Raw genomic sequence first — 144,179 nt, forward strand, 5'->3', positions numbered from 1 at the left:
GTCCTGCTATGTACAATCTATACTAGGGTTTGCACTTTTTATATGATGTAATCTTTATCTCTTACATTGTCGTTGTACTATTGTGTTCGTTTTTTATGTTTTACCTTATCGTGGGCCTCAGAGAAACGCAACTTCAATCCTCTATACAGTATGCCTTGTACATACAGCAAATGAGTTTGGCTTTGACTTTGAGATAAAATCCCTTGACGTGACATGTGCCTGTGAAGCCCTGTTGTTAAATTATAGTTCAGTTTTACCACTTCAATTTTAAGTTTCTATTTAGAGCTACAGCTACTGTACACCAGATTAACAGCGACATACGGTGCTGTGCTGAACCCAAAGGCAGGATCTCCCAGAGGAAATCTCTTTCACAAGGAGCAATCTGGAGCAGGGCCCAGCTCAGGAGCGGACCCCTTTACATGCCTCCAATACCGGCACAGGGCAAGGGAAGACAGGGGAAGGGACAGGAGAAGGAGAAGCCACCAGAATTTGACCACCATTGTCAGACCAAACCAAATGTTCTGTGGAAAAAAATATTTTTGAGCTACAGTGTATGAGTAAGAAACTCCCTGTGCATTTTTACAAGAAAATCTGTGTCACTTTTGAAGCTCTCTGAAAAAATAAAAAAACATCAAAGGACCACAGTAGGCTCCCCAAGAGCAACAATTAATAGCTTGCTGAACTGGTTTTACCTTCAGTAAGAGCTTAGAGGCAGACAGAAGACAGATTAGGGGCACACCTGCACTGTTAGGTGATGGAGTGGTGTGACTGTGTGCTTGTGTGGGTGGTGAGTCAGGAGATGTGCACACACACACACACAAACACACACACACACAATGAGTCACCCCACGCCCAGCAGCGAGGGCAGGAGGAGATACGAAGGCCCACACACTTACTCTCTCTCTCTCTCTCTCTCTCTCTCTCTCTCACACACACACACACACACACACACACATATACACTCACACACACACATATACAGTATATATATACACTCACACCCACACACTCACACACACGCACGCACACACACACATGCTCTCACACACACACACACACATATACACACTCACACACATATATATATACACTCACACACACACACATACACTCTCACACACACATACACTCACACACACACATATATATATATATATACACCCACACACACACACATATACACTCACACACACACATATATACATACACTCTCACTCACACACAATGAGTGTGAATGACCCACAGGTGGCTTGGTCTGGCTGCAGGGGAGAATCCTCTTCTCACTGCATATGAATGGATTCATAAATAGTGATTTTTTAATTGTGCATTTCATAGCCTGGGTGAACACAGACAAACCTGTTAGCAAATTTGAATTGGCGTTTTGGAACGGAACTCTTCATATATTTACATTCATATTACATAATAATGCTTAATGTTTTCAGAGACTACGTGAACATGCTTTAATACACAATCACAGCAACACATCACATCAACACATGATCGTGTGCACACAGGGATAGATTACTGCACGGGCCTACTGGGCCCAGGCCCAGGGGCCCAAGGGGTCAGGGGGCCCTGAAGCCCAAGCCTTTGCATGGAATCATTGCCTCAATATCAGCAAATCAGGATGTAGGCTATGAATCTGATTGAATTTAGTATTGGCCATCCCCAAAATGCACCAGAATACAGGAAATCACATTAAACAAATTAACAATTTTCTGGGGGAGGACCCCCAAACCCCCACATATACGACAATTAGTGGGGGGCCCTTAATACATACAGTATACATAATACATAATAAAGTTCATAATCCGCCCATGTGTGTACGCACGCACACCTACACACAGGCTCTCACACACACTCAAAATATGCACACTAACATTAACACATGATCGTGTGCACACACTCTCAAATACCCACACACTGATACATTCACTCCCATTCACGTATGTACAAAGTACAGACACTCTCTCTCTCTCTCTCTCTCTATCTCTCACACACACATGCACGCACACACACACACACACACACACACACACACACACACACACACACACACAATTTACACTGTAACACTTTTTTTGCCTGCAATGTCCTCATCCAGTGTCCAGTTAAAATGAATCTGTCAATCAAAGTCTATCATCTGTGAAGAAACTAGAATAAACAATAAAGCTGCCAGAATAAACAATAAAAAGATAGATGTTCTCACCAGTAATATGTTGCATTCAGTATTACTACACGGATGAGAATTGCTGCATATTTTTTGCATATTAAAGGGCAGCTTCCAAGGGAACCATATATTGCTGAGGAAAACAGAGAAACTGAACACAGGAAATGTCCCTCTCATATCAATCACACAGGGGGTGTAGGTGAGATGGTGCACAGGGGGTGTAGGTGAGATGGTGTAGGTGAGATGGTGCACAGGGGGTGTAGGTGAGATGGTGCACAGGGGGTGTAGGTGAGATGGTGCACAGGTGAGATGGTGCACAGGGGGTGTAGGTGAGATGGTGTAGGTGAGATGGTGCACAGGGGGTGTAGGTGAGATGGTGCACAGGGGGTGTAGGTGAGATGCATGGTACACAGATGAGATGGTGTAGGTGAGATGGTGCACAGGGGGTGTAGGTGAGATGGTGCACAGGGGGTGTTTGTGAGATGGTGCACAGGGGGTGTAGGTGAGATGGTGCACAGGTGAGATGGTGCACAGGGGGTGTAGGTGAGATGGTGCATGAGATGGTGCACAGGGGGTTTAGGTGAGATGGTACACAGGTGAGATGGTGTAGGTGAGATGGTGCACAGGGGGTGTAGGTGAGATGGTACACAGGTGAGATGGTGTAGGTGAGATGGTGCACAGGGGTGTACTGTAGGTGAGATGGTACACAGGTGAGATGGTGTAGGTGAGATGGTGCACAGGGGGTGTACTGTAGGTGAGATGGTACACAGGTGAGATGGTGTAGGTGAGATGGTGCACAGGGGGTTTAGGTGAGATGGTACACAGGAGGGTGTAGGTGAGATGGTGCACAGGGGGTTTAGGTGAGATGGTGTACATGTGAGATGGTGTAGGTGAGATCGTGCACAGGTGAGATGGTGTACAGGGGGTGTAGGTGAGATGGTGCACAGGGGGTGTAGGTGAGATGGTGCACAGGTGGTGTAGGTGAGATGGTAGCTGTCTGCAGACATGGGGGGACAGTACAGCGGGTGGCATCAACAGAAATGTGAACGTGTATTTGATCAGTGATATTATGACAGTTTCACAATGGAATATAAACAGACCATCTAAACATTAAGAAAGCTTAAATTATTTCCACATTACTTCAACTACGTACATGAAAGACTTCTAATGCTGAATATTACTGCACATTTATATAGTAGAATACTCAAAACTACCTTTTAAAAATACTTACATGCTATCACTGCAATAAACAACATAAGAAATGCAGAATAAGGTTTTTAATTCCCAGAGAGGAGGCTACACTGTGAACTTAAAACCTGCCTGCAAACCAAAAAGCAGTCATTATTTTATCAAAGAAAAACAATTAATTATTTTACAGTGCATTTGACAATGAGCACACACACAGACATATCTACAAAATTACTTGTAGGTTCTATCTATCCAATCTATTCTGTAACTTGATCCTCTGCAGGGCACATACTGTAGCTAGTGATAGTAGTCTAATGGGATATGTCCAGAGATGGGGACTTGAGTCTGACACTTGGACTCGAGTGGCACTTAATGGCATCCAAGACTTTGAACAGATTTGGAAAAAGATTTTTGAAAGACTGCAGTCTCAGAAACTCTCACATCCAAAGACAAGTCATAGAGTTTTTAAGTCACAGACCTAACGACTAGGGATCTTGCAGGGGCACTAATTACAAGACTGCAACTAGATTCCTTTAAATCAATTCTCGTTGTGCACTAGATATCAACAGGAACTTAAATGATAGCTCATATGAAAGTTATATTTTTGTGTTTCTGCAGCATTGTTTTATGTCTGACATCTCTAACCGAGTAGGGGAGACCGGGGTTGGTTGTCACAATTTTTACTCATGCATGAATTGCTCATCTTCAAAAACTCTTTCAGCAGTAATTCCTACATGAAATAAAAGCTTGGGGTCTGGCTTTAAATGTGTATAATTTTTACTTTTAGAATGTATTGTAACAGGGAGCAATTAACCATCAAATACACTCTGACACAATGTGACAATCAACCCCATCACAGGGTTGGTTGTCACAGGGTATGGGGTTGGTTGTCCCTATAGAGTTTCAATGGGATTTCAGTGATAAAATGGGATCTTAAAACATGATGTGTAACTAGTTTTTTAAGCTACCACCCCTATGGTAGTTGTCATCAATGCCCCTTATGTTTAAACAATGGGATTAAAGTAGGTGATCAGTTACTTGAATTGTCTACTGTGTTGAGAAATGCAATGAAATACATGTGACAACCAACCCCACGAGCTATGTGACAACCATCCCCAACTGACCTCTTGACAAAGATGTTAACCTAGCTGCCACATGGCTTTAACTTGGTAGCTAAAATATGACTCAAAATAAAGCTACTACCTTTGGCTTTTTAATGAGTGTTTTGTTTTTGAATGACTAATATCCTACAAGCTCTCAATACAAAAACAACACCAACATGAAAATGAAATTTAAAAATGGTCTCCTCACCTCAATGTTGTGTGTCTGCTCAGCAAAATTCCTAGTGCAAACGAGTAAGCTATCAAAGGGTTACAGTTTGATATCAAAATTTTACCACCTAGTGTGCCTGGAATAAGCAATGTGACAATCAACCCGTGAGACAACCAGCCCCGGTCTCCCCTACATTGGCGTACTGGTGCAGACGGTTTCTGTTGTCTATCAATTTTGTTACCGTTAACTGCTGTTCGCAGCAAGTGGGGTTGTATCAAAGCCTTTAGCATTATTTAAAGTTAGCTTCTAGGCTAGTTTTGCTAGCATGCAAACTTCAGCTCCACACTAAGGTAGTTTATTTAAAGTGCTTAAAAATACTGGGCCCATAGATCACTGTTCACAGTTGGTGGGGTTACTGCTGAGGTTGCTAGGTACGTTCGCGTGCTGGTGCACCCCACGTTTGGCTGGCTTTGGGTTTCATTGCCTTCACACTGTGTCCCTATATCACTGTTTGCAGTCAGTGGGGTTTGTGTGGTCTGCTAAGTGCGTGCGCGTATTGGTGCGGACCACCTTGGAATATTGCCTTGAATACCCTCAACTGCTGTTTGCAGCGAGTGGGTTGTCTTATAGCCTGCAGGACGGCGTCACATTGCTGCAGATTTTGTCCGTCAGTGATGGACCCCTGTTACGGACATTTTGAATGCCCCTCATGCTTGGGGATTGCCCATCTGAGGCAGGATGTGGATGAGCCCTGTACTGCAGCTTGTGGACTACGCAGGGAGGAGAGACTCCGCCGGGCTACCAGGCTCTTTGGCCCTGGGCCTAAGCGTAGTAGAGAGAGGGAGCATTCCCCAGATAGATCTGGTCGTAAGCGCTCCCGCAAACATTCACGTGACTGCCGGCATGATTTTCGTCGCAGGACAGACCGCGAGAAGGCATCTGAGCATGTTGCCCCTAACACTGATATGCTAAAAATCAGATTTAGGGGCAGCTGTGGCCTACTGGTTAGCGCTTCGGACTTGTAACCGGAGGGTTGCAGGTTTCGAACCCCGACCAATAGGAAGTGAGCAAGGCACCTAACCCCTCACTGCTCCCAGAGCATAGACAGGGTACAGGTGGCCTTGGGGTACTTCCAGCTTGGGAAAGTGGTGACTGCCCACAGAGTGCAAACATTGCTGGGGTTAATGGCGGCAGCTTCACCAGTGATTCCATTGGGCCTGCTGAAGAAGGCACGTCCCTTGCAGCGCTGGTTTAATTCCTTTCACCTCATCCAAAAAAGGACAGGCGAGTGAGACTGCGTGTCACACAGTCCTGCATGCGAGGACAGGGATTTCCTACGCAAGGGGGCCTCGCTGGGGAACCTTCCTCACAGACGGCTGATCTCAACAGGCTGATGACTTTATCTCATCAACTATATATCTATATCAACAGTCTTTATCTCTCCGCGTCCACTAGGCAACACGGATACCAGGTGTAAGCACCGACGGCCATTTTGCCTCCATAGCTTGGGGAGGAGTAAGAATTACACCGGAGGTCACAAATGACTGAATGTGATGTAAATGGGAAAACCTAATCCAGCTGATGCCAGAGCACACCCAGCTGAGTGCCCCATTTGCGGTCTTCCTGTGTGGATTTGTGGCTCTGCGCGTAACTGTGAATCACTTGAAAGTGGTGGTGGAGTCAGGCACATGCTTTTTCATTAAAGGGATATTCCACCATTTGGGGAATTATACTAATTTTCCACCTCCCCTTGAGTTAAACAATTGAATTTTACCTTTCTCAAGTTCATGCAGCCGTTCTCTGAGTCTGGCGATACCACTTTTAGCTCCAACCTAGATCATTGAATTGGATTAGACCATTAGCCTCTCGCCTGCTAGCATCACATTTAAAAGTGCCTAAGATTTCCGGTAATTTTCCTATTTAAAATGTGTCTCCTCTAAAGTTAGAAAGTGTAAAAAGACTAATGGAAAATGAAATGTGGCGATTTTCTAGGCTGATTTGACATGGAACTATACTCTCATCTTGGGTAATGCACCAGCAGCCATTATGTGCCAGAACAATCACCACACACCAGTTTGAGATGGAGAGTCCACAAAAGTTTGCATGTGAAACAGCTATCTTCTAACCTACTAACCTTGTTTAGACTGTAGCCTACTGTTGTAATCCCACTTTGTGCATCCCTAACCCTGCTGTTGGCTGCCACCGAGGTGAGAGCACACACACACACACACACACACACACACACACACACTTATGCTTTCATTTTCTCACACTCAGTAAAGGAAAAACCAGCAAGGTCGGCGTCTGCGCCTACACTTTTGACCCGTGTATTGCTTGGTGCGTCCGCTCCCAAAAAGTAGTGATCGCTTAAGGTAATGAAACAAGGATGCGCACACAAGGCTTGTGTGGAAAAATGTGTATTGTAGCCGAAAAGTTACAAAAGAAGTCAGAGGCTAAAAATGGAGCAACAGACGTTTCGGACCTGGTCCATTTTCAATGTCTCGAGAGTAAAACTGAGTAACAGACACTGGTTCTCCAGTGTGCAATGTATACTCATTTTTGAGGTTTCAATAGTAATCATCAGCACCTGGAAAAAGATAAAGGTGCTAACCAGTAGGCCACGGCTGCCCCAGATTTCTGTGATTGCCTGCATTGAGGGTAGATCATTTACGCTTTGTAGTACAGCTAGAGAATAATTTCTGACCCACATTCTTTTTTTTTTTTTTTTTTTTTTTTTTTTTTTTTTTATTTGCAAACATCATTGACATTACAGAAAATGCAACACTACGACATGCACATGAATACTACATCGACAAACAGGCGTACATTACATAAACACATACTGTAACTTAACAAGACATCACATTGACTTGGCTTCCACAAACATAACACAACATAACATTAATAACAGAAAGGCTAAGGATGATTTGCGTCCAGGATGATTACAGATATGATTATCAGGGATGAAATTGATGACCGGAATGAAAAGAAGGGGGGATGGGGGGGGGGGGTGCGGATGGTAGCTCTAAGAGTGTGAATGAGGTGGTGTTGGGATGGGGGTGGGGATGGGGGGTGAGGGGTAGTGAGTATGTGAGGATGTATGTGTGTGTGTGTGTGTGTGTGTGTGTGTGTGTGTGCATATGTATAAGGCTGGTTTGCTGTTGGGCCAGGAGGAGAGAAGCTGGAACATAGAGAGGGAGGATTTCAGGAGAGGAGTTGTAATTATTTTATTAATGATAAGTATAATAATAGGAATAACTGATTGCCTGGTTGATTGCCTGACTGATTGCCAACCTGGGCACCCATTAATGGCCACAGTTCCACCCAGCCCCTGCAGTTATACTGCGACGAGCTGACAGAGGGGAGGACCTGCGTGCCACCCATCGCCTCAGGCCCCCAGCATATGCACACATCCCCCACTACCACGACCAACCACACCTCGCCCCCAGACCTTCACCCAACACGCCACTCTTGACCTAAATATGTACAGTATGTGAATGGCTAGGTTGAGGGGTCTATCTAGAATGTAGCATTAAAAGAAGTGGGCATGCATGGTGAATATCTGTCAGGATTTCCCCATGCACACCACACTTACCCTGTGTAAGATGTATGCCTCAACAATGTGTGCATTAAAATAAGTGAGGCATGCAGATAGACACCTGATGAGGCATCTACCTGCACTCCACTCTTACCCTAGCCTGTTTTGTAGTTTTTTGTTTATGTATGTCACCTAACATGTAGTGCGATTAAAAGAGAGTAAAGCGTGCTGTGTGCTTCCAGGACAAGGCGTGTGCATGAGCCGCATGAGGAGGGTGCACACCGGGGCCCAGGGCCAATAGATAACCCACAGGACCCAACCAATGCCAAAACCACACAGCGACCCGCCAGGACCGAAGTCTCCCAAGCCATCCAATGGGGCCCCGGCAGAATAACGATGGGGAGGCAGAGAGAAAGAGTGAAATTAGTAAAGTTATCAGAGAATGTAAATAAAAGGGGAGGGAAAGAAGGGGGGATGCTATTTTATTATACTACTACTACTACTAATAATAATAATAATAATAATAACAATAATAGTTCCAGCTACCCTCCCCTGCCTAGTGTTCGATGATATGTGTATCTGTTGATGAAGTGTGTTATGATCGTGTGGAGATGGAACTCAGGCAAGAGGGTCAGGACTGTAAGTAGGTGATAAAGGGGTACCAAGGAGAGGTTGTATCCTGAGTATTGATTAAGTTTGTAGTTGATAGGTTTTCTAATGATATATAGTCTGTTAACAAGTTTTTCCAATGAGTGATGTGAGCTTTTTTTCCTAGATTTCCAGTTCATGAGGATTGTTTTCTTGGCGATAGTCAGCGCTACCAGTAGTGTTTTATTGCGGAGTTGCTTAAATTGACTGTGGATGTATCACCAAGTATGCATAAGGAAGGGATGCTGGGATGTGACAGCCAAAGATGGAAGAAGAGATTTTGTGACACTCACCCAGAAGTGGTTGATTGGAGTGCAATGCCAAACCGCATGAATGTATGTATCTGGGTTATTTTGTGTGCAGTGAGTGCAAAGATCCGAGCCAAACCCCATTTTTGCCAATTTATGTGCAGTGTAGTGGAATCTGTGAAGAACCTTGTATTGTATTAGTTGTAGATTACTATTCTTTGTCATGAGGTAGATGTTTTGCACATTTTGGTCCAGAAGTCGGCACGGGGAGTAATTGATAAGTCTGATTCCCATTTGTGATATGGCAGGCCAATTGTTTTTCTGAACAAGATATAATTTTGTAAATTTGGGAGAGTATTTTTTTGGGAGAGGGAATATTAAGCAGCTCTGAGATTGGTGGAGGAATGTCAAGGTTAGCTGTCTGGATGTTAATTTTTCCTAGGATAGATGATTTAATTTGCAGGTATTGTAAGAAGTGTTTACTCTCGATGCCGTGCTTCTGGACCAAACAGGAAAATGAGGCCAGATTATTGTCTTGAAGAATGTGTTGAAGGTGAGTGATGCCCTTTCCCATCCATGTGTGAAAGTTAAGTGTTTTTTATTGACGGTGAAATCTGGGTTATTCCAAATCGGGTGCGAATTGATGGTGCTATAGGTGAATCAGTGATGTGGTAGAATCTCCACCAGGCTGTCAGAGTAGCTGAAATTGTTGGGGCTTTGAAGGATGGATGTTTTTGACCGACTGACTGCAGAAAGGGAGATCTGAGATTTTAATTTCTTTACAGATTGTTTGTTCTAGGTCTAACCAGGTGTTGTCTGAGGGGTGGGGTGTAGCCATTTGTGGATGAAGTGGAGCTGGTTGGCCAGGGCATAGTGCTGGAAGTGTGGGGCCTCTAGTCCTCCCATTGCTTTTTGGTTTTGGAGAGTGGCGAGTTTGATCCTTGGGGTCTTATCTTTCCAGTAGAATTTAGTGATTAATGAATCGAGAGACTTAAACCAGAGGGTGGTGGGCTGGGTTGGAATCATAGAGAATAGATAGTTTATTTTTGGGCAGTATTGTCATTTTGATTACTGAGATTCTGCCCATGATGGATAATGGGAGGTTCTTCCAGCGTTGAAGGTCATCATCTATTGAAGTGAGTAGAGGGGAATAATTTAGGCTAAATAAGTCTGACAGCCTGGGGGAGACTTTTATCCCTAAGTAAGTGATATAGTTAGTGCAGAGTGGGATAGGTGAAGAGTTGGCTGTCACATCCCAGCTGTTGGGATGTAATGGGAGAACTGCAGATTTATTCCAATTGATTGAGTATTCAGAAATTTTAGAGAATGTGTCAATGAGTTTGATGGTTTCTTCTACTGATGTTGTGGGGTCTTGAAGAAAGAGAAGAATGTCGTCAGCATAAAGGCTGACCCACATTCTGACATGTGCTGAAAATTCTGATCTATTTTAAATATTTCAATAGTGACTAGCCATAAATTATCACAGCCTTTTTGAGACAGAAGTTTTAGTGGGCATACTCTCTTTCTATCAATCATTCAGTGCTATTGCGTCCTCTCCTTCCACCTGGAGAATTACGCTCAGACCAGAGGTACATTAAAAATCGATTTCTGTGACACTGAATTCAAGCCATTGCTTAGAGGAGAACGACAGAGAGAGAGAGAAAAATAAAAAAATAACAATTACAGGCAAGTTTAATCATTTCCTCAAACTAGGGCAAAACCTTTTCTCTGTGTGTGTGTGTGTGTATGTGTGTGTGTGTGAGAGAGAAAGAGAGACAGGCAGGAAAATAGAACAAATAAAGTGATAGAGGTCAGTGGAGGAAGAAGGATAGAACATAAGAGCATTTGTGGAAGAGTGTCTCGGTGCAAGAGTGCCTTCACTAATGTCTTAGTGAGGCCCCACAAATACGTCTGTGGATGACGAACAGAAGAGGCTAGGCTATATCGGTATGCTGGAAACATAGATATCAGCACTTTTCTGGATTATGGTAATGACTTGGGAATGGAAGAGGGGAAATGGTTAGTGAGAGAGACAAGAGAAAGAGAGAGGGAGAGATAGGGTGATGCTATTTGAACGAATGGTTAACACGGTGTGCCAAATGACACTGGGAACTCAGAAGCACATGGACTAGTGGAATGTGTTATATAAGGTATTGATTTAAAATTGTGAAACACTATCACTCTACTAGCAGCGCTATGTCCAAACTGTGTGTAATTATTGTTATTGGGGCCCACTTAGATTCCAGTGCTGTCAGTTTAGTGCTCCAACCACCACCCCGGGCAAGGAAACCGTCTAACATCAGAACTAATTACTCTAGGCAGAGGGTTGACAAAAGCCTTCTGGGAGCTGCTGTCATTTGTCTGCTTTTTTTTTTTCTTCGGGCAATTCCACGCAAAACTGTCACGTCCATAACGGCAACTAAATACCATGGCAGTGTGTTGGCGTTATGGGCGTGACAGTTTTGCGCGGAATTGCCCCATTAGAATGCAGAACGGCAGCACTGTGATTACCCACTAGCCTACCTACAAGGGCGAGAGCTCCGCATCCGCGCGCCGCGCTCCACAGCTCTGAGGCACTAAGCGAGATTGGGTGCCATAAATACGTGCCCTTCCTCTCTTCGCCTTGAGCCGTAAATTCTGCTCTCCACTGCTCTCCTCTCTCACCCCCCGTCTTTTCGCCTCGTCTCTCCTCTGCCATTCTTCCTCCTCCTCCTCCTCCTCCTCGGGCCCATGGGCGATCTGGAGTCTATCATTCATTAGCAGGCTGCGTACTTGCCCAACATCCACCCGTGACCACTGCCCCAAGAAATGGAAATGATGACGCTGTTTAAATATGGCTACAGCGATCTGAAGGCTCAACGCGTCTGTCCTTACAAGAAAAGCTTGTGCTGTCAGCAGTCAATCATTAGAGAAAAAGCCGCCAACGCCCGTTCCCCCGCGACAGGATAATAATTGAGCCATCAAGAACTATCATTCAGGAAACAGTGGCTCACACACCAAAGAAAATGAACTTAAATTGATTTTGGCTGTTAAAATTTCCCGAATTGAATTTCATGTTTAACTGATGGTGAGGGTGTAACATCCTGCTTGTGAAACAATGCTCCCATTTACAGTATTTTCCTCTCCATATCAGAGATTAATCCCCCCTTGCTTATTCAGGAAGGGTTTAATGACCAGCCCATTAGAAACTGCAGTAGATGTTGTAAATATCTGTGAACTGTGCTGTGCGTATGGCAGAGTAGGAGACCTGCAAACATAGTAAAGTAGAACTAGTACATGGGTCCCTGAAAAGAGTGAGTTGTGTGGCATACCTGACGCAGGGCAACCTGTCAAATCTTTATAACCTAAGTGTGACTTTCCAGTCAAGTAAAGCCGTTTAATTTCATTTAATTTATATAGCACAGTTTAAAACAGCCTGTAGATAACATTATAACCTGTCCCAGTTTGTGGTTGACAACCTGAGATATAAATGGACAAAAAGGGGCGGGGTCAGAAAAAGGGAAACAACATAAAGTACACAAGAAATACACAAACACATTGACTCAGGAATCGGTGCTCTGTGACTCAGGAATCGGTGCTCTGTGACTCAGGAATCGGTGCTCTGTGACTCAGGAATCGGTGCACTGTGGCTCAGGAATCGGTGCTCTGTGGCTCGACTTGTCAGATTTGTTTGGCGGGCGTGTGGCTTCCCTCTGCACCAGCTGATGACGCGACAGAGAGCGCTGGCTGACTCCACAGTGCATTACAATAGTCAAGTATGGTGAAATGAAAGCATAAATTAAAATAACAGAGTCCTTAAAAGAAGGAAATATCTTACACAATACTAATGTTTTAACTTGAGTTCATAAATTAATATTTGGTGGAATAACCCTGATTGTTAATTACAGCTTTCACATTGCTGTTGGGTGAAACAATTCAAGCAGCTCAGCTTTGTTTGATGGCTTGTGACCATCCATCTTCCTCTTGATCACATTACAGAGATTTTCAATGGGGTCTTGTTACAGTTCACTCTGCTGAGGTCAGCCTTAACTGAATTTGAATACTGAAAATTTCAAAAACTAACAAACTGAAAACTTCAGGGTGACCTTCAGAGCAGGCTTGTGCAAAATTCAGGATTGAATTGTGAATGACTCCTAAATTCCAATTCAGTATTTGAATTTAATTGAGGTCAAAAACAGGACCTTGAATTACAATTCAAATTTGAAATATAGCTGCAAGCAGCAATGAGGGGGCCAAGCAGTTGAGCAGGAGTTGTCCTGGCAATGCAATGTTGTTAAATTATACACACACCCAATTAAATCCCCTCCCACACAAACACACACATATATAAACCGATAAACCTCCTCCCCTACACACCCCAATAGCCCCCTACATATATGCACATCTCAAACATCACCAAATGTATTGTGCGTCCTCAGGCTGTAGTCACGAGTCCACATACCAAGTTTGGTGTCAATACGAGAAAGTGTTGATAATTATAGCGCCCCTAGTTTTCAAAGGTCACTAAATATATTGAGCATCTTCAGGATGTGGTCCCGAGTCCATGTCCCAAATTTGGTGTCGATACGAGAAAGTGCAAATTATAGCACCCCTAGTGGTGAAAGGTTGCTAACATTATTGTGTGTCCTCAGAATGTGGTCTTAACCCTCTACGCGCCACGGTCGAGTTTACTCGACAAGATGCGGTACTGAATAAAACGGCCGATTTAGTCAAATAGGGTGTCATATTTCGTTCCACTAGATGGCAGACATGTCATACATCATCCCCGAGTCGAAAAAAAAGGCATGCTTTAAACAAAACTTTCTAGCTACAGCGCATTGAATCAGTGCGTGAAATACCGGAGCTAGTGTGCGTGTGAGCCACTTTGTCAGAGCGATATTGTCAACGTCAGCGAGTATTTGCATTAGATTATCGTCTAATGGCATCAAAACAGTTTACCTGAAATGAAGTGTTGGGTCTTCTATTCGCGGACCCTGATTCTGAAGGGGAATATCTGCCTTCAGAAAATGACGGTGATTCGTTTAGTGAGGCTTCAGGTGCGTCCCTGCCTTGCAATGATGCAGCTGGACAAAGTGAGAGTTTACTCCATAGTTTAGCTTACACCAAGCACAAATGTTGAATCGTTTGCCCAATGTCACTGGTGGGAATAATGTTTCACGGGTTCGGAGTGTTCATCGGGAAGTTAGCAGGGTGTTAGTGGTGTGGCGAACGAGGCTGGAGGTAGCCTAATGTCCATAGCGCTAGCTTCTGTCTTCTGAATGTGTGCCTCTCCGCTTGTGTGGCTGACAGTAACGTGGTGGAGCCTTTGTCTAATGCCACTGGGTATGTTAGGCGTGGTCAAAGTGCTCATAGGACAGTTAGGGGGAAACGTAGAGGCAGTGTGGGGAGTCGCAATAAGAATGACAGTAGGCCTTGTCGAGCTGCATAAATTCTCTCCCACTCGGCCTTGGCAGGCAGATCTGGCCATGCTGCTGCAACAGGAGCAGAGGTGGTGACCCCGGGGCAGGAGAGCCATTAGGCCATGCATAGTCTATCACAAGATGATGGGAATGCCGGCCCTGTATGGATAGGATATGGATATGGATAGTCATTATCTCTACAGCAAAAGGCCTGCTACATAAAAAAGGCCAGCCATTTATTAGTAATGATTTACACTGTTGATTATCTATTTCCCTGAGCATTTAGGACATGTGTTCTTTTTTGTGTGTTCATGTCCTTGTGATGTGTGTGTCTTTGTCAGCTAAGAAAAAAAAACAACAAAAAAAACATCAACAAAAACAACAAAAAGAAAACAAATACTAACACTCTCTTGTCTTGTCTCGTCATCTCACTCTTGATCTGTGCCTTGCCGTGGCAAGTGAGCTTTTGAACTAAACAGGTCTTGTCTACTTGTGTTTGTGTGTCATCTGAATAATATATATGTGCCCCATACATGGAATCAGAGTGCCTACATGTATGTAGTAAATGGAAAATCTCTACAGCAAAAGGCCAGCCTACCGCTACATGCATTTGGTTTGTTTCTGCCATTTATTAGTAATGATTTATACAGTTTGTTTACTACTTACTATTTACCTGAGCATTCAGTATTGTGCAATATAGCATACAGAAGGTGAGGGACATTTTGGGGGAAAAGAAGTGGTGCATTTTATCATTCAAACATGCAACTTTTCATGAAAATTCTATAATCCAAGATGGCCGCCACCATATGACATCATAATATGCAAATTAGATATAAACATTTAATCACTACATAAACTTTGGGTCATCCTTAATATTTCTCTAATTTACAGAAAGTCTCTATCTCTTATCACTTTTAAGATATAGCCTTTTGAAATGAAGATGTCAAAATCGAACGTTTCGAAAAAAACCTCTGGCGCCTAAAGGGTTAAGTCCATGAACCAAGTTTGGTTTTGATATATGAAAGCATTGCTGAGATATGACCTAAACTTCTGTTACTCTAGCGCCGCCCTAGTGGTTGAAAGTCACCACATTTATTTTGTGTTCTCAGGATAAGGTCCCAAGTCCATATACTAAGTTTGGTTTCGATACGTGAAAGCATTGCTGAAATATGAGCCCACTTCCTGTGATTATAGCGCCCCCCCTAGTGGTCAAAGGTCATTAAATTTATTGAGCCTCCTCCTTATTAGGTCCTGACCCCATGTACCGACTTTGGTTTTTTTATGTCAAAGCGTTGCTGAAATATGACTATCCTTCCTGTGATTATAGCACCACACAGTGGTCAAAATGTACCAAATTTCTTGGACGTCCTCCTAATTGGCTCTTGAGTCCATATACCAAGTTTGGTTTTGATACGTGAAAGCCTTGCTGAGATATCACTTCACTTCCTGTTTGGCGGCTTTGCCACTCAGATGACACAGTCTCCCGCCTGACGAAGAGCCACACCAAAGTAACCGAATCTATCCCTATTTGTCTAAACAGTAATGACTTCATGAACTTTTTCAATGAAAAAATTGAAACAATTAGAGATAAGATTAATAACCAATCAGTCTCACCAAATATTCATACTCCATTGCTGAACGGTAGCTAAAATATAATTGAATCACAGATGAGACGAACAACGTTGAATTCATTTACACCTATCGACATATTAGACCTCACTTCCACAATCTCTTCATCAAAATCTATAACTAGTTTATTAGATCCTATTCCTACCCATCTTCTGAAGACTGCTCTCCCTTTCTTGGATAATGCTTTGCTCCAGATTATAAATAACTCACTGCTATCAGGCCATGTACCACAGTCGTTTAAGTTATCTGTTATTAAGCCATCCCTCAAAAAGCCTACCCTTGACCCTAACAACCTGGCCAACTATAGGCCTATATCTAATCTCCCTTTTTGTCAAAATACTAGAAAAAATAATTGTCGAAACAAATTGGTACCTTCTTGCATATGAATAAAATCCAAGAATTATATCAGTCTGGTTTCAGAGCTCACCACAGTACTGAATCAGCCTTAGTTAAAGTTTTTAATGACCTTTGCCGCCAAACTTGATTGGTTGTGACGGCCGACAGGTTTTGAATATGGCTCCAAAAAGCAATGCCTTTATGAGTCATGGTCTGATGATGATCTGCGTCAAGTTTCGTGAAAATCGGACACATTTTGTGACCTGTGAAAACTTTTAAGTGTTTTTGATGAAATCCAATATGGCCTAAGGCCCAATATGGTGGAAATTGACATCATGGGGTGCGTTGAGTTCGGCTTCATCCAAGGATTCCAAATATACTTCAGTGTGTACGGTTGAAACGTTAACCGCATAGATGTAATGCAAAATTTGACACAATGGTGGCGCTAGAGCACTTGACATGAAACTTAGTGAAATTAATCATATTACTGTACCGAATCAATGTGCCAAATTTCCCAACTTTTTACTGTATGGTTCAATGGCAAATGAGCGTTTCGTTATAATAATAAGAAAACGTAGAATCACTGTGGGTTGCCTCGCAGCTTCGCTGCTTGGCCCCCAATTAAAGCAGTGGTTCTCAAACATTTTCTGTCAAATTCAAGTGTAGTGTGTAACAATGAAGCTTTACAGTAATGTCAGATATGATTGCATTACAATATTAAAGTTTTAACTACTTGTACACCAATTACATTTCCAAAGTAACCTTCCCAACACTGAATGTATGTGAGATTCAACACATTCTTTCTGTTGTTTGGTCTGTTTCTGATTCAACACATTCTGACTGTGTGGAATTTCTTTGAATTGCCATTAATTGGATTCCACTTCCTGACATATGCAGTCTGCAGAGACATGCTATAAGTAACTCAGAGTGCAATGATCAGTAACTCTATGTGATCTGTGGATGAGAGGCTCCAAAGACTGCAGACTCATTTGGAGCTTCCAGTGAAGCATGACTTCCACTGTGTGCAGCCCTCCCTGTGATGATGCAGCCATCCCAACTTATTCTGATAGCAAAAAGCCATTAAACTAGCCCAATCTGTCCTTGATTGCTCATAAAATGAAAACTGCAAGCCATCTGTTTCTGTAAAACCTACTTCCTATATAATGACACACAGTACAAAGTCCACACAAGTACAAGCGTCGACAATCAAGTCTCAGACCTCTTAAAAGGCATTGGACCAGACCAGGTCTGTTTGCATGTTCAAAAGCATGTTTATGTGATTGCTTTTTAGAATGAGTGTCTGTGTGCAGTGACACATGGTGATAGAGTTGGACAGCTTCTATTCTTGGGGAGCAGAGTGAGAGTTTGTAAATTCAAAAGAAAGAGTAAATAAGCTAAATTATGTAATCACAAAACCATCAAACATCGGCAAAAGAATCCCCCACAACAAATAGATTACAAAGGATATGAGCCACAACACTACATGAAAATATTTCATGGCCAGAATTGCGCTCTTGTTGGCTTTCTGACCATCTTTGCACTGTAAAGGGAGATCTTTTTACCCAGACCAGGAGCAAGGGTGTGAACAACTTCAGAATGTTGCACATTAAAGGTGGTAGACACACACGCACACACACACGCACACACACACACACATGCACGCATGCACACACACACACACACACACACGCGCACACACACAAAATACTACACTCTGCCTCACACACCAACCCACACATTCACAAATACAGCGTTACACAACCCATACACTCACACTCACCCTCGCACAAAGTAGCAGTATTATTCAGAGTCTGAGTTCCACTGCTTAGGAGTGAGGACGTAAACAATTTAAAAGGCCTCAGCGTGACCCTGCCTTCTCAGAGCCGGCGAATTATGGCGTCTCGAGCTTTACATAGAAACACATTTCACAACATCACCGGAGCCGCTCCACCGGGGCAGGGGTCGAGGCGAGGGCTGCGGTCAGGCAGAGGTAAGGGACAGGTGTTTGGCGCAGTCTGGACCCAGCCAGCCATCAGCTGGTATCCTCTCTGTCGGATCCCTTTTGACACTTTCCAGTCCCGGCGCCAAGGAAACCAAACGTGAAGCCAGGACAAAACTGTGTGTCGGATTCCCACAACTCAAAGAGAGAGGGAGAGAGACCGAGAGAGAGTGAAAGAGAAGAGAGAGAGAGAGATGACTTACTTTGTTTTGACAATGTGTGTTTTTGATCATTTTGAAGCATGTGTTTGAAATTCAGTAAGCCCAAAGGATTGGTGGTGAGAAGCAGAAAGAGAAACAGTTGATATAAATGCTTGTGTGTAAGGTTCACAGCTACCACAAGGACAGATGGTAAGCTGTGATATAATGACACAAGCACACGCAAAACACATCGCAAAAAACACATCCTCACCTTTCCACTGTAACACACACACACACACACACACACACACACGGCACACACACATACAATGGTACAATGAAAGCAAATCAAAGAAAGAACATCAAAAGGATACAGTAACACTGCTTTTAACCCTTAAAGGAGTACCGTCACACCGGTGTGACGGGAATGTTGGGAAATTAACATTCTAAAGAATATCTGGGTTCATTGAATTCAACATAGAATTTTAGAACCTTCAATTGTTGCGGAACTTAGAACGTTCAAAAACCTACACCTTTAAGACCATAAGTGGCAGATAGGAAGTGGAAGTAGAAAGAGTCTTTCAAATGATACATCCAGGCACATCAGAAACTGCAAAAAAGCCATTTTAGTTGCGAAATGTCGCTTGTCGAAATTATAGACAGTATACAGTCTATGGTCGAAATACTGTATGCAAAGAAAAGGTTCAGCTGTAGACCTTGATAGGATAGTTCCTGTCTACTACGTAGTAAAGCATCACAGCTTTGTAGTTGATGTGGGCAGCTACAGGAAGTCAGTGGACAGAGATAGATGGCAGTGTGGTGTTTGATGTGTGTGTGTCCTCCAGTGGACAGAGATAGATGGCGGTGTGGTGTGTGATGTGTGTGTGGTGTGTGTGTGATGTGTGTGTGGTGTGTGGTGGTGTGTGATGTGTGTGTGTCCTCCTTCATGCATGGCTCACTCGTCTTCTACTGAAACAGAGCGTTAGTGCTTGTTGAGTTGAGTTTCAAGACGCCATGGTAGCAGAATGAAATCAGCCGCTGTTCTTGTTCTTTCAGTTGCTCTCTCTCTCTCTCTCTCTCTCTGTGTACTGTGGAGTTAGGTTTTGTGTTGTGTTTTCCACCTCAAGGACATCTCCCTCACGAAAAAGAATATGCGTAGTCTCTGTTGTTTGGTTTGCTCTCAGGATTATAGTGTCATTTCAGAGTTTTCAGAGAGTTTCTGTTGGAGCTGACCTCTAAAACATTTGATGGGCCGGAAGAAGGCTGGCAACCAACACACACACATACGCCACACCACACACACTAAGCGGAACAATGGAGGCAGAGGACTTGTGAGCATCAGAGCCACTATTTAGGATGAAGCAACACAAATCCATGATGGATATGTCAGGAAGATGGCCCCATGTGATGAGATACTTACAGTAGTAATACCTCAGGCAGCAGAAACCTGAAAAGAAGGGGGATGATAGATAGATAGATAGATAGATAGATAGATAGATAGATAGATAGATAGATGAAGGGTTCAGATGCAAAAGCCTCTAAATGCCACCTATATCAAAAATGAGATAAAGATGGTGAGGGGATGCTCTCCACACATAGTATACGCTAATCAAATAATTTAACTTTTAAACCCACTAAAACCACTCTCTTCCTGGTCTGAAATATCGATTTATAGGCAAAAACCTATAGGAGCCTGAATTTAAATGCTCATTTAAAAGAAAAGTGGTCAGACGGATTTAGAGGGTTTTGCATCTCTTTGCAACTCTTCAGATACTTTATTGATCCCCAGGGGAAATTCAAGGATGAGGAGGAAGAGAAGGAACCCTCATGGACACACAACCCCCTGCCCTGTACCACCGGCAGATAGAGGAAGTGAAGGACATTGAAACATCTACCAGTGGCTCAACAAAGCTGGACTGAAAGACTGTACAAAAGCACTGATCATGGCAGCAAAAGAATAGGCCCTAAATACAATATCAATAGAGGTCGGCATCCACTACACCTGGAAAGACCCAAGATGCAGACTGTGTTAGGGTGCCCCCAAGACCCAAGGTGCAGGCTGTGTTAGGGTGCCCCCAAGACCCAAGGTGCAGGCTGTGTAAGGGTGCCCCCAAGACCCAAGGTGCAGGCTGTGTTAGGGTGCCCGCAAGACCCAAGGTGCTGCCTGTGTTAGGGTGCCCCCAAGACCCAAGGTCACTGGCGCCTTAATGCAGGGGCCTACCTGGGCTTCAGCCCAGGGGCCTCGACCAATGAGGGGCCTCCTAATAATAATAATGATAATCAATAATATTAAACGGCCGTGTCCGTATTCGCGGCGTCAGTCATTAGCCTACTCTGGAGCTAGCCTAATTGAGCACATCGCACTGCTCTACAATGACATCCATGCAGAGGCCCCCTTTGTCTTCTCTTCTAAAGTGTAACAAAATGTAACAAAACTTCATAAATTTCAACGGGTGTGTAGAGGAGCTAGAAACTGAGAGGCTGAAACTGAATGACAAACTTACAAACTCTGGAGATAACGTGGGTATGTCCATATGTGTAGCCTAACGTACACAACTTAGCCAGCCAGTGTTGTAGTTGTAGAGTGAGTTCAACGCTTGTTTTCGTGCAGTAGGCTAGCCTTTTTGATAAGCGATGTCAGGGGTAGGCTGACGTGATGAAGGAGGGCTTTCTGTTCCTATTTATGTAAAGGTTTTACATAGGCTCAATAATGATAGGCTACACTGCATGTTATAGGCTATATTAACCAAAAGCGCACGTTATGTAAATAGGCGGGTCAGATCGCGGGCCGGGTATCATTTAATCATAATTAATTTTTGCTGTGTGGGTGGGGGGGCCCAGGTGGTATTAAGGCACCCCTGCCCAAGGTGCAGGCTGTGTTAGGGTGCCCCTGAGACAGTCCAGCACACATAACAGCGAGGTGCAATATGCTAGCAGGCAGGACATACATGGAACGCCATAGCCAAGTGACTGGAATAGTGTACAGGAACATCTGTGTTGAGTATGGGCTAGAAGTCCCAAGGTCAAAATGCCAATGACCAAGTCAAGATCATGTTAGACTTCAAGATACAGACTGATAAATTAGTAATGATGAACCAGCAGGACATAGTACTGTTAGAAAAGAAGGCTGTGGGGATAGATGTCACAATATCAAATGACAGCACCATCAGACACAAGGAACTCGAGAAGCTTGAGAAATACCAAGGGCTGAAAGAAGAGCTAGAAAGAGATATGGAAAGTCAAGTCAACAGTGGTCACGGTGGTGATTGGAACATTTGGGCCTGTGAGCCCCCAACGTGATTGGCTCCAGCAGATTCCAGGAACAACATCTGAGATCTTGATCCAGAAGAGTGCAGTCCTAGGAACAGCTAAGATGCTGTGCAGAGCCCTCATGCTCCCAGGCCTCTGTTACGGGACCCGTGCTTTGAGGAAGAATGACAGCTCACAGTGGGGCGAGTGGGGAATTTTTTTTAATTTATATATAAATATATACACAGCCAAAGCAAATAAGTGCTTCAGATTTCAAATCAAGGGTCTCTTACAGTATTGGTGCCCAAAAAGAAGCCTCATCCTAGCTAAAGAGGAGGAAGCAATGCAGAAGGGCCCCTGAAACTACTCTAAAAGTACATCTGAAACTAATAATGACGGCATTAGCAGGCACCTTTCATGTAAAACCACTGGAACGTCACGACTTCATTGCTTGTCAAAGCAAGCGATTTCTTTTAAGACAGACTGAGTACCGCTGGAACCTCACGACTTCATTGTTTGTCAAAGCAAGCGATTTCTTTTAAGACAGACTGAGTACCGCTGGAAGAAAGGCTCATTTATTAAAATATGAATGTATGGCACATATGCAAGAGGCATTCGTCACCCTTATCTCTACTGCTGCAGAATTAAGGGAATAATATATACATATGTATATATATAAGGGAGAGAGAGAGAGAGAGAGAGAGAGAGAGAGAGAGAGAGAGAGAGAGAGAGCGAGGGCAGGGGCGGAGCCAGAGGGGTGGCTTTGGGTGGCACAGGCCATCCTTGAAATTCGATTGGCCACCCCAGGTGCCACCCCGAAATCCTACTCTACGATTGGCCATTATGACGGGTCTAAAGGCGGGACCTTTCTTGACGATTTGCAGCTTAGTTTGAAGTGTCAGACAGACTTCAGAAAGTGGCAAACACGCTTGCCATTATACATGACTTATTGTTTTTAGCATGTGAGTTTAGGCCTACAGGCTACTATTTGTGCTAACACGCAAAGATATCTATTTACCTATCGCATCCGCCAGTGCCTATTTATCTAATCACACACACAAGTTGCGTTTGTTGAATCACGTCATCCTAGACTAATTTTCCTACCTGCTTATTGTACCTAGCCTGCCCAGCCAACATTTGCTAGGTCACTAAGTGTTAACTGTGGGCCTACTTTTGTAAAAGCGTTTAATGATAATAATACTGTCCTAATCAAGGTTTGAAAATCGGAGGTTCACAGGCCACTGTGGCCTTGGTGCTCCCTTCTTTCAATATTCTGCTTTGCGTCCGACTATTAGCGATTTTCATTTAACCAATGGCCTGTCAAAATAATCTTAGCATTCACAGTGCAAATTAATTTAGTCTTTTATGCAGTGGAGAAAGTGACAGCGCACGGCAAGAAAGAGCATCCAAATTCCATTCTTCTCTGTTGAACTACTCGCGAAGTAGCCTACTCATGACACAGACATTACATGTATCACATCACATGAAAGAGCTTTTTCTTAGCTTTTAAACGATGTTAGCCACTAGTTGCTGTGATAAACGGTTCGCGAGAAAAGTAACTTTAATTTAATCAAATTATTATACAGTTCTGCGCTCATCTCCCTACCCATTCATCTCGGTCCAGTTGTCCCCTATAGGTTAGTGCATGGTGTCCTATATCCAGGGGGAATATTCTCACCCCTATGTATTGCCACTCTGTTTCGAGGGACAAGGGGTAGGCTAGGGGAAGGAGAAGAATAACAAATGGGATTGAGCCTTAGGGTCTGTAGCATTATAAATGTAACATTATGATTAGATTAAGGTTAGTCTTTAATTGGTGTTTCATTCCTGTTTCATACAAAAGTATTTTAAGCATTTAGTTGAGAGGAGCTCTTTGCCAGCTCAGACAAAAAAAGCAGGTCAAATTATTTTAACAGCTACACAAATAGATGGCCATAGATAGCCATATAATATAATAAAATATATTTGAATGTCCCCATGATGGAATTTATTTTAGCTCAGCATTGATGCAATGCAATGCAACCCATTGATAGACAACTTAGATTTAATATGTTTGTTTATTTGTATTTGCATTTTATTCAAATACAAAGACATTTTACAGTATGTGAGAGTATGGTCTTTGTCCTTCAATTGATGAGTATGGTGTTTGGTGCATGGTTTTCCTAATGTATTTGTGCTAATTTAACATCTTGAGCCTGTTTCTATTTATCTGGATGTTTTGCCTCATGCCACCCTTGAATTAATCAGTGCCTCACTAGGACCACCCTTGTTAAAAATGTCTAGAATCGCCACTGAGCGAGGGAGAAGGAGAGAAGGAGAATGTTTTTGTTATTTTGTTGTATATAATCTTCTTGCCGTTGCTTGTCATTGCGAGGACAGCAACAGGAAAAATATACCCTGGATAAGCACAGATTCTCCTCTGTCTGATGAATGAGCAAATCAAGATGGAAATCATGTGTCAAACATATGCCAATGAATTATCATAACAGCGAAATGTCACAAACAAAATGGGTGATGGATTTATTGTGTTACTCACTGTAGGACACATCACAATAGAATCATCCGTTCACAGTTCTGTATCATATCCATTTTTAATTCTATTAAATCTTTTGCATTTATTTATTTAATTATTACATCACCCACCTGCAGAACATCAAAAGGAATGCCAAATCAATCACAAAATCAAGGTCTTCCAATGCAAGCAAGGAACTTCAGTCTGTTCTTTAATCATATTTCTTTTTAGGCTTTCCTCTTGAAGATGACTGATGTGTTGACTGATGGGTGCAGTCTAGTTTGTACAGGGCTAATTTACTTGGCTGCTGCATATTGCACGTGGTCTTGCTTTCAAATAACATTTAAACCACATGAGAAGATGGATGACCTTTCCTTTCCTTATTTCAACACAGTGGATCCATTTCCACCCAGGGCTGTATTAATACATGTCCTGTTTAAAGTGCTAGCTGTCTGGATACATATAGATCAAAATGTCATGTGAGATACATATTTTCATTATTAACCTCCATTGGACTTGCCTGCAGTTTTTCAAAATGATGTATTTTGCAGATGGCAAGAAAAAGGAAAAACCTGATTGAAATGAGTTCATGATCCTTCTCAACACTTTCTAGGAAAGAAAGTACTCAGAAGATTCGGCAGACACACACACACACACACACACACACACACAGGTAGGGGTGCTGTTTTTTTGCACTCCTGATGCAACAAGACATGCCAGACTAATGAGGGTAAATCCCCAAAAAGATGCTAATAATATGACAGTGCTCTTTCTCTGTAATATGGTGACTGGGAGAGGTTTCTCAGGAGCACTGAGAGAAATAATCAACACGGTAAAATCCCAGTCTGCCATTCTGCTTTCTTTCATCATTTTTCAGAGAACTGAGTATTAATCGCCAACTTCAGAGTTGTGAAACCGATGAAAGTGCTAGTGTTGCTAATCTGTGTAGTTTCCTTTCGGTTAACATCTCTCTCTCTCTCTCTCTCTCTCTCTCTCTCCACAGAGTTGAAGGCTAAAGACACCATGTGCTACAGTTACCACAAATAGAATCTGGAGGTTTAAACTCCACAATCAATGTTCCTTCCATGATGGAAAACACCCACCTCTTGGATCTTGTGGTGCTGAAGTTAATCTCCTCAAATCTATCTCAAATAGGAAACGCAAAACGCAGGGGCGACTCAGATTTCAAATGCCACAGCAACCACGAAACAAAAGAAGGCCTGAAGGCCTATATCTGCAAATATAATATAAACATTCAGAAATTCAGACAAAAAAAAAGACATAAAATGATCACACACACACACACGCACACTCCCAAAGAAGACGTGTTGCCATCAAGAAGTGCACACAATTGACTTAGACTGAAATAATTACCCCACCAGTTGGGGCAACAGCTCTGAGAACAGGCAACTAAGGGGCGAGAGAATCCTTAATTTTCCCGAGGGAGAAATGTCTAATGCCTCTTAGAGCTAAGGTCGGGGGTCAAGCGGTGGGAAGTATTTGTTTGCCATAATTAGACTTTCATCCTCTTACTGGTGGATTGTTTTCAGGAACACTGGCAAGGCTTTGCATAATCAGGGGCCCGAGGAAATATGCTAACAGACATTTTACACTGTGCCACATAATCACAACTGCATTACACTAGAGCATAGTTTTGAATTGTACACAGGAAAAATGACAGTGACAACAGTGACAGCTGGGAATCAAACCCAAAACTTTTCAGGCTGCTGGAGGCAAACCGGGCTCCATTGTCAGTACACTACCACCACCTCCCCCATAAATGCCCAGCTTCTCTTCCACTCTACATGTCCTGCGAGAGATGGACTGTGTAGGCTTAGAGGGCCATTTACCAGCATGCCACATAATGGTCCAGTAGCACTGTGCTAATCGGGAGAATTCCCGGTCGGCCAGTAAAGTTTTGAGGTTTGGCTGATTACTGTGAGCTTAAACAGGCCATGATATTGCAGTTTGTACAGTATAAGTTCTTTGCTGCAACCTCCAGGCAGCCTGGACTTTGCGATCACAGTCGAAAGCCTGGCTTTGATTTGGTTTGTATTGAGGGCATCAATCACATGTAAAGTTTAATAGAATCAAATGTTTCATGAGGTAATATGCAGTCTTTGACATTCATGGGTACAAACATTACTTCCTCTCTCTCTCTCTCTCACACACATACACACAGTCAGCCACCCTCCTATGTACACACTCACACCCACATGCACATATACACACACACAGACACACACACACACGTGAGCCGTATTAGCTGACCCAGTCTGATTACTCCAGTCTAGAATGACTTCATCATGTGGCAGTGTGATAATTGACTACGCCTTCCCATGACCATGCTGACTCAGACACCAGGAGCACTTGCTTTCTCTCAGGCACAGACGGTGTCAGTGTAGGGTCACACAGAGTGTTCCGATAGGAGTGATAATTCATGTCTACCTGCCTGGAACTGGCTGTAGCAGCACAGACTGTAAAATCAGCAGTGGGGCAGAGGAAACTCATATGGACCCTTTCAACAAGGTAAACAAAAACAATGCTTGAACGTTCTATTTGGTTCCCAATCTACCTCCTCTGCATTAAGATAACATATGGAATGTTAAAACGGAAGCCTTGTGGGGCCAACTATGATGCTGATAATGGAACTCTCTTGAAGGGGTCTATTCATAGGAGCCACCTACGTCACTATCAAATAGAACGCCGCCATATTTACGACCGATCTCGCCCAGTACACTATTTTATTTCAAGTCTCGACCCCAATTAGCCAAAGTTTAGAAGCACACATAAACATGCCCTCTGTGTCCCTCTCTAAGGGGCCCTGGTCAGGACAAACAGCGCTCAGAAAGGGAGTTGCTGTTGGCAGCCCAACACTGCGGTCATTCAAAGCAACGGAGCGGATGTGGATGAGGCTGCGGGGCCGGCCACTTCCCCTCTGTATTGCTCAGGTCAATCCACTGGACTCTTTTTCTGTGCATGGGTGTTGATTGATCAGCCAGCTTTCTACACTATCCCTTATCATCATGTCATCAGCCATAGTGCCTTAGTTTATACAGTGTGTGTGTGTGTGTGTGTGTGTGTGTGTGTATGTGTGTGTGTGTGTGTACACACAATACTCCAATTCTCCACAAAAACAGTTGTTTGGAGTGTTTTATAAATGTATAAAAAAAAAGACCCTTTGTCATGACACTTACAATTGAGCTCTGGTGCATCCTACTTCTATCAATGGTCCTTGAGATGCTTCTGCAACTTGATTGGAGTCCACCTGTGCCTAAATGATTTCATTGGACATTATTAGGAGAGGCACACATCTGTCAGATAAGGTCTCACAGTTGATGGTGTATGTCAGAGTGAAAACCAAGCCACGAGGTTGAGAGAATTGTTTGTAGACCTGCGAGACAAGATTGACAATTGACAAAAAACATTTCTGCAGCATTAAAAGTGCCCAGTAGTCTCCATCATTCTGAAATGGGAACAACCAACAGTCTTCCTAGATCTGGCCGCTCAACCAAACTGAGTAATCCGGGACGAAGGGCATCTCAAAGACCACCCAGCCTGGCGTACAGTCTACTCAGAGGATTATCCTCGCCACGCTGACTCTCTGGCAGCGGTCGAGCTCCTCGGCCGAGCTGAGCCCTGTCAGAGAGACCCCTGTGAGCTCAGGGTCAGCCAGCTCGCACGGACGAGAATCCAGGCACTGGAGCCGCCAGCGGAGACCAGAGCAGCAGGGAGAGGTCAGGCAGTCGGTTGGGTGACGGGTCACGGGTCCGTCAGATGATGCAGGCTGGCCCCCAGAGGCGTCGCCAGCCAATTTTGCCGGGCTTCAGCCCCGAATGTTTTGAGTGTAGGCCCGAATGTATTTGCAAAGTTGACCAACAAATCAACTTTCAGTCCGATCGTGCATTGAAACTTGAAACTGAGATGAGATTTATCAAACATACAAGCAGGACACGTGTTTCCTCTCACTCTCCTTCATGCAGCAGATCTAACTTGAACCTTACCTTACCATAAAACATAATTTGAAACATGGCTGCTAAGAGCAGAGAGAGAGAGAGAGAGAGAGAGGGAGAGACAGTTCCAGTTTTGGATGTCCAGCATGTAATTATTTGCATTTCCTATTTATAATATGTGTAGTATGTGGCGAAAATGAGGCTAGAGTCGGTGGTTTAATTTATGAAAAGTGAGCAGCAAGGGCAGGCAAAAATGCTGATCCCTGGTGATGAGTAGTGCTCACTCAGAGTCAAGGGGGTAAGCGAACATCCAGAAAGCGTATCCCCTATGGGAGAATCCATAGGCTAACAAGCATTCCATTGAACCCCATTCATTTTTGCGTCACTTTGACAGCGAATAACTTTACAACTGAAGTGTTTAAAGACTCTATTTGTCCATTGTTTATTTGTAACGGAACACAACAATGTATGAAAGGCTCCATTATCTTGTACCTCACGTTATGGGCCTGTAGCAGCTATTTTTTTTTTTTATAAAAATAGGCTAACGATGATGTCATGACCACATGATTTTCTGTCGCACAGTAGAGATTGGTAGAGACAGGTTGCCCACGTCACATCTACGTGGGCACACAGCACACTCGTCCATCAACCGGAAAAGTGCTTCTAATTGACTTCACTTGTCTCCTCGAAGTCTATGGGATCTGTTGGCCCATTTCTTTTACTGTCTGTGCTCAGAGTCTGAGGGGAGAAGCGGCTGATGACGTGTGGATCAGGATGTCGGCGCTGGATGTCTCTGGGGGATACTGGGAGGTGAGTACACTGCCCTACAAAGGCAAAGTGCAGTAACTTTGCAAACGATGAAACTGAAAAAAAAAATGCCGTAGATTACTGGTAATACATTCATGTAATGTCTATTTTGGAGGACATTTTTATAGAAAGGAGACTTTGACACAAGACGGAACAGATGCCACAAAGGCCATTTCGAGTCAGAACTCAATTTTGACCACATTTGTTACTGCGGTTTGCCTTCATATGGCAGCATAGATTAATCACTCTCTGTTAGACCATGTTCCCCTTATCTGAAGATCTGAATGTGAAGATGAAACACACACACACACACACACACACACACTGGTGGAAACACAGCTGTTCTGCTTACAATGAAATGGGCCGAGACACACAAGAGAACGCCAGCGCATCAGCAGAGCCTGCGCACGCGGAAAGCTTTGGGATTGTAACTCTGCAGACGTAGACTTTTTTCCATTTTTTATGGCTGTGCTATGTAAAAATCCTTTTAATCATTTACACATCATATTTAAAGAAAGCGTAAGTAAAACTCCAAAGGTACACTTGTAGGAGAATATTCTGACTAAAATTATAGCAAATGAAAGCTCTTTTCATGGCCTGTGTCATGTTGTGGATATGTGAAATTGGCCTGATGATTTTTGATGTTTTTACCATTTAATTATTATCATCACTCCTTGACTTCCCCCTTGCGTTATCTTACTCTGCTATAGTATATCTTCATTATATGCTATCTTTCACAAACGAGAGCCATTACCTTGTCCTCTCTAGTTTATTTACAGCATGTAGATTGTACTTTGTTATTGCCGCTGTGTCCACCAGACAAAGCAAGAAAGGTCACTGGATGATGAATACATGGCACGTCATGTTGTCCTTCTTTATATGCTGTGTGGATGAGGTCAGTGAAGTGGCATTTAAAAGATATTTCTTGGAATTTCATTCCTGAAAACATGGATGAAAACAACTGTTCCCCATGTGGAGTGATGAGTGTCTTGAATGAGCCCATATACAGTACAGTACAGCTTGAAGACTGGCCTCCTAATCCTTGACATCAAACTGAAATGACAGCATAGCGTCAAACTTCAGTCCTCAGCGACTGGCTCAGTCCCCAGAGAATGACTTTGAGGCTCATTTCCGCTCAGATGAAAAGTAGGGATTTCTGTGCAATCCTGTCTCCTTTGCCAAGATGGGGGAATTTTTACATTCCTTTCTGATTAGATACAGAAGAGGGCCCATTTGAAGACCACATCTGATTGCACAACGTTTCTTACGTGTCTTACAAATTAGACTCATTGTGCAGATTAATTAAACAGTTTACATTTAATTGTCTAATTACTTATTGAGTAAGTATGTTTTTCCTATTTATAGTTAAATGATGGGGATAATTAGAATAACTGTGAGAAGAACTGTTCGGAATCTAAAGGGAGCTCATGTTGATATGCCATAAGCATTTCCTCCAGCTCAGGCTGATACAACATACTGTTTCCCTAAATGTAAATTAATTAAGTAATTAATTACAATTTGGCAGCATCATTATGTTCTTCAGAAATAGCCTATCTCTTCTCAACTGCACCTTACCTCTTTAAGACCTGGTATTATTTTTTCTGTCTGTACAACAGTATCAATGCATTAGCACTGCATCTTCTAGTAATACTCCTCAGATGATGGTGTAAGCATTGCCCATGCAGTGGCACAGCAGCAAATAAACCCCAAATGCAGAGAAGACATTAGATGATTAAATTGTATAAGCCATTAACTGCATCATAAACTTTTGTGAGGCAGCAAGAATAGAAGGTGACATTATTTGCTTGAGGAGTTGATGTTGCTTTGCTGCTCCCGAGTGCTTGGCTGATCTCGAATGTTGTGATTTGATTTCTCCGGCCCAGGTGGCCTTCATCTGTTCAACACAATCAATCTCTATGTGACTTTCTTGAGTTAAACTGACGGTGTTTATTCAACACACTCTATTCATGCCTCATCATCTACCCTGTGGGCCTCTTTTTACAGCATTCTTTTACAGCATTTCTATTCTCTCAAGTGACACAGACACACACACACAACATCACAGACTACAAAACCACTAATTACACCCCCCCTACCACCGACACCTCCTTGCCTGATGAGTTGAACCACTTCTATGGAAAAAAAATCTGAAATTACCTGTGAAGTACGTTTGACCTAGCCTGACGTAGTCATACTCAATTCTAGTCAGAATATGAGTCTGATACTGCTCCATTGGGACGTAATTATGGGGCGTGTTTCAACCGATACAGGGGGGAATGCCTCTGCACTCAATTGGATAGACCTAACCAATCAGAGCAACAAAATAGCTTACCGTGAGGTGTAGGAAGAAAACACACAAACCATCCTTCTTCTCCTATTTCCCTAACCTGACTCTCGCCAGATGAATTTCGTTCCGCTTAGCTCCACCTAGCTTCACTCACATCCATCTGGGACCTCTTCCATTGAGAGTGATTTCTGCACCCGATTTTATGGTACAGCCAATCAGGGACGAGGGGGGAGTTTCATAGATGTGACATAAGCGTGAAGCGACTGTGAGACTGTTATCAGCGTCACAGGTTGGCCCGATGTGAGTGGTTGAAGTAGCACGTCAATAGATGACGGACAAGTGGCTTATTCAATCATATGCAAGCATTTTTTGATTAGGCCCAGCCTTCTGAAACACCTTTCCAATGGATCGGTTCCAGATGGATGAGTGGAGCTAGGCAGAACGAAATTCATCTGGCAAGAGTCAGGTTACTATTTCCCCTCTGTTTTTAAAAATAATTCTGTTGAACAGTGATATGCTACAAACATGTTAAACAGCTGAGAAAGGCTGTCGCAAATCCCACAAACAGGTGGTCAATCAGAGATTTCAAACAAACGAGGGAACATGTTGCAATGCAACAGCGCTGTTTTCCCTTGATGAAAGTAAAACCATAAGTTTTCCCACATCTCAACTTTGGCCAAAGTTTTCAGAAATAATCGTTTTCAGTGATACAACCTAATCAAATAATATGAATTTTCAATATGGGGTCTTAAAAGCCATGTATCCTTCTAGCCACAGCGTTTTTTGTTTCAAACATAAGCCTAATCTAAGCGTGCTCAGATGACGTGATAGACCAGGTGCTGTTGCTCACCTGTCCATCATCGTAAAGCCTGATTTGATTGGTCCGCCTGATATAGGGCGAGCATACTTCCACCACAATGAAGCAATGCCAGACCGAACTTCCCGACCTCAGTTGTGGGCGGGACTAAGTTCGGAATGGCACCCAGGCTACGTTTGACCATTTCACTGTTAGCATATTGGAAAAGGTCATTAACAGCTCAGCTCAGTGAGAGAAATTCACTCTACCTTGATCAGTGGAGGTATCCTTAGGAAGAGCCTGAGGGCTGAGAAATTTAAGCAAAGCACCTTGAGGGAGAAAGAAAAGATATGTTAGCATTTCCATATTTTGATATTTAGAAGGGATGCAGCTGCATTCACAACTACCAATGCTTACTGTAAAAACATCCCAAGCTAATGTTATACATTGACCTAGGCCTACTTGTAGCTTAACATAGCATTTAAGCATTCTGCTGTTTGAGAATTAGACAGACGCACCTGGTGCTTTAAACAGCTGGCGTGCATGAATACTGCTAGACATGAATGTTCCAATCTGCTTTGATGCCCGGAATTTATCGTGTGGTTTTCCTAACTCCCATTTGGTATATAGATTATCACGGTCGAATAGTTAGTATAGCAGAGAAGCTATGCCACTTTCATCAAAACCTATTACAAAGCTATAGCAATGTTATGTCATTAAATACGATAAACAGTGATTCTGGAACAGATCTGCGTCTTCCTTATCCCGTTAATAAACATATTACAGTATGTAACCATATTCCGTCCGTTGGAAAAAAAAAGTTGCGCTAACTGTTCTAGTTTGTTACAAGCAGCATGGGCCATCAGGCAGGTAGTTAACATAATTTTTTTTTGCTAGGCTAGCCTTCCTGCTGCGACATTACACCATTTGTACAAGACAAGTAGAGCTATTTTATCCAGTGTAATTTATCACTTACCACTATCTTGTTTTTTCTTGTCATCCTCTTCCTTTCTCTTCTTTCTTTTCTGGCTTCCGGACGCATAACTCCGCAGAGATCATGAACCTGGCTGGCTAACTGCGACAACTGAGAGGGGCCCCCTTGAGGGGGATCCCGGTACTGCCGGTAACAGTGTCGTTGCACTTTACTGCATTGACTATCAAAGGGGCGCTCACAGTTTGTCGTTGCATTTTATTCTTAACCAGTCGTTGTCTTGGGGCCCCTGGCCAGCTCGGGGCCCCAAGCAATTGCTTGGTTTGCTTGCCTTCTAGCGACGGGCCTGCTTTGACAGGGACAACAAAGAGGTGGCCATCAAGGCTGTGGTGTGTGCAGAACCCCTTACACTCCCCCCCACTGATGTGTGTACGGCACTGAGCTGGACTAATGCAGCTGGCTGCAGACTAAGGCTGCTGGTCCTGATGGCATCTTGATGACATATTTAACCTGTCCCTAGCCGATGCAGCTGTCCCTGTCCCCTCTGTCATGTCGGTTCCAAAATACTCCACTGCAATGAGCCTTGATGACTTTCGTCCAGTTGCACTCACCCCCATCATCATGAAGGGCTTCGAAAGGCTGGTCCTGGCCCACCTCCCTCTGTAACTGGATTCTGGACTTTCTAACCAACAGACCGCAGTCTGTTAGGTTAGATAACCTCACCTCCTCAACCCTCACCCTGAACACCGGCGTACCACAGGGCTGTGTGCTGAGCCCTCTCCTTTACTCCCTCTTCACTTATGACTGCACACCTGTACTTGTCTCTAACACCATTGTCAAGTTTGCAGACGACACTACGGTGATTGGTCTTATCAGCAACAACGATGAGACGGCCTACAGGGAGGAGGTCTAGCACCCTAACATTGTGGTGCAGCGGCAACTATCTGGCTCTCAACACCAAGAAGACCAAAAAGCTCATTGTCACCAGGAAGACAAAAGCTACCACACACACCCCCATCCTCATCAACCGGACTGAGGTGGAGCGTGTCACCAGCTTCAAGTTTCTGGGTGTCCACATCTTCCTCAGATCCTGGTGAACTTCTACCGCTGCACCATCGAGTGCATCCTCACCAACTGTGTCACAGTTTGGTATGGCAACTTGTCACAGGGTGGGAACTAAAATGGCATCTGGAATTCCATGGGGACTGGTTTTGGGGTGGAACACTATTAGGCCAAGATGGCAGCCCCCTTAAGCACTCAGTGTTTACAAATCAGACACAGGTGTGTAGCGGGAATGGTTTTGGGTGATTGGCACTTGAGGTGTAGATTAATTAGACACAGGTGTGTAGCGGGAACGGTGGGTTCGGTGATTGGTACTTTGGGGGGGGACTGGGCTTTTTCTAGGGTGGCCACTCTCAGTCGTGGTGAAGTAGCCTTTGGAGAAGGACGTGACAAGCAGCGGAGCTGGAGTCCCAAAAGAGAGGCGAGCTACAGGCGACCGCGACAGCAGCGTGTGAGCGCTGAGTGTGAGCAGCGACCAAAGACTTCACTTCGCCTCCAGTTATCAAGCCTTTCGGGCAAGTCTGCCGGTCTGTCCAGGCGCTGTCCAGGCCGATGTCCGAGGGGTGGAGACGCCCACCCCTCACAGAGCTAAGTACCCGTTTTCTGCCTACCCTCTGCTTGTTGCTGTGCGGTGATTACTGCTATTGTTCCTGAGCCTACCCTCTCTTCTCCTGCATTAGAGGTGGCTTACTCGCCGGTTCCCAAGTGAGCTACGGACTACACTCGCCTCCAGTTAACAAGTGAGCTACGGACTACACGCCTCCAGTTATCAAGTGAGCTACGGTCTACACGCCTCCAGTTATCAAGTGAGCTACGGACTACACGCGACTACACGCCTCCAGTTATCAAGTGAGCTACGGGCTACACGCCTCCAGTTATCAAGTGAGCTACGGACTACACGCCTCCAGTTATCAAGTGAAGCTACGGCTTACAACTCGCCTCCAGTTATCAAGTAAGCTACAGACTTCGCTCGTCCCCTGTTCAACGGGGCCGATTGTGTTCAAGCGTCATTGGATGTCAGAGGGTGGAACGTCCGCCCCTCAGAGAGCTAAAGTATTTGTTAATTGCCTCTTGAATGCCCATTGCTGGGCCATAGGCCTTTCTATAACTCTGGTGCTACTGCACTGCATTATTGACTGTCCCTACCTAGCAGCTCCTATCCCCTGGCCCCCTCGACTGCATTTTTGGGTGCTGTTTAGAACTGTGTTGGACTGGTTGCACTCCCTGCCTAGCGCCACCCGGCTACGGCCTTTGTGTCCTTACCTCTCTGCTCCTGCTGTCTGCCCGTTGCAGCTGACTACCTCATGAACTGTAGCTAAACTCCACCCTCCCCTCCCACCTTTGCCTACAGCCCGAGTCCAAGTCGTGTAATAGCCAAGTGGTGTGGTGTGGATTGCAGTGGTTGGATTTCTGTGCTTATGATCGGCCTTATGTAACGTGTGATGAACTGTGTGTATTTTGGTGCAGTGAATTGTGTTTTGTTACTCGGATGGGCTGGGGTCTATAGGAGGGATTTAGCTGCGTTCACTAAGTAGCCTCTGTTCTGCCACCAAACAGCTGCCACTGGGACGCAGGTCTGCTGACGGCGGGACCTGTTCCGATCGGAGGAGCCGACCACTGGGCAAAGTTGCTTCCGCTGACTTGGCCGCCGGCTCGTTGGGGGTGCTGGACATTTGAACACTGGGAGGGGAGCTCATTTGGTCGATGGGACTTTTAGCATTTAGCTCTTTTTATATGTAACTTAATAAAATACTGGTTTTTAATATATTTCTCGGGCTCTTGGCATTATTGAGGAGTAGAGTGTTCTCCCCACTGCTAGAGATTGGGTTAAGGAGGCAATAGCGCCCTCCGCCTATGACAAACTACTCTGCCTCTGACCGGAAAGCACTGCAGGGGGTGGTGAAAACGCACTGGTTCCTCACTCCCCTCCATCAAGGCCATCCAGGGTAAGCGATGCTTGCGTAAGGCACAGACTGTTCACCCCACTCCCCTCCGGGAGGCGTTACAGTCTAACCAGTTGGTTCAAAGAAAGCTTCTTCTCTGCGGCTGTCACCCTACTGAACCCCAGTGACAACCAACCAACTAAAACAGTGTTTCCCAAACTTTTTTTCTGGGGACCCACTTTTTAAAAATGACAGACCATCGCGACCCATTTCCCTTCAAATCTACCCTGCAACCACCAATATTGTTTTAGGCCACCGGTTCTCCAACTTTTCTATGCCTCCCCCAACCATACATTGCTATAGGATCTAGATAGATACAGATCCTGCTTTGAACACGGTTGTGTTGCATTTTGAGCACCATCAGCGTGAAAAGTTGGAAATGACTACTACATCATTCGTCAGCATAGTAACCTGTATTTCTAAAAAAAAAAAAAATGTAGGCTACGTTGCGTTGCTGACAAATGGGTCCATAACACTGTGGACATCAATTCCGATGTAAACAGCAGATAACTCAAGTCGTTATATTGTATTGTTGTATTATATTATATTGTAAAGTCATTATATCAGAACAAGACGTTTTTGCGCAATAGCCGGAAGAATGCGCCTTTACTTTGGAGTTAGCGAGGTAGAAAACGAGAGGAATATTGTTTAAAATGTCCATTTAAATTGTAGCCTAATATAATGCACTGTTGTGCATTTAAGAAATAAGAATGTGAGGAGGTTGCTATTAACTTTAAAGATTGCATCTACAATCGAAACTATCTACATGCAAATTGAATGGCCTTATTTCCGGTCTGGATGTCTGCTTTAGTTGACAGCATGGTCACTAGATTTTAATCGGCAAAGTTGAGGAGCTGGTATCTGTTAATGTTCGTGCAAATAGGTGGATTCATGTCGCTTGCAGTTTGCAACTGCGAGGTAGCCTACATTGCAGGTGCCCCACAGAACGGTTTCATTTTGAGAGGTAGATATCCATGCTCTGGCACCCCCTCTGCGATGCGTTCATCCCCCAGTTTCATGCTCCAGTTTCATGAGCTTTTATGACAAAACCGTGACTGTGGTAGTTAACAAACTACACCCTAATAGAAGACTGTTAGCTTTCCTGGGATAAAATGACAAATGGTTGATTTGGCCTATAACACAACATAAATTGTGCTGGGGACCCAAATAAAATCTCCTGCGACCCACCTGTGGGTCGCGACCCAGAAACACTGAACTAAAATACCTATTCTGCTCTTATACGGCTACTTCTGATACATTGCACATATTTATATTATATATTTAATTTATATCACTGTAAACCATACCACTTTCTTAACTGTATACTACTGTCTACACTGCACTATATGTCTTATACTGTTTATACTGCACCAACTGTCTTTTACACTTAGACACAAACTGCATTTTGTTATCTCTGTACAATGACAATAAAGTTTAATCTAATCTAATCTAAATACACACACACACACACACACATTCCTAATGCAGGGTTAGCTAGACAAAAATGTGCCATTTTTCCATAGCCGGAACACAACAGTAGAAGTCACACAGGCGGCGTGAAGCGATTGAAATGACAAGAGAGTGTCAGACGTCCCCAGTGATTAAATTAGCACTAGTGAGCTAGTGCGAGACTGCTAGCCCCAGGCAGGTTTGTGTGTGCCCACTGGGATCCTCTCCATCCAGCGGCTGCATCCCCTTTATCTCTCACAGACGGGAGGTACAGTATGGTTGATGGAGGAGTGGTTGCACTGATTCTGTTTGTAGTGTTGTGAAGGATGACACATTCCCAGAAGCAATTGGCTAAAGCTTGTGTGTCCTCTACTCCTCAGCTGCCACTGGGTCCTGCTTTTCATTTTTGAATTCAGAAGTCCTTTGGAAGCTAAACACTCTCATTACCCATGTATTTTGAATTGTACTGAATTAATTCACTTGTCCTTTCGAGGCTAAACACTGCTAATGACTAATGGTGTGTGGGTCCTCTGTGCCTCAAGTGACTGGAATGCAGGTCATTTCCACTTGTACTTGTAAAGCCTTGACATGCAGGGCAGCACCGAAACTGTTGGTGTTCTGTGCTGTCACAAGAAAATTCGCTTATCTAGTTTTGATAACATAAAACCCTCTTTTATAACTGGACTGTGCTGCTCTTGAGAAATTGTTTGAGCATCCTTGAAACCTCTAGTGGTCTAGTGGCTAGTAAAAGTGGACTCCTTGTACCACCTTGACAGACCTTTGATACGCTTTTCATAAAACAGTTAGTGTTCAAGCCTGGACATGAAAAGTTATAGACTGCAAATTTAGTTGTAGACAATACAAAGCTCTCATATAAAATCAAAGTGAACTGCATCAAAGTAAAACTTTCACCCAACCTCGACCCCATGTGCTTCTGAGATCTTTGATTAGCCTTTGATGTTTCCTCTATACAAGCTGAACTGGGGAAATCTGCTTTTCACTCTTTTGCACCACACGCCTGGAATGAACTGCAGGACATTATACATTTGGACTCATTTCCCTCTGCTGACATCTTCAAAAATCTTTTTAAATTAGCTTTCACAGAACAATGTCACTCCCTGTAAAATGTTTATTTAACAAAAAAACAATTGATAGATCTCTTTAGACATTGTTTCATGTTGCATTTTAGCCTGTGCTTTATGTTATCTGTCTCTGTTTGTCTGTATGTACTGTATGAAACTTTTTTTTAATCTCATTTGCTGCTCATCTTGACCGTGAGACCCTGGTAGAGGAGATGTTGTATCTCAGTGGGACATTCCTGGTTAAATAAAGGATAAAATAAATAAATAAAATACATAAATAAATAAATCCAAATAAATCCTCCTCACAGACGTAGCGCCAAAGCTGTGAGTACCGAGTGCTCTGCCAAAACAATCAGCTTGTCTAGTCAGGAAAACATAATAACACTCATCAGGGAGTGAAATAAAAACTTCACACATGGTGAGCCTCAGATGATGCAACATTTGGTTTGCCTCTCGTATTCGTAGCACCTTGACAAGTCTTTGAAAACTCTTTTCTGCATTTGCAAGCACATTGCGTTACAGCACGGGGTCCTCTAATCCTGGCCAAAAACAACAATGTATACATCTACAACCCAAATTCTGAAAAAGTTGGGGTGCTTTGTAAAATGTGAATAAAAAAAGACTGCTATGATTGACAAATCACATCAACCCTATATTTAATTGAGAATAAGTGAAGGTCAAAGGTTCAAAGTAAAGTTCACACAACATAAACCCTTCATCTGACACTGCACTGCTCCAAATGTTGGAAAGTGGAATCTACTGGATTCCTATGCAATGCTATTCTGGTGCTTTGATAATTCTTTGCAAAATGTAAATGGTAAATGGACTGCGTTTTGAGAGCACCTTTCCACTCCTCTGTGCACTTAAAGCAAGGTTTGGTCTCAAGGTTTGCTCTCAGCTTTGGTGGGGACACATGCCGCAAAAAACACCTAAATGAACTTTCTCCTCACAACATGGTGGCAGCTGAAAGAATGTAGGCCTACTGACTGCACATAGGCCTACTGACTGCACATAGGCCTACTGACTGCACATAAGCCTACTGACTGCACATAGGCCTACTGACTGCACATAGGCCTACTGACTGCACAAAAGCCTACTGACTGCACATAGGCCTACTGACTGCACATAAGCCTACTGACTGCACATAGGCCTACTGACTGCACATAAGCCTACTGACTGCACATAGGCCTACTGACTGCACATAGGCCTACTGACTGCTACTGACTGCACATAAGCCTACTGACTGCTACTGACTGCACATAAGCCTACTGACTGCACATAAGCCTACTGACTGCACATAGGCCTACTGACTGCACATAGGCCTACTGACTGCTACTGACTGCACATAGGCCTACTGACTGCACATAAGCCTACTGACTGCATATAGGCCTACTGACTGCACATAGGCCTACTGACTGCACATAAGCCTACTGACTGCACATAGGCCTACTGACTGCACATACGCCTACTGACTGCACATAAGCCTACTGACTGCACATAGGCCTACTGACTGCACTGTCCTTTTCATCCTCTTTTCTTTACACCTGCAAAGGGGAAAGTACGTACCTGTAGGTCTGCTGCAGAGACGCTCTCCATCAAAGCATAGACATGTAATGATATTTTGAGCCTAGTGAGTGGCGCATTGTCTAAAAATCGCTATTGTACACCTGGTCAGAGGTCTACAGTATGGCGAGTTGTTCATATGTTATTTTAAGAGCGCATTGTCAACAGTCATATTGGCAGGTGCACGCACCATCCTTCTATCATTCATGAACGCACACCAGCGCACGTCCATGCAAAGCATTACAAATTGCACGATTACAATGGGAAACATAATTAGATGTTTTATACTTTATAACTTTATACAGCCCTATAAAGGCTAAAGTTACCTTCAGGGCTGTATTTGGGCACCAGCGCATGGCGTAAAGTTCGTTTTCCACCCGTGCAAAGTTTAATTCGGTATTTCGCACGTTTATTTTTTAAACATTGCGCCCAGGGGCGTGGCAATTAACAACCTAGGGAGGGGCCTGGCGCGTTGTCTAAAAATTGCTATCGTACACCACCTAAACCTTTTCAGAAGTCAATGGCGAGTTGTTCATATGTTATTTTAAGAGCGCATGTCATGTCAACAGTCATATTGGCAGGTGCACGCACCATCCTTCTATCATTCATGAACGCACACCAGTGCACATCCATGCAAAGCATTACAAATTGCACGATTACAATGGGAAACATAATTAGAATAAAGATATTACGAAATACTGTACATCTCATGATGAGTAGTTATTCACCATCATTTGCAAATTGGTAATGACGGTTAAACGTGATTAGGGGAGAGGCGAGAGACACGTATGGAGCACAGCTGAAGACGCATTGTCACGAGATATAAGCAACTCCTCAGCAGGATAAATGTTGTTTTATTCAGTCATTTGAGCAATATTAGGGTAAGTGTTGCTTTTTCTCGCCTATGTTTTCGATGGTAACCCATTGTCAGTCAATAGTGAAAGTAACAGCATATAACTGTCTTGTCGTTGACTGACTCCTTGGTGAAGTTAGTTTCACTTTGCCAATGAGTTCAAATAATAGACAGTTGCAAATGCGTGAAAGCTATGCTAGGTTTTAGTAAAGCATGGTTTAAGAATGACTATTCCATACGGTCTCGCAAGCAGCCTCCTTCAAATGTGCCGTTGAATGCCAAAATACCGATGCATTTATTTGACATATCGCGCTTTGCGCCATTAAAGGGAATGATTGAGTTGCCTGTTGGTAAGGTACATCCGTAGCTTACACCTGCAGGAGCGCTTGCTTGGGCACCTGTGTTGCGCAATGCACTTTGCTCCTCTCATCCATGCGACGCAGTTCCCATTTCTCCAAACCACAATTACAAGGACAAATATTGCTACACGAGGGAAATCAGTGTGGTGTCCGATGTGAAAAAACAGGTATAAATCTAGTGAAGACATTTCCACGAATCGCGGATGTGTTGATGACATAAATTAGGAAATATTAGTGGACTTAATGAGACGTGATGTTGAACTGCATGCCGATGCCATTTAACCCAAATGCCCCAGCAGCAGCACGGGAGAGGAGAGCTTATCTGACAGATCTGCATTGTCTATAGTGAGGTAATGTTAGATTACATTGCAAAAATATCACCATGCATTTATAACCTCGTGATTCAGTGAGAGTGATCCCAAAACATCGGAAAATGACATTTCTGTATTACATTTTGTCAAGAGGAAAAATCAATAGCAAAGTGTTCCCAACTGACTATAGCGATGTGAAATGTTCCTGGCTGCGCCTGGCAAATCCACCATCATAATAGCAATCCCCTATGCAACAAGCATGCCTGTTGTTAAAGGGAATATGAGATGACGTATTGCACGTTACGCCCAAACCACACCCATGAATAATGTAGCTACTACAGACCACCCCATTTTAGTTTTGCGTCGGGCGCAACAGTCATCATCCAATTCATCAGTCAATTGCGCTAAAGTGCAAGATAGAGCCCTATGTCTTACTCAAAACAGCACTGATTGACGTTTTGGCCCTAAATGAAAATTTTGACTCGTTTGACTTCATCCTTGAAAAAGGGTTGAAAATACCAAAATGGCTGGCTGAGTAAAATTGTCCATATTTGGCTTCATCTTAGTTCACTTTGAGAATTATGGTCACTGATTCTGTAGCCAATGCTTTGCTAACCTTCTGTGCATGGGAACAGGTTACTGCTGGGCATTTTATGCACACACAAAAAAATCACCTGATTTAGTGTGAAGGTGCTTTGTTTATTAGAAGGAAGTGATTAGCGACTGTTTAAAAACGTTTGTCCTGAATACCTGCACACTCGTCTGTTCTGCAGCCGTGGAATGCAAGGCTGTTTTAAAAGCTGCCGGGTGAGGCAAGCTTAGGGAAAGAGACGGCTCTACAGAATCCCAGCTCTCCTTAAGACCAGACCTATGGAGCAGGACGATGGAGAGGATGTGCTGGGATTTGATGGTCGATCCTGATAGCATCAACACTCTTTCAAGGCAAAGTCATGTGGCTATACTAGACATGTACATTACATTTATCAACTTCCTGATCTCTGTCTGAATGTGAAGAACAAATGCATCTTGAAAGGTAAGTATGTGTATGGGTTTTAATCTGTTTGGAAAGGTCAAATATCACAATTTTATTATGGCAAATAGACATAGTTTCATATATTAAGACACAAAGTAGACACAAAGTAAAACAAACAATACCAGTTTCTCATTGGGATGAACAACTTCTATTATGTAACAATGGGTGTGTTCCAAACGGGAGACAGCTGCCTACTGCCTCCCTCCCTACATAGAGAGCTGTCTCACTAGACATGACTTTGGATTAAATGCATCTTTTTTAAAATGAGCGTAGCACTCTAGAATCTTTGGTTAACACACGGGCATGGCGTTAGCAAAGGCCTGACGTTAAACTAAATTAGCTTACGTAAGCTAGCAGGCTAACGGTATAAATTAGTTTTACGGCCGGCAGATATATCAGACCAGGCGCTATTAATGGTTACAACAATGGCATAATCAGATAGTAAATTGTTTATTTCTAATCTGTAATCTGCAAATCTAAGCAAAATAAGATCACACAAATGACATTTTAAACAGATTCAGAAGCCATTACCGAGGTCATCCGCCATGTTTGTTTACCTTTCACAGCTGTTTCAGACGTTGCCGCAAGGGATTATGGGTAGGAGGCAGCATGAAGTGTGCATCGATGCTGCCTTCAAAAATGACCGTTATTTGGGAATTCTAAGATATCTTAAAAGGCAGCAGAATTTGTTTTTTCGGTTTCGAACCGCACTTGCTGCCTTGCTACCCAGTTAGATATCTTAAAAGGCAGCAACTTTACCCGTTTCGAACACACCCAATATCTATTTTTCACCATATTTTGACGAACAAAGAAGAGGACAGTTGGGCTATGTTCTGTGCTTTGTCATAAATGCCATGGCACCACACTACACACTAATTGCATCGCTGCCTCACCAAAACGACACAGGCAGAACAAAGGCGCCTGTTGGTGGGAGCGGTTGTGCTCCTCCGTCACTGACATGTGCATTAGGCAAAGGTGACACACTACATCCGGCGTTCACCCACATTATGTCACACAGGTGAGGTGATGCGGGAGGACCAAGCAGCAGGATGGAGGACACAAGGGGGCGATTTGTCACAATCCACTTCCTGCGTCCTCTCCTCGTCTCCACTGCATAACGGGGGTTTATCCACGCTGACTGTGTGTGACATAGGAAGGGAACATACCACTGTGAAGTCTCGTCCGTAATCCTTCTAACTTGGTACAGTCCATATATATACAACGGTGCTAAACAATACAGATGTTTTGCTTTCTCTAGTTCTTATACTGCAATGCTTTAGAAAAAAATCTGAAAGGAATTCACATTTGTTAATGCATAATGCATCACTGCATAATGCTACATAATCACAACAAGATCCTCCAGAAACCAATTATTTCTCTCATTTAATTTCCTTTAAACTAATAGGTTAGAGCATAAGCGGTTCACCATAAAAGCTGTTTCATGGTTAGTTTATGTGTGTTACAGTATGCTTTGCAAATGATCTATTGACATTGTTCTAAAACCATGAATATCAGCTTTAATGATATTTAAGTAAGATAAAGGGCCCTATCTTACACCTGGCAAAACGCAAAGCAAGGCTTATTCTTATCTAACACTCAATAAAATGATTATTTTCACCATGCGCTCCACTTTTTATTAAACCTTGCACTCAGGGTTGTGGCAATTAAAGGATGTTACGCCCAAAACACACCCATCTCTCAGAAAATTTCAAGAAGTCATAAAAGCCAGTAGAGGTACAACAAAATGCTAATTATGATGTTTTAGGTTTGTGATTCCATATTTTTTTCCTTAGTGATTGCAGTAGGCTACATCATTTTTTCCTCCATGATCGAGAAAATAAAAAATAAATTCTCTTAAATTACTACAATTGTTGTTGATTTTTTTGAGCTGTTTCACAGAAGGTACCAGAATGTTAATCTGTTACAGAAAAAAAAATGAGGCAAGTCTGTGATTTGTCTTTTTTCTAAAAAATAAAACAGCTGAATGAACATCCTCTAAAAGTGGTGATTCCATATTTTTTTTTTTGCCAGAGCCCATCCAGCTTCCTTCTCTTGCCTCTCCTCCTTTGCAGCAGTTAAAGACGTGTGAGGTGGTGATGCTACTCAATGTGTAAACATTTCAGATGCTGTGAATCTTTGAAAACAATCACTTGGTTTCCCACAGCCCACGCTCACACTATTTTACATCTAATAGAAATGCTGTACAACAGATGGCTTTGAGCGTAAACAAAAATACTACTCAAGCATTATGGCATACAGTGACAGGATTGGACAAGAGTCAAAGACCCTTTCAGATTCTGTGGCTTTTTTGAGTGTAAATTGTGAAGGCCTGGAGATGTTGAAGTGTTTGCTTTTCCCTATTCTCCGAGAGCAGAGGGGGCAGCCCGAGGCGGCTGTGAGGGGCTTTTCATTCTGCAGAGCAGACGGCGAGAGAGCTGCCGAGGTGCTGAAACAGGGGAAAAGGAGTCCCTCTTTGTCTGCACACGCCAACATACCAGTAAATTGAAGCAAGCTGCTGACAGACTTAACCCTCTCAACCTCACGACACACACACATACACACAGGCACGCACACACAGGCGCACACACAGGCGCACGCACGCTCACACACACACACACGCACACAGACGCGCGCACACATACACACACACACCCCCGGCAGGACCTGAACATCACCTCGAGTCCATTTCCTGAGCTGCAGTAAGTAAGTAAGTAAGTAAGTAAGTAGACTCAGTTGGGTAGAAAAGTGGCCATATAAACTCCCCTCTGGAAACTAATGACTGCTGTCGCCAGGCTGCACAAACAACAGCGATGTGAGCGAGAGAGAGAGAGAGAGAGAGTGCCATGAAAATCCCAAGCTAAACTCGTTTGATTTATGGCTTGGCATCCAACTTTGTTTATGTTCAAACAGTGGCAAACATAAACCTACCTCCTAAGCCCTGCGGGACTCAACAGAACGTGACTGCACCGGATCCGCGCCAGGCGTAGCCCGCGTCCGCCATCACATCGTCTCCTTCTTATTGGCACTATCTCCTCAGGCACTTGCCAGCTGTTCTGGGATTTGAACCAGCCCCTCTCGCTTCCTCTGCATGCCTGACCAGATCACATTAGCTTGTCCTCTAATGCAGCGTGCAAACAAACAGCTGGGAGAGCAAATAAACCAAACTAATTGCACTGCCCTGGGTGGTATTGGGGCTCTTTTTAAACAGGAAAACCGGGGGAGAAAGATGTGTATGTGTGTGGGTCATTTTAGAGGATGACTCCTTTGCAATGGAATACTTCCGTTTTCTGTGCAAACAAACAAACCATGTCCATTCAGAATCCTGTTTGTCATGGAGTTCACTCTGTTTTGTTCTGACTGCACATGCGGGGGTCTCGCAGATTAGCATTTCACAGGAGCTGGGAGCGAGACACTAGCGCAGTAAAGATGTCATCACACATCCCTGTTGAGGTCAGTGATGATGTCTTGTATGTGTGACACGCCTAAGGGATGAGAGAAATACTGGTGGTGGTGGTGATTTGTGGTGTGTGTGTGGGGGATACAGAATCATGTCAACAGGCAAAATAGACAAATCATTTGTCCTTCAAAAGTAAACAAATATTCCTAAATGGACGTCACGGAAACACACACAGTGTGAATACACACAGGTTGTATAAGTGAAAAATGCCATCAATCATCACACTGTGAGCAGTCTGCAAACCCTTGCTGTTTACGCACACTCACACACCATGTACACAAGGGGATGTGTAGTGCATGTCTTTGTGTGTGTGTGTGTCTGTGTATACTGTCTGTTAGTGTGTGAGAGTGTGTAGCCTATGTGTGTTGGGTTATTAACTACAAATGCAATATTACATAAGGACATGCTGTATTTACAAGCACGATCACTCTTTACACATCTATATCACTAGCTAATATACAGTATGGGCAAGAAAAGAATAAAAGCATTCTAGTTAGTAGGCTAAACGGAACTGGCCTTAGCTTCAATAAGCTCATTAGCTTGGTCTCTTCTCTGTGTTCTTTGTTACTATGACACAGGAGAGAAACAAGACATTATGTGACTTTAATGGAAGATTGATCAGAACAAAACAAGCATAATTCAGTCACTTAGTTTTCATTATGGCATTGTTACGTTGCTGTTTGACTCTGTCCATTTATCTTGTGCTAGTCGTCACCTTTTAGTAGGTTTTACCTGACCCAGTCAGGAACAGGCCTGATAAATCAAAACAGAGACAGATCTGAGTATAACCTTGGGGTTAAAACTATATATTATCGGGGGGCCCAGAATTATTGTCTGTCATAGGGCCCAAATTATCTAGCAGCGCCCCTGGAACCTTAGTCAGAGCAAACGATCAAGGGCAATGTTCATGACAGTTTTTCATTTGCTTTCACCGCAAAACGTTTCTGAACACACGCAAACAGTCTGAGGAGAAGGGTCTTCTTACACCCTCACATTTCTTGTGTGATCCCAGTTTTTGCTAAATTTAAACTGTAACCAGAGAGGGTTTAAGCGGAGCAAAGAATACCTGCACGCCTGGAACAAGCTCCTCAGGTTGGCAAATCTCTACCCACCTCTTCTCCGCTCTCTGCTGATTCCTGGGGTGCCAATTACAGCTCTCTTTTTTATGTGACACTGTGCCCATTTAAGCGGCACGGTAGGCTATGGGGAACACAAGGTAACCACAGATCTGCCGTACAACAAAAACATCTTGCTATGTGACATTTTCTCTGTCTTTTATTATTATAGGACAGCAGCCTCTGATCAGACAACTCCTAACACCAACTAAAGATTAGGTTTAGGAAGTGCACGGTGCACACATACACCTTTTGATTTGTTGCCGTTTGTTAAGAAACAGCAAGCTTTCAGATACAGAATAGACAGTGATCATACACACAGGCATGATACAGAGAGATATGTACGTACACAGACAGAACACACAAGGAAATCCACACCAGGAGCATAAATAAAACGACACAGACTCAGAAAATACAAGTCAACATTAACCCGAAGGGGAATTCACATTTGAGATTGGAACACAGCGCTCACACACCATAAATCATTCATGTTCCTTTCACACGTCACATGCACACACACACACACACACACATACAAACACTGCTGCATAAAACAAGATGTTTTATAAATATTTATTTATGTTTCGATTACATTTTTTCACTGACAAGCTGTTGCCTTATGCAAAACATTTGTCCCATGTGTTAATCGGCTCCTTTTTTCCCCAGCATGTAGACTAGAGCATCCTGAGATGTCCAGCCTTAACGGTGCATCACTGGCAAACTCAGTCCTACGGATGCACCTCTAGTGGATTAGACCCAGGGGCAGACATCAATGCAGAGGTCTATGGTGCTGAACCAGGGGACGGCCCAGTAAGGTCCATCACTCCGGAGGATCCAGCTTGAGAATAAAGATATTTATTATATTAAACAGCCAGCAGTCTCATATGTCTCATACAGTGGTATTAGATGATATAAGAGGGCAGTTCACGTTGAAAAGATCCACTTCAAGTTTCATGTCCTTATCCGACTTTGTTTCTCAATTGAAAGTTTTAGAGTTAGACGTGAGGGATTTTAAAAAAATGTCAGCTCTCACTCCAGAAAAAGTCACCATTGGGGATTAAATGTGAAGCTCAGATATAAAGCTTCCTGAATTAAAAAGCTGATTGAACGTCCAGGACATGCGCTTAATGAATTAGCTGGGGTGGGATGCTCCTGGCACTTGAATCTCTTATTTCCAAATGATGTAAAACTGTCAGACAGCCACAGACAGCATCCTAATGGAAATTGCATCTCAGAACAGAAACTATACAACCTCTCAAACATCATCTGCAAAAATGGCAGACATGATCACCTCTGTAGACAAGGAATTACCAGTGAAAATGATGGCAGACATGATCACTTCTGTAGACATGGAATTACCAGTGAAAATGATGGCAGACATGATCACTTCTGTAGACATGGAATTACCAGTGAAAATGATGGCAACAGAAAGAAAAATCTGAAATTGATTCTGAGGCAATGGCTCTTATATTGATCTGAGGCAATGGCTCTTATATTGATCTGAGGCAATGGCTCTTATATTGATCTGAGGCAATGGCTCTTATATTTCTGTCTCTTAATGCAGTTTTAGAAGATGAGACCACCAAAAGAAAAGGCTTAGTCAAAGTCTTGTTTTCTCTTCTTTCTATCCTCTCTCTCTCTCTCTCTCTCTTTCTGCTTGTGTCAATGCTTGTTCCTCATTTCCGTGAGCAAAAGCAATGCTAAGGACATTTCCTTCACTGTGTCAGTTCCGCTTGTTGTTTGAAAGACTTGAGTGCACCTCTGGGAAAACTACAGAGCATGACGCTGAGTCCTTAACAGCCTTTAATTGTAAAGATGTGGCGCACACACACACACACACACACACACACACACACACACACACACACACACACACACACACACACACACACACACACACACACACACACACACACACACAAACACGCAGGCAAATACAAATACAAGACAGTTTTCAAAACATAGCACCATGTATTTGTGTGTGTGTGTGTGTGTGCACGCGCATCTTTGCAATTAAAGGCTGTTAAGGACTCAGCTTCACACACACACACACACACACACACACACGCAGGCACATACAAATGCAAATACAAGACAGTTTTCAAAACATAGCACCATGTATTTGTGTGTGTGTGGGTGTGTGTGTGCGTGTGTGTGTGTGTGTGATGTTTGTACTGACACCAAATTGCCTGCTGAGCCACAAACAGCCTCTACTCATGCGAGAAAGCCATTCATCTTTAATCGGATTAATGCTATACATACCCCTTAATACACCAACAACAAAAGCAGCGTCCATGATTCTGTAAACACACCTTGGTCAGCACATGCTGAAATGGAAGTGCATATATGCATTTTATTGAAATGAATTCCTTTATCAATTGTATGAAAGCTTTCTGCCATTTGTGATCTGGTTATGTAATGTGCATGTTGAAAGGGAACTCATTTGCTGTCCATGTCCTTCATGTCTTAGGTCTGAATGTTAAGATGAATAAATGTGACAGAAGTTCACAGTAGACAGAAGGGAACTATGGGGGCCGTGTGTTCACAGAGACAGAAGGGAACTATGGGGGCCGTGTGTTCACAGAGACAGAAGGGAACTATGGAGGAACTATGGGGGGCGTGTGTTCACAGAGACAGAAGGGAACTATGAAGGAACTATGGGGGCCGTGTGTTCACAGAAACAGAAGGGAACTATGGGGGCCGTGTGTTCACAGAGTCAGAAGGGAACTCTGGGGGAACTATGGGGGCCGTGTGTTTGGAAGGAGCAGAGCTGGATCTGACGGAATGGGGTCCCAGAGAAAAAAGAGAGAGAGAGAGATGGAAGGAGGTCTGAGGTGAAGAGAGACAAAGAGAGCTAGAGAGAGAGAAAGAAGAAAAAAGACAGAGGGGGTCTAAAGATGAAGATAGTGAAATAGAGAGAGAGCTAGAGAGAAAGGAGAAAGAAAGACAGAGGGGGTCTAAGATGAAGATTGTGAAAGAGAAAGAGGCTCCTTCAGCTTCAACCTGAATATGAAATGCTCATACAAAGCCAGGCTAATGATGAGTCTGTACGCTTCAAACTAAAAATGACTCTCTCTCCTGCTTCAGCTCAATTTTAGACCCGGGCCAGATCCAGGCCAGATCACTTCCACACCGTCCCCACTAAATCATTTGGCTCTGCTTCACATGGTGATATATCTCTTTTATGTCTGTCTTTATCTTTGCCATTTAAGGAGTGGATTGAACTCGCTCCAAAGAACAATGCAGCCTCTCTGGCACTCTGTCTGTTATAATCTACAGGCCCCCGTCTTCAGTGGCCAGGGTTGGACAGGGGTCGCTCGCTCTTTGAATTAAGAGATTAGAATCAAAACAAGGCTGCTGTTATGGAAAAGACCAATTCTGAAACAGAATGGGAACCTCAGCAGAACACAAAGCAGATGCTGTTTCATAAGCTTCTATTAGATTTCCATGCAGACAAAATTATTTGGCCACCATTTTAATACAATGTTACTTTCCAGTTAAAGTTCAGTTTCATTTCAACATTCTTCAACAACTGACTGTTTATATGCATGTAAAGACATTGAATACATTTACCCTGTCACATTCCTTGACAAAAAAGTTCATCAAGTCTTTTTTTTCCTATATGGGTGTTGCTGTGGAACTGCTCTGCCCTTCGTACAAAATTCATTTGTACAAAATTATAAAAAGCAGCGACAATGTCAGGAAGATTTTCATTGCCATATCACAAGCTCTCCTGCCTACAGTTCTAGCCTAAAAAAAGCATACTGAAATGTATACTGAAGTGTTTCCATAGCAACGTGAAACAGTTTTTCTAGACGAGTGCATTAATATTTAGTCCGAGGTTTTCATCCGTGTAACTGGTATTGGCAGGTTTCTTTTACCGTAACGTTATTTTTATTTATGCTTTTGATCCAGCCCAGCTTGAGGAATCTCCACTGTATTCTCTGAGCTTGTCTTCCTTTTTGGCTAATGGAAGTAACGCAAGCTTACATTTATGAGAATATAGCATGCCAATGAGCCATCGGCACTGGGAAAATACATCAGACCATACACACACACACACACTTACTTACCTACACACACACACAGACAGACACACAAACCCCTACACCTACCTACACCTACACACACACACACACCTACACTTACACAAACACACAGTGTTTTATGCCTTACATCCTCCAGAGAAATGCACAAGGTTCTTCGCTCTTTCCAGCTTCAGCGCTCAGTCTGCACAGTGTCAGTATGTGCTGTATCAGTAATGACACCTGGGACCAGCATAGGGCAACATGGCTGACCACCCACCCTCTCAAATGCACCTTCTTCTCATTTCTCTAAAGCGGGAGGATCTCTCAGGCTGATGTACTCTGATGTGCAAGAGGTAAACCTTTAAGGAGTTGCACAGAGTTGTCAAGTGCTGGAGCGAGTCTGAAATGAGACTGTAAACAATTCTCTTAGGAAAATGATTGCATAATGGGGAGTCCTTTTCTCAGATGTGCAGGCAAGGAAACTCCTCGTTTCCCAGAGGCTTCTACTAACCTTTACTGCCCCACCAGTCAGCCTCCTGCCCAGAGGCTCCAGAGGCTTACATTTACCCCCCCTCAGCCGGCTTTGTGTCTGGGGCTCTTATGAAGCACGACGGATCCCCTGGCCCAGGCAATGACCCGTCCACCATCCGAGCGCCAGGCAATGACCCGAGCGCTGGTCTGCGGCGCGCTCTCTGGCCGTGATCATGTTAAGACTAATGCAGATCACAAGGCCACACGGAGGGCAGTATCTGGGGGGGGGGGGGATCTGATGAATACACCATTGCATCGGACTTCATCATGTGTGTGTGTGAGTGGGGGCACGATGGAGATCTGATGAATACACCATTGCATCGGACTTCATCATGTGTGTGTGTGAGTGGGGGCACGATGGAGATCTGATGAATACACCATGGCATCGGACTTCCTCATCGCTCTCTGAGCTCTGTGTCCAGCAGAGAAGGGCAATTAGTCTGTCTGATAGGGAGCCTCTGGGGAGGAGACTGAGTCATTATGAGAGTCTCTTATCCCTCTATAGTGGTGAAAATGGACAGAGTAAGTTTTGGACAGGCTCGTCTTATCTCCGAGTTCACCCATGTGACAAAGCACCAGGGGCTTTCAGACAACACAGACCAAAAAACACTCACATTGTCACTCGCCATCGCCTTTATAAACACTCTCTGCCAAGAGGCCGAGCTTCAACCTTACCTATAATTCTCACAGACACACACACACACACACACACACACACTTTTCTAACATCCCCACTGTTCTGTTTAGAGAAATGAATGTTCTGATTTCTCTGTTGCCTTGGGTGTTCTCTTGGGGCTATAGGCCCAGTGGAACTGAATTAAGCTGAACTGATTTCTTTTTATCGATGGGTTCAGAGTGAGTTTTGGACACTCGTGACGGCTTTAGTTGAAGATACTCTCCTCTTAGTCATCTGACTGTTTGGCCAGAGGGGGCAAGATGGCAGCTTATGGCCTTCATCTCAAACTACACACACACACACACACATACAGACACACACACAGAGACACACACACACACAGATACAGAGACATACACGCGCACACACACACCCACACACACACAGGTACAGAAATACACACACACAGAGACACACACACACACACACACGCACATACAGACAGACACACACACACACACACACACACACACACACAGATACAGAGACATACACTCGCACACACACACAGGTACAGAAATACACACACACACACACACACACAGACACACACACGCACATACAGACAGACACACACACACACACACACACGCACACACAGACACAGACACACACAGATACAGACACACACACACACACACACACACACACACACACAGACACACACACACACAGATACAGAGACATGCACGCGCACACACACCCCCCACACACAGATACACACACACAGATACAGAGACATACACGCGCACACAAGCACACACACACACACACACACACACACACACACACACACACACACACACACACACAGATACAGAAATACACACACACACACAAGCACACACACACACACACACACACTCTGGTGGAGAACCCCAGAGCCCACACTGAGGACCATGCAGCCCATCACTCATATATTCATGCCATCCCACAGACTTCTGCTTTCCAATTGCATAATTGAGGCAGAGAGGTCTTTTGAAAGTCACTAAGCTGCTTACAGTCTTTATGAAAGTGAATGGAGAGTGAGGATAGAGCACAGGCACAGTGAAGTAGAAGGGGTGAAGAGAACAAGATTAGTAAGGGCTGTCGTATCAAAATGCGTTTTCTGATGAGGAATAGAGGCCCTTTTCTATAATTAGTCTCACGGTTGTGCAGTTGCTGTGCATTTCTGGAGGCAGCAAGAGGCTTTACAGTGCAGAAACAGTCTCTTTGTCACGCCGTTAGGACAGCCGCAGTCAGAGCAGACTGTTTCAGTAAGGACGGGACACTCAACGCAGACTGTTTCAGTAAGGACAGGACACTCAACGCAGACTGTTTCAGTAAGGACAGGACACTCAACGCAGACTGTTTCAGTAAGGAGAGGACACTCAAAGCTGAGTTACTGCCATGCTTGCACCATACATTGGAAGAACGATAACGGAGCGGTAATGACATCTTTGTTGTGTTCCGATTCCGTAAGGAAAAAGCACAGGGGGCACCCGGATTTGAACCGGGGACCTCTTGATCTGCAGTCAAATGCTCTACCACTGAGCTATACCCCCATGTGTATTCAGTGTCATTGTTTGCATCTAAGTCAGTGTTAAGTCATCATTGTATTTGTTTTACAGGGAGGGGGAGGGATCAGGTTTAACACGTGTGCTATTCACACAGCTGTATTATCTAACCAAGGCAGAGAGAGAGAGAAAGAGAGAAAGAGAGAGAGAGAGAGAGAGAGAGAGAGAGACACTATGAGTTATGAGTGAAAGTTACAGACCAAGGTTAGACAAAGGGACAAATATTTGGATAGATAAATGCACAAAGGCAGGGAGACACAGAGATAGAGAGAGAGAAAGAGAGAGGAAGAGAGAGAGAACAAAAGAAAGAAAGAAAGAAAAAAGAGAGGGCTTATTTGGCTACAGCTATAGATAACATAGGAATGTTACATAAATTAGGAATTTAATACGTTCCAAACTATAACACACACACACACACACCTCTGGACACATTTTGTGTACTGGAATGTCCACATAGAGTAACAGTGTCCATTCTGGAACTCCCACATAGAGTACATAGAGTAACAGTGTCCATGCTGGCGTGTCCACAAGGTCCAGCAGCACAACCTGGCCTGGGTGCTGTTACGTTTGTATTGACTTATTTAGCAGAGGCTTTCATCCAAAGTGATCTACTACATCAATCAACACTATGGGCTACGTGCACGAAAGGCTCTCAGTGAACAGAGCTCTGTTCTAGAATCTTTGGTGCAGAAGTTGTACTAGTCAAAGTGTAGTTGAGGGAGAAAGAGGTAGAAGAAGGAGGTAGAGAGAATAAAGGGAAGTGAGGGGTGTGTTAGAGGTGTGAGAGGAGGTATCCTTGAAAGAGTTGGGTCTTCAAAAGCTTCTTGAAGATAGAGAGGGATAGAGAGGGATAGAGAGGGATAGAGAGGGATAGAGAGGGATGCTCCGGCTACTCTGGTAGCATTTGGCAGGTCACTCCACCCTCGGGGGAATACAAATAACACTTCTGCTCAGCTTTGTCACACTGGAGCCCATGGAGCCCATGGAGAGAGAGAGAGAGAGAGAGAGAGAGAGAGAGAGAGAGAGACTATGAGTGACAATTACAAAGCAAGGTTAGACAAAGGGACAAATATTTGGATAGATAAATGCATAAAGGCAGGGAGACACAGAGATGGAGAGAGAGAGAAAAGAGATAAAGAGAGAGAGAGAGAAAACAAAAGAAAGAAAGAAAGAAAGAAAGAAAGAAAGAAAGAAAGAAAGAGAGGGCTTACCCTTGCCTGGCGGGTGCTTTGTCACACTGAACAGGTGCAGGATGGGAAGGGACTGTTGGGCGACTAGAGTGTTGTTCTAATTATGCAGCCACTTTAGCACAGGGGCCCCACTGGTCATAAACGGCTCTCACTGCTTTCTGGCTAAGCTAGCATCAAAAAGACCACAGTGCCCGTATCCCCAATCAAGCCCGACACACAGGGAGGGGGACGACTGGTGCCAACTCCTAATTGGTCTAATTCCGTCTCCGTCCTCAGGAGGGTCAATCTGTGCCGTGCTGTGCTGTGCTTCTCTGCATGTTCAGTACGCACTTTGATGATGGCTGTCCGGCTTACTGGGTCAGTGTTGATGAGACACCGGTTCAGCGCCTGCTGGAAACAAACAAACAAACAAACAAACAATATGGCGCCTGTGGAGAGACCAGTGTAGCGCTCGATGTGAATGCGCTTGTGGAGGGACCAGTAAGCTGGAAGGACCGGTAAACACTCGATGTGAACGCGCTTGTGGAGGGACCGGTAAACGCTCGATGTGAACACGGGCAATGCAATCACGCATCATGGTGTGAAGGGGGCAAATCTGTTTGAAACTCAATGGCATCACGCATGAGGAAACTCAATGGCTCACATCAAAGCAGAGAGGTCTGGTGAGATTCTCGGACAAACTGTCCGAGACAAACCCTCCACCAAACTGTCACTGACTGTTCATAGTTCCCTCTAGGAGACATTACATGCCCCAAAACCACAGAGGCTTTACAAATACAGACAAGCTGACAGGTAACTGAGCTCTGAGCTCCGTTCTGCTCCTCTGCTCAGTAATGTGTACACATGGCTGAGCGTGTTGCAGAGTGATCATGCAAATGGAAAAGAAACAACCTTATAGGCAGATAAATAGTTCTGCTGTTGCTCTCGTAAAAGAGCAAGTTGCTAACAACATCACAGTCATGGAAGCAATCTACAAACCAATCACGTATTTGTAAAACTGTACTCTACTGAAACTGACAACACAAGCTGAACAGACATAATTACGTCCCCTTTCATATACAGCATTATGGAAAAAAATTTACAACAATGTACAGTGTGCTGTAAGTATGTTGGGGATGTGTGTTGGAGAAGCTTCCTGATGAAATAATGTGCTGTGTATGTAGGGGAGGGGGGGGGCAATGTACTGCAAGTATGGTGAAGGGACTTACTATTGCAAGCAGAGTACTGTATGTATGATGTATGTGAGTGATGAAGATGTGTGTGTGGGCGGGAGGGGAGTGTGGCAGTGACTGTGTGTGTGTGTGTGTGTGTGTGTAGTGTGCGTGTGGGTAGGTGGGGGCAGTGTGCTGTAAGTATGTAGAGGATGTGTGTTGGAGAAGATCCTGAAGACAATGTGCTGTGTATGTAGGGAGGGGGCAGTGATGCAAATGAGCCAGTTAGCTTACCTTAGCTTGTGCCCCAGGAAGGGTAACTTCTCCTTACTCACAACCATTCGCTTGCCCGTTCTGCTGCTAAAGACATGTTACTAACCACCTGCCTTAGACTTCGACCACAAATGCCCAATTCAGACAGCAAGCCAATAGCAGATCTGGCCACAAACCCACGTGCACCGATTTCAATAGGCCTTAATCGTGCACTCCAACCTCGCTTAACTGCCTCCTCTGCTATTTCAGTGTATTTAGCTCTCTTCAGCTCATTGGCCACTTCCACTCTGTCTTCCTAAGGAACAGTGAGTTCAATGAAATAAACTATCTTCTCTGAATCCGACCATAGAATTACGTTGGGTCGTAGCTTAGTACTCACTATATGTGGAGGTACCGCCATCTGCTGGCCAAGATCAACCTTCATTTCCCAGCCCGCCACATTTTCAACTGGCGGTTTTACACCTGGCCTTTATGAACAAGGTTTATCCCCTGACGTTACAAAGTTAATTTGCCTTACCCCTTTACTAGCTGCTAATGAATTGACTTCTCTCCTTTTATCCTCTATTGCCGCTGCCACACATTTCAATACCTGGTTATGACGCCACGTATGCCGCCCCTGGGTGAGACTTACCTTGCACCCTGATAGGATATGGTGGAGACTGCCCACACACGAGCAAAGTATGCATTTATCATCCTCACCAAACCATTGACTTAAATTCTTGGGAGATGGGAGCACATCATATGTAGCACCTAACATAAATCTGATCTTACCAGCTTCCATGCCCCACAGATCTTTCCATTTAATCCGTCTTTTTTCCACCCCTTCCCAGTTCACCCACTGCCCTTGTTTTGCCTGCGACACTGCCTTAGTACATCTTACAGCCTCCTCCTGTCTATGCATTTCCTCCACTACCATTTTCCTCTTTTCTCCTGCAGAAGCCTTACTCCACAAGGGTTCACTTACACCCACCCCTAGACCCCCCCGCCCGTGCTGCACATGGCCCATTATATCCCTATGCTTCAATGCTGATTGAGCTTGTTTAACTGCCTGCTCTGGGTTCCACTTCCTCCCTGCATTAACTGTGGGTGCAACTTTCCTCACCACTGGGTCCTTGGACTGAGTAAGAGTCATTTCCAATCTAGCCATAGCACACTTAAATTCCTCTGTCAGACTAGATATTGGGAACTCTACAATACCCTTCCCATACAAGGCTACACTGCTTAAGCAGCGTGGGACTCCGAGCCATTTTCTGACAAAGGAGTTGATCATTTTTTCCAACCTCTCTACCTTTGACAGAGGAACTTCATAAACTGTCAATGGCCACATTAGCCGAGGCAATAAACCAAACTGGAAACACCACAGCTTGAGCTTACCTGGCAGCCCTGACTTGTCAATTTTTGCAATACCTTGCCTAGTGACCTGTCTCAAGTCTTCAACCTGTGATTTATCACTAAGGCTTGCATCATACCATCTTCCCAGACTGGTTTCTCCAGAACTGTGGGAATCACTTCTTATCTATTACCTTCACTTTTTGAGAGACAGTTGAGAGACTCCTAGACTTACTTGGCTTCACCTTCATTCTGGCCCATTTCAGATTACTATTTAACTTATCCAGCAACCTGTTGGTGCATGGTTGACGTCAAGGTTGTCATGTCGTCCATGAAAGCCCTAATCGGGGGGAGGCGTGGCCCTCCCTGCAACTTCTCCCCACCCACTACCCATTTTGAGGATGATGGGCCTCATAAAAGCAAGTGGGGAGATGGTACATCCGGCCATGATTCCTATCTCAAGTTGTTGCCACCCTGTGGTTTAATCAGCTGTAGTAAAACATAATTGAAAATCCAGAAAGTATGCTAGGCTTTTAATGCTACCTGGGATTCTGAAATAATCAAAGGCTTCCCACAACAGACTATGCGGCACAGACCTAAAAGCATTAGCCAAATCCAAGAACACAACGTGCAGGTCTCTCTTCTCACGCTTTGCTAATTGAATTTGTTGCCAAATCATGCTGGTAAGCACCCGGAGAAGCCAGGAATTCCAGCTTTTTGCACCGTGGTATCAATTAGTTTATTCCTTTCAAGGTAATTTGTCAGTCTCCGTGCCACCACACTAAAGAAACATGAACATCAACAAAAAATGCCAAAGAGGATTTGTTTTAACAAGTGGAATCTATTTTTTTTTCTCTCTCTCTCTCTCTCTTTCTCTCTCTCTCTCTCTCTCTCTCTCTACACACTTGGTTGGTTGTGAGTTAAGCTTTTAAATCAACCAGAGACATTGGTCTACTTGATGAGCTGTCCCTCTGGTATTAAATTCAGCGCAGTGCTTTTTGTGTAAAGCGTAAACACCGTAAATACCGTTCTATGGTCAGTGGGCAGAATAATTACAGAGTGGAAGATCACCAGTAAAGCCCTTGCTCATAGGCTTGGCTAAACACAATCATCTAAGCCATTGCCTAGCCCCAAAAACATCAAACTCATAATTATTCCATTGTGTCCTGCTGCTACTGAAATGCACGTTGCGTTAACTTGTTTGACATGACACCAAAGGAGAATGCGGTACCGAGAGACATGGTGGGCCTTTGGTTTGATTAAACTAATAAATGTGTTTGATATGCAGCGCAGAGAGAGTTGTCTTTCACCATGTATGTAGCCTACAGGACTTTTGGCTATTGATTCATAGAATACACACTGTGCTACAAATCCAGTGTAAATTGAGTAGTCTAGCATACAACACTTTTACGTATCACGAATAACACAAAAGGTTTAATTTTAGTCGAATTCCACTCAGTTAGTCCGTCAACAAAAGCAGCTTAGAAAAGACTCTGAGGGGACAGATCAGCAAATCAACATTTCTCCACTCCACTTTATATTTGAATTGTGTAAAGGAGAATAGAAGAAAAATGCTTTGGATTCACTAAATAACTGAAACCGTGATGGCCTTGCTGCTTGCTGTTGTGTAAATTAGAGAGAGGAAGAGGTAGAGGAAGTGTTTCACTCTCCCCGAACAAGCATAGATTCCCCAACACAAAGACTAATTAGAATGCAGCTCGGCAACACGATAATGAGAGTCCAACCTGGCCAATCAGGCCTTCTTCTGGAGTTGTGCTGGTCTGCTCTGCTGACGTAACTTCCCACTAACAGAATCCAAACTTTTTAATAAGCACAGTACTGTAAATCTGGATTGTGAGGTTTACAAAGGGAAAGTCAAGTGGCACTCTCCAGCTATAACAGAAGGCTAAAAGAAGCTTTAACTGAGAGAAAAAAAGAAAGAAAGCGATGCCAGCAAGAGACAGAAGAGAGAGGATCTAATAAATGAAGTAGAAGGGAGGGAAACTTAGCACTACTTCGTAAGAAAGCAAGGAAACGGAGAAAGAAAGAGAATAGGCTAGTGAAAGACAGACAGTCACAGAACACAAAGGGACCAGGGAAAAGAGGATGTAAGGGACAAGTGTGTGACTCATTAAGTAGGTGTATACAATCAGAATAATAATGTGGAGGGGTTCAGGTTCAGTGTGTGTGTGTGTGTGGGGTTGGGGGTGCACACAGGTGGGGGCATTGCAGTAAACATGATGACACGTGATTGCATTGCCATGAAACAAATGTGTTTCACAGACCAAATTAGCCAGTCTCACGCATAACTGCTTGTAAGTATGTATACTATAGCCATGTTTCTTTTTCAGGCTGAAATGTGTGAGGCTTATCCATGATGGCATTGTCAGTTTGAGCACTGAACAATGTGCCCATGTGCAAGCTAAATGTCAAGTGTGTGTGTGTGTGTGTGTGTGTGTGGTTGTCTGACGAATGCATTGCCTGGACATGCCTTTACAGTGGCAAGAGTTGAAGTAAAAGGAAGAAGGGCTGATCAATTACTGTAGAAAATAATTTGTAAAATAAACAAAACATACAGGTAGTTCCTTTCCCTTGGCCCAAAATAATGTATTCACTTGATTTACAATGCAAATATGAGTGTGGTTTGCATGTATGCATGTATGCAAATATGAGTGTAGTTTTGCTACCACAAAATGTAATGAAACTTTCAATAGTTCACTGCTCCCCAACATTGATTGAGTGTTTCTGCATGCTTGTGTGTGTGTGTGTGTGTGTGTGTGTGTGTGTGTGTGTGTGTGTCCATATTTCTGTATGTGCCATGCGTAGCTGTGTGTGCATGTGATGGCAAACCTGTGCTTGTCCACTTATTTCTCCCACGCGAGCGTCTGCACGGTGGGGGGCCTGCGTGCCGTGCTCAGCCTGTGAGTCTACCTGTCAAAGCAAATGGGACTCAAACAGACTCGAAGCACACCATGTGCACAAATCACCACATGCCTCTCACACATCATTAGCAACATGGGGATAATGGCATGGTTTTCAGATTAAGGTTGAACACAGTAGGCATGTGGCTGCTGAATCCTCAACGTGACCAATAGGCCATATGAAACAGATGTCATTACCCAGAACCAAGGAGTTTCTCAATGGACATCTAAGAGCGTGTTCTGTACCCTAACAGCCTTTCTGGATGAACACAACCAAACATAACATAACAATGTGGCAGGGCACATAACAGTAGACATATGTTGATGTTGTGAAGTACTACCACACAGTTTACAATGGATCCATTTCAATTAAAATATCTTCTGGCACACAAATGAAGTTACAAGGTTTTGCAAACTCCACTTCGCCTTCTGATGCTTCCTAGAGCATTTAAGAAACTGTGTTGAATTGTGCTAAGTTATCTTTTGGAACAGAGATAGCGTAGCAGCAGTGTTTAAGAGCTAGCTAGAACCGTTAATGGTGCCAACTGGAACATTGGATATTTCTATGGGGCTCTTCTCAGAACATTAAAGGAGAATGCTGGCCATTTTACACATAGATCTCTGTTTCCCAAGGTCACCGAGTACTACCAACAGCCAGAGCAGCAAGGGAGCTACAATACTACACTCTGGGGGCATAATCATAATCATCCAAAATTCTCCTTTAAAGGCCTGGAAAGGGAGGTGAGGTGACTACTGGTGTGATTTGAGCTATCACACAGGAAACTCTTTTTTTTAATCACCTCTGACTTTAGGATTACGTGATCAGGGGTGAAGTGGTAAAATAAGAGGTGGGTATCAATTCTGGGATCATGGTAAGGTGGACTGCGATATGCGGTAGCAGGTTTTTTAAAAAGGCATTCAGAACATGTTTGATGAAGGTGGAGGTTATTGTCCAATATTTATAACAATACTAGTGGTATCAAAGGGTTCCTAGAGTGATGATGAGTGTACATATTGTGAAGGTGGATAATACAGTGTGATTTTTCAATGTTAAAAGCAATTGGTAAATAAACTCATTTGAGAGGTGGATAAACAAGGGAACAGATTCCTTTTCCTGACCTGATATGAACATGATTAGGCTGACCTACTCCCTTCCGGGCTGGAAAACTCACTGCTTGGGCATGATCTTTTTGCTCTGTCCAAGCTGCTCCTCTTGCCTAATAAGCTCGACACACTCTACACTGTTGTATTGGATCAAGGTATTATTTGTAGCAAGTATGACTAATAGCTTTACTTTACTCTATGCATTGATGATTGTCAGTTTGCTGACAGGAAAGCTGTTATTCTGTTATACATTAAATGGAAAAGTACTGTATTAATAGATGGATAGGCTGTACAACTAGAAAACAGTATGAACACTACGATGGCAAACAAATTACACATGTTCATACCCTGAAATCATTAACAAAATACACGCCTTTCCTCTCAAATTCATTTTCCTGAGAACTTATTTTTGCCATGCCTGAATACATTTGCTCAAATAGCATTCGTAAAACAGCCCAAATATGCACATGGTAGGCTACAGTGATGAGCCCACCCTTCCAAAAAGGCTTGAGGCATACAGCATAATACAACACACAATGATGGATGTGCTTCTATGCCATGCCTGGATGATCTCCACTAACCCATCTTTATCCTCTAGGGTTGAAGGGAGACTGATATGCGATATTGGGAGTATGATTAAACATACTTGTTACCCTTGTACCTAGGGGCTTCCAACGTGATAATATGTACAGATATAATAGTTTCCTTAATTGTGTTTCATGGAGAAGTGACACATACCCCACATACTGAATAGATTTACAGCATTCCCACTTACATGTAGTTCCCATTAAAGATTCTGGTAGGCAACATGTTAAGATTGATTGACGGTTAAGGCCCCGGCCGTGGCGCAACTGGCTGGGGCACCTGCACCGTACGCCGGCGACCTGGGTTCGATTCCCGGCCCGTGGTCCTTTCCGGATCCCACCCTGACTCTCTCTCCCATTCACTTCCTGTCATTCTCTACTGTCCTGTCTGCAATAAAGGCATAAAAAAGGCCTATATATATATATATGAAAGATTGATTGATGGTTAAGACAATATATTGGTCTGTCGCCTCACTGTGGTGCTGCTTAATACATTTTACAGGCTCTGTGTGGGTGCCAGATGCAGATCTGAGTTGGCCTTTGTACAGCCAGTTCTGCTGTGTGGTCTGTGATAATTCCATTTGTTGGGCAATTAGACAAAGACATAGGCTACCAACTGACTTGTACACTGCAAAAACTACTTATCTAATAAAAAGTGTTTATTAGATCTTATATCAAGATCAAAAAATCTAGTTAATATTGTTTTCAGTAGAGACTTAGCTAGCACTTTCTCGTAAATTAATTTGACTTAATTTGACTCCTTTTAAGACGTCTCATCTTGAAAACAAGCAAAATTGTCTGCCAGTGCGTTAAGCAAATTTGTCCTATAAAAACAAGAAAATGTGTCTGCCAGTGCGTTAAGTAAATTTGTCTCGACCCTTAAAGACTCCTTAAAATAAGTCAAAGTCTTAAATTAAGTCAAAATGATCTTTCGAGAGAGTGCTAGGTAAGTCTCTTCATACTAGAAACAATCCAAATAGATAGATTAATAACACTTATTTTTTGCAGTGTAATATGGATGTGTTAGAAATTTGAGGAGGCTGCCGATGCTGCTCCTGTTTACTATGCTGTACACTGGGCAATAGACTGAGCAGACAAATTAGCACAAGAGCAGACAGACAGTGACACCAAGTGGCAAAAGTGAGAGAAATAACATTATCCTTTGTGTGACCGCTCAGAGATGACATTTAGGGAAAACAAACAACTACTTAAAACCAGCAGTATAGGGAGGAAACAGAAAACACTACTTGAGAATACTTAATCACAGGACATTATGCAGTTGGAATTGGATGTAAGACATGAGATCAGACCTGGTCAAATTCACCCCCGCCATCATAAAATCTTGCAATATATCTTCAAAGGAGGCTGTGTCTGTTATTAGCCACTCTGTAAAACCAGGATTTACTTGACTTTTCCCATGTCTGATGATGATTCTTTTGCTGTGCTAAGCAGAGGCTGTGCATATAGTTCAGGCATCTTAAAATAGCAAAGCCAATTATTTGTGTCATCATCAAGAAAAATCTACAAACTTCAAACTTCAACATACTTCCAAAAATAAGCATTAAAGCCATATTTAGCATAACTATTCAACAAATGTAAAACAAAACCAGATAATTATCAAGTTATTCAGGGAGGTATTTTGAAATAATTATATAATAACAAGTCATCTGAGATTATCTTAAAAGAGATTTAAAAGCGCTTAATTGTGTCTAATGAGCAACTGACAATAGCCCAGAACAGATTTAGAACATCCTCATCTTTTATTAGCCTTTAAAGATTCTGGCAGGCAACAGTTGTAATGATACATCTTCTGATGCTAAGCTAGGGCACATCATCAGTGATGTTCCTGATCTCATTGGGTGTTTCGGGTCTTTCGAAACATCAGACACCCTTCTTCAGGTGACCCAGCTGAGGTTGATCAAGCCTCAGCTTGTGCCCTAGCAGCATTTGTCCACGGATCCGCTCTTTTGATCCAGAGCCACCTTGAAGCCTTCTCTGCAGCCTCTGTGCTGTTGCAGATAGCCCTTGTTCTTCTCTCACCTGTGATGCCGAGTGCAGTGTAGGCCCTGTAGAGGGACTGCCCTGCAAAGCCTCTGATGCCGAGTGCAGTGTAGGCCCTATAGAGGGACTGCCCTGCAAAGCCTCTGATGCCGAGTGCAGTGTAGGCCCTATAGAGGTACTGCCCTGCAAAGCCTCTGCACCCCACCTCCACAGGTAAGCACCTTGCCTTCCAGCCTTGATTGTGGCAGTCGCTGACGAGGCCTTCATATTTTGCCCTCTTCCTCTCGAAAGCTTCTTCCATTAGGTCTTCCCATGGCACAGTGAGCTCCAACATGACCAGGTTCTTTGTTGCCTCTGATACCAAGACAATGTCAGGTCTCAGGGTGGTATTGACGACATGCTGGGGGAACTTAAGCTGTTCGCACAAGTCCACGTTCAGCTGCCAATCCTGTGCGGTGTTCAGAAGCCCTGATGTTACCCTGGAAGATCTTTCTGGCTTCTCTCCAGCCCTGATGAAGCTGATGGCTACCATAGGGTTCTCTTGGCTACCATAGGGTTCCCTTGGCTACTATAGGGTACTGTTAGTTTATTTCCCCTGTGTTCTGTGGTAACTCCATGGGTAATTCGACAAAGAAATTGATAAAGACTGGACTGTATTGGTCAGAATCTGAAGCTGCTGATGTTTATACTACTATTACTTTGCTGGGAAGTAGACTGTACAGACAATTACAGTTTTTCTCAGTCGCTTTGTTGCATTTGATCATAATGCTCATTTGCACAACAGTTAGTGCATTTCTCAAAAGAATTAGTGCAAACTGCACTGCATAGTGGATAACCTGCAAATCTAATTGTATCAAAATGCTTAGTTTATGCCTCAAAAGCAAATATTTATGCCAATGAAACTGCCATTGTTTATGTCAAGACAGTCAAATAGTATTTTTGTAATGAAAAATGTGCAAGGCAGCACTAGTTTTTTTTTTTTTTTCAAACCCACAAAGTTACACATTATTGTATGTGAAGGGGTTGATTCCAAGACAGTGGATACGTTTCAAAGTTTTTTTTTCTGTTGACAGACATTGTGACTGTATAAAGAAAAATAAATAGCTTTTACAGCATTGTTTAAATGAAAAATGGCCAATAAAACAATGACCAATGTATAGTAAAACCCCCCTTGGTCAGAGCTGTGCACCACTGCACATCTTTATATATCCAGACATTCTTGTCTGTCAGGTCACATACATTTATATACAGTACCCTCCAGAATTATTGGCACCTTTGCTAAAGTTGACTAAAAACCGGTATAAAAAATAATCTGTTGGTGATTTATTGTAATCTCACAATGAAAACAATGAGGAAAAATCCAACCTGGAAGGGAATCAAATTTAGGAAGAAGGAAATCTCATAAATAAATACATATTTTTATTTATTTAGAACATCCCATTCTCTATTGCCCTTAAAATATTTTAGTAGACAATACAAAGATCATTATGCAGTTCATGATATGTGATCTGTTTCCTGACATTGTGTCAAATATGTCTCTTCTGAACACACAAAGCTAGATTTATCTATGAAAACCACCACAGCGAAAAGAACATCCATTTGGATTTATTGATTCCTAGTAAAGCTCCAGAACATTGCCCCATAACTGCATCATTAAACCTCATTACAGAGGGCTTGCAAAGGTTAAGTGCAAATGGTGATAAAACACTCCCACCTAGCGGTTAGAAATTATACTGCAAGATATTGTGATATTCAATGGATGGCATGGGCTTACACTGCGGGTGGCCCGCAGGCGGGACAATTCCATCCCTTTTGCATTTTTACTTTGGATAGACAATAGCAATACATCATAGGAGTTTAAAAAAAAAATCTAGACTGGAGTAACTCAACATTTGACACCTCCGATATGTTTAGTGTTCAAAAGACGTCAAATCCGTTTTCGTTACCAAATTTATAGCCAAGGAGTCAGAAGTGAAGATGCATGTAGGCTATGGCTATAAAAACTGTGCCTTCATTTTACAACTAAACACAAGAAAATACTTTTCTAACCCTTGAGCCAGCTCCTTACTATGTGATCTCAATGGCAATGCAGCGTTTGTTTGCACCTCCAAAAACATGGCGTAGCCTACCTGGTTACCTCCCAAAAATGCCCTTAAACGCCCACAAATACCCGTATGTTTGTGTGAAAGAATTGGCACCAAAATACAAGGCCCCTGCTTTCAAAAGAGGTCAAGCACTTCAATATATACCGGTAAGTCAAAGTATATGGACACAGGGCCATTGTTAGTAGCCTAGGCCTAGGCGGTGTGCAATTTCGAGCAAAATCTCAAAATAAGTGCCCATATGGACAACGCTTCGTTCAAATGGCCATGTAAGAAAGATACAGAAATGCTTTTTGCTTTTTTTTTGTTATTGTTGTTTATATCAGTGGTCTGTCATACAGCCTATGTTTTTTTCACTGGTCATACAAAAGAACATTAAAGAGCAAGGCTATCATCTTACCCTCTGGTGACCATATATCTGATAGGCTACCCTCAGACACTCGCCAGACAGTCACGGTAGGCTTTACTTAGTTTGTGAAATATTTCTGCAGTTTGAATAATCCTTCATGATCTATAGATTTTGCCTTAAGCACAAGCTACCCTCCTCCTACCATATGCGTGCCATACGCGAGCCGTCCGCCTGTAGTTCTGCTGAAAGTAGTGGCTTGGATAGTGAGGCTGTTGCCATAGAAACGGGCACGCAGGTAGTGAGCGGTGAAGCAGCTGTGGGGGGTTGGTTGGATGACTGGCTGACTGGCTGGATGGTTGTATGTGAGAAGGTGTAGAACGGTAGCCTAGCTGGCTGTTGTGGTGGATGTGGGGAAAGTGAGCGAGGGACAGTGGGGACTGGGGCAATAGGCAAAAGGAAGAGGGATCAGATAAAAGTGACAGATATGACGGAGAGGATCGCATCTTGCGGAAGCCTTGATAACGCTTCTCTCCTGCTACAGTATTGCAACGGTAAGTTGAGACTGGATTTCCTTATAAATACGGTTGTCGCACGGCGAGAGGTTATCAATGCAAATTATCTCTAGACCAAACCGTCAGCTAACTTAGTTTCATACGACCGATACGTGTTATGTCAGGTCCAGGCGGCTACTATGCTTTTTTTTAGCCTACTGTCGCCTGTCACAGAATCTGTTAACATGTCCATGTCTGACAACAACGGTTCATTTTATACTAGGCTACCTAAAGCAAGCTAAGCTAACTTTACCTGTGTGTTGTGTAGGACAGGACAGGGGTATTCAGATACTTTGATGGGCAGACATATTTGCATACATGTAAAACACAATGGTTGAGTCAACCATATTTTGATGTGATATTGGCTGCATCTGTTTGCAACTGGCGCTTCTGAAGGCAGCTGAAGAGTATGGAGAACATTGCGTTTCGTCAGTGGCCAGAAAATATGATTTTGAGCCGTCCACTTACTGCCAGAGAAGGTAAGATGAAACGCTAGTAGGCTATCTAGATAAATCAGTTATGTAATCTCTCCTTTGATGTGAGTGAACTGAAAACCTGAAATAGTAGCTTAACCTTAACCCATTGATTCAGTGAGAGATGTTGCAAAACATTTTGTCGATAGCCAATGAAAGACTGGTGTCTGCTGCTGCCTGTGATATGCTTTCCATTTCTGTATGTTTGGTAGGCTACAGAAACAAAAATACATGTCTGCATTTGTGTTTGTGTGTGGCTCGATTGTTAGGCTACTGTGTAACCTGTAACCTTATAGTAGCCTAGCTGTAGAAAGGCATTGTAGCCTACATTAGTTGCTGGATGATGGTGCCAGATTGCATTATGTAGGCCTAATGAATCATCTATTTCCTTTGTTTCCTCCTGATGTAACTTTTACACTTCAGTGAGATCTGATGTTGACTAAGTGTCAATCTCCCTAATTCCACTGCATTTCTTACATCCAGTAACTATATGCATGTGACAATAAACTTCCTTGTATCCTTGTATCCTTGTATATTTGTAAACCTGTTGGCATGTGCAGCAAAACGGGACATTTCACCTTTCCCTTAAAGCATTTGTTTGTCATGCTTAGAAGACAATTTTAGATTTTCAGGTGGATGTTTTTTGACAGAGTGAGAGTGACCTGTGTTATGAGAGGTAGTCTAGAGCCTCGCGTCAGATGGGAGGGAACATGCATCCATGGGCAAGATGGTTAATGTGCTTGTAAGGGGGACCAAAACCCATGGGTGCTATATCTGAGAGGAAAATGAGATTTAAACACTTAACTACTCAGTAGCCTCCATGACACATGCATCCCTCACAAGAAAGTATCGTGCTTCAGAAACAGGCTAATAGATTGATTTGCCTGAAGCATCATAGCTCAGGACGAGGTAGGCTATCATCTGAGGTTACAGTACAAGGCTACTGAAACCGTGGCCAGGGTTACAATGCCTCAAGCCATTCAGGCTATTAGCTTCTTCCTCCAGATGGAAGGGTGGTGTCTGATCCATGTGGTTGGGTGTGGTTCATTATCAGCGTCCGGGTGAGAGAGTACAGCAGGGCTCTCTGAAAGAGAGGACAAGACTACCTGGCAGTCTGAGGCAGAGTCAACTGATTATAATTCATTATAATTTCTAATTTATTCAGATTATTATAACGTATAACTATTACTGCAGCCCCACCGTTACCCATGGCAGCCATGTTGGTCATGTTGGGTGGAGCTCCATTGCTCCCAGTAGCCCCAGCAGAGACCAGACCAGCAGGAGGAGGATGGAGGGTTTTGGTGTTTGCCAGGTTCAAAGGCTCGAGCTGTTAGTGAAACCCAGACTGGGAAACAGTTGGATCCACGGGAGGTGGCTAAGTCCTTTCCTCGTAGCCGCGGTGCCCTGTAACGGATTCATGCCAGATCAGGGCCGTGTTTGTTTCCACGGTCAGCTGCCATCCTGGTGAACCCTATTGACCACCTGTGCGTGAGTGATGGGTTACAATAGCAGATGGTTGGCTAGTGATGCAGACAGCTGTGAAGAGTGTTGTCAAAATGTTCCCTCACAACCCATGTCTTCTTTTGTTCCACATGATCGTTTGTAGAATGTAAATGATTAAGTTAATCAGATATTGGATAATAATTAGCTAAGACAATGATTCAGTTTAGTACCAGGAGCATTTTTATTAGGCATTGCTGTTTTGAGAGATGCATTCTGACAGGAGTCAATTGACTTACTTTTCTGTACACACTCCATGTAAAAAGGTGCTCTTAGATCATGTTTTCTCACTTTTTGGGGAAGGTTAGTTTTAAGTTTAACCTAATTATTGAATATTACATAATATGCCGTCACTATACTGACATTTTCTCTGTTTGATTAGTGTATTGAAATGTAACATTACATATGATTCAGATATTTAATTGGATATTAAAAGTTCAATAGGTTTCAGATTGAAGCCATCAGACAAATCACAGTCCCCCTGTCTCATCAAAACAATGACATTGCTGTAGATTCAGCTGACTCACATTGGGCTGTGTGTTTAATGTGTGTGTGTGTGTGTGTGTGTGTGTGTGTGTGTGTGTGTGTGTGTGTGTGTGTGTGTGTGTGTGTGTGTGTGTGTGTCATTGATGGAGGAGTTTGAGCATAAGCCCTGCTCTTGCACTTCCTGGTAGTGCCTGGCCACTGCATTGAGCAGGTTTGGATTCATGCCAGTCCAGCAGCTCTCTCTCTCTCTATCTCTTTCTCTCTCTCTCTCTGTTATACACACATGCACACACAGCAATCTATCTCTCTATCGCTATCTCTCTCTGACACACACACACACACACACAGCAGTCTTACCCTTTCTCTATTTCTTTATCTCACTCATCCTCATTACTTCTCTATCCCTCTTTTCTTTTTCTTTCTTTCTCTCTGTCCTTTCCTCCCTCTTTCTCTCTGTACTGTGGGTAGCAGTAGCCACTCGCTGATATCTGACTCAAGGGAGGAGTGTCCTGTTACTGAGCATGCTCCCCTCCTCTCCAACATGAACAACATGAAAGGGGTGTGTAGTGTGAGGCGAGGGAAGGGCAGAGAGAGAGAGGGAGGGAGAGAGAGAGGGAGGGAGAGAGAGAGAGAGAGAGAGAGAGAGAGAGAGAGAGAGAGAGAGAGAGAGAGAGAGAGAGAGAGAGAGGGAGAGAGGGAGAGGAGAGAAGGGCCAGCCAACAGATGCCTTGTTTGTCTGGGAGGTCCGGCAAGGAACATCACCCCTTACTGGAACTCTGGCGCCTCTGGAAAACAGCCCCCAGAGAGAGAGAGAGAAAGGAGAAAGAGAGAAGAGAGAGAGAGAATTGACTGACAGACTGGATGACTGAGCTGATCCCTGACTGGCATGGCAGGTAGGGGAAGTGATGCTGATGGTGGCTGGAGGAGGAGACGGATTAATATTTCAGCAGGTGTCGGACATCCAGCCTCGGACTGCGCCTCACCCTCCACCTCCTTTTGTCTTCTTTCCCACACGCTTCTGTGCTGGGACCATGCCCCCTTCTCTCCTTCCTCCTTTTTCCTCCTCTCTCCCTTTCCTCTCCCTCTCTCTTCCTCTTCATCCTCTGCTCTTTTTACTGGCTTTCATAGCTCATTTTCACATCACAGCAATCACTCATCTTTCATATGACCGCCACCTGCTGCCTTTATTGGAGCTGCGATCTGTGAGTGTGTGTGTGTGTGTGTGTGTGTGTGTGTGTGTGTGTTTGTTAGGCGCTAAAGACCCAGTCATCATTAGATATGCATACTTACTCTGAGAGCCTGCTGGGCAGACAGTTCCAGTGTGCTGTGTGTGTGTGTGTGTGGGGGGGTATCAGAGACAGAGCTGCTCTGCTTGGGAAAGTCTTGATGAGTGTTTGCTGTCACTCGCAAATCTGTTGACACATGGCTTCTGAATTATGTGAAGGGCTGTTTGTGTGTGTGTGTGCGTGCATGCGTGCGTGCGTGTGTGTGAACTAACGCAAGAGTGGGTTAATTGCTGGCAGTGACCTAAACCATCCTGCCTGATATGCTGCTGTGGTGTGGTGTACACGTCAGTGTGGCTGACTGCATCGGGGACCACTGGCTGATGTAAGAGATTCAGGCATCTGATTATGCAGCAGGCAGCTGTAGGCTACTCTCAGCATCGCAGACCTGCGCTTGGTATTCACATCACTGCACGGCCCCGTCAGTAGTCATACTACATACGACCCACAGGGGAGCAATAGCAGTATATAGAAGTGTAGGGGATCGTATAGAGAGGACTATAAAGTATTTTTATATGTGCAGTTTCAGTAATGTTTAAGGTATTATATATATATAGCTTAGGTCTATACATTACAGTACATTGGAAACGGGAATTGAATGAAAATTAAATAAACTGATAATTCTCCTGAAAGCTAAATAGTATAGCAAACTAGTCTTACTAGTATAAATAGTATTTTGCACAGGTACTTTCATGTCATCTTATAATTTTAAAATCCTAAACTGACTTGTAAAATAGAGCATGACAGCTTAAACTGCCACCTCCTGCTGAAGTGCTATGTAGATGTTTTGAGCTGTGAGCTTGGTGGCTCTTGTGTAGATGAGAGATGAGATGAAGCCTAGCTGTTAATTGATCCCTGGGGGATGGCAATAAGGCGCTTCTGAGTCTGAGATCTAAATGAGGGCAAAGCAGCGCTGAATGATGCTAATCTCCCTAATTGCTTCATCTAGGATGGGCGGCGAAGAGTGGGAAATGTCACCGATTTAAAACGAGGGAGGGGAAGGACAGGACAAGGACAGGAGTTTGTGTGCAGGACAGCATCACCTCTTTACACGCGACTGTGTCTCCCTCCTCCTCCCATTACAGAAGTGACCCTGCCACACCAGGCAGCGTTCAGTCAAATCAGCTAACCGCTAAGTCCATGTTGGTATAGAGTGTACTGCTGACAACACAGTGGGATATTCAAGTGTTTCAGTGTCATTTGATGCACTTCATATTATTTTAGGCATCTGTCAAATACTGTACATTCACACATTTCCTTGGGATGTGCATTATGGGCTAGCTTCAGTTGAGCAATACTAAAAGTGCTAAAGGACAGGAGTGAGCTATTCTCAGGATGCATTACAAACCCCATGCAAATTCATTGAAACAGCAGATGCAAATTGTTAAAGTCATTTTATCAAAATGCAAACTCTCTCACTTCCCCCCTTCCTTATGTCTTTTTCCCCCTCCCCCTCATTTCCTCCACCCTTTCTCTCCTCTCTATCTCTCCCAATGTCCTTTCTTCTCCCTCTCTCTGTTTCACCCCTCCTTCACTCCCACATTCTCTCCCTCTCCATCTCTCACCCTCTCTTACCTCTTTTACTCCCTTCCTCCCTCCTCCTCCTCCTCTCTATCCTTCCTCCCTCCTCCTCTTCCTCCTCCTCCTCTCCCTCCTCCTCCTCCTCCTCTTCCTCCTCGTCTCCCTCCTCCTCCTCTCCCTCCTTCCTCCTCCCTCCTCCTCCTCTTTCTCCTCCTCCTCCTCCTCCTCCTCTTCCTCCTCTCCCAGATGATCACCTGTCTGCGGGGAGCGCCATGGAGGTGGACGACCGTCTGTCCCACCTGGAGCAGCGGCTGCAGCTGCAGGAGGACGAGATCCAGCTCCTGAAGGCTGCGCTGGCCGATGCCCTACGCAGGCTCGGCCTCTGCGAGGATCAGACGCAGCCCGGGCCGCGCAGGCCTGCACCCACCAAAGGTCAGGGGTCACGTCACAGCACAGGTCAAAGGTGGTATGGTGATGTGGGGAAAGCCACTGCCACTTTTGAGGACTTTTTGATGTTTCGATGTGGCCCTTGACAGAAAAGAGTCAACTCTGAAAATACACACAGGGCACCTTTCTGAGCAATTTTGCTGGGCAGTATTATTGACCGATAGGCTGGGTGAACCCTGCAGCTCAGGCTGGAAACCTGTGCATCTTTTTCTGCTGCTTCCGTTACAATTTTGCCGGGACCAATCACAAGCTGGCTTATCCACCTGGCGCGCTATTGGCTATTAACTCCTACTGAGTTTTTACGCCGCTCTTTAAACGTCACCCGGTTCGTTGGTCAGATTGCTGAATGACTATCCAATTGCGTACAGAGTCATTTGAACTATGCCCGTTGATCACGCCTCTTGTGCAGTGGAAAATACATAGTGGACTCCCCAGACCAATGTTCAATCTTAAAAGATTGAGCTTGGTCTGTTGAAAGCCAGACTAATTGACCGATGTAGTTTAGGCACTTTCTCTCTGATATTAGCCAACACATTTGTTTTCCAGTATATTTTTGGGGCTTTTTATTGTGTAGGACAGTGTAGAGATGGACAGGAAGCAAGTGGGGGAGATCGGGAAATGACCTGAGTCATTTGGGTCTTGGGTCTCCATGGGCACTTGGGCCCAATTTTGGTACAGGCAATGTAGCCAGTTGTGCTACAGCGCCCCCTAGGCAACACATAGTTCACAACACTCATTAACAACAGGCAACTTGTTGCAATCGTCTGAGCAGAAAATTAGCAAGCAGCAATCATATTATTGCCCAGCAGCATTATTCAAAAGGGTTTCCTGTATATTATGTCCTACAGAAAAACAAGAATCTCACAAGCACTCTCTTTAGCTCTTGACAAATAAGCACTTGAAGGTGTGGTCAAGAAATCTTAGGGGTTTTCTGTACAGCTTGAAACCTTTTTATTGATTCCAAAATTGTGTTATTGAAGTTTTGAAATGAACCGGAAAGGGCTTTCATATGAAGACCAAAGGATATTCTGGTGTCAATTTTTTTTCCCCAATATGAGTTTGCTTCTAGCATTTAGCCATTTTTCTTGCTGTTAGTTCTGCAGAACTGTCTATTTATTCTGGATGGATTAAAGAGATGCTATCATCTGTTCAGTTTGCTTTCTTTTAATCTTCATATCAGGTAGCTAAGGTAGAGGTGCGCACATCCAAAACGCAGGTGCAGGACAAAGGGTCAGACAATCAAAAAACAAAATTGAATGTCCGCACACTTGCTCCCGTTTTGCTTTTTCTTTAATTTCACCAAGTGAACGTTTTCGAGCTACACGCTCTTCATCAGACTTGAATCAAGATAGACACACGTCATACTTATTAGGTAGAAAGGGTCACATGGTACATCAATCAAGTTCTAATTGGAAGGCACACCCACTGCAGAGAGGTGCATCCCAAAGTACCAATAGACATCCATAAATATTTTTCACCACACTACACCAGTCTCTACCAAATATACAAAAAATACAGAAAATATATACATATACACATATATACACACATACAAACCCAAACACATTCACTTTGAAAAATCAAAACGGGAGCAAGTGTGCGGACATTCAATTTTGTTTTTTAATCTTCATATCAGGCCATGTGTTATCTCTTATCCGTATTTGCATTGGTCAACTTATTATTTACAGCAGGGTTGCTAAGTTTGTTAGTTTGGACTATGGTACCTAGGAAGACTTGTCATGGTTGTAATTAAACAATGGATTGAATACTTATCACCGCTCACATTATGTTATCTCTGTTGCCTTTCTAGTCCGCCAGCTGTTGCAAGCCTTACCCTCCAAGCCTGTGAGCAATGGGTATGTCCAACAGAAGAGACTTGGAGGGTACCCCTCCTCGCCTTCTTCACCCAAAAAGGAGGTGCTGATGTCCATCAAAAGGTAAGAGCAATTTTCAAACAATACAACATTTACTAAGGGTTTTTGTATGAGGCTGTAGCTCCTAAGTTTGGCCAAGGAGGGTGCAGTGTAATCTTTCTATATCGGTGTGGTAGGGAAATCAGGAGAAAGCGAACTGTATGTGGTCCATAAACAGATGTGTCTGTCACACACACATGCTTAGATTTCCATTACTCATTCTTTAGAAATAGGGCAGGCTATTGTGTCCGATATCATAGAAAGTCTTTATTTCACCCCACACCCTCCCCTAGACTACAATACATAACATCCTTCTGTAAAAAAATGGCCATCTTTTCAGACTGGATGCACAAAGTCTCTCTCTTTCCAAATAAATCGAGCCACCCCTATATTACAAAATTATCACTCATGATGTGCATATTTGAACAACCAACGTTCCACAAGCACAGCTAAGCTAGCTGGCATCCGTTACACTATTACCAAAGCTCCACTTTAACCCTCTCTGCGATCATTTACAGACAGTGCACTGACTGATAACGTCACAGTAATTGTATTAACAATATTTGGCCAGTAGATGGCATTGGAAGACAACAAAATATTGTTGTATGTTATAGCCTACTTGTTGAGAGTTGTTAAGTCAACAGAAGGATAGCATTTAAGGTAATAACTACTTTTCTTCCATCAAAAAACATTTTTGGTTGTGGTGTAATACGAAAATAGCAAAGTAGTTAGAACATTTGTTTTATTTGGGTTTGCTGTTGGTGCTAGCAAACGATCTTTGGTGCTAGCAAGGCACAAAGTTAGCAGGCTAGGTTGCATATAACATGGGATCATCATGCTATCATGCTTCCTTGCGCTACCATTAGCGATGACAGAACATTGAACCAAATTGAAAGCAACCGCCAGACACCATAGATGGCACTCTATTTAGCATGAAAGATTTGAGAAAGTATTTACACACATGCATGTACAGTAGTATGAACATTAAATATAGGTAGTTACAGTAACTGACCAGTACAGTTCTTAAATGCATGCCAATAATTATGAAATGCAAATAACTAGGCTAGCCTACACCCTTTACTTTACATCCATAGGCATTTGAAGTCAAATTTAACAGAAAATGCAACATTACCTTTTCAAGCTAAGAAATCTTTATTTTTGAATTATTTGAATTTCTTCTTTGTAGACACTGGTTTCCTTCAGGTATATGTGTTTTCTTTTTTCTAATGCACCTCAATACAGCAATGTGGGTGAACGCGGAATAAACAGTAGCAGAAATAATAGTAGGATGATAGTTAGGTGTGTGTGTGTGTGTGTGTGTGTGTGAGTGAGAGAGTGTGAGTGTGAGCTTGAGCACGCATATGCTCAGGGCAGCAGAGGGCCCTTCGCCAAGAAATATGCCCATTTTTTCATTATCTTCAATGTCTTCAATATTTGGTATGTTTTTTTGGAAGTTAGTGAAAAAAGTCTGTTTTAAAATGTCATATTTTGTGCAGTGTAAAATAAAGTGTCTCAACCCTTTTTTGCCTGACAGTGACCACATATTCTATGTTCTCTTGGCAGCCAGGTGTTTCTGTGTCTGCCTGTTTCTATTGCTAGATTGTGGTCACTGAACCTGTACTTGGTCAGGATTTGCCTCTTTCGTACCTCTGACAGAGATACTCTGCCAATTCATATTATCTTTTTTAGGATCAGATAAGGATCTCTCCCTCTCTCCCTCTCCCTCTCTCCCCCCCTCTCTCTCTCTCACACTTTCCCTCTCTCTCCCTCCCTCTCCCTCTCTCCCTCTCTCCCCCTCTCTCCATCTCTCTCTCTCCCTCTCTCCTCCTTTCTCACACTTTCCCTCTCTCTCCCCTCTCTCCCTCTCCCCCTCTCTCCATCTCTCTCTCTCCCTCTCTCCTCCTCTCTCTCACACTATCCCTCTCTCTCCCTCTCTCTCTCTCCCCCTCTCTCCCTCTCTCTCTCTCTCTCCCTCTCTCTCCTCCTCTCTCTCACACTTTCCCTCTCTCTCCCTCTCTCTCTGCTAATTTTCGTTCCTCCTGTTGTATACAGACCAGCTGTCTTAAACCAGCTGGCCCTCAGCACGGCGTCTCTTCATCCCTTGTCCTCTGTCTCCTCTAACTGTCTCACGGTAATCTCACACCCGACTCTGTGTCCTGCTCTCTGTGCGTCCGCAGGAAGAGCATGTCCACTGAGCGCCTGTCCACTTCTCGGAGGGACCTCTCGGACCCGCGCAGCAGGACCACCTCCTCCAGCAGCTCTGGCGGAGGCAAGAGAGACAGGTGACTTATCAACGCTGCACCTAACACACAGTTGCCATGCATATGTAATAGCAATGACATACAATATGATGGCCTCAGGAAAAACTCCAAATGAAGATATCCAAAAGATCAGAAACATAGCTTCATCTAGAGACTTTAAAGCTGTAGTTTATTTGTTCTTCTTCGCTGGATTAAGAACTGTTTGATCAAAGTTTAGCGATATCTACTGTTCTGGGGAAGAAAATTCTGAAATGCCAAACGTGACAGGACCTGTCCTGCTGCATTTGTCTGACACATTCTCCTCTGTCTCATCTTCTTTCCACAGCCCTAACCCAAATGTTCTTCTATCTTCCAACAGTCAACATGTAACCTACTGTAGGTCAAATTGAGAAGAACTCTTGAATCAGTGTGCCAGTCAGGGTTTTGTAGCTAACAGTAAATTGAACACTTGTAAGTGTGATTAGTATAGTAGAGTATGTGTGGTTGTATTGTCTACTTGTAGTAAAATAAATTGGCTCAGTCATCCCACTTTGAGGTGAAAATGGACAAACTACAGTAATTGTAGAAACTCTGATAATCAATCCAACGCTCTACTCCCGGGTCAGGTGTTAGGGGGATTGCTCTGCTGGATCAAGTAGCTATGGAAATGTTGGTTTTATTTAGATTTTTGTAAAACCATGCCTGGAGGTTTACAATAATACAGTTATTCTGTGTCAGCATAGGGATTAGTTTAAAGCAGCAGTGCATCCTACGTGGAACACAGAACTGCATTATGCAAATATTCTGGATGGCTGGAGGCAACGGCACAGGTGTGTTTACCTGTTCAGCACATGATCATACACCGTCAAAATGAACTGGAAGAAGATTCCAAAGACAGTTGCCTAATGAACGCGTCCCTTAAAAAAGAGGCACCTTGTTGCCTGTAGTGTTGCTTTAAGTGTTTTAGTCTCAGTGGAACCCCTTAACTTTCCCTGCAGTGTGTCCACATGGACAGTAGACTGCATTGATTAGAGGGCAGCCGTGGCCTACTGGTTAGCGCTTCGGACTTGTAACCGGAGGGTTGCCGGTTCGAACCCCGACCGGTAGGCCACGGCTGAAGTTCCCTTGAGCAAGGCACCTAACCCCTCACTGCTCCCCGAGCACCGCTGTTGTTGCAGGCAGCTCACTGCGCCGGGATTAGTGTGTGCTTCACTTCACTGTGTGCAGTGTGTTTCACTAATTCATGGATTGGGATAAATGCAGAGACCAAATTTCCCTCACGGGATCAAAAGAGTATATATACTTATATATATATAAGTATATATATATATATACTTGATCCACCTGTGTGAGAGTGTGTGGGAGTGCCATCAAAAGTCAGAAACTACTGTAGGAACACAACACTTCCTACACCTGTAAACCGCCACATTCACACCTGATCAATTAATTGCACCCAGTGTAGAGACAAACAAAATTGTGTGTGTCTGTATATGCTGTTATTGTTGTTGTTGCTACCTTCCTAGATAGCTAGCTTCCTGGTATAGCATAAATATGTAGCGATGATTCTACAGACCATTGTAGAAAAAAAAGCTCTTTCCTAGTTGTGCTGTTTGAATTGATAGATACTGTAAATAGATAGATACTTTATTGATCCCCAAGGGGCCACTCACAGTGCCTTTGTGCAAAATGCCCCGTTCACTTGCAAAGCACACAGCGTGGCAGTCAGGCCATGCAGAGTCTCAGACCTCTGTGTGCACAGGCCCCCTAACATTCACCTTCAGACTTCACAGCCTGACAAAACTACCGCACAGCATCCATCTCAGAACCGCTTGCCGTGTGTGTGTGTGTGTGTGTGTGTGTGTGTGTGTGTGTGTGTGTGTCTGTGTGTCTGTTTGTGTGTGTGTGTGTGTGTGTGTGTGTGTGTGTGCGTCACCGTCAGATAAAAATAAAAGCACCCCTCCTGTCTCCTGTCCTCTGTCCTATTACACGCCTGAAACACACATACATACAAACAAACACACACACACACACACACACACACACACACTTTCACACACACACACACCACACATATACACACACACACACCCTGACAAGGAGCCATGTTACCTGTCAGTGTAGTTCTGACACCTCTTCCACCTTTAAGCCCTGATCCCAAATCAGCCGACAGTTTTCTATGTATAGCACAGACACACGCTGTGTTCACAGTCTTCACTATTTCACTACGCTGTGCACTATTTAGTATTTAGTGCACTACTGTATATAGTGACATAGTGAAGATTTTGAACACAGCTACAGACAAAATGGCTGCTGTATTTCTCTGCTAGTAGATCTCAAGAAAAGGCCATAAGGCTGGTCACACCCTGGTCCTGCTTCTTTACCCTGATGGACAGAAGATATCTGAAAGTGTAGCCTAGTAGCTGCGTGTGAATAATTTAAGCTCCCTTGTGTGCGGGTAGAGTAGAACAGACAATAGAAAATGTCTGGAGATAACTAAACCCAGGCACTAAAAGAAACCTGACACCCCGTTATTGTGTTGCTTCACAAACAGCGTGGTATTTGTGTAAAGCTTGACAACACCCAAGTTTTCTTTGATGTAGTAATGACAAGTAGGCCTAAGTAGGCCTATGTGCAGCCTATTGGGGGTTAAATTAAAAAGCCAAAACAGGCAAAACTGGGTGTTGTGGTTGTGTTGCTTGTTGACTTAAGTGTTTACAAATACAACATTCCAGGTGTCTCGAAAGACAGGGACACCTTGTTAATAAATGCTTGGCAACAGACATAGGCTCTCTCATCCTGTGAGCACGAAAAAAATATGATATACGCAATCTATCTATGCCACACCTGTCCACTGTTTGAGAACGAAGATAGTGAGATAAGCTGAGGCTGGCTTCCTCTTTACAGCAGGCTTTTATGGCTGGTCAGAAAGGATCCATGAGCCAGGTGGCAGGGCTGTTGACACAGGCAGAGACTGGCCTAGAGCTGCTCCCAGTCCAGCTTCTGTCTATTCAGCAGGAACTGGCGGATCTGGGCCTGAAACGGGCCAGAATCAAGCCAGCTGTGCTGCGCTGTGATGTGTTGTGTTGTGTTGTGTTGTGTTGTGTGTATGCTAGATTACAACAAAAGGTTAAGTTCTGTTTTTTGCTTGTAGAAACATTTGATCTGCCTCGTTTGGACATCTCAGACCTGACGTCTCAAGCACACCAAACAACCTTTTTTTTTTTAAAACCTAGTACCTGGCCCTGACTGACCACTTGGGCAATGGATGCGCACCTTTCTCTAGTTAGTGTAGTCTCTACTGTGTCGTCACGTCACACTATACTGTATGTCTTGCTTGCTGAGCCATTTTATCCACATTGCTTTAACAGCTCAGGCCTACTTCATGAAGCATGACCAGTTTTTAACTGGCCCTAAGTGTCCCCTGGGCTTGGATGTGCACATCTCTCTGTGGTTAGCCTGTGCTGGGTTGTGTGTCATGCACTCAGCCCCACCCCTCTCTCTCTCTGGGCTGCTCTTGCGTTTAGCCCTTGGCTGCTACGTGCTTCATGTTACCACAAGCTAACACCGCAGGGAGGTGTGGCCCTCCTCTGAAGGGGCAGTCATGCAAACTCAGGAAGTGGCCCGTGATTGGGCAGCAGGGAAGGGCTTGTGGACGCTCTCACTCACTCACTCACTCACTCACACAGTTTACACAGTCAGCTGAAGTTGGGAGGCTCTGAAAACCAGGAACTCCAGTTTGGCTGCTTTTGTTGCTCGACACGAGAGTTTGTCTTCCCGGCGTGCTGATCCCCTCCTGTTACTCGAGTCTCTCGCTGTTGCATAACGGAAAAGTCACCATGAAGAGATCAGAGAGGTAAACTGCTGAATGGTTGTCACTTTACAGTACAAAAACCCAAACTCTTTCAGGAAGTCTATGGTAGAGCTAAAGTGGTGGAAAGTTTCAAGTTAGGGGGGGGTATGTTTTCAGTTTTGGGTTGCGTTGATTACATTCCTTCAGTTGTGATGTTAGGGAAGTTAGGAATAGCTTTTGTTGTTGCAGTCTGCAACTTTCTGAAAGGAAACAAATAACTTGTTTTGCAATGATTCATCTTCTGTGCTTTAGTCTGCATCTGTAATCACTTAGCTTGTAGCTCTTCATAAAATCAGGAAGAAAAACATAATAAATCTGTGAGGGTGTTCATTCAAACTGCACATTGCTGCACTATTAGCTTTGTGAGTGTGTGTGCGACATTATACCGTCAGCTGTGTGTTTGGAATGTTAAAAGGCCTTCTGCCTAAAGTTCTTAGCAACTCGGGCTCTGGCAGTGTGATTGTGCAGTTCTGGTCCTTGTTTATGCCAAAAGGGTAATTTAATTACCCCAGTGAGGCAAAAGGAGGGGTGAGCGTTTGATTTTGGGTGTCTGGAAGTGATTTAGAGGTACTGGAAAAAAACAGCACTGACATCCAACAACAGAAAAGCGGACGTCAGACGGACACAGTGTGGGACATTTCCATCATGCTAGGGGCTGGGTGGGGCAGCAGGGGCTCGTCCGCCACCACAGAGTGGATATTGATTTGCACCCTGCCTCATTGACATGCATTAAACTTATTAGCTTGTGTGTGTGTGTCTGTGTGTATGTGTGTATGTGTGTGTGTGCATGTATGTGTGGGTGTATGTGTGTGTGTGCATGCATGTGTGTGTGTGTGTGTGTGTGTGTGTGTAGAGTTGTGTGTGTGTGTACAGGTGTGTGTGTGTGTATGTGTGCGTGTGTGTATGTGGGTGTGTGTGTGTGTGTAGTTGTGTGTTCTCAGGCTACTAATTGCCTTTGAGGCAGGGAGCTGGGAAAGCATGAGGAATCCTGGTTGCCATGTAAATGCCCTGAAAGCATCTGTGCGTGGGCAAAACCTTGGCAAGGAAAAGAGCCTGGAAAAGTTGCTTTCTGTACAATAGCCCACTTTATCATTCAGCCTCTCTGTGGCAGCTGATTAGTGTGATGACGTGTGGGCCGGTCTGTTTCATGTCGATCCTCCAGCCTGCGTGCGATTCCCTCGAAGTGCCCGTGCATCGTCTCTGCACGTGTCAGCTCCTCCCGTCACGTGGGTGAAAGCCACAGACGTATTTGATGGAAACCGACCTCATCCAAGTGCACTTCATCCTCTCACAAAGGGCTTTAAACAGTCTCTCTGAAACGGCAGTCTTTTAAAGCCACCAGGCTTTCTTATTGTCATGGAATGGCATAGTGCTAATGCAGTGATATTGATGACATAATGTGCCTTTGTAAGAGAGATCATGTTGATTCCTTTGAAGCTCTGTGGTTTTAACCCCCATCCCTCCACTGCCACACTGCCGCAGTGGCATGCAACTGCACTGCACAGCACTCAAATAAAGCCCCTCTTATGTAAGCCAGGCTTTCAGAGGATGCTGCCACTGGGCTCACCCTGTGTTACCTTGTGGACCAGGTAGCTGCTAGTCTGCTAGTCTGAAAGTCCTGCTGCTCCAGAGAGCTGTTGTTTTGCATGGAAGTCGATTTGACTCAGTGGAGAAGGAATTTTAAGGGCTTGGCTGCTCTGTGTCAGCTCCACTCCAGACTCATTATGAGTTGGATTTGACTATAATTTGGATGAATGATTTTGACTGGATGGCTGAGGTGTCATGTGAACCACAAGCATGATTATTTTTAAAAGGGCTTTGTACTGAATGAAGTTTCTGAACTGGGCTTTCCCCAATGACCAAGAAGCACTTAAACTTTCCCATGCAGGCTTGTTCTTGTACATTTAACATGAACGGGAATGTGCATTTAGCATGCACATTACATTGCCACAGTTGCATTCAACTGTAAGAATCTTTAAAGGAAAACCAAATCATTCCTTCTTGTAGTTTCCATTCCAACTTCCTTCCTTCCCATTGGCGTTTCCTTAATGTGCCAGCGTGACACTCTCACACTCTAATTAGTATCTGGCCGGGGATGAGTGAGGAGTCTGCCCACAGTCGTCTGTCCCACACTGCTGGTGCTTTTGGCGAGCCACCAGGACACAAATAGTGCTTTGTGAGCCCGTTCTCACAGGACACCCACCTCCACCCCTCAGAGCAGGCCATTTTAAAGATTTTCCTTCACGTCCAATGAGTGTGTTTTTCTACCCGAGCTGCACCCGTTCTGTTGCCTGCCAGACGGGAACAAATGGATGTCAGTGTTGGGGGAGATTAGTACTGATAACTCATCCATAATGGCAGGCTCAGTCTAAGCACCAGCACTGCATCAATTATGCAGATTTGAGACATTCATCCCATCCTTATACTGTATCTCTAGTCTTGTACACCTACACTAAGTAAAATTGTTCATGAGCAGTTAGCCGTCACCTGCTTCTGTCTCGAGGGGTTTCAGATGATGTCCATTACTTCCTGTGGCTTGGACAGATGACCTAGAAGGAAACATGGAAGTGCACTTTGCAGATTGAGTAGAGTGGTGTGTCTGCATAGCACTTGTGTGGGTGACAGAGATGAGAAATTAATTATGCACTAGTTAGGCCTGGTGTGTGTGTGTGTTTGGTGCGGGATCAAATGGGAACCTATGGCAAGTTGCGGTTCCAGTTGAAGTTCCTTTTAGGCCCGTACACAGACCCAATACTATAGACCCATTACATTTTGTCCACTGTGTCCAAATTTTCCTATGTCCATAACAGTCATTATGTTGATAAGGCAATGAAATAGTAATCAGCTATCTTTGGCTTTGACACATCATTAATGCAGTCTGGTGGCTCTTTTCATTTGGTTTGATTTGATTTGTATTTGTGTGTGTGAGAGAGGGAGAGGGTGAAGAGAAGGAATAGAGAAAGAGGGATGTGCAGGATGTATTAGGGCAGCCGTGGCCCACTGGTTAGCGCTTCGGACTTGTAACTGGAGGGTTGCCGGTTCGAACCCCGACCAGTAGGAACAGCTGAAGTGCCCTTGAGCAAGGCACATAACCCCTCACTGCTCCCCGAGCGCCGCTGTAGCAGGCAGCTCACTGCGTCGGGATTAGTGTGTGCTTCACCTCACTGTGTGTTCACTGTGTGCTGAGTGTGTTTCAGTAATTCACGGATTGGGATAAATGCAGAGACCAAATTTCCCTCACGGTATCAAAAGAGTATTATACTTATATAGAAGAAGATGGTGAGAGTGCTTTTAGTGGAGAATGTGTGAGAAGGGGCTCCCTGTTGGTATTGCTTGCTCTAGCAGAAAGCACTCCTCTGTCTGAGGCAGAGCGGAACCACCTGTCAGTCAAGCTGTCGCCATGACAGCAGATTTCTGACAACACAGCAACAGGAGGGCAAAAGGGAAGCACCAGGAGAGATATTGTCTGCCAAGAGAGAGTTTCATATCCGTTGCCACATATGACTGCACACACGCACGCACACAAACACACGCACACAAACACACTCACACGCACACACAAGCAGGCTCACAGACAGACACCCTCTCTCACATACAGATGCCAACAACTTTCCACTACACACATATCCATCCTAAATACACACACAGGCACATACTCAATACATACAATTTATTTTCATATAAAAATAATAGTTTAACAACAAAGAAAATCCCTGTTCTTTAATCAATATGTAACAAATGTTTAGATTGTTTAGCCTTCTACATCAAGATGCTGCATAAAATATGAGAAGCCTTGGGTCTGTCCCCACCCCCCACCTTTGGCTAGCATACTGTAGAGTGAGCTATCCTGACACTGTGGTTTGTCTTTTTGAATGGACCTGCCATGAAACTGACAGGATGGGTAAGCAGAAAAGAGAGAGAGAGAGAGAAAAGAAAATAAATGAACAGAATGCATTATTTACTCACCAGCAAAGACGCTGACGCATAGCAGCAGGGTGTAGAGGGGAAAACAAACTCATGAGTTGTAATGTTCTGCGCTAATGTTTCAAACGTACTGTGCAACATGCCGGTGCTGTAACACTGTGTACTAATATTAATATGTGCTTTCTCTCTTGTCTTTTCAGCAAGTCAAAAGAATGCACACTCAACGCAGGTAGGCTTTTTCCCCTCCCGTGGTGCCGTGCGGCAAAACAAACTAAATGCGTTTTTGATGGATCGATTGATGATTGGATGGAAAGAGAGAGCGAAGGGAAAACAGAGATTCTGGGGAAGGGTACAGAGCCTTTGTGTGGTGACTTTGGGTTTGGAGAGACAGTCAACAACAATAAGGCTGCTGTCTGCATTCAGCCCCCGTGTTCAGTTTTAATGAGTCAATTACTGAAAGGCCCTGTGCTGTGCAGTGCAGTGCAGTCAGCATATAGAGAGGAGTTATGGGAAGTCCACTATAGTGGGGGGTGCCGCCAAGACCTTGAGAAAGGGGGTAAGAGAGTGACCAAGACTTTGAGAGAGAGGGGGCAGGGGTAGGGGGGAGAGAGTGAGAGAAGAGGCAGAGAGAGAGAAAGAGAGAGGGTGGGTGAGGGGTAAGAGAGAGAAAAAAAAGAGACGGGGGAGTGAGAGATGGAATAAGGGGAGAGAGAGAGAGAGAGAGAGAGAGACAGGGGAGAGAGAGAGAGAGAGACAGGGAGAGAGAGAGACAGGGAGAGAGAGAGAGAGGAGAGACAGGGAGAGAGAGAGATATGGATTTTCCCCTAATTGATCTGGCTGGTCTGCCTAATGACACTGTCTGTGGTCAGATTTGATGTTGAAAATGGAAGGCTTTTGAGCTAAATGGAATCTCAGTACAAGATGTACAGCACAGCATTACTGTTATTAGCCACACAGCTTTGTGAAAATGCCCATTACAGAAATGCCCACTGTGGGCTAGAGCTCAGACAGAGGACGCCATACTTCTGCATTCTAGTTAAATAATGTGTTCATCAATGTAAGATTCTAAAATACTAAGGACTCAGATATTCTTTAGAATGTTAATTCTTTAACATTTTACCCCTGTGGTACTTGCTGAAGTGTGGCTATATTGATAGTGTAAATTCCTAAGGGTTTCATTCATGTATTTAAAAAAATATTTTTTTCCAAGGTGTCTTTTTACTGCACAGAATACATGCACCTTTCCATAGATTTTTGCTCTTCTTTCTCCCATGATGTAGAAGATGGATACGTGCGCATGTTCCTGCGTGGCCGTCCGGTCACCATGCACATGCCTGATGACCAGAGGGACAGTTACAGCCTTGACCAGAAGGTGGTGCTGCCAGACCGCAAGCTCAAACTGCAGTGGGTGTATCCTTCAGAGTCAGACGCTTATGGCAGCACAGTTCCTGACGCTGTTAGTTGTGTTTTGTTTTAAAGATTAAATCATATTCTGACATTTACAGTCAAGGGCATCATGATGAGGCTACTTTTAGTTTATTTAAGACACTTAGGCCTTTTCCTCTCCCCTCTTGCACAGTTTGCTGGGTTCCTACAGTTGTTCACAAAGGACAGTGTTTTAAACAGAAAAAGGCAAAGCCAATGAAAGCATTTTTTCCCCCTGTTGGTTAGATGTAAATCATGTGGTTTAGCGCCTGTTTTGTTAAAAGCATGTTGAATTCAATTAATTTAAACTACATTCAAATCAAATCAAGTAGGCTTGATTGAATCAGAGAACTGTTAAAAAACCACTCCATGGATGTGATGCACTCTGATAAGCAGGGAGCCCGCCCAGCTCTCAGTCAGTTAGCATGGCCATGGCATATTTCCATTCAATCAAACTGCATATGCTTTTAGCAGGGCACAATTGTGTTACAGTTGCATTTTTGCATTTTAACACCACTGAAGACTAAATGTGGCATTGCTAAGTAATGTCAGGCTTACAGTACTCTGCACTGTCCTTTGACGTTTTAAAAGGGGAGCTTTCTCAGTTGTGATTTGCATGTGTTAAGTATACACACTCTCAACATCTTTTTGACACATTGACAGGTCATCCTTGAATTGAAATATGTTTGTGTAACCCTTTTAGGATTCTAAAATGTCGTTTTTATTCACATATATTACGAATCACAGAAAATATGATATAGTAGTTCAAAAAACGATTCTTTGGAGAGTAAGACCCTACTCTGATATTTATGGTCAAAAATGTAGGCTGAAATGCAGGCTGAAGGACAACAAAATCTATTTGAACGTGATAAAAAGATGAATTATGACGGAACTTTCTTCATTGTAAAGCATCCTTGGGTTTCGTTAAAAGGCACTGTAACTCTACGTTGTTATTATGTCATTACGTTTTGATGCCTCGTGACTATTCTGGGGACCCTGCAGTAAGCGTTCTCCTGTTCTGAGACGGGCGCTGTGTTCCCTGACTCCCTGCGGCTCAGATATGGCTACCGGGGCCGCGACTGCCGCACCAACCTGTACCTGCTGCCCACGGGCGAGATTGTGTACTTCAACGCCTCTGTGGTGGTGCTATATAACGTGGAGGAGCAGCAGCAGCGACACTATCTGGGACACAACGATGACGTCAAGTGGTGAGATGTTCCTCCTTCTCCTCCTCTTTCTCCATCTTCCTCTTCCTCTTCTCTCTAATCCTCCTCATCCTCATCCTGCAAAGGTTCCAGTAGAACAGACAGGGGTTAAGGGTTTCAGATGAGTGATTTACCATCAGAGTGGTATACTACAAAGAAAGGTTACTGGCGTACCCAGGTAACTTCAGGAGTAACCTCTGATCTCCAAACAGCACACCACTTTAGAAACAGTGAAATGTTCAGATGCTCAGTGAAATGTTCTTTTCGAGATCGTATATCACTTTTTAAACGACACCCTTTTCAACCTTGACCATGGTATAACAGGAGTTATTTTGCACTTATGAGGTTAAAGGAAAACAATAGAAATGTTATAGTGTATGTATCAAACGTTTAACTCCAGCGTTGAAAGCCAGTGTTTAAATACAGCGTGGTCACTCACACTTCATAAACTGGCACTTACACACCTTCAGAAAAAAATTCCCTTACTGTAGGTTTCCAAGTGCAAGTTTGAGAGTTTTCAAAAATGTCATTTTAGAAATGACAGTCATGACATGAGGCCGTGCCACTGAGCCAATGACCGCCAGGGCCAGGATGTGTATTTTGTGAGCTGTGTGTGTTTAGTGAGCTTTGTGTATTTTCCTGATCGAGGTCTGTGTGCTACTGGCAGGAACAGTTGGCCACATGCACTCGTTTGCACAGCCAAATGAGATGGTGATGATGTTTAATAAGGAAACACGGTTTGTTTCCAATCAGATTTGCATTCGACCGAACTATCGGTCCTACTCTATTGGCTGACTCCGAGCTTCCTTTGTGTCATACAAAGATAAAATAATCCACTTTCCCTTTGGCCTTATCCAAAACATTCCCAGCAGCAAAAACAGTGATACACCCTCATCCTTCCTCCTGGATCACACAGTTAGATTAATAGACATGTGAATGATGAATGCCATCTGGGTCAGAGGGCCTCAGAGGTCCCTGTAGACTACAGGCTTCATTAATGAGACAGCTGCTGCATGAATTTTAAAATATCAACTTGGCAGTCCACACTTCATAAGTTTAAAATCTTTGAACTGACCTAAGATGTATTGAACCTGAAATCTCACATATTATATCACATAATATTTACAATGAGCTAAAGTTCAGTTTCGTAAGCATGTAAATGCTAGCGTTTGTTGGCGCAGAGCATGGTTTTTGTTGAAAGAGGCCAAGTTGAACAATAACTGTTTGTTTGATTGAGCGGATGCTCGCCAGGCTCCGTTCCCTAGGTGACTATTGAGAAAGCTTTGGCTTCTTCCAGCCAATGAACTTGACCCTGCTCTCTCCGCAGCTTGGCCATCCACCCAGACATGGTCACCATCGCAACAGGACAAGTAGCTGGAACTTCTAAAGACGGCAAGGTAATGCGCGTGTTGTAACGTATTCATTACCGTTGAAAAGCCTTTGCATTAACCTACTGTGGCTTTGGTGGTAGAGCAGAGTGTTCCAAACACAGTTGAATTACTAGGGAGTGCAAGAATGACAGAAATGTGTGTATAATGATATGTGTATAATGAATGACATAATATCATTTCCAGACAAGTAGGCTACTGTGTATTTTAATTGACTAAATTGTAAATCTAAATGTTATGTGTCTGTATGAACTGAGATATTGAGGGTTGACTCTGAACCTATGTATATGCATAAATAAAATTAGTAGATGGTCAGTTGAAAATGGTTTTAGGTTTTCCAAAACAAAAACTGTATGCACACATTTTTGCCTACTACGATCTTTGCATCATGACCCTTCACTTTACTTGGATGGTGAAGTCATCAAAGTAGTAAAAGAGGTTCAATTCCTTGGAGCCTACTCAACAGTTTTTCAGCCACAGCAACTGCCGTTGTATGAAGCTAGACCAAAGTATATCAGTCCTTTTGGAATCCGAATAAGACCTTGAGGATCTGAACATCAACATGGACCGTGTAACGCAGACTCACTTTTGCTCTCTTCCCCCGTGGAATTTGAGACAACCTGAAATTGTTAAGGATTTAAGTCACAGGAAGAAATCAAGAACCCACCCAAATGAGTACCAGCACCAGTATATGGACGTGCGATGTCGCTTCCCCTCCCACATTCCCATTTATACTGATGGTTCCAGAGTGGATAACTGTGTGTCATCAGCAATGGTAGTTGGACAGAATCAGTGTGGACTACGAATACCAGGAATATGTTCCATTTTTACGGCTGAGGCTCGTGCCTTATATTTGGCACTTGAATATATAGATCAGACTAAACAACAAAAGTCTTTAATTTTTACAGACTCTAGATCATGTCTCCAGGCATTGGAATCCTTAAAAACTGACCATCCTATTATTGTCAACATCCTTGATAAACTAGAAAGACTAAAGGACCAGAACTTGAATGTAGTTTTTTGCTGGGTCCCAGGCCATGTTGGTCTGAGAGGAAATGAGAAAGCGGACAGTGCTGCTAAGCAAGCCCTTAACGAAGAACTCACAGAATGTCAAATCCCTGCCTCAGACCTTAAACCTACATTGAACTCTTACATCACAGATAAGTGGCAATCTGAATGGGACCAATGCACCAACAATAAGCTAAATAAAATCCATCCTACTGTAAGGAAGAGACTATTTTTTTCTTTTCAATCCAGACACGATCAAATAGTCTATACCAGATGCCGTATAGGACATTCAAGACTCACTCATAGCTTTCTATTGAGTGGTGAAGACTCTCCATTATGCCAATTTTGCAAAATGCCTCTGTCAGTGAGACATATTTTGATCTGTGGCCTTGCCTTGAGAACCAAAAGACAACAATTTTATCATCAAAATTCTATAGCTGATGTTTTTAGTAAGGTCCCACCTTTGAAGGTTTTAGAATATCTTATTAGCATAGATTTTTAAAAACATATTTAAGTTTCTGTAACACACAGTGCTCTGGCCATTAAATAGCCTTAGTTGCGGAAATGGCCTTAAATTAAACAAACAAACAAACAAACAAACTGAACCTATGTATACTAATACTCCTTTAGCATACTGTTGAAAAATTAAATCAAAGATCAAATCTAAATCTAATTTAGATCAAATCTAAAACAATTTTTTCTCCAGTTATGTTATGTACGCACAACATCAGTTTGTGTACCCACAGGGAATAAATTGAACCCATAACATTAGTGTTGTAAGCACCAGGTTCTGCAAGATCATATGATGATGTGTTTGTGTGATGTGTGTGTGAAGCTTTGCTCTGTCAATGTTGTTGACGTGATGATGTGTGTGTTTGTGTTTGTGTTTGTGTGTGTGTGTGTGTGTGTGTGTGTGTGTGTGTGTGTTAATGGGATGTCTGTGAAGGCCCTGGCCCCTCATGCCCGTGTGTGGGACTCGGTCAGCCTCAACACCCTTCATGTCATCGGGATGGGCGTGTTCGACCGCGCCGTGACCTGTGTGGCCTTCTCCAAGTCGGTATGGCTCCAGTACAAGCTCCAGACACATGCTGCACTGTGTTACTGACATGGCCCTTATGCTCTAAAGGGGCAGGCATGTCTTTATTCATAAATACGATGCTACTGATATAGGCCTTTTAATGCTAGCTCAGTCTTTTTTTTTTTTTTTTTCATTTGGAGGAGACATTAGGAGACACTCTCATTACACTGCCCCTTCATGATTGCTTTGTTAATAAACATTTATATTTTAAATAACAATAAACCAAAACACACCCTGCATGTGTAGTGATAATGTATGGGCCACGTTGCTATGGATTAGTGAGTCTCTCTGCCTGAGATATACTGACCACCAGTTGATCCTAACCATCCAGTGGCAGTAAAGGTGGAAAAATCAGACACTGATTGGTTAAATGGAACTCAGTGTCATCACATCATGTGTCATGATCATGATCATGTCCAAGCCACTTGCCCTCTGTGTAGAATAGAGACTGCCTGTATTGATCCTTTTCCAGCTGATTTACAGTGAGCAGTGATGTGTTATGACCTTCATGACATCAATTCACAGACCCCTCCAGCCCTGTCGCAGAAGATGAACAAAAAAAACTGCAGTTTGTTTCATAACATGATAACGTTAACGATATTACTCAATATAAAGGCAAATAGGTTAGTCACGCTCCCACTGCTTACTTAGTAAACTAGTGCTGGTACTTTCATTCATCAAGCTTATGGATTTTAACCTTTTAACCTGGAAGACAATTGTTGTCAGATACTGTATAAATATGCATTTGTACACAGTGTGTGTTTCTGTTTTATAATAGTGTGTGCGTGTGTGTGTGTGTGTGTGTGTGTGTGTGTGTGTGTGTGTGAGTAGAACGGAGGGGCACACTTGTGTGCTGTGGATGACGCCAACGATCACATCCTGTCTGTGTGGGACTGGCAGAAGGAGAAGCAGCTGGCCGAAGTCAAGGTCTCACACCCCTCTCACACACAGCTTTTCAACTTTTACTACTCTCTGCTCTATGCTCAGTTTCTTTTCTAAATATTTTGTCAACATCTCTAGTCATCACTGTCCTTTAGCTGTCCGATTTGTGTGCGCGCTCTGGTGTTTGTACATTGTTTAGGCTCTGTGAGCAGCCTATCAATACGCTACAGTAGCCTATCAATAGCCTATCAATACGCTACATTGATAGGCTATTGATAGGCCACTGTAGCGTATTGTTCAGTGGCCTATCAATTGATAGGCCACTGATCAATACGCTACAGTAGCCTATCAATAGCCTATCAATACACTACAGTGGCCTATCAATAGCCTATCAATACGCTACAGTAGCCTATCAATAGCCTATCAATATACTATAGTAGCCTATCAATAGCATATCAATACGCTACAGTAACCTATCAATACGCTACAGTAGACTATCAATAGCCTATCAATACGCTACATTGGCCTGTCAATACAGTAACCGATCAATACGTTACAGTAGCCTATCAATAGCCTATCAATACGCTACATTGGCCTGTCAATACAGTAACCGATCAAAAACCTATCAATGCACTACAGTAGCCTATCAATACGCTACAGTGGCTTATCAATACAGTAGCCTATCAATACGCTACATTGGCTTATCAATACACTACAGTAGCCTATCAATACACTACAGTAGCCTATCAATACAGTCGCCTATCAATACGCTACAGTAGCCTATCAATAGCCTATAAATACACTACAGTAGCCTATCAATAGCTCAATACACTACATTGGCCTGTCAATACAGTAGCCGATCAATATGTTACAGTAACCTATCAATACGCTACAGTAGCCTATTAATAGCCTATCAGTACGCTACAGTAGCCTATCAATAGCCTATCAATACGCTACATTGGCCTGTCAATACAGTAGCCGATCAATATGTTACAGTAACCTATCAATGCACTACAGTAACCTATCAATACACTACAGTGGCTTATCAATACACTACAGTAGCCTATCAATACTTTACAGTAGCCTACTCTCTCTCGCGCTCTCTCGCACTAAATTTAGCCGTCTAAAGCATGATCAGCACAGCAAATCTCAGTATAGTCGTCAATGTTTACTAATTCACTATTGTGGATAATAGCACAACAAAACACAGTTACACCACAGCTTCCTCTGCGTGTTAAGATCTGGGTGTTAGTTTGAGGTTGTAGGCTTTCTCATGGCAAACCACAAGCACGATCGCCATCAGTGTGAGCACAGTGTGGCAAAAAAAGAACAGTGCGCATATAGATGGATCCTATAGAAAGATACTCATCTCTGCTGTTAGATTGCTATCATTATGTATTGTGCAGACTTAAATAAATCTCAGGATGTCCCCTGCCCCCTCGCTTCATTTCCTGAGAGCAGTAAAACCCAGTGGAGCGTGAATTGTGCTCGCTGCATGTAGAGTCATAAAACCTCAAGGTGACTTTTTCCCTCATCTCCCAACGGACAGTGGGTGAATTGAAAGGCCGTGCAGACTGTCTAAGTTCTCTGCTTTATGTGTCTGTTGCCATGGAGCTTGGCATTTGCCAGTGCATTAAGGTTAGCTCAGCAGTGGAGTTGTGGGCTAAGATGCGATGACTCGCTGTACGTTACATCAGTGGGAAATTTGTTGTTTACCTCATTAGTTGTGCAATTACTCACAAAGGCCACCAGGAGTCCTCACAGAATAACAAATCCTAGAAACCAGACTTTAGCAAGCATTCTTGCCAAATACAGTAGGTTTAAAAGTGAAAACACTAGTCAATTTACAATTTATTTGAAAATGATGTTACAACACTGATGGATAACTTTTGTCAGTACTCTCAACATTGCATATAATGAAAGTGCACTGTATTGACATAGTAATGTATCCTCTAATCTTTCACATCTTACGAGTTTCCCATCTTATGAGTTTACCCATGCAATGAGTGTCTGAATGGCCAATACATGGGTATGAATAGATGGAGATCCTCATGTACAATCATGTATTACCCTGATATGTATAACATGTTTAACTGTACATATGTTATTCAGTGTTTATGAAAATGTTTATGAAGGTCCCCTTCAACTAGTAATGCGTTGATCAATTAAGTAGCACCTAGTATCTAACTTGCACTCCTGATTTGAGTTGTTGTCTTCATTACACATGAAAGACAGAACGCTGGCTGATTGTGCAGTAAGAGACTCTTTTATTTTCTGAATGCCTTAGTGCTCTAATGATTCCGTGCTGGGAGCCGCCTTCCACCCCATGGAGGCCAGCTTGATCGTCACCTGCGGGAAATCCCACATCAACTTCTGGACCATGGAGGGCAACACTCTGACCAAGAGGCAAGGCCTGTTTGAGGTAAGCGTGTGACTTGTCTCGTGCTTCACGTAGCAGGACGTATATTGACATGTCTTCAGACAGCAGTGGTGAACGCTACAGCTTCACATGCAAGGCTGTGTTGAGGCCAGACACCAGTTTTACAGCAAAAGACAGTAGCTGCAGCCACTTTCATTGTCTCGTTCACAGATGCAGCAGATTGTCTCTCCAGACTGTCTGCTCTTCTCATTGTCTCGTTCACAGATGCAGCAGATTGTCTCCAGACTGTCTGCTCTCCTCACACTCACAAGTGCCAAACTCACATCAGCAGACTCTGTGGGGCTGCTAGCTCTCACGCTAAACCACCAGAGTCTTGCAAACCGCCATGCTGGAGATCAGATATCAGGCAGGTTTTCATTAGTGAGCGAACAAGCGAGAGAGAGATGGAGAAGAGAAGAGAGAAAGACAGACAGAGAGAGAGAAGAGAGAGAGCGATGGCAAACACTTAGCAGCTGATTTTTGTGTGCATTAGCACCTCTTTAAGCTAGGAGCAGTCATTTGGATAATCAGCTGCGTTGGGCTCCAGCAAAACAAAAACATGTGCAGGCTGCAGTGGAGGCCAGTAAAATATCAGCTGGTCAATGGAGCCTTATCCAGCACTGTGGGGGACAAGGCTGAACACATGCTCATACACCACAGCGTGTGTTTGTACACATACACCACAATCCAGTTCGCAGAGACACTGAGGAAATGCTTCCATGTCATTTCATAAATATATTTCATATTTTGTTTTTTTTCATGAATATTTACTTTGCACTGTAAACTGGGCATGAAATGTCTTCTGTAAACGACTACATTTAATAATGTGACAATTGTGAACATTTCCCTTTCAGAAACACGAGAAGCCCAAGTACGTGCTGTGTGTGGCTTTTGCTGAAAATGGAGACGCCATCACCGGAGACTCGAGTGGCAACATCTACGTCTGGGCCAAAGGTCAGGCTCACACCAGCCTACGGTTCTGCTTACGGTTCCGCTTATCACAGCCTACGGTTCTGCTTACGGTTCCGCTTATCACAGCCTACGGTTCTGCTTACGGTTCTGTTTATCACAGCCTACGGTTCTGCTTACGGTTCTGTTTATCACAGCCTACGGTTCCGCTTACGGTTCCGTTTATCCACAGTGCATATTGTAGGGAGAAAAAAGAACCATTGGAAGTGCAAAGTGCCATGTAAAGATGCTAAATATATAATGTGCTGAATATACAATGTCCACTTCCATTAGGAATGAAGCAGGTTTCTGAGAGGGTCTCATCCTCTCCCTTTGAGTGGTTGACTTCTAACAGAAACCTTAAGGATTGTGCTTAGCTAGGTGTTCAGCATTGCACATTTGGATTAGCATGTGTGATTGTCTGATGTTTGATTGGCGCATGTGTGATTATCTGGTGTTTGATTGGCACATGTGTGATTATCTGGTGTTTGATTGGCACATGTGTGATTATCTGGTGTTTGATTGGCACATGTGTGATTATCTGGTGTTTGATTGGCGCATGTGTGTTTGACTGGCAGGTGGGAACAGGATCAGTCATGCGGTGTCGGGCGCCCATGAGGGCGGGATCTTCTCCCTGTGCGTGCTGAAGGACGGCACGCTGGTGTCGGGCGGAGGCAAAGACCGACGGGTCGTCCACTGGGACCACGAGTACCATAAGCAGGCCGAGACCGAGGTGAGGCGGAGCCCTCAGAAGCCGTCCAAACGCCCCTCATCCCATCCTACACAGGGCTCAGGGCCTGATGTGCTAAGAATTAGCGCCAAATTACCGCCTGTTTCTGACACTATTTGCACCTTAAAACATGCCATCTTACTTACAAAACTGACCGCACATGGATAAGAGCGCATTTTGCCCGCCACTGGAGCGCAGAATGGCAAACCGCTCTTCTCTTACTCATGCAAATGCATTATGGGAAAGTCGAGGGGAAAGTGGGAGTAGTGTGCAAACACATGAGAGGAGAAGTGCTAATAGCGATTGATTAGGTATTCCGCCTTATGTATGAAAACAGCGCACATCGTCTGTTTTGCGGTGAAATATTTTTGCATATGTCAAAAGCAACCTTAACTTTTGTTTGTCTTTCTAATGTCATACTTTCATTTTCACGCCATCCACTTCCCAATCTGGAACTAGGGTATGCCTACGTGCAGTAAATAGTTTGAGTATTTTTTTAAAGTGGAGTAGAACTACTGCTCTGTATGTCACTGCTTGTTGACATCTTATTATCATGTTTGTATGATCGCTACATTTTTTATTTATTTTAATGTTGCCATCGGTTAACTTTATTCAGCTGCACTTGTGGTTAAAATTTACGGTTCTGCTACTGTATGGGCACTGTAAATTGCGCTTAGAGAGCGGTGACAGGCGTGATGAGCACTGAAGCGAAAGCTTAGTAAATTCCATGCAATATGGGAAGCCACAGCGTTAGCTTTCTGTGCTCAGAAAAACTCGCTATTACAGTAGGTCTTTGTACATCCAGGCTTCAATGTTCTTAGGCACAGTGTTTGAATTCAGCCAGGGATATCTCATCAAGTTATCTAGACTTACTTGTAGGTTGCTCACACACACAATACACTCCCTCTCTCACTCTAACCCCTCACTTAACCACACGGTCCCTTGCCAACCCACACTTATAAGTTTGCCTGTTTTTGGTAGAACTTTGGAACAACTTTGACTGTGATGTGTATGTGTCCTCCAAAGCTGATGAGACACAAGGCACCTTTCTGAGCAGTGTTGCTGGGCAACGTTCTTGAGTACTGTTGTTGTGGCACGTTCTCTTTCATATTGGGCAACCTATTTTTCTTGAGAACTTTAATCATCAACATTGCTCAAATAGCTGCCCAATGTATCACCTAAAGCAATATCAAGCATTCCGGGCATGCACTGACAATGTCAGAGACTTAATTCTCCATATTATAGTGTACCATCCGTTTGAAGTCGTTCTTTCAAAGTAATAGAACTGTATTGGATTGCTTTAAGCCCACATTCTGTGGCTCTCAATAGGTTCGGTGGTTAATTTGTACCACTTGACAAGTTCAGTTGTGACTTTTTGAGTACATTTCTGATACAGTATTAGGCCATGAGATGTAACAGGCATAGTCAGCATGTCTCGTAGGCAGAGAGAAGTTGTTGCTCTCAAACACTGTCCACTTAATCAACAGTGTCCTTATCAGTCAGTGTACTTATGAAGGAATAGATTAAATAGACAGATATGGAAGGTTTGCAAAGTGATTTTTATAGTATACAAAAATACGCTGTTTTATATTGATATGGCATGGCTACTGTATTTTGAGTTCATACACTTAAAATGAGGGTATTTGATGTTTTATTTTAAAATACATTTTGATGTATTTTTGCCCATCCCTGCTATTGGAGCACTTTGGGTTGCGGTGTGTGCATAAAAGATGCGCTATATAAAACCTACTTCCTTCCTTCCTTCCTTCCTATCCTGTAGGTTCCCGAGGCGTTTGGGCCTGTGCGCTCCCTGGCGGAGGGGAAGCAGGAGGAGTTGTTTGTGGGCACGACCCGTAACGCCATCCTGCAGGGCTCTTTCTCCGGGGCACTTTCGCCCATCGTACAGGTACGCCAGCCCAGCCCAGCCCAGCCCAGCCCAGCCATGATAACCCTCTACTCTAAACCAACCCATCCCAGCCCAGCTACTCCCATGATAACCCTCCACTCTAAACCAGCCCAGCCATGATAACCCTGCACTCTAAACCAACCCAGCCATGATAACCCTGCACTCTAAACCAACCCAGCCATGATAACCCTGCACTCTAAACCAGCTCCTTCATAGCGGGACCCAAACTCTCTGGGCAGCTGATCTCACTGCTGAATATGGTGATTGCATTATTGGAATGTTTGATGTTCTAAAGTCTTGTCCCTTTCTTTCCTCCCATGTTCTCATGTTGAGGTTCCCCCTCCTCTTTAACCTAATTTACTCCTCCTCTTTCACTTCTCTCCTCCTGTTTTCTCTCCTTTCTTTTATTCTTCCTCCTCCTCCTCCTCTTCGTGCTCTTCCTTCGCTTCTCTCCTGTCTATTGTCTCTCCCCTCTTTCCTCCTCCTCCTCTTCCTCTCCTCCTGCTCTTCTTCCTCTCTTCCTCCTCCTCCTCCTCCTCCTCTACCTCTCCTCCTCCTCCTCCTCCTCCTCCTCTTCGTGCTCTTCCTTCGCTTCTCTCCTGTCTATTGTCTCTCCCCTCTTTCCTCCTCCTCCTCTTCCTCTCCTCCTGCTCTTCTTCCTCTCTTCCTCCTGCTCCTCCTCCTCTACCTCTCCTCCTCCTCCTCCTCCTCCTCTTCGTGCTCTTCCTTCGCTTCTCTCCTGTCTATTGTCTCTCCCCTCTTTCCTCCTCCTCCTCTTCCTCTCTTCCTCCTGCTCCTCCTCCTCTACCTCTCCTCCTGTTCCTCTCCTCCTACTCCTCCTCCTCCTCCTCTTTCTCTCCTCCTCCTCCTCCTGTTCCTCATCCTCCTCCTTCTCCTCCTCCTCCTCTTGCTCCTCTCCTGTCTCAGGGCCACACAGATGAGCTGTGGGGTCTGGATGTGCATCCCAGCATGGAACAGTTTGTGACGTGCGGCCAGGACAAGCAGGTCCACCTGTGGGACACCACCTCCCACCAGCCCCTATGGAGCAAAGCCATCGAGGTGCTGAATATACAGTAGCCACTGCACCCCAATACATCAAGCACACCCTGATACACCCTGACCACACTCCAGGACTGCAATATATGTTCCTTAATGTAGCGCCTGTGCAGCACTAGCGGAGCATCAGTGCAGTGCCAATACCGCAATACGGCAGTGCCAATACCGCCGTAGTTATGCACTAGCGCTGCAGTAATTAATCAATGAATCGCTCAGTAGTCAACTATTACTGTAAATGAATCGCTTTGTAAATGTTTGTGTCATTTTTGATATTCGATATATTTCGATATATGGTATTTGTGTATTTTTTTTTCTTAAAAATAATCATAAAAGGTCTTAATGTTGTTTTGGATCCTGTTGCAAATGCTTATTTTGTCACTTGTGATGTGTGAGATTAGACATAAGTGATGTTCTAGCAACTAGAACGTTTAAAGGAAAATTCACGTTAACCGTAAAGGGTTGTTTTAGGACATGTTTGAGCATGCCTGTAGGCAGCCACTCTGACTAGTCAAAGGCGATTCAAAACGAGTCAGAAAAGTCGAGACAGGACCAATCGTCAAAATTTCGGTGTCCACCACTCTACACACTCCCACCAGAAAAGGGACTCAAAGTGCTAAATATCGAAATTTCCTTTAAGCATCTCTGATACTGGTCTTTAACATGGCATCAGACTGATCTTCCGGAACTCTGTTCTCTCCTCAGGATCCCGCACGTTGTGCAGGGTTCCACCCCAGCGGTGCTGTGTTGGCTGTTGGCACCATGACAGGACGGTTAGTCCTTTTCTTTTCCAGTTCAGTCAAATCCTCTACGTTCAACTATGACATAATGCTTTTAATGATATCAACTTTGGGAACACATATTCCAGTAGGAAGCGCGTTTGCAGCAACAGGCTGTGTGGATATTATCTTCAGCCTTTAAATTGTGTTCCTAGTCTATAACTAGTAATGAATATAATACGCTTGTTACGGGCAGACAACACTGAACTGTAGTTATTTGGGGGGTTTTCACGATACGACATAAGTTCACAATTCGTAGCAAACTGTTTCGCGGACGCCCACATAGAGTGCCAGTGACTTACAGCATACCTAGTAAAGGTCAGAGGTCATCCTGTTATGTGTTCTTCCTCTGCTGCAGATGGGTGGTGCTGGACACTGAGACCAGAGACCTGGTGTCTGTGCACACTGATGGCAATGAGATCATCTCTACTGTGAAGTACTCACCAGGTACAGCACAAGACCACGCCAATATCAGCACTAGCATTGCCAATCACAACTAGCTCATGTGTGCTGCTTAATGTTTAGCATACACACAGTATACCTCATTATTTCCTTTCATTCATACTTCATTTTGGCATCACTTCTGTCTTATGATTATGAATTTTGGCTTCCGTCTAATAGGATTCACGCTGTACTAACTTAGAAAAATCACATATGTATTCTGTTCTGTTCTGTTACAGTGTTGTCTATGTCTGCCTATTCTTGCCTATCGTTAGCTGTTAGCACATTTGTAGCAGGCCATTTCTTTAGTCAGCCAAGTGTAGGGGACTTTCTGTATGTGACCCAACTGAGCATTATTAGTAGTAAATAAGTATGATTTATATATCTATTTATCTTTGCTCTTTATCACCTTTTAAATTAGACCCCTCATAGTAAAGAAAAGATGCAATAGACAATTAAGTCACAATAAGGAAGGCATACTGTAGTTAAAATTATGTACAGACTAGTGCAATAAGTTAGCCAAATTAGCTCTGCTGCTGAATGACTGTGTGTTCTTTGTGTTAGACGGGGCGTACTTGGCTGTGGCGTCCCATGATAACTTTGTGTACATCTACTCCGTGACTGACAACGGCAGGAAGTACAGCCGTGTGGGGAAATGCACTGTGAGTAACCATAGAGATAGACTTCTGAAGCTCCTTCTCTAACTGGTATCTCTTTTAATGCTGATTAAAGGTGTGTATATGTCTATACTACATTGAATGTGTGTGTATTCTCTGGGTTTTGTCTGTGTGTGTGTGTGTGTCTGTGTGTGTGTCTGTGTCTGTGTATGTATTCCCTGGTGTGCGTGTGTGTGTGTGTGTGTGTGTGTGTATTCCCTGGTTTGTGTGTGGTGTGTGTGTGTTTGCTCAACAGGGACACTCCAGCTTTGTGACCCATTTGGATTGGTCCGCCAACAGCCAGTTTATTGTCACCAACTCAGGAGACTACGAGATCCTATTCTGTGAGTTTTTTTTTTTCTGTTGACATTTACAGACACTCACATTCAATATCTCTCTCTTTCACACACACACAAGCACAACTACATACACACACACACACACACACACACACACACACACACACACATAAGCACAACCACACACACACACACACACACACACACACACACACACACACACACACACACACACACACACACATACACACAACACACACACACACACACACACACACACACTAATACCACGTCCTGCCCACCCTCTGTTCCCAGGGGAAGCGTCCAGTGGTAAACACATCACCAGCGCCGATGCTGTACGCAACCTGGAGTGGGCCACCTCCACCTGTGTCCTGGGCTTCAGCGTGTTTGGTGAGTCACCACCGAGACCGCGGAGAAAACACACCTCAGTGTGCGACTGACAGACAGTGTGTTTACCAGATATGTAAAAGTCCAGCTTCAGAAAGTAAAAGTCCTGCCATGTATTGGTTCTACCTGTGCACTTAACACAGGTGATTTCACTAATTAGTTGATATACCTGGCTTAAGAGTTGTGTTAATTAGAATCAGCTGATTAAGTGAATGGTTGGAACAAAAATGTGGCAGGACTTTAACTTTCTGAAGATAGGCTTTTACACCTCTGGTGTTTGACGTCAAGGTCTTTTTACATGAACCGTAATACTGAAGTAGAATTCAGCATCATTGGGACCAGTATCACTGAACACAAAATTGAATCTGTGTTTTCTACCTCTTCTAGAATTGTTGTCCCCAGAATAACACAACATAAACATACAGTGTTAAGATGCATTTCAGCATGAATTTAGTAACAAACAATCATAAATGAATGAATAAATTTTCTGATCTGACCATTGATATGACTCCAAATGAGTGTGTTCAGCCCTGTGGGGATAGTAGGGAGAGGCGAGGCCTTATATGTGGATAAATAAGCTGTTGAAAGTGTCAGGTGTGCTTCCCGTTGACCACAATGCTCCTCTGGGTTCTCTCGGTTCTGTGTTCTGCTTCACCTCTCGGTTCCTGTGTGCTTGTGTCCCTGGCAGGCATCTGGCCCGACGGTGCTGATGGAACTGACCTCAACGCCGTGTGCCGGTCACACGATGGTGCTCTACTGGCATCTGCCGACGACTTCGGCAAAGTCCACTTGTTCTCCAGCCCCTGTTCCCAGCCCAGGGTGAGAATGGCCGCCGTTTGGTTTATGTGACAGGGGAAGGCACACGCTTAAGTTAATGATATTTATGCCTTCACACCGGAGAATATGTTTTCCGATTGTCCGTCCGTACGTCTGTCTGTCCCGACATCGGGAACATATCTCAAGAACGCCTCAAGGCACATGCTTCAAATTTGGGGCGAATGTTGGACTCAAAGATGAACTGATTGGGTTTTGGAGGTGAAAGGTCAAAGTGTAAGGTCACTGTGACCACTCATATGTCCCATTCTTGTGAATGTGATATCTCAAGACTGCCTTGAGGCACGTTCTTAAAATCTGGTATGAATGTTCACTTGGACTAAAAGATAAACTGGTTCGATTTTATAGGTCAGATGTCACAAAGTTGACTCAAATAAATGTTATTTACATGTCCCAATAACATGTAAACATTTAAGCAACACGGTAATTCTAGTTTTTCATTTGTTTTTAATTTGGGCAAAGCCCAACACGTTTACTGATGACGTCATTCTGTCCTCCTCCGTTCTCTCCTTTCCTCTCCTCTCTTCTCTTCCCTCCTTCTCTCCTCCACTGCACTCCCCTTTTCCCTCCTCCTCCTCCTCCTCCTCTCCTCACCTCTGCACTGATTTCCTCCATTCAGGCTCCCAGCCATCAGTACGGTGGCCACAGCAGCCACGTAACCAACGTTGCCTTTCTCCACGATGACAGTCACCTCATCTCTACAGGAGGGAAGGACACAAGTATCCTGCAGTGGGTGTTAGCCTAGCCTAGCCTAATCCTAGCGCTAGAACTAGCTTGGAAAACCCAGGGAAAACCTGAAGTAAAAATCTGCTGCATTTTCACTGTAGCCTCCTGCCCAGTAGAGGGCAGCACTGCTGTGCCTAACCCCTCCCCCATTCACCTGTTAGTCCTCCCAGCCGCCTCTGTAACTATCTGAGTGTTCTGCCGAAGAGCCACCAGAGGGAGTACTGGATCAGGAAGAGAAGCATGTCCCAACTTTCCACAAACTATTTAAAGGCTATTTAAAGAACATAAGGTTTTAGCTGCTGATTGCTGTTGTGTTGCATTGGCCGATAGAGATATATGTGCAGTATGCAGTAATATCATAGAGTGACCATGGTATTTTAATATTCAGAAGTGAAGAATGTAGTTGTGGCACCTTATTAGCATTCTATAGCAGTTGAGCTTAAGCTGTGCTTTGCCTTTTTTGTTTTGTTAATAAAGTTTCTACAATGATCTGAGGTGTTCTGTTCTGAGTGTTTTTGAAAGACCGCACACTGACACAGTGCCTGTTCTTAGTTAATTATGAGTAATATTTAATGTACTTCTGAAATCTGACCATGCCAGAGTCAACTATTTAAAGAATACTCTAGTCCAATAACTGTCATGTTGAGAACAAAAACAATGTGGACACATCCTGAGATAGCAGAGGCCTACCGGATATGTCCTGAGATAGCAGAGGCAATATATGTTAGCCCTGCAATTTTAGAAAGGTTCACAAATAAATTATTACAATGATAATATTAATAGAATTTCTTAAAGCAGTGTTTCTTAACTGATGGGTCGGGACCCAAATGTGGGTCGCAGAGCTTGTGGTTAAAAAAAATATAGCCATTTTAAATGCTACCTCAGATCTAATATTGGACCTTTATTTTGATAGACTTTATTTTTATGTCAGTCATTGCCATGGACATGGACAATGTTTATGTGACAGGTCCTGTTAGACATCATTTAGTGGTAAACAAGTAGGCTAAGACCCTGAATATTTGAAGTGGGATATGTTTTCACTTAAATTAAAACAAAATGGGACAGAAACCCCAGTGTGTGGTGTTCACTGAATTGCTGGCACGTGAGAGAAAGTGCCACATGGAAACAAAGCACCCCTGTCAAAGACAAACCTGCCGAGTACTTTGAAAGGTGACATCAGGAGTTGCACAAATGTAATGCAAAACATCAGCATGTTCCAAACAAGTAGGCAGGCATGTGTCTTCATGTGTATTACCATGTAGCTCACTGTATCCATTTGGCTTGTTCGCAAAAAAATATATGGATCGCGACCATACACTAAAATATATATAGGCCTATAGACTATATGTCGTGACTTAGTAAACATGGGAAACTGTGGGTCCCAAAGCAAGACCATTTACAGTTTTTTTCAACTGCTTACACACTAAATCTTTGCTTGTCACACAATTTTCTAAACATGTCCTCCAAACATCATAACCCGACACCAAATCTGCAAAACCATACACTAATTCTCAGTGTTTGACTCAGTTTTCAATTGACTAAAACACATTTTGCAAAACACCACACACAATTTTCTACCTAACACACAAAAATCTAACAGGAAGTAACTTGATTTCGTTCTTCAAACACAACCCATCAAAATGCCACACTAAATCACCAGTGCCTCACTCTTTCTCTTCACATGTGTAAACACTCTTTACTTTACTGAACACCATGCAATCATTGCCTTAGTATAGGTCTATGAATAGATATACTCTCTATATAGGTATGGACCCTTTCAATCTGCTCCTAGAGGATTTCCGGTTGAAATATTCAGAACCAATGCAGATACTTTGAAAATTACAGTAATCGGACTTTAGCATACAGTAATGTTCTACAAAAAGTTGACTTTATGTAAAATTTGTCTTTTTGTTTGTCCCCATGTTACAGTACCATAAGCTCAATAAATTTTTCTGTGCCTCCAGAAATGCCTTAGGAACGCTTACTGTAGAATTGTTTGTTTCTGCAGTTGAAAGGGTCTATAGGCCTATGAATACATACTGTACACAACCCCCCCCCCTCCCACACACACACACACACACTTGTCTTTGGAAAAAAACAAAATCAGTGTTTTCAAAACTCCATGTACATCTGGTGGTCACTGTATTCTTCTTTGCTTTTTTTCTTGTTGTAAAATACCAGAGGTGGAAAAAGTACAAAAATATTGTACTCAAGTAAAAGTACCAATACCTTGATGAAACATTACTCAAGTACAAGTTAAAATACCGATCTGAAAATGTACTTAAGTAAAAGTAAAAAGTAGTTCATTTAAAATGTACTTTAAGTAAAAAAGTTACTTAGTTTTTTTTTTTTTTTTTTTTTGAAGTACCAGAACAACCAGTTTTACCAGAGACTTTCTAATGAGGAGATACAGCACTCAAAAAAATCCTCCATAGTAATGCATGGGGTTAGTCAGTTGTCTACAAATATCACAACCCTTCCACTGCAAAACGTTGACATGTGAATACATTGAGCCAATCATGTGGTGTGCTGTGAAGACATCGTGCCAATCATCTGTTGTGATCTCGCTGCTGGAGCAAGATTGGTGTCGTGAAGCCTTCGCACACACACATTTCTGCGAAATAGATGCACGATAAGTGCCCAAAAAGCAATGCAATATGGCCGCGAAAGTGGAGGTACTTGCCTGAAAAGGACTTTGGTCCTAGCTCGAGTTGCTGCAGCCAGCAGCTAAGGCAGCCATGTTCATGCTCCCAGTGTGTAGCGCTGTAGCTGCAGCAACTTCGAGCTAGGTAAAACCGATTGTTTCAGTTTTGTTCATACCGACAGTACTCGGTGGCGTTGAGAAATGGAGATCTATGTGAAAAAATCTCCTTTAAGTTTGAGCGGAGTTCTCCTTTTAAGTTTGAGCAGTAGTTGATTTTTCAAAGTTAGTTGCACTCATCCTTGCGTCGCTTTGCAGTGAACAGTAATCCAACTGAAAAGCCCCTCACAGGCAGCTGAGGCAGGCAGTTTTGTCATACAGGAAATGTCTTGAAGCTGTCTTTACAAACAAAGGCTTTTCCACAAAGTATTGAAGAAATTTCAGTAGGCACGTTCAATACTTTTCCTGTGTCATTCCACTTTAATACACATAACTCTTATGTTTGGAATTTTTATGGGCCAAAATCACACCTGATACTGTGTTAATATAATGTGTGGTGAAAATTTCGAATAGACTCACTGGAAATTTAAGCTAATTACTGAAATTTTTTTTATATATATGTCCACCATATATTTATTTTACCTGAATATTTTAACTTCCAAATTAAATGTCAAAATGAATGTCAGACGAAATTTAAAGTTTGACTGACTGGATTTTTGTATACAAAACATAGTGAAAACTGTCTAAGGTCACTTTCCCTTGCTAAAGTGCTAAATGGTTTAGTCCGCCTGCATGATTCATAAGGTAGTCTATCTTTTGTTTATTTAGTTGAGCATCGCTAGTAGTGGACCGCTAATTGTTGTGCTGCTGGTGCAATGTTTTCTCCAAGAAAGCCAAGTCAGGTTACTAAAAAGAGAGACATCAAAATGAGGGGAAACAACTGCTAATAAACTTCTTTCCAAAGAAAGGTGAGCACAAGCGTCAAAACACGAAATCCCATGGTGTTTGCTTGAATATCTCAGCTATCATGCTAAAACGAACTGAGACAACCCATTGAAATAGCGGAAAATACACTTTCATAGGTTAGGCTACACATGTAATCTGATGCATCTCGTGATCCATCTCCATCTCCATCCCTTTCAGAAAGACTGCATGGCGCCAGCTTGATTCATGCCCTGTTGTAGGCCACATGCTAATCATTATCACTAGGCTAGTGGTTTAGGGCGCAGTTTCTTATTCCTCTCCCTTTCTGTTTTCGTTAGTCTTAACTTTTTTTTTTTTTTACTCAAGTAACGGATGGGATTTTTTATGTAGCGAAGTACAATACTTCACTCAAAATGTAATAAAGTAAAATTTAAAATACCGATTTTATAAACTACTCAATACAGTAACGTGAGTAAATGTATTTCGTTACTTTCCACCTCTGTAAAATACTGTATTCGCAACAGCAAATTATTTGGGAAAAATCACTATTTTTGGTTTCAATACTGCTTGCATTTTTACTGTATTTCAACTTCTCTTAGTTGATACTGTAACTATCACTCTTGTATGGAAATACATATAGAAAGCCTAAGACAGAAGAGCTTTAGGTTTTTAACAACAGTGTGTACATGATGTATCCAAAATGTCATATTATGACAAAAGTGTTTGTAATGTGAGGCGAATGTTTGCTTTAAAGATGTGTTTTTGACATTTTGAATGCTGTGTGTCATTTTGCTGGAGATTTGAGGCATTTTGCATTTTGTGTGAGCAATTGTGGGTTTTGTGTGTGGAGTTTTGAAAAATAGACACAGAGTTTTGAAAACGTGTGTAAACAATTGTAAAAAACTGTGAGAGCCATTGTCTTAAAGAATACATGTATATAGCTTGTAACGGTATACACAATAAATAAAATACTGGTGCCTGGAAATTATGTCTTTTACAGCTTTTTGTTTTGGTTGTTCCTTTCTGTAAATGTCATAGCTGTTCTCAGAGCTGTAGGAAGCACCTGAGATTACACATGGTTGTCTCTGAGGAGAGCCAGAGGCTGGAGCCACTTGGCCCATATGGATGGACGCCCGTTCAGGAACCAGCAGCGCATGTGGACCGGGTTGGCGCACTCAGGGTCGCAGGTTTACTAGAGTTCAGTGCACAGCTGTGCCAATTGGGATGCCGCGCCAACCAGCCTCTCATTCCTCAGAACGTCTGTCAGGAGCCTGAATACTGGGACTCCGCTAGGTCTAGTGAGTGAGAACTGGACTCGTGTAGCTGAATAGTTGTGGGTCAGAGCAGACCCAACATGTTCGCCTCTGGTAAGTCTGTTGTGAGTGGGAACTGGACTCGTGTAGCTGAATAGCTGTGGGCCAGAGCAACAGAACAGACCTTGTTTCAATCAAGAGGAAGGTCATCAGCTAAGTGGCAACGCAGCCACACCAGAGGATACTGATTTACTTTGTCATGTTTCCCGTGATTGTGTATTGAAATGGTATAGTAGGCTTCTGAGAAACAGAGATCTATTTTGTGGTTCTCAGCAGTCCCGGCGGCATGGGGGGGCTTTGGGGGGCCAGGCCCGTCCTAGAAGTAATCTGTGCCCGCCCTGGACGAGCTTGGCTGCTCCAACCAACCCCAATCCCATAGATTGATTTTATTAAATGTAGGCCTATAGGCTATTATACGTTTGTCAATCTAGCAAGTAGCAAATAAAACTTGTAAAATCTGTATTATTCCATAGCTAATCAATCAGGAACATTAGGTAAGCCCATCACCTAAATGGAGAGGAGGTTACGTGGCGCAGTCTACTTCACTTCTGCACTAACCCCTGTCATCCGATGACAAATAGCTTATAGGCTCGCAGGTAGGCTATATCTCATATCGTAGTTAGTTAGTAGAAGTAGGCCTAGTAGTTTCTGGGTTTGTTTGATAGCGTTAACCTTTGTTTCTTTCTTCTGACCTAGTCAGAGAACAGGGCCGAAGTTATCCGTAACTTCGGGGCTAACTCCCTAACACTCTATCTGAAAGTGGTTAGCAAATGAATGAGGATTTTGGTTTTATCTGCGGATTTATTTTTGCATTATTTTGAATATGACTAGCCCCAGTCTCAACAGCACGTCTACTTTTTCCACACGCATCTCAGTTCATAACACACATATCCCCTCTCGCTTTCTCCCTCTCCATCCCTGCACGGGGCTCTCTTAAAGGAGCTGCACCATTTTACAACAATTACATTTTCATATTAGAATGTTTTGTCAAGTGTAAGCTTAAACTACCGTGATCAATTTAAGTTCCCGTGCCCCCCCTGGAAAGGTGTAGGCTAATGTCCGTCCGTGATTTTGTGTCTGCCGCCGGGTCTGGTTCTCAGAAACATTGGGTCGCTACATTTTTGGCTGCATAGATTTGCCTCAAGAATACAATAATATTCCACTGTCTTTTTGTAATATTTCACTTTTGTAATAGTCCACTGTATTCTTGATCATGGTTCCTTATGCTCATATTTTAGCCTACTCCGCAAATAGGCCTAATAAAACATATCTAATTCAAGGGTTCATTTAGTCACACACAACACAGAACCTCCCCCACATTTTCCCCTCTTACTTATTATGTACCAAACACACAGGCAACACCACTTCAAGCACAAGTGTTGGTTTACAGGATTTAATCTTCAAAGAGAGTAGGCTACATATCTTTGAGTAGCTGGTTGCTTGGCAACAGTGGAATGGATGCAGGCATGGTAGTGCCCTTATGTGTTGGAACACTAATCTTTATGTTGGCCTTGGCACCAGGGGAGGAATGAGGTTGTGATATTGGTTTCGTAGAAATAAAGAAAGACATTTCTTAAAAGGAATTAGGGGAGATTGGTTGGGGTTCCAGAGCAGCTGCTGTGTCACTGAGTCAGCCTTCAAAACAGGATTTTGTCAACAGGCTCTGATTTCAGTCAATGGCGGAGTCTGAAAATAGTTCCCAGTGTTGCTATCATGAGATCGAGATGCTCTTTTCTAATCCTTGTGATTACTGATTCATGCATGTTGTGTATACAGATGTTTGATTTGTTGTTAACAAGAATCAGAGTGCAGTCTGATATAATGGAACTATAATGGAATTTTTTTTAAATACACATCATAATGACCTTTGGTGCACAATGTCCGGTCGGAAGGAAAATGAGACCAGTTGAAGACAATCTCTTTAAATGCCCAATGAATGACTCAGTCTAGCCACATCTGCTAAGTGCGTTAAAGGCAGCTGTCTCAAGAAAATCATTGCAAATGATTGCCATTTTCTGTTAATGCCGTTGGAAATTCCGGGATTTCAGAGGATGTCTCTGTGTGGGTTGCTGGGTGAATCAGATATTTATTGTGTTGGTCATTGCAGTTTCCGTGGTTTCTTCTTATCTGAGTGTGACTAAATTTCAGTTCAGGTTCAATGGAAATTTGTTTTGAATGGTTCCTCTAATTGTGTTTGCGTTTTAACCCCCAATGGAAAAACATCCAAGTGTCTTCAATGGAACACAATCCACATGGGAAAGTTGGTATGCAAACCTTTCTGCCACTTCCTTTACTGGGCTCTGAGTAATAAAGAGAATCACTGGTTCCGAGAGGAGTCTGCAGTGTATCAAGCCTAGTCTTAAGCAAGCCTGAAAGGGTCTCACCCCACATTAAAAATGCGCTTCCACACTAAAAAGTCAGTTTGATGCAATGTTTGCAATGTTGGTTGAAAGGAGATACTGGGATTTTTTTACTGTAGAAATAGCCTACATTATTTATACAGTCAGGTTTTAATGATAAATTACAGCACCATGTTGTGCATTTACAGTATTGCTGGTAACTAAAATGGCCAGTTAAGTATTGTAAATTTTATATTTAATATTGTGATACAGTGATACATTAATGTTGTGCTGTAATACATAAAATTAGGAACCAGTCCAAAATAGTGTTTACTTATTTATTTATGAAGTGGTGCATAAACAGTGTTTTTACACAAATTACAAAAAAAAATCAAATTACTGTCAAATTACTGACACCTTTTAATTATGTTAACAGTATATCGGTTCATAAGTTAACTTAACTTATCTTAAACATAAGTTAACTTAACTTATCTTAAACTCTTCTGCATTCTTGCAAAATATTTGGAATAGCTAGATGTGTCTTTTCGTCTGTGATTAATGACATTAGATTGAAAACCAGTGAAAGTCCATAATTTTGTGCAGAAGGGTGCAGACATCATCCCTCTTCCTCTCTTTGTTCTCTTTGAGCCTTCAGGGTTCATGCCCACAATTCCTCTGTGAAATGAAATGTCCAAAACATGATCTTACTGACAATGTAATACACCCATTTACAGTTAAAGGCACACTATGCAGGTTTTTTAGCTTAATATGCCTTCATTTACAGTTTTTTTCAATTGCTAACAAGCACTTACCCATACTTCAGATAATTTTTCTAAACTCTTAACACAGACTCACACCTACAAAACACAATTGTCCAAATGGATAATTTTCTTCTCAAAAACACATTTTGTTAAATATATACTAACTCTTCATTTCAAAACAGAACACATCTTTCTCTGCACACACTAACTTTACCAAAACACTGAAAATCTGACTCAAAATGAAATTATTCTGTCAAAGAATAACACTTGTTTTCACTTCACAAGGTACATGCAGTCAATCAAAGTACACCAGGTTTCAAAATACTGGCTATTGTTGACATTACAAAAACTGCATAGACTTTTATGTCTTACAGGTATTTGCATGCACATGCTATCCACTGTTTTTACACTAAATTTATTTTTTGGGAACTTTATGTCCACATGCAATGTTCACATTCAAAAGCATTCTAGTAAAAAGCAAATCAGTTTTTTTCCCTTTACTGTTTACTACAGGAGGTACAGTAGAAATACTGTTTACAGTATGATAGAACAGGAAAAGTTTTACAGTATTGCTTACAGTGAACAAAATATCCATGAAACACACAATAGCATTCTGAACAAAAAACAACAGCAAAAAGCCCAGATAAAAAGGGGGGGGGAACTAAAAACAGCACAAAATTACTGCATCTAATCTCTGCGATCTTCAGGGTCTTCAGGGTTAGGCCACATGTTTTCATCAACATCACATCTGATATTATCCAAGGCGATGTACCTGGGATAAAACCATTTGGTAGCAGAAGCAGAGCAGAAGCAGAGGTTTTTATACTGTATCTAAGGTTTGGAATATTGTGTTTGCTATTGTGGGATGTTGTGTGTTAACATTCGTAAATACTACAAAAACAATCCATTGTTTTGTTGGGAGGTATAGCTTGTCTGTTAAGAAAATGAAAGCATTGTGGAAATGTGTTTACTGACTGCATATTGTGTGAAAACGACATAAAATGTGTGAATGGTATCAAAGTCAAAGTCAAAGTCAAAGTCAAAGTCTGCTTTATTGTCAATTTCTTCACATGTCAAGACATACAAAGAGATCGAAATTGCGTTTCCTACTATCCCACGGTGGAGACAAGACATATTTTACCAAATAGGTCCACAGACAAACATAACATTCAAGTAAACAATATAAAAAGTAAAAATAAGAAGGCACATACAATGAAGAAATAAGAGCAGCAAAATTTGGTAGAAATTGTGCAATTGTGCATACAGTAGACAGTCAATATAATAGTGCAAAAGTCAGGCCAATAAATGGCTGAGGTAGTTTTGTTTGACCTAAGTATGCAAGTGGCATAGTGGTGCAAGTTATGTAAGAGCAGCAGAAGTGTGTTCAGAAGTGTTCAGGACAACAGGACAACAACAACAAGTTGCAAGTGTACAAGTGGAGTAGTGCAAGTGGAGTAGTGCAAGGCAGCCATTGTGGGTCTAAAAGTCCAGGATGTTATGTAGCTGAGGGGAGGGGGGGGGGGAGAGAGTTCAGGATCCTAACAGCCTGGTGTATGAAGCTGTTGGTGAGTCTGGTGGTGCGGGAGCGCAGGCTTCTGTACCTCTTCCCAGAGGGCAGTAGATCAAACAGATTGTGAGCGGGGGTGACTTGCATCACTCACAATTTTTGGTAAGCCTTGGGTGAGGTGGGAGGTGTAAATGTCCTTCAGGGAGGGGAGTGAAGCACCAATAATCCTTCCAGCTGTGTTCACTATGCGCTGCAGGGCTTTCCTGTTGTATTTAGTGCAGCTCCGATGCTGTGCTAATTGTGTTTAGAGTTTTGAAAATGTGACAACTGGTTAGACAAACGCTTGTTAGCGACTGAAAAAAACTGTAACAGCTTCAGAGTCATTGGAATGGTTATATGACTTTTTTCGGGTTGAATGGTGGCCGTCTCGCTTCCCCCTAGCGCCTGTGAGCGGAAAAACCACCCTTGCAACTGTGGGCCGGCGGGCCGACAGCCTCAGTGTCAGGAAGTATAACGAGTGTAACGAATTGCTTTACTGCATTCAAATACACATACACGCCAGGCACCGGCTAGAAAAAGGTAGCGATGGAGTTTCTCAGACATTAGTCATGACAGAGCCAGCGAAAAAGAAGCAAAAACCGAGAAAACAGTAAGGACATGGCCAATACTGCATAGTTTACCTTTAAGCACAGTTGTACCCACAACAGAACAGGGGGGTATGTTGAGCCTGAAGCCAAAGGCAAGTTCATATGACTCATGGCCTCTGGAATAAAAACTGCCTCACATCATTCAAGACCACTTGAGAACAAACATGGGACTTTTTCCAGTTACTAAAGAAAATTATCTTGAGTTTGTTTTTAAATCAAAATCTGTCTCTGCCAAGACACTACACGTGGGTCATGATTGGATCAACAGGTGAATGAGTCAAAACATGTCCAGATCAACACAAAAATGGCTTGACACCTAAATCAAGCACCTGCCACAAGCATCTCAGTCCCCTGATCTGAAACTCCATAGAAAACCAATAAGGTGAGGCAAAGAGAGGCTTTACAAAGCATTACATACAGGGCACTTGTCTTTTGCTTAAAACATATATTTCTTTGAGGTATTTTTCTTAGAATAAATGCCCTCTTCCTCATTGTTTACATCGTGAGACTAAATTAATTGTCAAAAGATGATATTTTAAGTGAGAGATCTATTGATGGTTAATGCTTGACTTAACCTCATTGCAAACTCTCTCCTTACATAGAGTTAGATGTCCCTTGGATGCAGAGGGAGGACATCCTGATCCTAATGGTAGAGCATGGTGGTCTAGTATCATGAAAACCTATGGCACAATATGCTCTGGTTTTCAAAGACATATAACTAAAGGGCTTTTCATGCCATGATTGCCATAACTTGAACAAGTCATGTACAGATGATTTATATGGTGAAGATCAATGCACTTCTATGCTATATCCTATGGTATGGCCATCAAATACTAAAGGGATATTCATGGTTGCCATGGGTCACCATGGCTGTCATTATGTAACAAAGACGGTTAGATATTATGAAATCAGGGGTGTCAGACTGGGGCACTGATTACTAGGGCTCCAAGCTATAGGGGAGGGAGGCCCTTGAAAAGTCTGGAATATATTTGATTATATTTATCATAGGGGGCCATCAGGACTCCTTATGCATAGGGCCCAGGGTCTTGTGCTATGCCCCTGTATGAAATATACAAGCACATGGCCATGTACTATGGCTGTCATTATTACTAGTACTGCTCTGTACTTCCTTTTTGTAATCCTTTTGATTCAATTAATTTTGTCTTGTACATATCCTTCCCACTCTGTTGAAGTGCATGGGAACCACTAGGCTATTGTTCTGGTATGTAGTGTCCTTTGTGTTGTGTGAATGAACTGCAGTGTAGAATAGTCCAGTGGAAGTTGAAATGGGTTTGTTGGCTCACGCACTGAGACATGGTCAACAGGAGACATTGCAGGCCATCCTCCAGTGGGCGTTTTTAGTAGTTTCAAAGGCCCCTAAGTTCTGATTTTCGACACTGGAGAGTCCGAACTTGGCTGGGGCCACGAGTGAGAGCGAGAGAGAGATGAGAGGAAGAGAGAGAGAGAGAGAGAGAGAGACAGTCCCTTGGAGACAATGCAGCAGAACAGAAAATAAGCAAAGAGGTCCACAGAGAGCACACGGAAACGTCAACACTGAGGGGGAGTTCACACGGGTCTTCTGTTGAATGTAAATACGCCACTAGATGCTCTGTCAATACACGTGTGTTTGTGTGTGTGTGTGTGTGTATGTGTGTCTGCGCGTGTTTGCATTTGTGTGCCTTCATGCAGGAGTGTGCATCTCTTTGTGGGTATCTCTTTGTGTGTGTGTGTGTGTGTGTGTGAGAGAGAGAGAGAGTCTGTGTATCTGTCTGTTTGTATGTGTGAGAGTGTGCATTTGTACTTGAAGTGAACGTGAAAAGCAGAGAGTGGGTATAACTAAAATGGACACAATGACCGTCTCTATGTGCATTATGGGTTTATGGTGGACACAAGTGTCTGTATGCCATGTAGCACGTGTTGCTCTGTGAAAGACAGAGCGGGCGAGAAAGAGACAGTTCTTCTGTATAATTGCTTTGGCCATGCAAATACCCTTTTGTCATGCTTATAAAACACCTTTGAATTGAGAGAGAGACAGACCAAGATAAAGACACAGAGAGAGAGAGAGAGAGAGACAGTTCTTCTGTATAATTGCTTTGGCAATGCAAATAACTTTTTTGCCATGCCTATAAAGCACCTTTGAATTGAGAGAGAGAGACAGAGAAAGAAAGACAGAGAGAGAGGGCCTATGCCAGCAGTGCAAAGACAGTGTTGTTGAGACAGAGCTACACTTTCTGACCGAGTGCAACTCATTTCAGTCAGTTTGTGATCTCTACTTTCCAAAACTTGATGAGAAACACCCTGGATTTAATTCTTTAACACACCTAAATAAACTACCATACTTGCTATGTTCTGTCTCTGTAATTATTGTTGTTACCGTATGTCTTACCTTTAACATGTACCAATTGCTTTGGCAATACAAGTTTTCATTTGTCATGCCAATAAAGCAACTTTTGAATTTGAATTTGAATTTGAGAGGGACAGAGAGAGATAGAGAGAGAGAGAAAGAAAGAGAAAGAAAGAGAGAGACAGAGAGAGAGAGAGCACAGGCAGGCGCACAGTCCGGTCCGAGAGCTGTATCCCTATGAGTCTGGGCCAGGCAGCATCTCTTAAGGGCGCTGACCGGGACCCTAAGCCACCCTATTAGCGGAGCTGAGGCTGCACTATTTGCTGTCCTGGTTTTGCACACCCTGTTTGCTTTGGCCAGGGCCAAGGCCATCCTCCTTGGCAGAGCACATTCAACTGCGTCTTCGCAGCCTTGACTCCTCACCGTCCCCTGGGGAGCTGAGACACAGCTGGCCGCTTCTCCGCACTCCTCTCGGTGTGTGTGAGTGTGTATGTGTGAGAGAGAGTATGAGTATGTGTGTCTATGTGTGTGTGAGAGATGTGTGTTTGTGTGTGTGTGTGTGTGTGTGTGAAAGAATGTGTGTACGTGTGTGTGTGCGTGTGTGTGTGAGAGAGAAAGAGAGTGTGTGTGTTGTTGTGTGTGTGTGTATGTGTGACAGAGAGTGTGTTTTGTGTGTGTGTGTGTGTGTGTGTGTGTGTGTGAAAGAATGTGTGTGTGTGTGTGCGTGTGTGTGTGTGTGTGTGTGTGTGTGTGTATGAGAGAGAAAGAGAGTGTGTGTGTGTTGTTGTGTGTGTGTGTGTGACAGAGAGTGTGTGTTTTTCTGTGTGTGTGTGTGCGTGTGTGTGAGAGAGAGTATGTGTGTTTGTGTGTGTGTGTGTATGTGTGTGAAAGAATGTGTGTGTGTATGCGTACGTGTGTGTGTGTGTGTTGTGTGTATGTGTGTGACAGAGTGTGTGTTTTTCTGTGTGTGTGTATGTGTGTGCATGTGTGTGTGACAGAGTGTGTGTTTTTCTGTGTGTGTGTGTGTGTGCGTGTGTGTGTGTGTGTCTGTGTGTGTGTGTGTGACAGAGTGTGTGTTTTTCTGTGTGTGTGTGCGTGTGTGTGTATGTGTGTTGTGTGTGTGTGTATGTACGGCACGTACATATGTTTTCAGTGTTATCACTCTATGCGGAGCAGTGCCATACGTTAAGGGTAGCCAGGGATGAAGAAATTGTGTCTTCATGCAGAAGTGCACATTCTCTTTCACTTAGAAATTGTCTGGAGTGACTGTGTCTTAATCTCTTAATTCAAGTGATTTTATTCATTATTTCATATAAACACTATGGGTTAGGATTTAAAAGCCGTTGGGAAATATGTGTTTGTCAATACTTACTTACTTATTTCAAGTATATGGAAGTTTAATGTGACATTCCCTGAATCTCCTAGCCTGACGAGCCAGACCCACATCAAGACATAGGGTCTGGGAACTTACCATAGGCACTGCTCAATCCGAGGGGCAGGATAAACAGTTGTCTTTCAAATTGCCTCTGCACGCAATAGGGTAGCGCTACAACTCATGAGTCCCATGCATTTTCCCACCAGCGGAGCTAGTTGGCTAGTTGATCAAACTTTTGGCAATTTAAAAAAAGCTTAACTCGAGTCGCGATCCAAAGACCGCTGTTCGCCAGCAGCAGCATCCATCTTCTTTGTCTTCAAGTAGCAGGAAATTCACGGAACCGTCGCCGACTCTATACACGATGTGATTGGCCTGATAGAAGTTTCATTTTTCCAGCTCGGAAGCCAACAGAAAGTTGCTAGACTGGCTGCAAATTAAATTTTTACACTAGCCGCTAGGGTGCGTCTAGATTTCTAGGCTATGAATTTCCAACATATTTTCTTGAAAGCACATTGTTTGAGGCTCAATGACGATGATGAAGATATGTTCTTTACATCTGTCTTGTGATAAGATCACTGCTATATCATGGATGTGTCCTATAAGGAAAACCTGGTCATGCAAACTAGACTGTTTGCATTTGTGTAGTCAGGACTGTCAGGAGTGATGGATTACTATATAAAGTATACATATTATGTTGGTCTACACGAGATGGACTTTGATATCAGTTTACAGCTTAAGTCTAGATCTGTATACAAATGAGCTAACAGACGCATGAGTTACATGGAAGAAGAAGACAAAGCAATGCTTGTATGATATGCTGATGTACAATATAAGGACTTGCAGGCATATGTAAAAATAGTATTAAAAGGTCACTGAATAAGATGCTGTTAGAATGGGATATGTAGAAAACAGAAATGTTTGTACAACCAAAACCTCATAGATTGGGAAGCAAAAAATGCAATACTATCTATTGGCTTTATTTCTGGTATTTCAATGTTGACATAAAATAATTGATATTATTTGATGAATTTCTGAATCTCTGGAAGAGAGAGAGGGAGACTAGAGAGAGGGAGAGAGAGATGGAGAGAGAGAGAGAGGAGGGAGAGAGAGGGAGAGAGAGAGAGAGTGAGATGGAGAGAGGGAGGGAGATGGAGAGAGGGAGACTAGAGAGAGGAAGATGGAGAGAGGGAGAGGGAGATGGAGAGAGGGAGAGGGAGATGGAGAGAGGGAGACTAGAGAGAGGAAGATGGAGAGAGGGAGAGGGAGATGGAGAGAGGGAGAGGGAGATGGAGAGAGGGAGAGGGAGATGGAGAGAGGGAGACTAGAGAGAGGAAGATGGAGAGAGGGAGAGGAAGATGGAGAGAGGGAGAGGTTCATGCTACACTTCCACGCTCTTCCCCACTGTGTTCTGGCACGGTGCCGGCGTGCAGTGGGAGTCGACTCCAAGACTCCGAGGTTTCATCTGTAGGCCACACATGTAGAACACTCGATTCTCCGCACTGACACAGACCCCAGCACGGAGATAGATTAATGGACATCCGCCACAGCCGCAAAGTGACCCCCGACCCCGGCCCTTCTTTCCCTGTGAAAGCTCTGATACGGTTATCACGGCCGTGCTGAAAGACAAACTGTTCAGCTGCCAGAAGAAATGAGACTCCCAACACACTGCCTTACCTCGGCTCTCTCCAAAGCCCTCCGATAAGATAGAGAAGGCTGTGGAGTGTCTCAGATATGGTGTGACAGACGCGATTCAGACAGTACATACACACAGGACAATCTTAAAGGTACTTTTTCCTCAAGAGACATTGGCCCAGTTTTTCAAAAGAAATGATCGGATTTCGGCTATCGGATTGGATCAAATCTTGAAAGTGGGTTGTTCAAAAGGAAAAAAGGATCCTGGAATCGGATTGGATCACGTCATATAATCTAGGTTTTGATCTGGATAAAACCTTCACTTTGTGTTGTTCAAAACTTTTGAGTTGGATTGGGATAAATTTGATCCAAAAAATTAGGATTACCCTAATCCCAACAGAAAGGTGGATTCAGGGATTTCAGGGACAAAATGTAATAAAACATTAAACTTGGTCAAAAGAGCTAAGTGGTGTTATATTGATACCAAGGGGGATAAATATGGATTTTTCATTGTGCTGCTTTAGATGATACATAAGGCAACTTTTTAAAGTATATTTTTGGGCTTTTGATTGGGACAGGACAGTGTAGTATGGCAGGGAGCAAGTGGGAGAGAGAGATGGGGTGGGATCGGGAAATGACTACAGGTCGAACCTGGGTCCCCGTGGGCAATTGGACCCAAACACGGTACGGATGCTGTAGCCGGTTGTGCCTCAGCGCTGCTCAATGAGGCAAGTTTTGAACAATGTTGCAGGTGAACCACATAACCGGTTCCATGTGATCAGATGATTAAAGTTCTCAAGAAAAAACTGATGTATAAAGACCTCAAGAAGTTAGAGGATGGTGTGAGAGAGGGTGTGTAATGTGTGTGTGAGCAACCTACACGTTACTCACCTTGCACTGGTTCATCCTCCTGAATCTCAATACTCTGATTACAAGAACTCTGGGCAAATGACTAAACCAGGACCAGTCAGAGGCTACATTCATTGTTTTGCACTTTTATGATGTCATCACCATCACCAAAAGTACTGTAATTACATTTTGTAAGGGCAACAACATGCCATGGAGGCATGTCGTACAATCTGATTAAAACAGTTAGTGAAGCAGATCAGTGTTTCCATGCTTGATGGTTTTAGAGATTTGAACATTGTGATTATGGTGTCATATCAGAGTAGCCTGAAAAGCCAGACCCACATCAAGATGTAAGGTCTGGGAACTCACCATTGGCAGTGCTCAATCCGAGGGGCGGGGTAAACGGTTGTCTTTCAAATTCCCTCTGCATGCAATAGAATAGCGATACAACCCATGAGTCCAATGCGTTTGGTTTTTCCAGCTCGCAAGCCAACGACTACCCTGGCTGCAAATTACATTTGCTGCCGCTAGGGTGCGTCTAGATTTCTAGGCTAATATCAGAGGGTATTCAGATCAAATGTAGCACTCACTCTCTGACTGGATCCGTGATCTGTTCTGAAAATATTCATGCAGCACACTGCCTCTGTGAACAAGAAATACGTAGCCGTTGTGTTTACACTTTCTCTTCTCCTAAGAACTACTGGTAATGATGACTGGAACATTTTTTTATTTTAGGAAACGAGTATTCTGCCTGAAGACACAGATGTTTCCCCTGTATGGGTTTTGTTTGCACTGGATTATCGTAGCTTGTGTATAGACCCTTTCAACAAGGTAAACAAAAACAATGCTTGAACGGTCTATTTGGGCCCCAATCTACCTCCTCTGCATTAAGATAACATATGGAATGTTAAAACGGAAGCCTTGTGGGGCCTACTATGATGCTGATAATGGAACTCTCTTGAAAGGGTCCATATTGGCAGTGTCATTCATTACCAGAATATACTGACTAGACAGACGTCCACAGCCATTCATTACTCACTTGTTATTATGACCGCCGCGCAGCGAAGCGGCGGTCATATAGGTTTAGTCAGAACTTGGTGGGCATGTAACCCCACATGGATAGCATGGAACCTCCTTTTTTCGTTTTGATCTGTAGCCCCCCGCTGGACTGGACCCCCGAAAGGAGGGTAGGGCAGACACAGTTTTCTGTGAATATCTCGAGAACCGTAGGGTTTAGGAGGACCATTTTTTTTTGTATGTTGATCTCAAAGGGCCATGTCAACCCATTCCATGACCACTCATTTCATGTATAGCGCCACCTAGTTAAACACAAAAAGTAAAATGAGGTGTTGTAATCGAGGTATCTGTGACCTAACATAGTCAAAACTGCACGAAATTGGAAGTGTGGGATCATTATCACACCCTCTGAATGCACGCCAAGTTTCGTGGAATTCCGTTCATGGGGGGCCACACAATAAATTAATTTCTTTGACTATACACCAACTGGCCTGTAGGTGGCCGGAGACAGTTTTCTGTGAATATCTCGAGAACCGTAGGGCCTAGGAGGTCCACCTTTTTTTTGTATGTTGGTCTTAAGGGGGCATGTCAACCTATCCCATTACCACTTATTTCATCTATAGCACCACCTAGTTAAAAATTAAAAAGCAAAACATTAGGTGTTTTCATCACAATATCTCTGGCTGACATGGTCAAAACTGCACGAAATTTAAAGTGTAGGATCATTATGACACCCTCCGAATGCATGCCATTCGTGGACTTTCATTCATGGGGGGCCTTACAATAAAATAATTTATGTGTACATTTAGTGACCGTACACCAACAAGGATTCCCGGGACACTGAAAGACCGGGATACACATGGATAGCATGGAACAATCGCTTTTCGTTTTGATTTGTAGCCCCCCCGCTGGACTGGACCCCCCGAAAGGAGGGTAGGGCAGACACCGTTTTCTGTGAATATCTTGAGAACCGAGGGGCCTAGGATGACCAATTTTTATGTATGTTTGCCTCCAGGGGTCATGTAAACCCATTCCATATGCACACATGTGCATAAACAGATACACACGCACACACATACATTCATAGTAATCCTATGTATGATACATACTCACACAGTAGACATATATATGCATGCATGCACATGCACACACACAGGCACACAGTTTTCTGTGAATATCTCGAGAACCGTGAGGGTTTAGAGGACCATTTTTTTTTGTATGTTGATCTCAAAGGCCATGTCAACCCATTCCATGACCACTCATTTCATGTATAGCCACCTAGTTAAACACAAAAAAGTAAAAAAATGAGGTGTTGTAATCGCAGGTATCTGTGACCTAACATAGTCAAAACTGCACTAAATTGGAAGTGTAGGATCATTATCACACCCTCTGAATGCACGCCAAGTTTCGTGGAATTCCGTTCATGGGGCCCACAATAAATTAATTTATTTGACTATACACCAACTGGCCTGTAGGTGGCGGAGACAGTTTTCTGTGAATATCTCGAGAACCGTAGGGCCTAGGAGGTCCACCTTTTTTTTGTATGTTGGTCTTAAGGGGCATGTCAACCTATCCCATTACCACTTATTTCATCTATAGCCACCTAGTTAAAAATAAAAAAGCAAAACATTAGGTGTTTTCATCACAATATCTCTGGCTGACATGGTCAAAACTGCACCTGAAATTTAAAGTGTAGGATCATTATGACACCCTCCTAATGCATGCCATTCGTGGACTTTTCATTCATGGGGCCTTACAATAAAATAATTTATGTGTACATTTAGTGACCGTACACCAACAAGGATTCCCGGGACACTGAAAGACCGGGATACACATGGATAGCATGGAACAATCGCTTTTCGTTTTGATTTGTAGCCCCCCCGCTGGACTGGACCCCCCGAAAGGAGGGTAGGGCAGACACCGTTTTCTGTGAATATCTTGAGAACCGTAGGGCCTAGGATGACCAATTTTTTGCGTATGTTTGCCTCCAGGGGTCATGTAAACCCATTCCATATGCACACATGTGCATAAACAGATACACACGCACACACATACATTCACAGTAATCCTATGTATGATACATACTCACACAGTAGACATATATATGCATGCATGCACATGCACACACACAGGCACATAAACAGGCAAACACACAAGCACATGCACATGCACGCACACACACCCACACACACACCCAAACACACATAAACATAAACATGTACACGCACACATGCACACAATTCTCTGAATTATGAACAGGCAAGATGGGGGTGGGGTTGTATAAAATGTATATTACATGTGAAATCTATGAACTAATCATGTTTTGGTACTTGTTGTCTAGCAGATACCAGTGAGAATTGAGTGTGCATAATGCAATTCAGTGAGACAGTTAGAATCATATATGCCTTTCAGCGTGACTTATTTTTGTGGAAAACATGTGCTGGACTGGGCGGCGGTCATATTTTGTACCGCTCTGCGGTACATCTAGTTTTGTTCCAAATAACTAAAGGATATATGGAAAGCAAAAGATGACAGTGTGTATAATAGGTGAAAACATACAGTGATACAAACATACACATACAAACACACACAGGGAGAAAGGTGAAAACACACATAAGCACACTCTCTTTGTCTCTACCTTGGAAGATAATTCTGTCCATCTGACCTTTTAAAACCCTCATCTCTCCCCTTATCTCTGACCACAGTCTGTCTATCTTTCCGTCTGTCTGTCTATCTCTCTCTCTGCCTGTCTATCTTTCTCTGTCTGTCTATCTCTCTCTGTCTGTCTATCTCTCTGTCTGTCTATCTCTCTCTGTCTATCTCTCTCTCTGTCTGTCTATCTCTCTGTATGTCTGTCTATCTCTCTCTGTCTGTCTATCTCTCTCTCTGTCTCTTATTCCACAGTGCTTTCCCAGTGTGCTGCAAGTGATTGGTGAGATTCCCGATTCAGGAGAACTGGTAATACCACTCGTCTGCCTGATGCACTCTTCCCCACATCTCTCTCTCTCTGACTTCTGCAGAAAACTGTAGAAGCCGTGGCAGAACTGAATTACCCAAGTGGTTTGATTGTTAGTCACCGGATGCAAAAATTCCAGACAGAATGTGAGGGGGTATGCAACGTTTTTTCTTTTAATGTTTGGTGGGAAATGCTTTGAAAAAGGTAACTGAAGTGACCTTTACAGTAAAGAGTTGCGCACAATTTAGTGGAGGAAGCTGACAAATATCCTGCTATGAATAAGCGAATAAGATCAAAGCGCTAGAAAAACACTGGCTCTCTTTATTGGTTCAAAGCCAAGAGTCTTCATTCTATATCAAATCTCAAATCACAACCGCACAAATAGCATTCCCCAACAAATGGAGTCGCTGTAGGTGGTTTTGAGAGCATCTCAGTAACAAACATCTCTACAAATGTCTGCATTTGTCATGGTCTACTCACTGCCAGATCGTTTGTCTTACTGTAGGTCTTAGGCGCAGTTCATCTTAAACTCACAGTGGAACCCTTTAAAGGGATACTCCACCATTTGGGGAAATACGCTCATTTTCCACCTCCCCTCGAGTTAAACAATTGATTTGTACCTTTCTCCAGTTCATCCAGCCGTTCTCTGAGTCTGACGATACCACTTTTAGCTCCAGCATAGATCATTGAATCAGATTAGACCATTAGCATCTCGCTCGCTAGCATCATGCTTAAAAGTGACTAAGATTTCCGGTTTTCCTATTTCTCTACTCTTTCTAATCAAGTTAGAAAGTGTAATAAGACTAACTATTTTCAGGTGCTGCGCGATATCCTTGTGCTGATGCGCCCATGGTACGTTTGCAACGTTCCTTGATTATTATGCTGGAATGAGAGTATAGTTCCATGTCAAATCAGCCTAGAAAATCGCCACGTTTCATTTTCCGTAATTCGTAACTGCAACAACTTTCCAATGTAGCCAGTCCATAACGGCAACATCAGGCTATGTTGCAGCAATGTGTGAATTTTCGTAACTGCAATGTAACTTACCAGCGTTGCTAGTCCGTAACTGCAAGGTCAACTTTGTAGAAGCCACAAAACGAGCTGGCAACGTCCTAGCAACCCTGTATGGACGTCACTTTATGTATCTTATTTTAGATACTTTATGTATTGTAGCGTCGGCGCAAAAAGACAGTGTTAGCGTTCTCCCGCGAACGGCATGCTGGGATATGAGAGCGAACATTTGGGGGGTTTATGTCGTTATTCTCTTAAGTTATAAGGGTAATGTTAGCGTCTTTATTGTAACATGTTTCCCTTTTAGTTCTCCCTCGTGTGTGATCCTTTTTGTGTGGGGGGCTGCGTCCTCCCCTGTATGTGTAGTGTGTGTGTCGGCTTGACCTGCCCCGTGTGTATTGTGTTCTGTGTCGTGGTCTTGGTTTTGGTCTGTGTGCTCTCGTTCTCAGCTAATAAACCTTTTGATTGGACAACTGTGAGTGTCGCTATCAAATTGTTACAGTATCTTATTTTATTATTATTTTTTTAACTTATTATCAACTTTTATGCTAGGCAACATTTTGACAGCTAAATTAAGGTTAACCTGGATAATAGATATGTTTGCCATAACGTTAGCTAAGGTTAGCAACAGCTAAAAACAGCTATCTGATACTGATACTGATGGTAGCCTACTTCAACCAACAGTATTGAACTGAGCTACCAATGACATTATCAGTTAGATATCCATATCGATAACAATAGTGGTTTACATCCAGCCATATGGTGTCTCTCCAACATAGATATATTGGGGGGCTCCCTGGGGGCCCCCTGTCAGGGCTGGGCCCTTAGAAATCGAAATCGTCCGGCGAACGGTAAACTTATTCAAGGTACTGTCTGTATAAATCGATCTTGTAAATAAACTACCAGTGCTTTTTCAAAGTTCTCAATGTCTCGTTTTAAATGTCAAGGCCCTCGGAAGTCTACCAATGACGTATGGAGCTACTTTGAGCCTCGTAAATGGTGTAAAACAGTGATTTATTTGCATGGCTAGGCCGATGCCCGAGGCACCCCCATCGGAAAACTGTTGATAGCATCGGCTAACTAGCGTCAGATTTCTGAGTGCAGGGGACAAGCCGAGATGAGCTATGAGACACACTCGAGTTCACACTCGGTATCATGTTTCAACACACTTTAGGTCAATATCACACCGGAATTCTCCTTTAACTAAAATTAAATCCCATACCAAACCGAAAATCGTTTGCTTTTGATAGCCTGATATGCCGTTCCAAACCTAGCATGCCGTTCCAAACGCATGTCTCACAATAAAACGCACAATATAAGAAATAAATGTCTGCCTCGAATACAAGCATGCCTCAAATAAATACCTGTGCTTTGCACAGCCTAAGTAAATAGCAGACCCGGACATAATTTAGGATTTACGGAAAGTATGCAATCATACGATGTTGGACGCCTGGCGATGCTCTGGCCGTCGCAGCAGCAGGACGGCAGGCAGACCGCTCTTCGTTAGAGCCGCTGTTAACCAATGAAATTAAGTTGCGCTTCAGAGCGACTCCACTTGGACTCCATGCGCGTTCCCGAGCAACTTTTTCTTCTTCTTGTTACGTGGCAAGCAGTGTATGTGCATTATCGCCACCCTCTTAACTGAAGGACAACTCTCTTTTTACAGAATATCCAATAAAAATTGACGTTCATGCGTCATGGTCCATGTGTCATTTACAGCTTTGGAACTTGGCGCATGGTCAGAGCCGACTGGCACTGGATCCGAACCCCAATGTTCAATATGGCGTTAACTATGAATTGGCCGGATTTACTAGCCTAGCCTCCACCATTCATTTGTATGGAGGGCGGGACTTGTATGGAGGGTGGGACTCTCTCCAGTTATATACTGTATAATACCTCCATGGCAGTGACAAATGACAACTTCCTGGCAATGTTGCTGCAAACTTATTGTGATAAACACCAGCAACACCTGCAAACATCAGAAAATGTAGAACATAAAAATGCATACATTTATTTACAACAAAGGTAGCCACATAGATTGTTTCCTCACTGTTGATGCTGTTTATTGTCAGTTTGTAAAGTTTAGGCGAAGTAGAAATTAAAAGTTTAGGCGAAGTAGAAATTTAGGCGAAGTAGAAATTAGATATGAACTAATCCTCACTTTGTCCCTAGCGATCTTGACTGCACAAACGCGGTAAACTGTCAGCCCCGTGCGCACAACCTCGCTTTGCCTCCGTCTGGCGCCGGCTATGACAGCGCAACACACACTCTCTATTGTTGTTTGAGTGACAGTCAGGCGAAATAATGAAAGTGAACACGGGTTGCCGTCTGCACGAGCCAGGAAGACGAAAAGAGAACAAGCGCTAGTCGATACACTTTCTTTGAAAAGAGGACGCTCGCAACGCACGCATTTGTAGATGTTGGTGGCTCTGAGAATGAGCCGGTTTTCTCTCTCTCTCTCTCTCTCTCCCTCTCTCTAACGCACACACACACACTTTGTATAGTAGGCTACTTAAAAGACTAAGCATTGCATTTAATCTAATTCAGTTTAAACTATGAGGATGCCATAAAACGTCCAGTAAAAAATGGACCATTTGCAGATATGTAGTTAAGCAAATTCAGTTCTAAGAATGACCGAATTACATTAAAGCCCATCTGATAACCATAATTCCATCCTTATAACCCATGGTAGTCTTGCATATTGCAATGCCTAACAGATTCATTTTAATAGGTTCCAAACAAGACTAATACACTTAGCATGAATAAGGATAAAAGCTACTACTCCATGATGATGATACCTTGTATGGAGCATTGCATCATCTAGCTCCAAGGCTTTAAGATCACTAGGCGTTAGAAATCTATTATCAATGTGATTGGTATGGCTGGACCATTGATTTTAAAGTTAGTGCCTGTTGCAATGCAGGTGTTGGAAACGAATCCCAATCACGAGTCACCAGACTCTATTCACTTCATGAAGAATTTTCCCAGGCTACATATACTGTCTTTGCTAAATGGAACAGAATGTTATTGAGTCAAGAGGGCCACAACAAGAAGCAAGGGCGTAGGTTTGGTCTCAGCTTTGGTGGGGACACATCCCCAAACTCACATCCCCAACTCCTGTTGTCACGATACCAACATTATTGTTTCAATAGGCTACCAATAGTAAGTGAAGAATCTCAATTTCGATACTTTTGGGATTTTTTCACATTTGATTTGGTTTGTGTGATTTGTGAGATCATTCACATCAGTGGCAATCATAGAATTTGATTGACCCTCCCACACACACACACACACACATAGAAAGTGATGGTTGTCATAGGTTTCTATTTCTAATTCAACTTTATATTGTTAATTATTTATAGTATTTTATGATCTGCATAATTATTCATAGCTAAACATATTTAGTAATTTGAATACATCACATTGATATTTAAATTATTAGGCTACATTTGTTTTTAATATCATCATTTGTGGTATGTAGGCACTTTAACGTGAACGCAATTAGCTTTCAGTCTCACGGTTTTAGGCTAGTGAAAAATAGTTTTACGCAAGGATATGTGGATTCAACATCATGTTTGCCATGTCATCATGTTTGCTATGTCATAAAATAAATAAATGTTCAAAAAACTAACAAGTCAAAGAAAATGTTTCTGGGATGAGATCAAGAGATATCTGGTGTCTCGCAATGTTCACTTATGAGTATGGAAATGCACCATAGTTTATCTTTTATTTCTTTGTATTGCGCAGGCTACATTCACAAATACATTAGCCTACATAAACAGAATAGGAACAGGAAAATGTCTTGGATCCATTGTTTATTGCGACTGCAAGATTGGTAGCCCCATAAACAGTCAGTGATGGTGAGTTATATTCTGTGATATGCGACTATCCGTGCATCCTGGGTAATATCCTAACAGCTAATGCTATTTTACACAGTAAAATGAAAGGCTGGTCACCAGTTGCCAGTTTGTATGGCTAGTTATTTTGCCTACTTAGACTCTGCATAATGAAAAAGCGTATTATGTCCCCTTTCTTCTTTTTGGGTGGCATAGCTGATCTAGATAGATAGATAGATAGCCTACTTTATTGATACCCAAGGGGAAATTCAAGCTACAAATCTACAAACCACAAAAAGGGGCAAACATGTACATATGAAGGGCAAAGGGAATATCAAAATGTATCCTGTGCTTTGACACTCTCCGTGGGTATAGCGTGCGTGTCAGATAACCTTTCCCCCTCCCCCTCGGTTTTTCATTCAATCAAATGACGTTTCTTGTGCCGTCGTGCTGGCTGTCGGAATGATCAGCAGCAATGAGTTCGCTAAAATATTGGTGGGGACAATTTTGTCATCTTAAAATGTTGATTAGGACTAGTCCTTAGCGTCCCACCCTAAATCTACCCCCATGACAAGAAGACTCATGAGTATTTAAGTGATCTTAAAGCCTTGGAGCCAGATGATGCAATGCTCCATACAGGGTATCATCATGGGGTAGTCTTTATCCTTATTCATGCTAAGTGTATTAGTCTTGTTTGGAACCTATTAAAATTAATCTGTTAGGCATTGCAATATTGCTAATATGCAAGACTACCATGGGTTATAAGGATGGAACCATGGTTATCAGATGGGCTTTAATGTAATTCGGTCATTCTTAGAACTGAATTTGCTTAACTACATATCTGCTAATGGTCCATTTTTTACTGGACGTTTTATGGCATCCTCATAGTTTAAACTGAATTAGATTAAATGCAATGCTTAGTCTTTAAAGTAGCCTACTATACAAAGTGTGTGTGTGTGTGTGTGTGTGTGCGTGCGTGCGTTAGGAAGAGGTGGAGAGAGAGAGAGAGAGAGAGAGATCATCTCATTCTCAGAGCCACCAATATCTACAAATGCGTGCGTTGCGAGCGTCCTCTTTTCAAAGAAAGTCTATCAACTAGCGCTTGTTCTCTTTTCGTCTTCCCGGCTCGTGCAGACGGCAACCCGTGTTCACTTTCACTATTTCGCCTGACTGTCACTTAAACAACAGTGGAGAGTGTGTGTTGCGCTGCCATAGCCGGCGCCAGACGGAGGCAAAGCGAAGTTGTGCGCACGGGGCTGACAGTTTACCGCGTTCTCAATGCGCAGTCAAGATCGCTAAGGACAAAGTGAGGATTAGGAGTTCGTATAGACACACTTCATCCTGCATCCAAACAGCCCACTCATGGATACGCAGAGCTATGGGAATCGGGAATGAACGTATAAGGTTAGTAGCATACATTGAGTATTTATTTTTTACTTTGGTGCTCGGTTGAATCGTGATCAAATTGTCCTGTCAAAGGTAGACAATGCGCACGTCGTCAACAGTTGGGTGATATTCAGTACCCCCGACACTACGTCTCTAATAGTAGCCTGACATATTGTATGGTGTTGGGGTCGAAAGTGAGTCATTATCAATTTTCATGGCGGGCTTGTGCTGTTGGTTACTTTATATTTTGCACTGGTTTATTGTTTTTTTTTTTTAATTATTATTAACAATAATGATTTACTTCTTCTTTTCCGTTTATTTGTCCATTCGCTCTTGGCTGTCTTTGTAGTTTTGTCGTCAAACTGGGAAAAGACCAGTGTGGATTGCAGATTCTATTTTACTTCATGTTTTTCATAAGTGAAATTGTGAATCGGAGCGAACAATCTAAAGCCATCATCGGTTGGACTGGCGGACCCCTATAGCTTATTAGACTCAGCCAGCAAGTTATTAAAACAATAGCTGGCCTGTTGTGAAGACGAAATCATTTCTTCGTGGTCTTTTCTGTGAATATTTAACACAAACACTCTTTTGTTCTCCCCTCAAAAGTCTTTCTGTGCGTCATTTTACGCTGATATCAACGGTCAGTTGTTTAAAATGGGTAAACAGCAAGTGCTTAAAAAAATCTATAGGTTAATATTGTTTGAACAGAAGACTTTTTCACTCTTCTTATGTGGCCTATGTGAAGGGTTTATCTGGCCCCGTCTCTTTACCATTTTTTCACCCTTTCACGTCTTTCTCTCTCTCTCTCTCTCTATCTCTCGCTGTGTGTGTCTGTGTGCGCGCGCGCGGTGTGTGTGTGTGTGCACCATGGGCTGTGAATGCGTGCGTGGTCCTGCTTAACCATCAGTGAAACCGCTCTAACCCCGATTCACGCGAGTGAGCCGAGCGTGGCGTAATTGTCCACTCAGTGTGTGAGATAAGCGGCATATTAACAGTAGGATGAACACCACGACAATCCCCCCGCAACGATCCCAACATCATCCACAGTCCATCCACACATCGTGTCTAAATGGTTGTTTGCTTTGCGGTAATGCTGCTGACGGGACCGCTGGTCCGGCCCCTTAGCATTGCTGTTGAAATGTGTACAATGACAAATGGCTAGTGTTGTTCGAAGCGTAAGACTATTTGACCATTAGTATGACTGCTCGTTTTTATAAGTCAATGTTAATAGCCTATTAATCTTTGCCTCCAACCTTTAACTCAATTCTTAAAACAAGCACATTTGCATGCAAGGTAATGGAAAAAGCCTTGGTGTAGGCCAGACCAAGAAGGCTATAGGCTACCGCTATTTCCAAGTCTCAGTGGACTGAAAATGTAAATGTAGCCTACTTTCACAGTGATGTTTGAAACGTGTCTGTAGCCTATTAGGCTAATGAGTTTTCCGAATGTCCAAACGTATCACATTGACCTCACTGTGGAGGTGCTAATGAGATGACAGGACTGTCATGTAATGTTCACAGGTCTAAAGCTTAAATGTCTTCTTATCAGCATCTCATCAACATCGTTTTGAGTGTTGATAAGCTTGCACGGTATTGTATAGATCATTCCTGTGCGTTATCTGACTTTAGTCCACTCATATGGGATGAGAGTGACAGTGTGGGTGAGGTGTTGGAGTCAGTCACTCTGCACATGTGTGAGAAACCAGGCCAATCCCTTAGTTCTAGTTGTGTCCACACTATATGAAAGCTTATCCAGTAGTAGTGTTCATAGGCGCGTCTGCAGGTCAGATTCTGGACCAGATCTCGCCCTAATCTGGTTCTGGGCCTTAAAGGCACACTATGCAGGTTTTTAGCTTAATATGCTAGTTTTTTAGCTTAATTTACCTTCATTTAACAGCTTCAGAGTCATTGGAATGGTTATATGACTTTTTTCGGGGTGAATGGTGGCCGTCTCGCTTCCCCTAGCCTGTGAGAAAAAAAAACACCCTTGCAACTGTGGGCGGGCGGGCCGACAGCCTCAGTGTCAGGAAGTATAACGAGTGTAACAAATTGCTTTACTGCATTCAAAAACACATACACGCCAGACACCGGCTGGAAAAAGGTAGCGATGGAGTTTCTCAGACATTCGTCATGACAGAGCCAGCGAAAAAGAAGCAAAAACCTAGAAAACAGTAAGGAAATTGCCAATACTGCATAGTTTACCTTTAGGCTCTTGTGGGCGATGGGGCTTCCTCCAGTGGCAGTGCATCTCGTGTCCACATTCGGTCAGAGCTGAGTGACTGCAAGAGTGAGAGAGTAAATGAGTGAGTGTGCTTAGCTGGGGTGTGTTGGTGTGTGTGTGTGTGTGTGTGTGTGTGTGTGTTAGTGTGCTTAGCTGTGCATGTGCATGTGTGTGTCTGTGTGCATGTGTGTGGGTGTGTGTGCGTGTCTGTGTGCATGTGTGTGTGTGTGTGTGCATGTGTGTGTGTGTGTTTGTCTGTGTGTGTGTGTGGCGAGTGCTGGTGTTTTCTCATCTTGGCCCACTGGCCAAAGGGCCTTACACAGGAACGGGCAGTGGGGTCAGGGAGAAGATCTTTGGTCAGCTGGCAGGCAGCAGCAACAGCCATAACGGAGAAAGCTGGAAGAAGCTAAGTGTGTGTGTGTGTGTCTATTTGTGTGTGTATCTGTGTGAAATAGAATTCATGGCTCATCTTACGCTCAGTCCAAAGCCCAATCTTCTCTCTCTCTCTCTCTCTTTCTCTCTCTCTCTCTCTCTCTCTCACACACACACACACACACACAGAAAGGGAGAGAGAGAGAAAGATGCAGACTCCGGGAGCTTGTGAAACCAGTTCTCAGTGTGGACATGTGCGAGTGTGAAAAGAAGGTGTGTCAGGTGCAGAGGGGTCGAACAGAGACTTTCATCTCTGTCCCTGGTGCTCTCCTGGATGCTCTTTCTGATGTCTGCAGGGGAAATCTGAGATGGACTGAGGTTTGTGTGTGTGTGTGTGTGTGTGTGTGTGTGTGTGTGTATGGGCCTGGCAAATGTGGAAAGACACAGGAGCTTTCTGTGTGAGGCTCCTGAGTGCGAGCACTTACTTGATCTCCATTGCCCATTAGTGATGAGGTTTAGTGATGAGGTTATATACTTTCTAGCTTTCTCTCTCTTCCTCTCACTCTCATTTTCTTGCTCACTTTGTGTGTGTGTGTGTGTGTGTGTGTGTGTGCTCAGATACTATAAAAAAAAAAGTCAAGAGAAACAGTTCTCACTCACCCTGACCTGGCAAAGATCCAGCTCAATTGTAAAATATTGTAATATTACTCGAGAGACACGTCTTTGCGGTGAAATTAGTGACTGTAAAAAAAAATGTTTCAAATGTTTCATATTTTACAGTGTTTGGGTGGAATGAACCCCACCTCCTCTCCTCTTCTCCTCCTCCGCTTCTCTTATCTTCCTGTCCTCTTCTGCTCCTCTTCTCTTCTCCTTTTCTCCTCCTCTCCTCTTCTCCTCCTCTCCTCTTCTTTCCTCCTCTCCTCTTCTCCTCCCCTCCTCCTCTCCTCGTCTCTCCTCTTCTCTCCTCCTCTCCTCTTCTCTCCTCCTCTTCTCCTCCTCATCTCTTCTCATCTTCTCCTTCTCTCTGTCCCATTGTACTTCATACGTGCCTTTGAAATGGGATGACGAGGAGACTTGTGATCTCTTTAAGTGGTTCATTTTTAACATTTAATTTATTTATTTCTCATGTCGGCAAACAGTGTGGGTGCAGGCTGTGCTGTGTGTGTGTGTGTGTGTTTGTGTGTGTGTGGCCGGGGGTCTGGTCAGTAAGAGTCAGTAAATGTTAGCACAAGACACTCAGTGGCCCTCCCTTGCTGGCCTCGTTAGTGCATTTAGGGAATCATGGGGAATCATTTCCCCGTCAGCCAACAGCACACACGGCCCAGTGCGCCTTGTGCCCACTCAGGCATGCAGGCAGCATGTTATGCCCATCACTGGCCATGCCCCATTAAGTTTCATGCTCACAGCAGGTGCTGAGCTCACCTGCTCTTTCTACAACTCAATCAGAGGAAGAGTGTGTGTGTGTGTCTGTGTGTGTATGTGTGTATGTGTGTTTTAGGGAATGATGTTTTTTGTGTGTGTGCGCGCGAGTGTATGCGTCTGCGCATGTGGGTGCATGCATGTGTGTGTGTGTGTGTGTGTGTGTGTGTGTGTGTGAAAGAGTGTCTGTCTCATCAACACCAATTATGGTGACAGAGCCATCATAACATGATATTACCCTAGCACGGTGCTTAGCTAAAGTCCCCACACACCTTCACAATGACCACCTTTCTAGCATTAGTGCCGGCCCAGCCTGCCATTAGAGCTTGTTGGAGAGGTTGTGCTCTAAGTGACACATACGTCATGGCAACAGTCCAGTCCAAAATGGATGAGAATGATCATAAACAGCAACAGAGCAACATGTTAAATGGCCACTGTGGTTGCATGTTGTACACACTATAATATCAGAATCAGCAAAATAAAATGGCAAGGCACTCATAAAACCCTCACATTTTGAAACATAGCAGACAGAGGCAGACATACAAACAAACAACCAAGCAACTATTAGAGCACAAACAAACAAACAACCGAGCAATTATTAGTGCACAAACAAACAAACAACCAAGCAACTATTAGTGCATAAAAGGGAAATGAGATACAGAACAAAGATATGTTAGAGGCACTTCGATTAAGTACAACAGTCAGAGCTGTGGTAGGAGACTCGGATCAGACGCACTGGAGGTAGCAATCTAATTTTAGCTTAACCTCACGAGAGAGCCCCATCACAGAGAGTCGCCAGGAGCAGTCTGCATCAGTCGAGTGTGTAAGACAATCAGCCTCTTCAATTTCAGACCCCGGATTAAAAATAACAGCCATTCGTTTTTTGTTTTTTTCTGTCTGAAACTCTCTCTCTCGCTCACACACGCACTGACTCACACACTGAGTCCTCATTCAGCTAGCGGCAAACACACACAGCGAGACTGATCCCGCTCAGTCTCGGACGCAGTCTGGGGTTTGTGCAATGGTTACTATCAGTAACGTGTATCTAAAGCCTCAGCTGTGTACATTCTGTGTCAAATGTAATGGTCATATCAGAAGAGAGATACCCAGCTATTACAGACAGATTGTTCTTTGTTTTCACAGTTAGACTTGATATTCAGTATCCATTAGGACAGAACTAATACATGATATCAAACTCATTTACCATCTGACATTATGTAACAAATATAAGATTATTAAAAGCAGTACAAAAGATATGTGGAACACATACTGTATCATAACATATAGCATAAGTGCATACATGTACAGACTTATTTGTATACAGTCATATTATACATGAGAAAAGGGGCGGTGGTAGCGTAGCGGCTAAGGAGCTGGGCTAGCGTGCAGTAGCCAGTGAATGGGCTGTGGTAGCGTAGTGGCTAAGGAGCTGGGCTAGCATGCAGTAGCCAGTGAATGGGCTGTGGTAGCGTAGTGGCTAAGGAGCTGGGCTAGCATGCAGTAGCCTGAAAGTTGTCGGTTCAGTTACCGGCTTCCACCGTTGTGCCCTTGAGCAAGGCACTTAACCCCAAGTTGCTCCGGGGACAATGTGATCCCTTGTAATATAGCTGACATATGTAAGTCACTTTGGTCAAGAAGTGTCTGCTAAATGTAATATAATGTAATGTAAAAAGGCAGGCCTATGAGTGTCCTTTTTTCATCGATAACCCCAGTGTGTCCTGCTCGATCTTGACCCCTGCTCCTTCACTCAGGTGTTTATACACACATAGAGACTATCGGCAGCTGGAGTAGGCCCTCTTGAACATAGCCGATTGAGCGCTGTTTGAACAGGAGGTGTCAGCGCCATTGTGTCCCTGTGTGTTTAAGGGCTGCAAACAGAGGGCTGATAGCCCCGACACTGGCCTTGTGTCTCAGCGCCTGACGGAGCTCACATGCCCTCACACGTCTCGCTGCAGTCATGCCGCACCGGTCATGCGAGATGTGGGCTCGGATTCTAAGAAACGGGTGTGTGACGTGCAGTTTTTTTGTGTTGAGGTGTCATGGGAAAACACGTGTGCTATCTATGTCAAATAAATGTCACATAAGCCATGTGGACACAACTTTCAGGGCTCAACGTTAACTTTTAAAAGTGGTTAAAAGTGGTTGCCAGCTTGACATCCAAGCATGAGGTTTCGGTTGCCACCTGTAACAATTTGGTAGAAAACTGGCAACCATTAATATTGAGCCCTGCACAGTTTGATGATTTGATAGTTTTCACAACTAACCATCATCATCGGCGGACCCTCGTAGTCGAGTATGTCGGTCCTCCTTCTTGGGTGGAGCCTTTATGTGCAAAGTGTGGAAGATACAGATATGGCTGCCTTAGAAACCCTCATATACTATCACATTCACGGCCATTCATAACTGCTATGCATTCGCATTTGTTGGTTGGTTATTATATACTGTATGTAGTATTATGTTAAATATGCTGTGGGTGTGTGGTCAGTTGACACAGGTTCGATTCCGGAATCCGCCATTACGAGTCTGTTTCGTTTTGGATAATAAGTGTCTACTAAATGCCAGTAAATCTTGTAACATTTGCTTTTGCTCAGGAGTCTGAGGCCTCTCCTGTAGCCTATACTGGACAATACCTCACAGGAACGAGAACGTCTCTACTTTTAGCCACCTGTCTGTACTGACCGCTTCAGTGCATCAGTCCTGTCGGACAGCTGATTTATGGTTCTGCATGGACTCAGGGCCAAATTGGGTTTGTGTTGATAATTGCCTCTAGTCTAGAAATCTAGACGCACCCTAGCGGCAATAAATCACATTTGCTGCCAGGGCTAGTCTAGCAACTCTCCGTTAGCTTGTGAGCTCGAAAAATTAAACTTCTATCAGGCCAATCAAATCGTGTATAGAGTTGTTAGGCGGGCTTAACATAATGATTGATGGCAGAGTTGCAACGGTTTGGCTTGAATTCCTACTTGAAAACAAATAAGATAATGTTGCTGTTGGCGAACAGTGTGACACGAGTTACGCTTTTATTAAGTTGGCAAAAGTTTGAACTAGCCAACTAGCTCCGCTGGTGGGAAACCATGGGATTCATAGCACTGTCCTATTGCGTGCAGAAGAAATTTGAAAGACAACCGATTATCCCGCCCCTCGGACTGAGCCCTGCGAACGGTGAGTGCCCAGACCCTACATTTTAATGTGGGTCTGGCTCGTCAGGCTAAATTGCCTCATGATGCACAGCATGTTCTGTGTATGATGCTCTTAACACTGGGATCGGTTGCTTCCTGCTGACATGGTCATTGTGCTCATTTGCAGCTCGGCAATGGGCCAGGGGGCTGGTCAATGCAGTCATCGTGGTGTGGTTTTACACTGACGTGTGGAGCGGTTTCCCCCGACCCATACCTGCTCTAGCATAACGCTGCGGCGTCTGGGCGTGTGGTTTTGGGTGGACGTCAGAGATGCTGCTCTTCTCATCCACTTCCTTCTATCTTTCTTCTATAGTAGGGTATCTTTGAGCTGCATTCTGTGTATGAAAGGTGCTATACAAATAAAGCTTATTATCATTATTATTATTATTATTATTATTATTATTATCTTACCATGTTAACTTTGTGCTCCTGCCTTGTCGTTCAGGTTTATGCTCTGTAAAGCGTCTCTCAAGACAATGATAACTGTGAATGATTAATAAAAAAATGATTTGAATGGCAATATCACAGTCCTTCCTTGTTAAATACATATAGATGTTCGTTAAGGTTTTGGTTGTAATGTATGCAAAGGCGCATGCTTATAAAAACAGAACTGAAACTTCAGCCACATGCAAAAACATTTATACACATTTCTTAAAATAGCACATTGTTTACCCTTGCAGAAATACTGCACATCTTCCCCCTTATGAACCCTACTGGGGTTCATAAGCAGAGCTCCAAAGCTATGATTATCAGACTGAAAACTCTTGATCTTCAGGTCTCAAATATAATACTTGTTTACTTTGTCTTGTTTGTTTTTTTGTTTCTTTTTGTTTCTTTTTCTTTTCTAATCAAGTCCGAGCCGCGGGTTTAGTTGTCCAGGCTGGCTGCATAGCTGAGCGGCTGGGGAAAAAATCAAGCCAAATTAATTGCTTGTCAGTTCGAGCACTCAGCTGGGAATTTGACTGGAAAATGTGGCACTTTTATTGGAGCCATTAATCCTGCCTGCAGGACACGCGCCACAGGGCTTTACAGCGAGTCACCGCCACCGTCCCCACACCACACCACACTACACCGCCTTCCCCCAGCCCAACTGGGAACTGAGCAGCCGGCACAGAGACCATGGAATACACACTCTGTGGCGTAGCCAAGAGCCGGGGCTAACCACAACATATGTTTCTGGTGTTTTAAGCCCCCAATGTTGTCTTCAAGGTAGCGCTGCCTGGAAGGTGCTGGGGTTAGGCATAGATTAAGGTTAGGGTAAGGATTAGATAGCTTTAAGTCCACGGTGGCAGCACTGCCTACTACAACACCATTGAGCACAATATATACCAGACACACCCTAATTATCATAGCACACAGTGTGGGCACCACCCATCCTACACCTGTTCTTAAGCCAAGAGGTAGGGCCCAAAACCCACCCCAGTCATCAGACAGTGGCATTTATGTGAGACAGACACAACCTGCACCTACATTCTATTAATGGGAATTTGACTGGAAAATGTGGCACTTTTGTGGCATCTGTTCTGTGCGCCAGCCAAGGACCACAGCAAACCACGAAACACATCCCAAACATTAAACACTATACATTTAATACATTATAATCTGCTATGTGTCCCAGCCAAGGACCAGTACTCACCACAACAAACCACAAAACACATCCCAAACATTAAACACTATACATTTAATACATTATAGTCTGCTATGTGTCCCAGCCAAGGACCAGTACTCACCACAACAAACCACGAAACACATCCCAAACATTAAACACTATACATTTAATACATTATAATCTGCTATGTGTCCCAGCCAAGGACCAGTACTCACCACAACAAACCACAAAACACATCTCAAACATTAAACACTATACATTTAATACATTATAATCTGCTATGTGTCCCAGCCAAGGACCAGTACTCACCACAACAAACCACAAAACACATCTCAAACATTAAACACTATACATTTAATACATTATAATCTGCTATGTGTCCCAGCCAAGGACCAGTACTCACCACAACAAACCACAAAACACATCTCAAACATTAAACACTATACATTTAATACATTTTATACCATGGTCTAGGTTGAAAAGGGTGTCGTTTAAAAAGTGATATACTACACCTATAAAATTATTATGACGTTGCTTGACAACGCCTGAGTTAGTCCGCTCAGCTGTGACTTATCAACATTCCACAGCGTTGCGATAAACAGCTGAAAAAACGAACGATTTTAGCTCTAAAACTCATTTAGTATTAATAATTGATTTCATATTTATTTATTTCGAAGTGACCATGGTTTAAACGGGATAATGCCCTTCGATGCATCTATTATCAGAAATAAATGGACTCCGCTTCGCGTCGGACGGTTCACACCTCCGCGTTGTCCATTTATTTCTGATAATGGACACCTCGTTGGGCATTATCCCTTACATATCTGATATGTGTCCCAGCGAAGGACCAGGAATCACCACATCATTTGCCAAACAAACCCCAATCACCAAACTACATCCTACACCTGCTGCTCTCACACCATATACAGGAAACACACCAAATCATACCAAACAGTCACACCTGACTGCTTTACCTGTAGTCCTGCCTGAGCCCATTGTCATCACTTTTTTATTAAAAAAATAAAATTCCAAAAATAATTCAGTGGAAATGCATGGATTCCAGTTGCTGCTACTGGAAGACACTGGAATCCATGCATTTCCACTGAATTATTTTTGGAATCTGATCCCTTATCATACCTGTTCATTCTTACTCGTTGCTCGACTTATCGTGACTAAATTCAAGATGGCTGCAAACGTTAAACTTTGTGAAGATACTGTCTGTATAAATCGTCTTGTAAGTAAACTACCAGTGTTTTTTTTCAAAGTTCTCAATGTCTCGTTTTTTAAATGTCAGGGCCCTCGGAAGTCTACCAATGAAGTGTGGAGATACATTGAGCCTCGTAAATGGGTGTAAAACAGTGATTTATTTGCATGGCTAGCCCGATGCGAAGCACCACTACTGAAAAGCTGTTGGTAGCATCGGCTAACTAGCCAGATTTTTGGAGTGCAGGGGACAAGCCGAGATGGGCTATGAGACATACGTTCACACTCGGTATCATGTTTCAATACACTTTAGGTCAATATCACACCGGAATTCTCCTTTAAGATAAACGTGTCACCTATGAATGATTCTAAATGTATTGTGATTGTTTTAAGTGACGTTTGAAAAGTTGTGTAAGCTTTGTCCCTCTGGTGTCCTTTATTAAGTTACTTTAGTTAGTGAAATGGTGCAATGAAATTGGTTGAGATTGTGTTGTGGCAGTGACCTTGGAGGAACACACTCCTCACAAGACACCAATCAATTTTTGGAAGCAGAAGTGAAACGCCACATACCTGTAGACAAAAAAAAGCAAGAAAGACCAGATCATAAGTTATGTGTTCAAACTGAGAAAAGAATGCAATACACTTATGTGAATAGACAGGGTTTTGTTTCGTTTTATTTTGTTCTGTTTTGGGGAGTGGGATTGCAAACATTACAGCTGTGATGTTCTCCGCTAAGCTAACCCACTGCCAGTGTCCTTGAAAAAGCCACCTCACTTCAAGTTGCTTTTTACTGGCCGATGTCGACACTGGTGATGTTGAGGGAATAAATAAAAAAGCGTCTAATTCTCTGGGGGAGTTAAAAATAAAGTTGAAAATATTATTACGTTCCAAGAACAACCCGAGCGTCAGGTTCTGTGTGTTCATGAAGACGGCCTGTTCAAGGTCGGTTAATGGCCCTTGACGGACCCTGTGCACTAAGACATGACTACAGTGATCGTTTATTTATTTGTGGCCAGTAAGGTCTTTTATAATGGTCGTGGTCTGGGTCATGCTGTCTGTGGCGGGGTGGGTAAACATGGACCTGTTTCATGTGATTATTGGAGTGGTAGTGACCGAAACGCGGTGTATTGCCACACTTATACTGACAGTTATACATTGAAGTGGCTACAGGAATTATGTTCGCAAAATTCATTAGTGCAATACACATCCCATAATAAAACTTCTGTCAAAGGCTAGGTTTAGGGTTTGTTGTGATGTGTAACAAAAGAATGCTGAATAAAAACATTGCTCATCTTACGAAAGCATACATGTATATTGTAACTAAGAAGTTTAAAACCCAAGACCTATGGGTAAGTAATGGGCCCATGTGCTTTTGAACCGGTTGCCATGTTTAATTAAAAGCTTTGTTCATATCTTTTCCAAACAGAGTGCCTTCGTTGCTTTCTTTTCTTGACCTCTGGGTAAGTAAGTCTGTCGGATCCAGCTCCAGACTCCCCAGCTCCCCCATGTTTCCATCCCACTGTGCTGGCCTCGTTAGTCACACTCCAGGGGTAATCAGGGGCATTATAATTACCCAGACTTTAATGAGGCGGAGCAGGGAGTTGTAGTGAGATATGCAGTGTAGTGGGGCTCCAGTTATTTAGTAATAATCCCAGTGGCTAGTTAAAGAAGCCTTGTTCAGTGACGTGACGAGGCTCGAGAGCAGCCGACTGGCCGGTCTGTCTGTGGGGATTTCCTGAGTCTCTGCAGTTGCTCCAGTGATTTGGTTAGCTGTCATGACTTGTTGATCTGCTCTTGTCAGTTGCATGTGTGTGTGTGTGTGTGTTACATGTTTTTTTCTTGGAAAGTGTTGGTAAACAAGTAGTTGAATGATGAAAAGGCTGTCATTTTGAACACTGTCTCTCCACAGGTACCCTTGGGGTTTCTTCGAGGGTGCTTTTGGTAGACACAGTCCAGGAGAGCTCAGGTGCAGTGTACAGTAGGTGTTTGTGTTAGTGTTACGAGCCCAGAGGTGCTTGGAGACCAAAACAAGCTTTTAATTTAGACAGATCCACAGCTGGCTCATTACTTTGATCAAGGTGGTTGTTGCATGTACTCATGCAGCAAGTTTTTAATCCATAGCAAGTGCACACTGAAAGTGTGGTATGCATGTTTATGTGTACATGCTGTATACACATACATACATACATATTGTACATACATACATACAGTACATACATATAAACATACATACATACTGTACAAACAAACATACATACATACATACATACATACATACATACATACACACATACATACATACATACATACAACAAACATACATACATACATACATACATACATACATACATACATGCAAACATACATACATACAAACATACATACATACATACATACATACATACATACATACATACATACATACATACATACATACACACATACATACATACATACATACATACATACATACATACACACATACATACATACATACATACAAACAAACAAACATACATACATACATACACACATAACAAATAAACATACATACACACATACATACAAACATACACACATACATATATACATACATACATACATACATACATACATACATACATACATACATACATACATACACACGGTATTTCACACAGTAAGCTTTATACATGTTCTCCTAGTTGTATGTTGCTGTAATGGTCTAGCTACAGGCCCTCAGTTTAGTGAACATGCTGTTTTGGTTTTAATGAGAAAATAGCTCTAGCCTTTTGGAGATGAAGTCATAAAGCACATGCTGGATGGATGCTCAGATGATGTAATGACACAATCACTACAATTATCTCTACAGGTTTCTGTACATACTGTGAGTCTAAACATAAATAACTTCATCACAGTGAGCTTAACCTTATACATGAGTGTTATGCAACAGTTCAGGGTGAGTTCCCGACAGGAACTTCAGGTATCATGTACAAGTAGTATGCACATACCGTGAGGGCCTCGCGGCGGGAGCGACATTGATGGTAACCAAGGGTGCCTGCGGCCCGTGTAGATATGCATACCGCGGAGGGCCGCTATTGTGTTTGCCTACAGGGCTCCAGGAGACGGAGGTCTGCCGCCGTGCACATACAGAGCATTCCTGATGCTGTGAGTGACTAACAACCTGTGCAGTCAGCTAAATAATTGCCTTTAAATGTAACGTAAGGTAAATGCTGTGAGGTGAATATAATGAATGGCAGGTCATGGGGGGAGGAGAGAGGGCTGCTGTCTAGCTGTGGCAGTGGCGGACATTACTTGAGTACATTTACTCAATTACTGTACTTAATAGAAAATACACATGTATTTGGACAGTCTTTTTTCCAAAAGGAACTTTAGCTGTACTTCAGCTGTCACAAAATGTAGTGGAGTAAAAAGTAAGATATTTAGCCTAGAAATGTATTGGAGTAAAAGTAAGAAGTTTAACAAAATTGAAATACTCAAATAAAGTACAGATACATGAAAAAACGACTGAAGCGAGCTAGGCTTTAAATAATGGTCTTGCCTAAGCTATGTTATTGTTATATCCACTATTTACTGTACCTTGTTGACCCCTTTTCACAACATTGATGTTACCATAACTAGCCTCATGACGCCATCGAGCAAATGATGATAGACAATGACAGATAGATATACAATGATAGACAATGATAGACAATCTGACACTATCAAACACAAAAGGGAACGTCTTGATTTGGTCCGAAAGTGTAAAGCATTCAACAAAGCAAAAAGTGGTTACTTTGAAGTATCTAAGATAATATATCACATTTTAGTTTGTTTTTAGTTCTTTCTACATACAAAAAGTCTTTGTTGATTTTGTCCTTGAATGAAGGAGAAAGGCTCAATGAATGCCTATGTCTGTGCCGAATCATTTCAACAATAGTAAATGCAACTGCATCAGTCATAATACATTTCAGGACTTTTACTTTCGATACTTAAATACATTTGAAGGCAAGTACTTTTGTACTTCTACTGAAGTGGAAATGTAAAAGGAGGACTTTTACTTTTCCTGGAGTAACATTTGACCATGTGTATCTCTACTTTCACTCAAGTACAGGATTTGTGTACTTCGTCCACCACTGAGCTGCGGTGGTCACAGACCATGT

General features: G+C 43.2%; 1 protein-coding gene and 1 non-coding gene across 6 annotated transcripts; one reads left to right on the forward strand and one right to left on the reverse strand.

Moving 5' to 3' along the window:
- Nucleotides 1–54,036: 54,036 nt before the first annotated feature.
- Nucleotides 54,037–54,108, reverse strand: trnac-gca. The gene has a single exon. It is a non-coding gene; the product is annotated as a tRNA-Cys (tRNA).
- A 13,340-nt stretch (nt 54,109–67,448) lies between these two features.
- On the forward strand, nt 67,449–103,991 carry eml2 (EMAP like 2). 5 transcript variants are annotated; one of them, XM_048264993.1, is made up of 23 exons: nt 67,449–67,675; nt 68,072–68,154; nt 73,185–73,370; nt 75,196–75,322; nt 77,476–77,580; nt 85,513–85,541; nt 86,593–86,722; nt 87,796–87,945; nt 89,270–89,339; nt 91,285–91,395; nt 92,248–92,343; nt 94,586–94,720; nt 95,572–95,671; nt 96,244–96,398; nt 98,176–98,301; nt 99,229–99,360; nt 100,060–100,127; nt 100,492–100,580; nt 101,139–101,236; nt 101,487–101,574; nt 101,845–101,940; nt 102,626–102,756; nt 103,391–103,991. In XM_048264993.1, the coding sequence occupies exons 2-23, from the start codon at nt 68,085–68,087 to the stop codon at nt 103,514–103,516; spliced, it is 2,418 nt and encodes an 805-aa protein (XP_048120950.1). In that variant the 5' UTR covers nt 67,449–67,675; nt 68,072–68,084; the 3' UTR covers nt 103,517–103,991. The 5 variants fall into 5 exon arrangements, with proteins under 5 accessions (XP_048120950.1, XP_048120951.1, XP_048120953.1 ...); XM_048264996.1 differs by lacking the exon at nt 68,072–68,154 and adding an exon at nt 72,367–72,559 and having other exon boundaries at nt 67,657–67,675; XM_048264994.1 differs by lacking the exon at nt 68,072–68,154.
- Nucleotides 103,992–144,179: the final 40,188 nt, after the last annotated feature.

The sequence above is a fragment of the Alosa alosa genome, chromosome 15, assembly GCF_017589495.1.
Source record: "Alosa alosa isolate M-15738 ecotype Scorff River chromosome 15, AALO_Geno_1.1, whole genome shotgun sequence".
Lineage (NCBI taxonomy): Eukaryota > Metazoa > Chordata > Actinopteri > Clupeiformes > Clupeidae > Alosa > Alosa alosa.

What these genes read in the sequence shown, in the direction of transcription:
- eml2 (XM_048264993.1), top strand. Translation starts at nt 68,085, where the DNA reads ATGGAGAACATTGCGTTTCGTCAGTGGCCAGAAAATATGATTTTGAGC. An exon ending in TCCACTTACTGCCAGAGAAG is followed by an intron (nt 68,155 to 73,184) that starts GTAAGATGAAAC and finishes CTCCTCTCCCAG; the next exon opens with ATGATCACCTGTCTGCGGGG. An exon ending in GTGCTGATGTCCATCAAAAG is followed by an intron (nt 75,323 to 77,475) that starts GTAAGAGCAATT and finishes GTGCGTCCGCAG; the next exon opens with GAAGAGCATGTCCACTGAGC.